Raw genomic sequence first — 144,179 nt, 5'->3', positions numbered from 1 at the left:
TAATATTGTTTCATTTATATTTTTGCATAACACTGTTCCTAAATAATTTAGCGTAAGTTCTTGTTTTCCTATGATGGATTTATCTGTAACTTGTAGGTCTTTTTTCTTATTTAAAAACAGAAATTTTGACTTTGATCTATTAAAGTGTAGACCTGAAATCTTATAAAAATTCTCAATTACTTCTTCTAGCTCTCCTAATGACTCTCTGGACTTTGATAGAGTTAATAAAATATCATTAGCAAAAAGCATTATTTTAGATATGTAATGGCCATAGACTTCTATTCCTTTTATTCTTGGATTATTGCATAATATTTCTGCAAGCATTTCTATAGCCAAAGCACATAAAATAGGAGAAAGGGGGCATCCTTGTTTAGTACCTTTCATTATATGGATAGATTCTGAAGTGAAAGTACCTAATTTAATGTAGGCTAGGTTATTAAGCCGAAAGACACAACAACAACTAGGTTATTAATATATATGTTTTTTAGTAATAAGATGAAGGGAGGAGGAAATTCAAATAATGCAAAAGTTTTAAATAGATATTCCCAGTTGAGGGAATCAAAGGCTTTTTCTATGTCTAATCCGATTACAAGTGTTTCTCTATCTTCTTTATTCACATAATCTATAAGAGTAAGTATCCTTTTAATATTATCATGTGTGTGCCTGTTATATAAAAATCCAGTTTGATCATTATTAATTGTCTTTGAAAGTGGGATTTTCATTCTGTTAGCTAGGATTGACATGAATATTTTGTAATCATTATTCAGTAATGATATAGGTCTGTATGAGGTGCAAAGGTCTGATGGTTTATTATCCTTTAGAATTGGTGTTATGAGAGAATATTTCCATGAGGGTGGTATTTTTGCTTCTGACTGGACGTCTAGCAAAGTTTTATGAAAAAGGGAGATTACTGTTGAAGGGAAGAGTTTATAAATTTCTGTAATTATACCATCTATCCCTGGAGCTTTGTTAGCTTTACTTTCTTTTATCTTGTCAACAATTTCTTTGTAGGATATAGGTTTTTTTTTTTTTTGTAGGTCTAGTTTTAAGTTTCGGGAATTTTTTTTATATTGATAAGGTTTGTATCTAAGTTTATTTGGTTGGTATCTAAATCTTCTTTTTTGAAGTGTTCCATATAATGGAACCAAAATGCTTCAAGGATGTCTCCTATATCTGATACTCTTTTCCCTTTCTTTTTATGATATATACTACTAATGTTATTTGCTTTAGATTGTATTTTAATTCTTGTAGATAAGTTATGTAGATATCTAGGGGAGGTGGCTAATGAGTTTATTTTTAATTTTTCCAGGGCTAGACAAGTTTTGTGTGCTAGAATTTCATTATATTTTTTATTTATTTCCTCTATTTCTTTGTTGACTTCTGGACAATTTTGATTTTTTTTAGATTTTGCTGTCAAGAGTCTGGTTTGCAAGTCTAATGATTCAGATTCCCACTCTCTAACTTTGTTTTAGTACCAAGGGTCTTACCAAATAAATATGCTTTTAATGAGTCCCAAACCATGACTCTACTGATTTCTGTTGTATTATTAATTTCAAGAAATAATTGTAGTTCTGCACAACATCCAGGGTCTGAATTCTTTAATTTTCGTGATATATGATTGACAGTTGACAGGATTAAAGGTTTAAACTCTATTTGGAGCTTCATTATCAGAGAGTCATGATCTGAGAAGGGGCATGGAACTATTGAGAAGTTGAGGATTTTTGTTTGTAAATCTTGAACTACGAATAATTTTTCTATTCTGGTTTGTGTTCCAAATCTATGGTCTTTATGGGAAAATAATAAGGATTTATCATCTTTTACTTTAAAAGTGTCTAGTAAATGAAATGAATCAATCCATTTTTTTAAGGATTTTGAAATAGTTGCTATGCAAAAAGACTTCTTGGTGGTTTCAGAAGCTTCTAAGGTATAATTAAAGTCTCCTCCCAGTATAAGATTTCCTTTATAATTGTTGGAAATAAAATCTAGGTGTTTTTTAACCGTTCCAGCTCCAATTCCTGGGAACAAATGCTAGAAGACCTTCTTTGTCTTCATATTTATAAATAACTTTTGGAGTGATTATGTTTTTCTTCCAGAGAATTGATACTCCTTTTGTCTTTGTTCTATAGGAGGATTGAGCTAAGACTGTATAGTCCTTAGGGTTCCAAATAAAACTATCATTAGTCTTAAAATGTGTTTCTTGCAGAAATACTACTTGTGCCTTATTTAGATTTAAATATTTTAGTAAGTTTGATCTTTTATTTGCATTATTTAAGCCATTAGTATTTCATGATAAGAATGTTAAATCCATTTCAAGTTATTGTTGGAAGAAACGTTTTCTTCTTTTTTTTTATTATTTTGATTATAGTAGTTATACCATATTTTCTGATAACACTGAATGTTATTTTTGTGTGTGTAAACTTGGGAGTGTAATTTAATGTTCTTTCTTCTTTAAATATAAGTAGGGTAAAATTCTGGTCAGGCTTTAAAAATGTACTTCTATAAAACATAAATTCTAAGTCTCAAATACAAGTAAATATGAATTTCCCATTAAACATGCAATGAAAGTCATTCCTAATCCATTAGATAAAGATAGATCTATTGGATTATCACTCATACCTTTAACCAACAATATCAACTGAGCTCCATATGTTAAATTATTATATGGAGAATTTTCTTAAAAGAGATATGAAATTCTATATTTTTCTATTATTGTTCTATAGTATTTTATATATCAGGATGGAATGTTAGTAGTGTAAACAATTATTATGTTGACTTAGAAAATATCCAATATTTAGTTACCCTTAAGAGATCCCAAACATGTCAGATATGTCATTTTGGATAAATTAAATGCAACAGAGGAGCATACAATAAATAATCCAACAACAAATAGATTATTATTAAAATAATTTAACTAAAGGTACCCTACAGGAGACAATGAGTGATTACCAATAAAATATGAATTTACTTTAGGTGTACTGTCTTCCTTTACTTTCCCACTCTTCAGCTCACCAACTTCAACTTACACTTATGAAAAGACATGGCTTATCAGTGGTATCCTGACTCTGAGTAGAGACACCTTACATTCTAGTGTGCAGTGCTTTTACATATTTATAGATTAACAAAGTAGAGTCTAAGAATGAACTATGATCACCCTGACAATTCCCATCCTGCATAGGGCACCTCCTGCTTCCAGAACAGGTAATCACATCAGATCTAGAATGAATGTGAAGGTACCTATATGGTAATCAAGACTTACCTTAGGTAGGTAGGTATTAATCAAATAGTATTTAGAGCATCTTAGAGAGTTCTCAGTGCAGTTAGAATACTCTTAAGTCTTAAGCTCCCTTGACCAAAAACAGAGATTTCCCTTCCCTTTCTTTCCCTTATTTTAAATCAGTACTAATAAAAGAAATTCAGCAAACATAGGTAAACAGAAATAACATTCAGTAGTCCATCTTGTACATGACTCGCAATCCATTAAACAAGTCAGTGACTAACATCACTTTAGTAAACATTATAAAGACAAATTAGAAATCATTTCCTAGCTCTTTAACATTTCTGATAAAGCAAAAAGTTAACAGTAAGCTATTTTAACTAAAAGTATAAAGCATTTCAATTTTTCCTTGCATGTATACATTTCTACTTATATTGAAGTGTCAATAGCTGTCTTTGAAATCTGTACAATACTTCACTTCTTCAAATCATTCCTTTTTCAGTTCAGGTTTTTTGTCAAAACGGCAACAATATTTCAAGGGCACAATTAATATTTAGACTGATGTTTCAAATAAATAACTTGTCAGTTGACAATTGAGTTAGTTTAGAATGTATGGTTAGTGCAAATATAGCATGTTGCAAAATAATATGTATTTTTTCATGTGCTCTAGAGACTGTCATATGCAAGTGACATATATAATGTAGCATATATAGAGCAGATAGCTTATAGATTCAGGTTGTTAAAGTAAATTATGCTTATTAATCAGGCAGTTTCATTTAAATTGACAAGTAATTTGGGAACATTTCAGTTGAGTTTCCAGGAATGTGTAGTCCAATGTGAGTAACTGAGTCCACTTTTCCTCATAAACATATGTCACAATTCATTAAACTAAGCAGAGTCTAACATCAGTCTAATAATCATTATAAAGACAAAGAATAGTAATTTCCTAGCTCTTCAAACTTTCTGATATTACAAAATGCTGACAGTAAGCTATTTTAACTGGAAGACTAAAACATTTCAATACTTCCTTGTGAATATACATTTTTACTTTTACTGTAGTGTCAAGAACTGTTTTTGAAATCTATGCATTACTTCACTTCTTTCAAATCATTAATTTTACAGTTCACGTTATATGTTGTCAAAATGTCAATAGCATTTCAAGGGCACATTTAATATTTAAACTGATATTTTAAATGAATAGCTATCAGTTGCCAAGTGAGTTTATACAGAGTGTGAGGTAACTGCAAAATTAACATGTTGCAAAAAGTAATATGTATCTTTTCATGTGCTCTAGAGAATGTCAGTTTCAAGTAACATATAAAATGTAACTTTTACAGTGCAGACAGCTTGTGGAATCAGCATGTTAAAATGAGTATTATACAACGACCCCCCCCATTAATATTCCAAAACGTGCAAGCTGATTGGTCAGCGTGCACATTGTAAATCAGAGTTACAGTAATGGAAAAAGGTCCAGTCGCCCAGACATTTTCCATTAGTATAACTCTTTTTTTACAGCAACGGAGAACGCAAGATCTTCGTTGCTGTTTAGACACTGTCTCTCTATGTTAAAGGAGTTGAACATAGAGAGACAGCTTTAAAAAAAGTAACAGAGATCTTCCTATCTCCGTTGCTTTTTTTAAAGGTGTCTCACTATGTTAAATGGGTTTACCAAATGGCTTTAACATAGCGAGACAGCTTTAAAAAAGCAACACAGTTTCTCCGTTGCTTTTTTTAAAGCTGTCTCGCTATGTTAAACTCCTTTAACACAGAGAGACAGTTTGTAAAAGCAACGGAGATCTTGCTTTCTCCGTTGCTTTTGCCCACAGCTCTGATGTACTGCATAAGCATACGCATGCGCAGTACATCAGAACTGCCACAGAATACCAGACAGCTGCAGAAGGGCAGCAAGGAGGCATTATACAATGCCATTATTTAAGAAAAATAATTATTTTTTTCTTAAATAATGTCATTGTATAACAGTAATAACCCACTTCTGGGTGTGGGTAATGCTGGATTTACCCACGGTTGTCTTTGGCCACTCGGGCTTCGCCCTCGTGACCAAACCACACCAACCGTGGGTAAATCCTGCATTACCCACACCCAGGCGTGGGTTATTGTTATAATACTTTTTAATCAAGCAGCTACATTTCAGTGCACATGTAGTTTGGGAACATTTCAGTTGTGTTTCCAAGAATATGTAATCCTATGAGGATAAATCATAAAATATATACAAATAGTCCTATAATGTATTTATTTTACCTAGTTTAGGTTGTTTTTCATTTTAATAACTAAACAACATTACTTTTTCTTATTATTTATTAACTGTGAGGCTAAATGCACTTTGCAGATTCACAGTGTCCTTAGAAACTGGAGCAATTGTTTACTGTTGCTATGGCAACACAAATAGAATGCGAAGAAAGCTTCACTTCTCTTAACCAACAGTATATTTTTCCCTCCTTTTTTTTTTTTATGTATTTGTTAATACTAAAAGGAAATAATTCAAAGGACATATGTACATGAATGGAACATTTCAGAGTTAATCACGAACATGTCCCCAATCCCAATAAGCATAACAGTAACTATCATTAATCTAATAAATATTGTAATAACAATTAATTAAGTTCACTATTCCAATTAGTCTACCTTAAAACTAGATTATTTTAGACTATTATTTATCTATGTATAGATAGTGAATTATTAAATATATACAGACTATATTAGTATAGTAAATAGGAGAGAATTTAGAAAAGGAGACAAGATGCAGTTAAAATAAATAATGAGAAAAGAGAGAAGAGAGAAAGAAAAGAGAAAATTGAGAAAATACACATATATTATGTATGTTGATTTACAGTATAAATATTGTATGTGTTATATAACCCTCCTTCTGTGAAAGAAAATTACCCTGTTTTACATACCTGAGGTAATGTGAAAACTGTCATGTGTCATCTATTTTCAAAAAATATAGATAAAGATTCCAGTAGTTAGTTACCTTTGTTTTAAAATTCCAAGCAGTAAAATTGGTCCTTTAAAGTAATGTTAAAACAATTCATATCATAGTAGATGCTTTGAGAGATTTGGCTGTAACAGTATCAGTCTTTTGCTTCTTCTTTTTGACATCTGTCAAGACATTTGTTTCTTTTGTTCTCTTGAGAGAAGGTGACATCCAATCCATATCTTCTGGTAAAGTAATCACATTATTAGTTTTAATAAATGAAGAGGCTTCCTCTAAGTCAATAAAAGTCATCTCGTTGGCATACAGTATTCTTATCTTAGCTGGATATGCAAGTTGTGCCTTGATGTTATTTTGTTTCAGAAACGTTATCATTGGCCACATTTTTTTCATTTGTTCCATTATTCTAGATGAATAGTCGTTATCAAATATTATCAGGCTCTGTTTATATTTTAGAGGTGCCTTCCTCCAAGCAGATCTTAAACTCAGTTCCTTGTCCAAGTATGAAAGAAATTTGATAATTATTGATCTAGGAGGAGAGTTTGAGATAGTGGCAGGTTTCCCAAGAGCTCTGTGTGCCCTTTCAATGCCAAAGGAAAGTTCTTCTTTTAAATTTAAAAAGTCAGGGATCCAGCTTGATAAAAAGGAAATAATATCCTCACCTTCTGTGTTTTCAGGTAATCCAAAAATCCTGATGTTATTTCTCCTCTACCTATTTTCCAAGTCATCGGCTTTATTAACCAACCAAGTGGTTTTGTTTAAGAAGCAGTTCTTTCTGTGTGTCCTCTTCCTTAAGTCTGCTTTCTAAGTCATTTAGAGAAACCTCTATTCATGTTATCCTCGTCTGGTGTTGTTGTAGCATTTCCTTGAGGGTGTCAGCCTGTTTTTGACTGCTTGTTTTAAGATTTTCCAAGTTCACTTTAAAATCATCCATCTTCAAATACAACTCCTGTAGGGTAGATGCCATCTGTTGTAGTTCCTTCTTTAAGGCATCATCCTGGTGAGAATTCTTTGAGTTGCTCATTTTAACAAGTGAATATATCTCCAAGCTTTTTGGCAGGAAATTATTTGTAAAACTTCACCAAAGTTTCTAATTATGTAAATTAGTCCTTTATCTATAAGCTTTTATACTTGGAAGAAAAGAAAAAATAATATTTTTCCTGTCTTATTTAACTAATTAAATGGAGCTCTAAAATACTGCTGCTTTCAGTTAGCCATTCAGGCTATGCCCCCCTAAATCTAGATTTTGTTGCATATTTGGGAGACATACATATACCACCCATTGTTTCTTTGTGAATAGCTTATCAAATTTCTTTTCTCAATCCTTCCTAACCTCCTCTGATTGATTCTTATAGTTATCATGCAATATTTTATATGCTCTACTAATTATCCCTTTCTTAATGGCAAATTCTGTTCTAGATTCTACTAAAAACTCTACTAGTGCTGGCCTTTCATTTAGGACCCCCCCCCCATTTCTCTCTGTTTGCCTACACTTTGATGTCAACCCTTGATATGGAAGGCATTCTTTACTTTGCAGTCCAAATAAGTTCTTGGCATCTTCCCATTCTATTACCTTTCCCGCTCTAGTTATTTGCTCCAAATATCTTGGTTCCTTTACCAGTTTTCTCCAATATATTTCCAGTCCCTCTTACCTATTGTCTGTATCCCTAATTGCAGTAATCCCTATAGGCAGAATCTCCTTTCTCCATTCCCATGTTGGCTTAGTTCTTAGAAGACCTTCTGCTACTCTATGAATATAATATTCTGTATGATTATTGTTGTTCTCCTTAAAGGTCTACATCCAAAATCCCAGTCCTTCCCTGTAACCTGAGCTTTCCCCCTGTTTCATCATCATCTCTTTTCACTTTGAACTATAGTTTTATGCTTGTGCTATATATAGGAGCCTTAACTGTGTTGCTCTGAAATACCCCATTCAACTTGAGTAATCCTAATTGGCTCTGTTCTATTGGAAGAATAAGCTTATCCCACTTGACTCTTGCCATCTTCCACTCCCACATAAAATCCTTCAGCTCTTTATTAATTACTATCCACAACTTCTCCACTGGTTGATAAAAATATGCCTGATCAGTTTATAAGACTAAAGGTACTAAAAACATTTTAACTGCTTATATCTTACTATCAATATCCATATATATAATAGTTTCCATTTTCTCACTTTTTGTATTATCTTTTGTTTAGTCTCTTCCCACATATCCTTAGCTGCCACACTGGTATACTTTTAATCCACACTCCTAAATACTTCATTTTATCATGTCCCCATAAATAGGGATATTGCTGAACCAATTTGTATGTGGTTACAGAATTTACAACTATTGCTTTTGTTTTAGCTTCATTAATTTTGTATCCTGAAAAGGTTTGAAACTGTCTCAGTATGTTCTACATGTCCCTTTCTGGTTTTGTCAGGTATAAAATAATGTCATGTACAAATAGAGCCAGCTTTTCCTTACTACCATATCAATTATATCCTTAAATTTCTGACTCCCTTATTTTATTTGCCAATGGTTCTAAATATAATGCAAATAAAATAGGGATTAGAGGACACCCCTTCCCGATTCCTCTGCTCAAGCAGAGATTATAAGAAAGGACCCCACCCACTTTAATTTTCACCTCCGATCCTTCACATAGCCTCTTAATCAACCTTATAATTTTATCAGGGAATGCAAATGCTTCCATTGCTCTGCTCATAAAATCCCAGCTTACTTTGTCAAATGATTTTTCTGCATCAAGAATCACCAGCACCAGTGGTATTTCTTACATTCTGCTTCCCTCTGTATTTAAGTTGTAAAATGTTTGCCTCCTCTCCACAAAACCACATTGATCCATATCTATCAATTTTTGAATTACTTTTGCCATTCTTTTAGCTATTATAGACATAAACATTTTATAATCATGGTTCAAGATTGAAATGGACCTGTATAAAGATGGATCTGACACATCCTTACCCTCTTTAGGTACTACAGCTACTACCATTTTCTTCCAGGATGTTGATACTTCTCCTCTTAAAATACTGTTAAAACCGTCCAGATTTTATCATTTTTTTCCCTCCTACCTTCCAAACTTCCACAGGAATATCATCTATTCCTGGGGATTTTCCTGTTGATTGGTTATACATCGCCATTTTTATCTTATTTCCACCTGTCCTAACTGTTAGTAATTGAGCCTTCTCTCCCTCTAGCCTTGGCATATTTAGTTCTTCCATAAACATTTCCATTTGTACCTTTTCTTGATTTCCATATTTCTCTGCTTTATACAGACCTTCATAGAATTTCCATAATATTTCTTATTCTTCTACTTGATCGCTTGTTATAGGCTCTCTAAGCTTGGTGACAGCCCTTTCTACTTTCTGTTGCTTGAGTTGTTGTGCTAAATGTTTTTGTGCTCAAGAGTTATTATCAAAAAATTGTTGCTTGACAGCAATCTTTCTAAACTCATGCATATTATCGAGGTAATGCCTTACTTTTTGTTTAGCATTCTGTAGTTGCTCCTCTTCTTGTTCTATGAGATTCCCATTATTTTTCAATACTTTAATATTTGTCAGTCCCTCTAAATAATTATTGCTACTTCTTAACCATTTCTCCCTTTCTTTTATTTCCACCCCATTTTTAAATCCCACTTTAATTTTTATCCCACTCCTAGCTATATTTTCAGAAGTTTCTATCTTCTCTAATAGCTCCTGAATAATTTCCACTACCTATTCCTTAAATTCCTCTCTTTTCAATAGAGAGGTGGGAAAGAGCCAGTGACTCATTTTTATTTCATTACCCTGTGTTTTTATTTTAGTTATTATTTGCGCATGATATGCAATAGTTATTGGCTGCATATCAAGACCTTCAATAAAATGCCATGTTCATATGAAATGTAAATTCTGTCTAGCCTAGCCCAGTTTTTGTTCCTAGGGGAATAATATGTAAATTCACTCCGAATTCCTAGTATTGAATTCAGATATTCCATGCCAAATATTTTCATAAATTTCTTTAAAAATGTATCCTTTTTTGTTATATTTTCCTTTCTGGAGCCCCAGACATATCTTCACTTTTGCAAATCAAATTCCAGTCCCCACCTATAAGTAATATTCCTTACTGAAAGCTGATTATTTCTCCCAGAATTTTCTTTAGCTCCATTATACCACTTTTCAGTGGAATATAAATACATGCCAATGTGATTCTCCTCCCTTGCCAGCAGATCCTTAGTACTACAAATCTACTATTATTGTATTTTTCCTGTTCTATTACTATTGGAGCTTCTCTTGCAAATAACATAAGTACTCCTATCTTCCTTTACCCCAGGTGTTCCACTGAATAAACATCCTGAAAACCTTTCTTTATCAAATTCACATGTTCAAGTTCTTTCCAATTGAGTCTCCTGTAGCATAGTTTTTTTTTTCAAATATCTTTATTGAATTATCACTTGTGACATAGGCTCCTGTAGCATAGTTTTGATATAGTTTACTACTCTTTCTTTTTTGTAGTTATCTATGAAACCATTAATGTTTAAATACATTATAGAAAGAATAATATTCTTGAGGGATTATTAGTCCCACCTTTTATGTATAATAGTTTTTTTGTTGAATGACTAGTTCCAGCTTTTGTGTTACATGCATGCACTGTTTGGCAGATTAATCTTTTATACAATTTTTTTCTTGTTATCTCCATTTCAGTCTCATTTCAAGTGTTTTGTCTTACATGATCCTTTGGTGAATTATGCAGTGATGTGCCATGACTCCCTGTGGCAATAACTTTGTAATTAAAATTACAAATTTCCTTTGATTTCCTGTCATACAGGGAGCTCCATCAATTATGATCCCAAATATTTTGGAATCATTCAACATCATTTTCTCAAACACCTTCATCAGAAATGTTCTTTCCTGTTGTAGTCACCTTCAGTGCAGAAATATCTATCAGTTTTTCCAACACATCAAAAGATTTACTTCCTTGAATAAATATTGCCAGTTAAGCAGTGCCCCCATCATTAGTACTTTCATTGGGAGAGAAGTAAAACTGACAAGTGTTATAATCTGAAAATATTACCTTTTATGTTTGACAATAGATCCACCCCTCTTACAAGTCTAATATGAAAACCTCAGATTTCCTACTGTTGACATTTTCTCTGGCCAGGCTAAATTTATAAATTTTGTAGGACAGTTTTTGACAAATTTCCCATCTTAAAATGGCGTCTGTCTTTTTGCTATCAGATATGCTATTAAATAGTTCACTTTCATTGCCACTGCACTACTCTGGCTTACTACTTTGAAAAATGACTGCTGGTTGTTAATACCTTGTTTCAGGGCCTTTGCTTCATCAGTCCACAGTTCTTCATGCATGCTGTCAAATTCAGCTGCATGATCTGCAGTGTAATAGTGCTTTATGCTGTAATCCTTGGGCACAGCAATGCTTTCTTTATAGATTAAACACAAAATGGCACAATGCTTTTTAATGATGAAATAGTCCCCAGACTATGAACTTTTAGAAACATAATATTCACTGTCAGTCGTTCTTTTCTTACAAGCAGACATCATTGTTTGCTTGAAGGAAAAACAGACATCTTTGTTGTAAGTATCTGTGTGAAAAGAAATAAAAAGAGAAAGTTCAGAGGTTAAGGCAAACTGACCATTTTTTTCTATCCCCAGGTGATGCTCCAAAAACATTCTGCAGCAACACCATTTTTGAAAAGTTACAAATGGTATTCCAGAGTTAACCTTACAATGGCCCTCTACAGTAAAAACATCCACTGTGATACAAACTCCCTAGTAATATTCGCATACTGTTGGACTATACATTATCAATGCTTAGTTATATGAACACAGATGAACATGGAAGACAGTCCAGTCACACTAATGCATTTATAACTTGTTGCTCTTGGCCACACACAGTGCAGCCTCTCTGCAGACCCAACAAGTCATACCAATGAGTATCCCCCTGTCAAAAAAGCACACTTGCTGAATACAATGTTTCTGGTTGCTTGTGATAAAAATGAAATAACTTACAGTCACAGTACTGTACTTCAGTTGCTGGTTACAACACAATTCTAATCTCTAAAAAGCCATATAAATGATAATTTTAACAGCACCTACTTTACGTGCCACACTTCGAATATATTTCTGGAGTTTGAGTGAAAGTCATTACAGTAAAGCCACATTAATGCTTTTTATCTTGCTTCACTCGTGCACACTGGCCCTTCCAAGCCAAATCAAATGATTAACTGTGACCAAATGAGAGCAAAGGTTAATCACTTTTTCCCAGAGACTGCCTTCATATAAATAAATTGGTGCCAGTTTATTGCATACACCTCACATATCTGATTTTGAACAAATAAAATAATGACAATAATGACCACAGTAATGTATTTACATACCTTACTATTAGACAAATTCACTGCCGTAATGACAAGCACCAAAAAGAAAAGCAATGGCCACAGTAATTTAACTCAGATCACATCACAGAAATGCACCCTAGCAATACAAAGTCAGGTAACCATCAAAGATAAAAAAATATGACCACTGTAATGGATCTCACCTTGTTTCATACAAATACACATTAGCCCTGCAAAGCCAAATCAATTACTGTTGAAACTACTTGTCCAAGGTTGTAAGAGAAAGATACAAGGTAATAGGATTAGTCTTAAATAGGCAAATTGCTATTACATTGCCTTTCTTATTATATACCAGCTTTTACAATGTTTGTACTATTATATAAAACTAGGCTTTCTCTTTGAAGCAATGGGCAAAAGTGTTAGGAAACCAGAATGAAAAATGGGGGAAGTGGAGAAATAATTATGTAAACATCAGGCTTGGGTTCAACTGCATTGAATTATAAAACAGTCAAACAGAATGTGTGAAGGCATCACAAAACTAAGATCAAATGCAAAGAAAAGAAATAGCGACTATGGAAAGGGAAGATATAAACCAGAGTAAACAACAGAGAGAAGGCATTCAAGATGAAGTAAAAGCAAGAAGACCATGGCCAAAAGAGAACTGGAAAAAGGACAAGGTGAATGACCCAGGTCCAGTGGCACTCAATTTGCAGGCTGGAGAATAACAAATCCAACTCTATGGGGGGGGGGGGCAGCATACACAAAGGCCAATGGAAGGAGGCCCAGCTCTGTATGGTACGGAAACCCAGAAGGGGAGCCATTTAAAGGCAGCAATGAGGGAGATGGCAGGAGGACAAAACCAAAAAGAACAGAAGAGAATGAGCACAAAGTGGTAACCTGGAACATTGCGGGGAAGTTCACATCTGATCAAAAGGAAACAAGTACACAGCAGAATAAGAAAGGTGCAGGGGAATGTGGTACTGTTACAGTATACCAAATTAAAGGAAAAGAGGGAGGGAAGACCATGAACTCACACTACCACAAAAGAGACACAGATAAGAAAGCAGACAAGCAAGAGGGGAGTGAACACACTCTTCAGAAATGGATTACAGGTAGTTACAGAAAAAGTGCAGAAAAGTGGGATGGGGAGACAGATCATTTAGCAAAGAAGAATAAACAGAATGAGATAGACAACAGGAACCTAAAACAAGGATATTGAGTATTTTTACAGCAGGTTCTTTGAAGAATGAAATCAGATAGATATGGAGGGAAAATCATCAGAGAGGACTTTAATGTCACACTAGATCCTAAGAAAGATAGGCTGACAAGACAGAGTACAGCATAAAGATGAAAAGAGACTTTGAAATGAGCATGACAGTCAGTATAAACAAGGATAAACATTCAAGGTAATGAAGTAAAAATGAGACAATGGTGCTTTTATACTTACTTTTTAAAATGAAAGGTCTTTAAGGCATGGATGGTGGACATTTTTCAAGAGCTATCAGGGAAGATAGAAATTTCTTCAGAAGGGATAGCTCGTGAATGGGATAAAATGAAAATAGAGTTTAAAAATACAGTAGAAATAAAACAGAAAGAGATATGAGAAAAAATAGGAATTATTGAGAGGGGCTGACAAGTATTTAAATATTGCAGAATAAGGGAAATCTAACAGAACAAGAAGAGAAGCAACTGAAGAGTGATACAGGGAAAATTAGGGCATATTTGAATAATATGCATATGTTTATAAAGGTTTCTATTACACAACAATTTTTTAATAACTACAGAGCACAATATTTGTAGCACAGAAACTTATGCAACAGAAACTAGAAAGGGTTGTAAACAAAATTAGGGAGCATATGACATGAGAAATAACCACAGATCCTATAGAAGTATTAGAGATATTTTGGAACTTTTATGAATATGTGTATAAACCAGAGGAATGTAAAACCAAAAAAAGGGCAGAAATGGAAATATTTATGGAAGAAAAGGCTCTCAACAAATAATAGTTAAGATAAGAAGAGATGAGATAAAAACAGTGATGTATAATGAATTAATAGGGAAGTCTCCAGGAACAGACAGCATTTCTATGGGAGTTTCGAAGATTGGAGGGAAATTTTTATAAAGATCTGGAAGGTTTTGTTTAACAATATTTTAAAGGGGGAGGAGCACCAGCATCTTGGAAAAAAGCTGTGGTGACTGGGTTACCCAAAGTGGGTAAAAACCCTTCAGACCCAGCATTATATAGACCCATTTTAATTTTTAACCATGATTTTGAAGTGTCTATATTTATACTAGCTAAGATAAAGGCAAATATATTGCCAAAATTGATAGATATGGACCAATGTAGTTTTGTGAAGAGGAGGTAAACATTTGGCAACATTAATAGAACAATGATGATCCAGCAGGAAGCAGAATGAAAGAAAAGACGACTATTTTTGGTCGGTCGTGATACACAGAAGGCATTCAATAGAGTCAGCTGGGATTTTATGAGTAGGGCAATGGAAGCATTTGCAGTCCCTGAAAGAATAATGTGGTTAATTAGGAGAATTTATGAAGGGTTAGAGGCAAGAATTAAGGTGGGATGGTTACTCCCAAACAATCTATGTGTGAACAGAGGAATCAGGCAAGGATGTCCTCTTTCCCTTTGTTATTTGCCTTATATTTAAAGCCACTGGTAAAGAACAAATTCAAATATATATCTTATATGGTACTCATGAAAAGTTAATTTTATTTGCAAGATGATATTGCTCTATATTTGATTAATTCATAAAGGACATTTTAGTGTTTTGGAATATTTTAAAGCAGTTTCAAGTCTTTCCAGGATAAACAATTAACAAAGATAAATACAAAAGTTATAACTGTAAAATCTACCCCATGAATTGGTTCAATACTACCCTTATTTATAAGAACATGGTAAGATGAAGTATTTAGGTGTGTGGATTAAAAAGGATTTTGTTATGGTAGCTACAGATATGTGGGAAGAGACTAAACAAAAATAATACAAAATGTGGGAAACTGGAAGCTCTTGATTATGGATATAGATAGTAAGATACAAGCAGTGAAAATGTTTTAGTCTCTATAGTTTACGGGTCAGGCAAATTTTCATCAAGCAGAGGAGAAGCTGTGGAGAATAATTAGTAAAAAGTTGAAGGAATTTATTTGGAGGGAAGAGGGAAGACTTTAGTGGGATGTTGATCCTCCCCATACGACAAGATGGTTTAGGATTACCTGATTTGAATGGATATTTTTGAGCTACACAGTTAAGGCTCATATACATAATGCAAGCAGAAGGTTATAAACTGCATTGGAAAAGGATAATAATTATACATTGGGTAAGTCCAAGAAATAATGGTAGAGTAAGATTTTGGATGCAGATACTTAAGGAGAATAACAACAAACATGTTAAAAGTATATTCCCATAGTTATAGAAAATGTTCTAAGAATTAAGCCAACATGGGAATTGAGAAATCAGATTTATGCAAATAGGGATGACTTCAAGTAGGAGTATAGGGAATAGGCAAGAAGGGGCTAGAATTTAATGGAGAAAACTGGGTAAGGAACCAAGGAATTGACAGCAAATAATTAAAAATGGACGTATAATAGAGTGGATGGGACCAAGCAGAAGTCTGGATTACAGGTGAGAGACTGCCTTCTGTGTAAAAGAATGATATAAGAGTATATACAAGGAAAGAGGGAGAGGGGGAGTGAAAAGTGAAAGATTGGCTCTGGTAGAGTTTTTTTTTTTTTTTAGTCTAGAAAATAATCTTTTAAAAAGGGTAAATGGTAGGGCAAACAAAATATTGCAAGATAACTATAAGAATTAGTCAGAAGAGATTAAAAAAATATTAGGCAGAGAGACTGAAAATGTAATATACAAAGGAGCAATGGAAGGACATCTGCAGGGCTCTTAAGTATGCAACAACATCCAGAATGCTTAGGATTTTTCCTTGGAAGGATTTTCATACATATTGCTGCACCCCAGGCAGACATCAGAGAATTTTTCCTCAGGTAGAGAGCAAATGCTGAAAATGTGATGGAAAAGAGAGATGTAGCTGAGAACATGTTTTGGGGATTATAATGAGTTGGCAGATTTTAAAAAATCCCTTTACAGTACTCTGTCAGAAATCTTGGGGAAGCAAACGACTGCGACTAAGGCAATGTTTCTTTTTGAAAAGGAACATGAAAGAAGAAGACAGGAAGGATATATGGAGGGGAAAGATGCTCTGAAAAGAGGGAGTAAACATCTACTGGAAACTGGATGGGATACTAGGGAAAGAGGAAACTAAAAGGGTGGTGAAGATAAAAATACAGGAAAGATGCATATGCTGTATTAGTAGCAATGACAATAAGGACAGAGAGAGAATAATGTGAGGGTCTGGGGTGGATATGAGAATGTACATGTGGAAGGATCAGGAAATGAAGCAAAAATTACAAAAACTGATAGAAGAGAATGTAAAGATCACTAAAGACAAGACAGAATTGGGAAAGCACTGGGAGAATAGAACCAGAGCAGCAGTTTGTGAAAATGATAACAGAGGATGTATGGAAAAAGCCAGGTAAGGAAGAGATAGCAAAACTGGAAGGGGAACTGGACAGGATGAAAAGGAATTATGAAAAAAAAAAACAGTCAAACAGAGAAGAACTAAAGACAGAGGAAGCAATAATAAAAACTGAAATTGAATGAAAGGTAACAACTGCAGTGGAAGTCAAGCAATGGTATTGGAAAGTTTACTGGTGGATAATTGCAGAGAAATGGGAAAATATCTACTGAGGAAATATAAACAAGGAAAAGGCAAGAGAGAGACGTACCAATCATTGGGGGAGGGAGAAGAAGAGATCAGAAAGGAGGCCGGAAGGATTAGGAAAGTCTTTAGAGAGTACTACTAACAAATATACCAGGAACAGGAGAAGAAAAAAGAAGTCCATTTGGAGGTTGCAGGCAGAAGAAAGGGGGTCAAAAGTGAGAAGGAATACAGAGAGAGAAACTGAATGCAAAAATCATAATGCAGAAGATTAAAGAGGCACTGGTGGCAATGAGAGACAGAAAGATAGAGTGGGTAGATGGATAGCCAGTAGAGTTGAATAAGTGGAGTACAGAAGCAATGTGGACAGTTATGAAGTAGGAGTATGAAAGAATAAGTGAAAAAGGGGAAATAACAGACACAATGTGAGGAGCTGGGGTGGTAGTGATCCTGAAAGAAGATACAGGATGGAAGTAGGGGATTATTCATCAATTTCTTCATAAACACAGAGATCAACACAATGGCAAAAGTGTTAGCAAAGAGAGTGGATGAAAATCTGTCAAGAAGAATAAAGGAGCAGAATGGCTATGTGAATGGAGTAAGGGCAGATATGAATTGGTAGCCCATAACAGAGATTATGGAAAGGGAAGAACAAAAGAGGGGTACATGGGCAGGGATAGCCTTTTCTGACCCACAGAAGGTCTTTGGCACAGTCAGATGGAAATTTCTCTGAGAGATACTAGAAAAAAGACAAACGGGGACGTTTATAGGACTGATAAAGGTGATTTATGAGTCATAAAAATAGGCACTAAAAGTGGGGAGGGGGACCAGGGGTGGCATCCCTCTTCATGGCTCTTCATGCTAGTCATAGAAGAGGCAATGGCAGTGAAGTTAGCACAACTGGAGGGAAGAACAGGAGTACCGTTAGGGTTCCTGATGTATGTGGATGACTGCATGCTTCTGTCAGAGAATGTTGAGATGGCCATAGAGGAAATAATGTCAGTTTTTAAGATCAAAGTGTCTTAGGACTGAGATACAACCAGAATAGTCAGTGGTGGTCAGGATAGGAGTGGAAAAAGGAAAGGGATGAGTGGGACATATTCAGGAGAGGGAAGACCTCAACATCTGGGAACATATGCAGGGCACGCATATTAACTGGAACAATACAAAGTAATTTAGACACACAAAACTAGGTAGAATCAATGTGATAAGAATGATGGTACTCCCAGTTATGTACTAAGAAATTTGACCATGCCCCAAGTGGAGAACAAACTACTAAAATTACACACAAGGACTTGGAAGGGTGAAAAGAGAAAAGGAAAGGGAGGAGGGTCTAAACAAAACAGCTAACACTGAGTAGGAAAAAAAGGGTGCTATAATCTCCTACACATACCCATGCAGGCCTTAGAATACCTAAGTGGATAAAGAATAAGGGTATACCAAAAGGCAGGAGCAGACAGGGCAAGTAGGATTATGGGGAAAATACAAAAGGATGAATGAGGAGACAAGAAAAAAAATGGGGCAACGTGATATGGTAACAAGGGAAAGAAAAAGACATATGGAAGAAAGGATAATGGGGGCTTTAAAGGGGAAGAAATAAGAATAGAATGGAAGGAAAGGTAATAAAAGGGCAGCTGGAGTTAATGAAGAAAGTGATAAGAGGACATACCATATTATAAAACCCTAAAGAAATTACAAGGATTCTGATCAACACAAATGAATAGTGACTTCCAAGATGGTTGCACACTGATCAACACCTCAACTTGAGCTCTTCTAGTGTGAAAACAGAAACAGAAAAGGAGTATCATTAAAACTGTTTTTTGGGTAAAATTCAGTTACTGGCTAATACGTACACTGGCTGGATGCCGGCAAAGAAGAAATCTGGAAAACCTGAATGAAAATCAACCAGAAAGGGAAAAGAGAAAACACTGTCTGGGAAGGATTCTGATGGTGTTCAGCAAAAAGCATTTTGAACTTCAGGTTTTGTTCAAGAGAAGGAATCCAGTAATTTACAGGAAAAATAAATCAAATGCACTCTGAGTTGATTAAAATAAATGAAATATTGAAGAAGGATATCAACTCAAATAACAAAATGATGAAAAAAATAGAAGAACCTTTAACTAGCTGTTCAGATGAAGTAATAAAACTGCTAAAATCAGAGGCTGAAATGAAGAAAAAGCTGGCTGAGAATGAGATTTCTCATGAAGACCTGTTTCAAAAAATAGTGGAGTTAGAAGACAGCATCCACAGAAGAAAAAGTGAAAATTTCTGCTGTACCGGAAAACGTGGAAGGAAAAAACTGTATTCATTTTATGAAAGCACAAATAAGCAGCTGGACTGGTGTTCCACAGCAGGATTTGTTACTTGGAAGGGCACATAGAGTGTATGGTCCAAACCTGGCCATGAGATGGTAGCCAAAACCTATATTAGTAAAGATGCAATCATACCAGCAGAAATAATTGATCCTGAAAATAATTGTAGCAGAAGGCAGTGTATTAAAAATTGGAGACAACAGAATGTAGAAAATGATTATTCACTTTACAACAGGCAGAAGAGAAGCAACTTTCTCCCAGAAATCATGGAATGTCAAGAAGTGGGTATCAGATTCAAGCTGCTGTATCCAACTGTCCTCAAAATATTTTCCCTGGAGGATCAAAGTCATTTTTGATGCGGAACAGGCTAATGAGGGAAATAAAGAAGTTTACACAAAAGGTAAGCCAGCAAGCAAAAGGGAACTTTGTTTCTCATTCTTCTGACAATGAGATTCATAGAGACTTTGCCAGTAAAAAGTTTTCCAATGGTCCAAAGAAAAATGCTTGAGAGACAGAAAAAAACGCACAGGAGTTGACTAGAAGAATCAGGAGCACTTTGGACATGGACCAGAGTTTGGTGCTGGGAGATGGAGATGAACAGGAAGACCAGCAACACTGAATTTAGTGACTAAATGGGAGACTATAAATCAAGTTCAATGTTAGTATGCTATGATCTATTGTAACAGAGATGAGAAGAACTAGAAGTGGGATATTTGGAAAAGGGTAGGAGAAAACTACGTAGAAAATTGGAAATTGTGGGAACAATACATGCAGATAAATGTTTTGGAGGAGGAATGTGGTTTAAGGGAAGGCAGGAACTGAGCAATTTATGTAATGTTGGATTGATGATACTTGTATAAAACTAGGTATGTGATGTATAATGTTTGTAGCTGTGAACATGTTAACATGGTTTGTTTTCTTTTATACAAATGTATGTGTGTCTGTGTCATAAATGATAATTCAATAAAGGTGTTATTTAAAAAAAGTGTCCATAGTCAACTTCCATAATAACTGAAGATTTGTGAGCGGCTTTCCTTATAAGGTGAGCGAGATGCAGAGTTTTATTTTTAAATGTGTTTTTTTTTTCAGCATTATTGAAGGCAATGTGAGTGAGAAATAATGATCTGTAAAATTCTTTATTTAACTGCCTCAATAAAGGCAGCTGGTGCAGAGGGTTAAGGCTTTGGAATGTAGTTCCTAGAATACAGGGTTTGATTCCCTCAGTCCTCATTTATCTACTGTGTGACCTTAATCAAATCACGTAACCAGACACTGTTCTTGGGACATCCCTGAAAAGGGCTCGCATGTCCAGTGGACCTACCTGCATAATAAATGAGTATTATTATTAAATAAAGAATTTTAAAAACATGTGCTTCTTGCTTATACTAACTTCAGTAATGCTTCTTGCTCACCCCGATTTCAGTAATGCTTCTTGCTCACCCCGATTTCAGTAATCACTAAAGGCAGTTAAGTAAAGAATTTTACAAAGCTCTGCTCCTTGATTGCTCTGACTTTATTAATGCTGTAAAAGCATTTCCAAATTTTAGAACAAGTGAGATGTAAAGTGTACAACCTGCACTGAAGCAAGTACCACCCCTAGGTGTGCTAGAACTGCTGATGCACATGCCAAATGATTGACAGTAGACTTCCTGAAGCATATGACCCACAGCATTTCCTTTTTTTATTTTACTTATTGTTTTTTTCTTCTTTATCCTTTACTGATGGAATGACCCCCTGAGTTTCAGCCATACCTCCAAAATGTACCTCGTTATGAGAAATGTTGCACATTCTGAGTCTTAAAAATTCTGTGTTCCTCATTATACCACACTGAAAGGCTTTGGCACACATTTATTGCTAAGAATTATTTGACAAACATCCATGGTAAATAATACTGAATCAAACTTATCAAAATAAGTCTTAAGTACAAAGAAACTGTTAATAACCATGCTGTGAACTTCCTCGTTAAAGTCATTAATAAATGTTCAACACTTTACCCATTTGTTCCACATTCTGAAGATTGAAAGTTTGAAAGCTATAATCTTTCTAGTTGTTCAGGACTACTGTGCATTTGTAAAACAAGTTGGAATCTTTATGGCCATTTTCTAACCGTAAATTTTGCCTTATTTTTTTTCTTTCTTTCTTTTACATATCCATATAGTTACACACCATGTATTCCTCAATGGTGAAAATTTTATTTTACACCAGTGGTTTGCTGCCTCTCATTTTTATTACTTACACACACACACACACACACACACACACACACACACACACACACACACACACACACACACACATCTGCCCTTTTGACTGGTAATAGCTCATCACCTCCTTCCGTTCTTCCCTTGCTTTTTTCTCCCACCCCTCATTTCCTTCTGTTTTATATTTCCTTACAACATCTAGAAATCTCCTGTTCAGCTTCCCTTTTCTGTCTCTCTTGTTTTCTAGTTTCTGGCTATTATACTCCACCCTGTTGCCATTATTCTTATTATCTCCATTTCTTTTTCATGTGCACCCCCTTTTCATTCCCTATACCCCACATGCAAATTCTCAGGAATTTTCCCTCCCCTTTCCATATATCTTCCAAATTTACAGGGCCTCTGTCCAGATCTTTGTAGAACACATTTCATACCTTTTTGTAATTATCATCAGTCCAACATTACATAAACTGCTGAAATCCTGTCTTCATTTAACTCTTAATCCTTTTCCTCCTAAACACTATCCTACATGTACTGCTCCCACAATTTACATTTATTTCTATGCAAGTTGCTCTTTCCCTTTTGTAAAGATCCCTATTCTAGCTCGTTTACATCTTTTATAATATTCAGAATTTTAAATGCAGTTGGTTTAGACTTTGATTTCCATTTTCCAATAATTGCTTTTTTGGCAGCCAACGCATTTAAATTTAATAAGACCTTACTATATTCAGGCAATTCAAATCCTGTGTGCCACCTCAAAAAATAATTTCCTTAGTTACAGCCATTTGCTCAACCAATATTTCTAACAAAGTACATATGTCCCAGTTACCTCTTTTTGCCTAATCCCACTTCCAATATTTGTCATCTGCCTGCTGAAAAGGTATTTGGAGTCTGCTTGGGGTATAAAAATGCCTATGCAAATATGTCCAAGCAAAAAATCCTAAACCTTCTAGAATTTGTTGCATATTTGGGAACTGTACATGTGTCCTCCCATTGTTTCCTTGTGAATTGCTTACCCAGTCTCTTTCCCAATATTTTCTAACCTCCTCTGATTGATTATTATAGTTATCATGTAATATTTTATAAGCCCTACTAATTATCATTTTTAACAGCAACTTCTGTTCTAGATTCAACTAAAAAATGTACCACTGCAGGTCTTTTACTTATGATTCCGCTATTCCTTTCTGTTTACATGTACTCTGATATCAATCCCTGATAGGGAAGGAAGTCTTTAGCCTGCAGTCCAAATGTCTTCTTTGCCTTTTCTTATTTATTTACCTTTCCCTCTCACATTATTTTCTGACAATACATTGTTTACTTTGCCAGTTTTCTCCAGTGCATTCCAGCCCCTCTTGCCTATTCTCTGTACCCCTAATTGCAGTCATCCCTATCAGGAGAATCTCCTTTCTCCAATCTCACTGTGACCTAGTTCTTAGAATAATTTCTGCTATTTTATGAATATAATACTCTGTGTAGCTGCTATTCTCTGTAAGGATCGCCATCCAAAATCCAGTTCTCCCCCTTATTTCTTGAATTTCTCCCTGCCTCACCATCACTGTACACTTTGATTTATAGCTTTCTGCTTGTGTTATGTATATGAGCCTTAACTGTGTATCTCTAAAATATCCCTTCAAATCAGGTCATCCTAAACAACCTTATTCTTTTGGAAGGATAAACTTATCCCACTTGACTCTTACCCTCCTCCCCTTCCAGAAAAAAATCTTTAACTCATTATTAATTACTGTCCTAAACTTTTCGTCTGGTTGATAAAAAATATGTCTTACCTCTATATAAAATTAAAAGGACTAAAAATATTTTCACTGCTTGTATCTTGCTATACATATCCATAAACAACAGCTTCCATTTTTTTCAGTTTTTATACTATCTTTTGTTTACTTTCTTCCCACAAATCCTTAGCTACCAAAACAGAATCCTTTTCAGACCATACTCCTAAATATTTTATTTTATCATGCCTCCATAAATATGGGTATTGCAAACCAATTTGTGTGTGGGCACATAAAACAAATGCTATAGCTGTAAATTATCTACATTAATTTTATATCCTCCCAAAAAACTTGAAAATGTCTCAGAAAGTTCCAGAACACTCAGATGTCCATTCTTGGTTTTATCAGGTACAAAATAAGATCATCTGCAAATACAGCCACTGATGTTGGCATGTGTTCTGGCACAGAACTGCTGTAAAAATGGAAAGAAAACAAAAGACATATTGCCATTCAGTGTCAGTAAACTTTAATAACATTTACAAAATGCAGAGAGTAAGCACTTTTCTCTTTAGACTTCTAAGGAGGAAAGTATTTCCTGTTTGAATTTTATATGAATTATTAAAGCTCACTGAGAATGTCAGTGACACCTGTTATTTTGTTTTCTTTCCTGCTAACAGATGTCAGTACCAACGGCTTTGAAATAAAGCATATTTATACTGGTATAAGCTTCCCATCAGCAAACACAGTAAAGGAACCACTGGCAAAAACGGACTAATCCCTACTACAGTAACATTAAACTACAGAAGAGATCAGTCCCTTTTTGTCAGTGGTATCTTTACTGAGTTTATCAATGAGAAGCTTGCATCAGTATGGTTTGTTGCTGGCAGGGCAGACAAAGGAAATCTAACTTACTTGCAAATGATAGTACTGATAATCATGGTGCACTAAGAAATGCAGCAAAGTAAGCATTCTAGCAGCTTGAAAGAACAGTCCTTTTTTTCACTCTTTTGAATACAGACTTTGTCCTTTATTTATTTTACCACCACTCTAACACACAAACTCTTACTAGAACCGGCAGCTAAGAAACAACGAGGACAGCACCATAATGCACTAAATGAAATGCAGTACACTCCACTTTATCTATTGTTAGAAGACATGGAGCAAGATTACAACTAAGAAAATGCATTATGGTTTCTCGAGTGGTTTGCGATGACAGCATTGTGGGGTCTTTGGGTGAGCAACTTGCAACAACCAGAGGGGAAGCATGGGGAGGGTCAGATGCAATACTTTGTTGGCCAGATTGTGGCCCTGGGTCATATGTTGAATGCCCTATTTTATCTACTATTCTGCTTTATTCATCAGAGTTACTAGTACTATTCTAGTCATTTGTACAGCATATTTAATTTTCCTGACAAACGTCCTGAAAATCTTATTATATATCAGCATAGTCGTACAGAATATCATTATTCTGGATCAGCACAGTAACAGAGCTATGCCTATGACTGATTCTGCACATATGTAGCCATTGTTTTAGACTGTGAATTAATGTTACTGATCCCAGCCTCTCACAAACCAAACAGCTCAAAATGATAGAAAATACTTCATGTATTGTGATTTTAAAAAAGTTGTTTTTGTTTTGTTTTTATTCTCACTTCAGTGGTTCTTGACCTTATGGCCCCACACAGTTGCAAAAATAGGTTAGCAATGCTCAAGCAACTCTCTCTTTAGTATTTTTTAGTACTAATATTTTTAAAGTACTTTTAGATGGTATATTACATTTTACACATGTCTAGTTTGAATTCACCATTCTGCTTATTAATTCTCAGCCTTTATTTCCAATGTAGAATGAAGAACCACTAGAACACACAAACTGCTATTCTAGACCAAGAACACTTTATTAAAACACAAATAAAAACATGTTTGCCTTCAGGCTTCTTCAGGCTTAGTACAGAAATGTTGTATCAGTAGAATTCCTTTATATAGTGATGTCATAATTAATTACACATGCTTCTGACATTCAACAAGCAAAGGTTTTATGGAGACAGCTGCACATATATTGCCAGGCTTGAATAGTACTATGTGTAAAACCAAGTAAAATTAATTTAATTCAGTCTGATGTGCAATATTTCCACCATGAGCTGGACTATTAGTAACACATAAAATTAAAAACTTAAAAACATGAGCAGAACCTTTGTCTTTTGGTGTCTACTGGAAAGGCTCACCCAGACTCTGCTACAGTTTGCTATGAGGGAAAAGTTAGTTTGCTTTTTATTTGTTGTATTTTGTATTACTTTATTGCCTTTTTTATTTTGTATACTGTGATTTGCTTTCTTTAGACTGTGTTTTACTTGTATTCTGCTTTTAACTGCATACTAAAACTTGAAAAGAGACCACAGTTCTGTCTCTTGTGTGTCAGACAGAAATTAGAAGAGGTCGGTTAAGGAGTCACACATAAGTTACAACAGGTCAGCTAAGGTTAATCATCTGTGAACTGAGGGAGTGGAGCTACGAACTAAACCTTCTATTTAAGGGGTAAAATAAAACATTTCCGTGCTTTACTGGAAAGGCTCATCCAGACTCTGCTATAGTTTGTTGTGACTGAAAGGTTAGTTTGCTTTTTATTTGTTGCATCTTGTATTACTTTATTGCCTTTTTCAATTTTGTATACTGTGATTTGTTTTCTTTAGACTGTGTTTTACTTGTATTCTGCTTTTAACTGCATACTAAAACTTGAAAAGAGACCACAGCTCTGTCTCTTGTGAGTCAGACAGAAATTTTTCCCACCCTCCCACCTGGTTACTGCTGTGTTCTTAAACACCACTGTCTTTCTAGTTGTCTGCTTAATGTTAATGTTAATTTGACCATATATCTCACTTCCTCTCTGCTATTACTGGCTGGTGTGAGTAAGCACAAAATTATCATTTTGTGAAATCACTCCCCTTCAACTATTCAAATTTATTGGCCATCCTACTGTATTCCATAGTACCAGAATACAAAAGTGACCACCTCCTTTCAATCTATCTTGCTGATGTTCATCGTGTTTCACTGTTGCAGTCATTACTCTTGGGTTATCCTGCTGGCAGGTGACCCGCAGTCAGCCCGAGTTCCAAAGTCTTGGTCCGGCGTCAGTTGCTGTCGCCTCTTCCCTGACGTCAGTGCGCCAGGGGTATAAAAGTTGCAATCGACGCCATTTTCTTCAGTCTTTCTTGCCGTGCAGTGCCCGAAGCAAAAGCAGTTTGCAAGTGCCGGTTGGCCGACTCCTGAGATTTTCAAAATTGAATTTCAGAACCGAAGTCTTCAATAAAGCTAGGTACCCCGTTGGGGAAACTTTTTCTTGCTCCAGACCGATGTCAGTAAAAGTTAATAATTGTACTTCTTGTGGGAAGCAAATACCTCATAAGGACTTTCACTCTTACTGCATTTCTTGCCTAGGCCCTGACCACAATGTTACTAGTTGTTGGTTTTGTTCTAGATTCAATAAATGCACTATTAAACATCGGTTTGATTTTGCTTTACATTATTTTGGACGAAGATTTAATTACATAATGCCATCGGAACAACCGATGACCGGAATATATAAAAAATGCAAAGAAAAAGAAAAAGACAGGCATCCGAGGTCCAAAACCGACGACGAAGCCTCTTCTAGGTCAGTCGCCGGTTCGCCGGTTCTCAGTGAGGTGCTTTCGCAGCCCCTGACACCCGCTACCTCAGAGCCACAGGCCGTAACCAGCAGCCACGTGGAGACACCGAGCCCAGTGGAAACTCAAGGTATTGGGCCTACGGAAACTATACCCTCAGATGGGTCTGGAGCTGCTGAGCAGGCACCGGCTTCTGAGGGTGTTTTCAGACCTTCACAGCTTACAATTAAAGCTACTGCAGCAGCAAAGGCAAAGTCAAAAACACCATTAAAGACAAGGAAACAAGTGCAGCATTCTCTAGAACAGTCATCTATGCCAAAGAAACAGATGCTTAAAATGGTCGAAGACCTTATTACTTTAATCAGGGGCTCCCATCCCCCTCCTGACAAAAGGCCTAGGCAAGACACTGATTATGGTTCCTCTGATCAGGTTTCCATTTCCTCTGATTCTTCTTCTGACCAGGGCTATTCTCTCCCTCCCTATGAGGACTCTGATGCTGAAGAGTCCATTCCTTCAGCCTCACTGCCTGAGGATTACTCTTTTGGGGAAACCCTGCACACCATGAGGGAGCATTTCCACTGGGAGAGCCAGGATTACTCAGAATCCAAGAAAAGGCTCAGAGATTTCCTTTTATTGCCTTAGCACAGGCCCCTAGCTATCCCCCCTGTGCTTGATATTGTAGATGATGTTTTTTCTAAATCCAGTCTGTCTCCAGATTCTTTACCCCCTGCACCAGTAAAGCCAGACGTGTACTACAGGGTCCATGACTCTCATAAATTTCTTTACAAAACCCCGCTGCAGACACAGAAACAATTTCTCAGGGTCCTAAAGGGGTTAAAGCTTCCACTGCCAAAAATCCTGTCCCCTCAGATAGGGATTCCAGAGCTTTGGACAGATGGGGGAAAAAAGTTTACACTTCTGCTACTTTAGCTGTAAGAGCTTTAAACTGTCAGCTTCACATGCTTAAATATCAACAGTATCTCATGTCATTGTTAAAGTAGAAAATTATTACAAATATAGAAAGTCCTGACACTAAAGAAATGCAGGATTTATTGCATGTAGTTGAACAAGTGGGAAAGCATACTCTGCAATGTGGTTTTGATTCATTAGAGGCTTCTTGTATAGCCGCAGTTACAGGCTCAGTTATTCGAAGACATGCTTGGTTGAAAGAACAAAGTTTACCTGACCATGTTAAAGTAAAATTATTGGATGCTCCACTACAGCATGATACTTTGTTTGGTGTTAAGGCAGAAGAGGTGTTAAAGAAAATGGAGGCCAAATCAAAGTCAATGCAAACTGTGAAATATTTCTTACAGGTTCAACCACCTAGATTTAGCAGAAACTGGCCTTCAAAAAATTGGTCCTTTCCAGTGTCAGACAGGCCACAAAGAGGCAGATACAGATGCCCAAGAGGCAGATCTCAGCCCCAAGGCTCCTACAGACCTAAACAATGGGGTGCTTCAGCCCCCAAAGGAGGAGAAGACAAATCACAACCTTATAGGAAACAGTCACAATGACTTCCTTCTGCAAATGCCAAGCTCTTACCAGTTGACAGAACCCCTAGGGGGAAAGCTAGCACTTTTCTCAAAAAATTGGCACATGATCACCCAAGACCAATGGGTGTTGAATATAGTTTCTCAAGGGTACAGGTTCCACTTCCACATGCTTCCAAAACCAAAAGGTATGCCAAACCTGCCACAAAACCAATGGGCAGAGGCACAAAACCAGATTGCTGCTCTTATGGATATGGGAGCTATTCAAAAAGTTCCACAAGAATAACAGGGCCAAGGATTTTACTCACGACTTTTCTTAGTACCCAGAAAAGACAAAGCCTGGAGACCAATACTGGACCCGTCAATCCTAAATACTTTCCTGGATGTTCCAAAATTCAAAATGTTAACACTACAACAACTTCTGCCCATGCTGGGCAAGGAGGCTTGGCTAGTTACTTTGGATCTCAAGGAGGCATACCTGCACGTCCCAATCAGGCAGTCGTGCAGAAGATACCTCAGATTTATAGCAGGCTCGATGCATTACCAATTCTCTGCACTGCCCTTTGGCTTATCTACTGCACCCAGGGTCTTCACAAAATGCCTGGCACCAGTAATTGCATTTTGCAGACAAAAAGGAATTCAAATATATCCCTACTTGGATGACTGCCTTATTCAAGCAGAGAGCAAGGATATTCTTCTAAGGCACCTGGCATTTGTAAAAATATTGCTAATTTGCCTAGGGTACACAGTAAACAAAAATAAATCAAAACTAGTGCCCTCTCAAGAGATAATATTCCTGGGTGCAAGCTTAAATACAACTGCCCAGATGGCTTATCTCATGCCAGACAAACAAAGGCAACTGACTCATTACTTTCAAATGATGGCAACAAAGACCCAGCTCCCTGCAAGAAAAATTCTGCAGGCCCTGGGTTTCATGGCATCTTGCATTCTACTAATTCCTTATGCCAAACTGCATATGAGGAAACTACAATGGTATCTAAACAGTGTTTGGACTCAGCATTGTCACAGCCTAGAGACAATCATAACCTTGATTCCCTGCCTACAACAGGAGTTTTGATGGTGGTCCCAGGCCTGTCACCACAACAAGGGACAGCCTTTCACCTTACCTACAGCCAGGCAGACAATAACAATGGATGCATCTGATTATGCCTGGAGAGCACATATGGCAGGGAAATGTATTCAGGTCACATGGCCCAAGGAACAAATGCATCTTCACATCAATCAAAAAGAGATGCTAGCTGTACAGAATGCCCTGACAGCCTTCAAGGACCTAATACATCCAGGACAATTATCAATAAAGACGGACAATACCACAGTTATGTGGTACATAAACAAGCAAGGGGGCACACATTCCTACCCCCTATGCAGACAAGCCATGACTTTGTGGAACACAGCACTGACCTACAAGGTACATCTGCAAGCACAATTCCTCCCAGGACCAAAAAATACACTGGCAGATGAACTAAGCAGAAATCTCATGGATCCTCACGAATGGAAGCTAAATCCACAAGTGTTCAACAGGATAACAAGGGAATGGGGATGCCCAGACATAGATCTTTTTGCCTCCCCTCACAATTGCCAAATACAGAAATTTTGCACAAGGACATATCACTCTCAAGCATGGAAAGTGGATGCTCTATCTTTCAGCTGGAAAAACCTGACAGTCTATGCCTTCCCTCTGATGCCTCTTCTCACCAAGGTGCTTCTAAAAGTCAGACAAGAGAGTCCAAAAATTATCCTGATTGCACCAGACTGGCCATGCCAGCATTGGTACCCATTCCTAAAGACTTTGTCCCAAGGCCCACCTTGGCCTCTACCTCAAATCCTTCATCTTCTGACACAGCAAAACAATCAGATTCTGCATAGTCAACTCAGAACCTTAAACCTGGCAGCATGGCAGATAATGTAGCCACTCAGACTGCACCTCTCTCTAAAGCTGTTATGGATGTAATTTTGGAAGCCAGGAGACCCAGCACTAGGAAATCTTATGCAGAAAAATGGAAGAGATTCTGTGCTTGGAACCAGGCACAAGGGCTCGACCCACTGGTCCCTAATATGCCGCAGACTTTGCAATACCTGACTGAGATGTTGGACAAAGGCCTATCTTTTTCATCTATTAAACTCCATCCCTCTGCCATTTCAGCTCATTACAATACGGATCCTCCTATTTTTTCACATCCTCTACTACGACAGTACCTCAGAGGGGCAAAGAATATAAGACCCCCTAGGAGAGCAGCAGTACCTACTTGGGACCTCAATTTTGTTTGAGAAAAACTAACACTGCCTCCATTTGAACCAGCCAGTACAGCTGATCTAAAATTCTTGTCATGGAAAACTGCTCTGCTCCTAGCAATAACTTCAGCAAGAAGAGTCTCAGAGTTACAGACATTGATGGCTGTGGTACCTTTCCTCATTTTTCATCAGGACAGGGTTTCTCTTAGGACAAACCCAACATTCATGCCAAAAGTGGTCTCCAATGTGGCCTTAAACCAAACCATTCATTTGCCTACTTTCTACCCAAATCCCCAGAATAAAGGGGAGAGACTTCTGTATGCTTTGGATATACACAGACAGCTACGATTCTACTTGGACAAAACAAAAGCTTTCAGAAAAACTGAGCAACTGTTTGTAGCATATGCTGCAGTATCACAAGGAAAACCTATTACAAAGCAGACAATCTCCAAATGGATAGGACACTGCATCCGCTTCTGTTATGCACAATATGGCAAATCTGTGCCTAAGGGCATTAGGCCTCATTCTACCAGATCAACAGCCATTTCAGCAGCTTTCCTCAGAGGGGTGCCAACCAAAGACATATTAGAAGCTGCAACCTGGAGCTCAGTGCACACTTTTATCAAGCACTACCACCTACCTCTCTACTTCAAATCCAGAGCAGGCTTTGCCACTGCAGTTCTGCAGGGCTTGTTAGCCTCGCCAAATCCAATCAAGACCCAGCCACCCAACCTCAGCTTTGGGATTCTACCCAAGTGTAATGACTGCAACAGTGAAACACGATGAACATAGTACAGTTGTGTACCTACCATAAATGTAGATGTTCAAGTGTATTCACTGTTGCAGTCCTAGTTACCCACCCACCATCCCCCTCTTTGCTGGAACTATTCTGTACTTCTCAACTCTATACAACCTATGTGGTGTATTTGCTTTTAGATGAAGGAAATGTTTATAGTAATATATGCATGGTTGTTTGGCATATTTTTATGTTTTCAGCCTTCATATCTGGGGGCACCTGACATTTGGGGCAAGAAAAACTGAAGAAAATGGCGTCAGTTGCAACTTTTCTACCCCTGGTGCACTGGCGACAGCAACCGACGCCGGACCAAGACTTTATAACTCGGGCCAACTGCGGGTCATCTGCCAGCAGGATAACCCAAGTGTAATGACTGCAACAGTGAATACACTCGAACATCTACATTTATGGTAGGTACACAACTGTACTTTTTAAAAATAGTGACTCTACACTAAAACTTAACTTTTAGACAGGTGAAACTTAAGTTACCTACTTTCTCATCTAACTCCTCTAGTGCACACTGCAGTGTTTAGGATAAATCTTTTTTTTCATCTTACCTTTACACATCTATTGCAAGATCACCAGTTATTGGAGAGCCCACATTCCGCCTCTAAATAGTCATCTTGGGATTACTGCTTCTGTTATCCCCTGTGAGAGAAGGAGTGCAGTTACATTATTTTCTGGAGACTGCTGATCACCAGAAAGCTTAATAACTACTTTATAGGTGCCAGCTTGGAATATGTGCTTATATTCTGATCCTGGTGACAGTAGGAGCAGAGTGCATTGATTCCTGACTCTTTCTGGTTGGAGAGTGAGTGTTTGTGCTTAACGTACCTGAGTAGTCTGGTTGGTATTCAAGGCATCTACCAGAAAAAGGCTACAAGCCTACAGACCCTTGCATCATCTGGGACAAGACTGTGAATCACCAAATAGACTGCTTCTCTTCTTGGGATTGGTGCCAAAATGTTGCTTCTGATGAGAGAAGAAGCAAAGGAGTATTGTATCCCAACAGAATGAAGCTGTGCTGAGACCAGCATTAGTAGTAGCCAGGCAGTAGCCATTCATGCGACTCACCTCTTTTCATCATTCTTGACAAGCTAATTCTTTATTTTTCTGTAAGTACTGCTTGATTTCTTTCTAACTTCAGAATATCTGTCTAAATACTTCATCCTTAAATTTTCAGGGTCTACATATTAGTTTCCCCTCAAGTGCTTGGCAGTGCTCTGTACAGACTCAGACACCTTGGGTGACATTTTTCCTGTAAAAGGAATAAATAAGAAAACAACTCCAGTACTTAGTAATAATGACCATCCCTCCTGCATGTCTAAAGGCCAGTTCACTGTGCTTTCTCCTATTAACCTGGTGAACTTGGGAATTCTGAGGCAGTGTAGCAACTGCCTCATGTACACAGACAACCCTCTCCTCTTACCTCCCAACACTCATACTTGTGAGAGATGCACTTATATATCCAAATTGGAAGCCATTCACTCTCAAGCCAAGACGGGAATAGCTGGTCAAGAGAAGGTCAACACCGGCACCACACCACATGCAACACATAGCCCTCCAGAACACCCACCATCACAGATTTCACATAAAAACACAAACCACACACCCACCTTTGCGGAGGCCCTCAATAGAAATCTACTCAAACAGCAGAGCCCTCCAAGGCAGAAACGGACTCAACCACCACAACACAGCACAAACCACAAGACACATAGCTCACCTACACAGTGCCCCTCAACCTAAGCCCCTAAGGCAAAACAGCTTGCCCAATACATTAATCATAGGTAACTCGATAGTGAGGCACACTGATGTCCCACTCACTAGGTTGAATAAGGAGAAGGTAGTCTCTCCTTTGATAGTCACATCAACACAGTAGTCAGGAAGTTCTTCTATGTGGCACACATAATCATAAAAGAGTTTTCATCCAGGAAAAAAAAGGTCATTGTTCCCCCCACTCGTCATTCATTAGACCCATTATAGAGTACAACGCCCCTTTTGGAATGTACCTCACAAGACATCTGCAGCAGCTGGAAAGGCCACAGAAGTACCTCACAAAGAGGATTACTGGCCTCAAACATATGCCCTACACTGACCGCCTCAAAAAACTCCAGCTTTACTCTGTAGCATATCGCCTACTCCAAGGTGATCTCTGTCTAATCATATAAAGCTATGTCAAACCCAGAGCTGTTGGACATGCTACACCTAAAGAAATCCCAATCCCTCTGAGCTACAGGCTCTAGGGACCTAAACCTTGTCACCACAATAAACAGGACAGGCTGGAGGGATAGATTCCTGTCCCAGAGACTTCCTATGCTCTGGAACAAGCTACCCATCTATGTCAAGAAAAGTTCTTCATTAGCACTCTTCAAGAAAAATCTTGATGAGTGGATGGGAAATAGGAAATACACCCCGGGGATCACTTCTGTCTCTCTACTGGACAGTGGCATAGGAAAATAACTTTCTTGGGTGGCGTAAGCTATGGAACCTTGCTGGCTAGGCTTACATAGGCCCTTGGGCCGATAGCCTAGTACCTACCTATGAACATATGAACCTATGAACAGTCAGCTGTCTATCATGTGCCAGAATACGACACATAACACACACACTCAGGTCACTGCACAACAAGTACAAGTATGACTCTGTCACTGTCCATGTGGGTGTGAATGACCTGAGATGCACCTCCTTGGACTACATGAAAAGAGACATGGAGGAGCTCTCAGATTATGTGGCCCAGGCAGGTTTGACCCTAACCCTGAGAAGCATCCTACCGTTGCCCAGAATGATACCGCAGTACAAGCAGAAAATGATTGACTTCAACAATTGGCTAAGTTTCTGGTGTCATTCTAAGGAGATACAGTATCTGTCTGCTTGGGATGACATGATTGACAGACCTCAATACTTTGCCAGAGATGGCCTGCATCTGCCATCCCTGGGTTTCCGGATACAGGCTAAGGCTCTTGCCACCCTTATAGTGCCTTTTTTAGGCGATGTTCCAAAGACCAAATTACCACTATAACAGCTATAAATATATGCAATCTGAGGGTCATGCTGCTCAATGCTAGAAGTCTAAATCTCAAGATGCACTTGCTCAAAGCACTTCTCAAAATGGAGAACATCGACATTTGTGCTGTAACAGAGACCTGGTTTAAAGCAGAAGAAAGCACCCCTGCACTACCAGGCTATAACTCATTCCACACCTTTCAGCCCCAGAACATGGATCGAAGCTCCAAAGGTGGTGGTGTCTCCATATTCATAAAGGATATGCACACCTCCAGACTAGTAGCTCAGCATAATGCATCTGAGATACTTCAGGTAAAACTAACATTGGGTGAGATGGTGATTCAGGTCGTAGCCTGCTATAGGTCCCCAACCATGTCTCAAGACTCTCACTCCATGTTCCTAAGCACCCTGTAAACTATTAGGGTCCAACCCAACATGCTCATACTAACTGACTTCAACTACCCCTCCATCAACTGGGAAAAGTACTCATGCACCAATACACTGGCCCAATGCTTCCTGGAATTTATCAATTCCAATGCCTTGGACCAGCTCACTCTTACCCCCACTAGAGGAAACAATATCCTTGACTTGGTTATTACTAACATGGGCAACCATTGCTCTACACCAATAGTCAATTCCTCCCTGGTTAGAACCGACCACAAACTAATCACCACGGAAATCCAAATCTCACCATGAAAAACTTCTCCAAACCTGACTTTGGGCTCCTAAAAACAGAGGTGTCTAACTTCACGGCACCCATGTCAATGGAAAATAGATGCATGACTGCCGAATCATACAACAATGCACTGTATGAACACGTACATTAATGCATGGAACTAGCCATACCCAACAGAACCAAGACACTCTCCTCCAAAAAAAGGAAGCCAATCTGGTGTTCCCCTGCCATTAATAAACTTGATAATAAAAGGAAGAAACTGTTGCAGAAAAAGGTGAAGTCCCAAGACTGGAAAACCTCCCTTATTAGCCACAACAAAAGTTGAGATCCCCTCATCAAAACCTCTAAAGCCAGCTATGAAGGCAGAATTGGGGCAGATACTAAAAACAAACACAACGCCTTCTATAGTTATATCAAGAATCTCCATGACCATACCCAGGTTTATTCTGAGTTACTACACAATGGTACCTCCTATACTGAGACAACAGATATTGCCAACATACTGGCCGACAGATTCAGTGCCAACTTTACCCCTCTCTCCCCCCTAAAGGACCAATCACAATACCGGAGGAATGCCAGGCACCCAGCATTACTGTAGCACAGGTTAAAGCTGCATTATCCAAGGCCAAGAATACAGGTTCCATGGGACCCAACATGTACATAAACGCATGGAACTAGCTATACCCAACAGAACCAAGATGCTCTCCTCCAACAAAAGGAAGCCAATCTGGTGGTCCCCTGCCATTAATAACCTCTAAAATAAAAGGAAGAAACTGTTGCAGAAAAAAGTGAAGTCCCAAGACTGGAAAAACTCCCTTATTAGCCTCAACAAAAAGTTGAGATCCCTCATCAAAACCTCTAAAGCCAGCTACGAAGGCAGAATTGCAGCAGACACTAAAAACAAATACAAAGCCTTCTATAGTTATATCAAGAATCTCCATGGCAATACCCAGGTTTGCTCTGAGTTACTGCACAGTGGTACCTCCTATACTGAGCCAACAGATATTGCCAACAGATTCAGTACCAACTTTACCCCTCTCTCCCCCCAAAGGACCAATCACAATATCAGAGGAATGCCAGGCACCCAGCATTACTGCAGCACAGGTTAAAGCTGCATTGTCCAGGCCAAGAATACAGCTTCCATGGGACCCGACAATATCCCTGGATGTGTTCTACATGAACTATAAAGTGAACTGGCACCACATCTGTGTGCCTTGTTCAATCAGCCTCATCTCAGGCTTTGTCCCTACCGAATGGCACACTGCTACAGACACCCCTCTCCATAAAGGGGGAGTGACTACTGACCCTGGGAATTATTGCCCCATTAGCCTGATGAGTCTGATATGTAAGGCTATGGAGCGCATCATCATGGACCTAATTAACAAGGATATAGGGAATCTCCAAACTCTAGATTCCAATCAATTTGGTTTTGTGAAAGGTAGATCATGCCTGCTCAACCTGGTTGACTTCTTTGAGTCAGTCACCAGAGCTGTGGATGAGGGGAAGGCAGTTCATACAGCTTACCTCGATCTGGCCAAGGCCTTTGATACCATTCCCCACTCAGGAATTATTGATAAACTCACCAAACTAGGACTCAACCCCTATATCACTAAGTGGGTTGCAAACTGGCTCACAGATAGAACCCACAGTGTGAAAGTAGCAGACTCCAAGTCAGACTGATGACCAGTCACGAGTGGAGTCCCACAGGGATTGGTCCTGGGTCCTCTCCTGTTTGGCATCTACTTCTCAGAAGTCCAGGCCAACACAGAGGGACTCCAGCTGACCAAGTTTGCAGACGACTGCAAGCTGGGAGCCATTATTAACTCCCCAAGTGATGTAGACATCCTACAGAAAGGCCTCACTGAGATCAATGACTGGTGTTGAAACCATGGCCTTAAGCTTAATGTCAAAAAATGTACCATAATCCCCTTTGGGAAAACTCAGTTTCCACTAATTACCACATCAATGGGAACCCACTGAACACTGAAGGCGTTATAAGAGATCTGGGGACACAGGTTGACAGCAATCTCTCCTTCAACCACCACAGTGCCACTGTGGTCAAAAAGTCCTTCTATGTGGCACATCTCATTACCAAGGGGTTTGCATCCAGGAAGAAAGAGGTCATCGTCTCCCTCTACTCTTCTCTCATTAGGCCAGTCGTTGAGTATAATGCCCCATTTGGTATGTACCTCACTAGACACATGCAACAGCTGGAAAGGCCACAAAAGTACCTCACAAAGAGGATCCTAGGCCTTAAACACATGTTTTACATGGACAGACTCAAAAACCTCCAGCTATTCTGTCTCATGTTGTCTACTAAGAGGCGATCTCTGCTTGACTTACAAAGCCATGTCTGGCCCAGTTCTGTTAGAAATGCTACATCTAAAGAAATCCCAATCTCTCCTCACCACATGCTCCAGAGACCTCAACCTCATTACCACAATTAACAGAACATGCTGGAGGGACAGGCTCATAAGCTAGAGACTGCCCATGCTCTGGAACAGACTTCCCATAGAATTCAAGCAGAGCACCTCACTGGCCCTCTTCAAGAGAAATCTTGATGAGTGGATGGGAAATAAAAAGTTCAACCCCTGGATCAGTACAGTGGCTCTACTTGATAGAGGCACTAGGAACTAACATCGGGTGGCATGATGCCAGGGTACTTCTATGGGCTAGGCTTGTAGAGGCTCCAGGGCCATTAGCCTAGTACTATCAAGAGCACTAGTAATAACTGCTCTTTTATGTCAGACAGATGTTTACCTATCTGATCTTTAAATCTCTGGTTTGTTTTGCCCACATAGAATGCTGTGCATTTTTTATATAAGGCAAGGTAAAGTACATTACTGCCATTACAATTACCATAATCATATAACTTAAATACCACAGACATGACTGGAAGTTTATAGAGGTCACAGCTTAGAACATACAGGCAGAACCTGCACCTACCACATTTAAAAGTACCCTTCTTCTTAGAATGGTCTAACTTATTAACTATTCTTCATTTTTTATAGCATATACTTCATGTGTTGTGATTTAAAAAAATTGTTTTTGTTTTTTTCTCAATTCAGTGGTTCTTAATCTAATAGCCCCACACAGTGGCCAAAATATGTTAGCAATGCACAAACAACTCTCTCTTTAGTATTTTGTAGTACTAATGTTTTTAGAGTATCTTTAGATGATATATTGGATTCTACACCTGTGTCTAGTTTGAATTTACCATTCTGCTTATTAATTCTCATTTATTTCCAACAGTCTGAGTTACATTTTAGACTGCATCACTTCCACAATACAAAAATAGTGCATTTTCTTATTTCTGTTCAACAACATGCACATTCATTGAACTCACTTTTCATTTGCTTGTACACTTCTTAGGAAATGTCCTTTTCTAACACAGATTCTACAGAATTAATTAAATGTGGGGCAATGCTTCCCGTCATGTTTATAACCACACTTAGCACATACAGCTTGAATTTTAATTAATAATGTAGCACTTTTTGCCACTTTTACCATATTTGCACATTGCCATGTTTCTGTATTTTTCAAATCCATACATTTTGCAACATTTTCTCATCTGATTTATCATTTGTGATTTTAAGTCACATTTTATCTTATGTACATCCCTTTTCTAAGTTCAGCTGTGAACTGGTAATTTCAATTTATCTGCATATATTATTTATTTATTTATTTGCAGTTTGATTACCGGGGAAGTCCATTGGGCCGAATTGACCCATTTTCAGTGGAGGCCCAGGGAGAAAAGCTCCAAGATGCATTATACAATTTAGATACAACTGATAGTTAATATTAAAATAATATTATGTAGAATAGTTACTCATATATCATGCATAGTTAACAAATGCATTAAGCTTGAAGGTAGGGATCATACAGTTTCATTTGAGGAAAACAGACGTGTTAGGTGTGGAAAGAGTTTACATACAAACCTTTTAAGAAACTGTAAATACGCTTTACATACATACATCAACAGTAGAATGCTATTTACAATATTTATAAGGTTGGGCTGTGTGAGGGTAGCTGTAGGAGTTGTTGAGAGCTTAGAGAGAAGCTATAGAAATTGTTGAGAGCTTAGATAGGCTTATAGGAAGATAACTATGAGAGTTGTAGAGCTTGGGAACCAGAGAGAGAACCCCCTTTGATTAGGTTGGGTGAAGGCAGGTACATTTCCATTTAGTGGACAGGTGTTTGAATAGTTGGGTTTTGAAGTTTATGAGTTTGGTATGGTTCTTAGTGTGGAGGGAAGGGAATTCCATTTTTTGCCTTGTGAGAAAGATAGGAGAAGTTGGCCAGCAGGATGTTTAGGTTTATGGATAGTAATTAAGTTCTGATTTTTAGATCTGAGAGCTCTGGTGGGTGTATAAGGGGGAAGGATGTTAGTTAGAGTGGGACATTTTGTTGGGTGAAATATGAGTCTATATGCAGTTGTGAGTTGGAGATAGTCTAGGTAGCTTGGGAGCTCAAGCCAATTCAGGGATTGTAGGGTTAGGCAGTGATGGGTGGTATTTTTTGATTTAGAGGCAAATTTAGAGATTTTGCTGTAGCAGTTTTCTAGTTTAGAGGTGACAGAGGAGGACAAGTTGGTTAGGAAAGGGGCTCTGTATAATAAGGAAGGAAGAAAATAAATCGAGGCCAGAGTTTGCCTGGTAGAGTTGGAGAGAAAATGATTATTCCTATACAGCATACCTAGCATTTGGTGGGTTTTCTTAATATTTTGTTCAATATGAATATCAAACCTGAGGTGTTCATCTACAGTAATGCCAAGTAGTTTGGCAGAGGGGACCACTTCTATAGGTGAGTTGGTTTGACTATAGACTTTGAAGTTGTTTTTATCGTAGGGGAGGGTTTTTGTGCGAGAGAATAGTAGAATCTTTGATTTATTTGCATTGAGAGAGAGGTGGGTTTGGCGTATCCAGTTTTCAGTTGTTGAGAAGGCAGTTTGGGTTTTAGTCAGCAATTCAGAGAGGTTTGAGGCAGAGCAGACTAAGGTTGAATCATCTGCGTATTGAATGATTTTAGCATCAGGAATAGCAGTGTGAAAGTTATTGATGAAGATGTTAAAAAGCATTGGCCCAAGGATGGATCCCTGTAGTATGCCTGTTGGGGTAGGTAGGAAGGAAGAGATGGAGTTCTTCCATTTGACTGCCTGTGATCTGTCTGATAGATAGCTGGAGAACCAGGATAAAGCATTATGTGAGAGATTAAGGTTTGAGAGATGACGGAGAAGGTGCTTGTGGGAAACAGTATCAAAGGCTTTAGACAGATCGAGTAAAACAGTAGAAACTAAGTGTCCTGAATCTCGGGCTTGATTGACAGTTTCTAGGAAAGAGAGTAGAGTGGTTATTGTGCTTTGGCTTGGACAGAAGCCATGCTGGGTAGGAGTGAGAAGATTGTTTTGGGTCAGGAAAGGCATAAATTGTAGGTGGATGAATTTTTCAAGGATTTTGGAGATTGGTGAGAGCAAAGCAATGGGGCGAAAGTTTGAGATGCTAGTATTTTTGCCTCCTTTATGAAGAAGAAGAATATAAGCTGAGCGCCAGAGTTTGAAGACTTATGATTCTTTTATGGATCGGTTAATAATGATGCTGATTGGGAGAGCAATGCCATCAGCAGCACATTTTAGGAAGGAAGAGGGAATATTGTCGGGAGTGTTAGAACAAGGTTTAAGTTGGGACAAAAGTTTTTTTATAAAGTTAGTGGAGATGGGTTTGAGTTCAAACAGATGAGGTGAGTTAGAAGGGGGAGAGTGTTGAGCAGTTGGGTTATTATTGGGAAACATCTTGGTGAGGGTAGTAATACTTTCTATGAAAAATTAGTTAAATGCAGAGCCTAGTTCGAGGTCATATTTACTTGGGTCAGGGCAGGTGTTATTCTTGGAGCCTGGATTGCGGAGTGAGTTTATTGAGTTCCAGAATTTTTGGTGTTTTTATTGTTATTGGACTGTAGTTTGATATAGTAGTTTTTTTGTCTTTGGTGATTAGTCGTTTTGCACGGTTGTGGAGCTGTTTATATTGGAGCAAGGTATTGGCCAGTTTATTGTTTTGGTAAAGCTTCCATAGTTTATCTCTGTGGTGCATAATCTGTTTTGTCTCTTTGGATAGCCAAGGAGCAGTTTAGTTTTTACCCTTTTGTTTCTTAGTGAGTTTAAAGTATCAAGGAAGACAGAGTTGAGGTATTCTATAGCCTTGTCAAGAGGAAGGATGTTTAGAATTTGCCAGTTCATTTGTTTGAAAGTATTTGGGTTGAAGCTACTGAGGCTAGGAGTTTGAATGTATTGATGCTGGTGTGGGGAGGAACTAGTTGTGCGATGCGTAAAGGCTGGGAGGTGGTCACGAAAGGTATCAGGAATTGTGCCAGAATTGGTTATTTTATTTGGATCTGAGACTAGGATCCAATCTATAGTGGATCCGGGAGGGTTTATTTTGTTAGGTTGAGTGATGGAGAGGATTATTTGAGTGAAGTTATAGAGGTTAATGGATAGGGAGGGAGAGGGGCAATTGATTTTATTCCAGTCAATATTCACATCACCAAGGATATAAGTTTCATAGTTAATTTCAGTAGAGGTCCATAGGAGAATATTTTTGAGTGTAAAGATATTGTTACCAAGTGAGACATATAGGGCGATGATACAGATATGTTTATGTTTATTTAGTTTTAGAATTCCAGCAGTTAGTTCAGTGTTCTGGAATTGAGGAATTGGAATATGGAGGGGGAATTAAGGTAAAAAGATTGGAGAAGACTAGGACAGTGCCTCCCCCTTTTTTATTTAGTCGGTCATTTCTGAGACAATGAAATCCTGGGGGCAGAATATATATATATATATATATATATATATATATATATATATATATATATATATATATATATATATAAAGAGAGAGAGAGTCTCTGATTAAGTTTGGCCTACTTTTATATCGCAATTTATTTTAGCTCCTGTAAGTGAATTATGCAACCTACCAGATTAACAGTCTTTGGTTTTACTAATCAACTAAGTACCATAACCATCTATCCTGTATTGGAATATATGCCTTTAGGAAGGACAATCATGAATAAATGGATTTTTTAGACTTTATGCAAGTGCTGCTATTTTGTATTCCTCCTAATCAAGAAAGTTAAAGGATTTAAACACCTTTGTGGCTTCTTCCTCAGCAACTTGCAGGAATGTAGCGCAGTGTACTTTTTCAAGCTTCTTCTGTAATCCAGTTGTAGTGAGAAATAAATCAAAAATCTAGATCCAAAACTGCCAGTTTTCTTGCAGACACAGAACTTCAGGAAGCTGTAAAGGAGTTTTTTTCTATTGAGAATTATACTTATGTACATCCATATATACAAAGTATTAAAAATAAATATGTCTTTACTTCTGCAGATATATTTCTCCATTCTGACACCATGTAGTGCCTTGATGGTGAGGAAGACAGAGACATGGAGGATTTGATCTATCCTCATTAGCATTAAAACTATATACCCTATCTACAGCACTCAGAATTCTACCCTGCACACATTCTATGGATCTCCCAGATGGCATTCCATCTAGCACTTCAAACAGCATTCATATTGTGCCAGTGCTGGCAAGTCTTCCACCACATACTCTGCATGTCACTTCAGTGGTACAATCAGCTCTTAACAAGCATACCACTCAGCAATCCACTGACCCACCCCACACTCCCCTCAGTGGTCCATGACTGTGATACAAGGCAGGCCTCTATTCCATTTGGCACTTCACCTGGCACCTCAGCTGGTAAGAATCATGTGCTAATTGCTGCCTACCAAACCACCCAGGAACACCACTATCATATGTGTGAGACTGAAATGCCTCATCAAAGTACCCTACTGATAAACCTGGCACTTGTTCAGTGCATCAACATCCTACTCTACAATTCACAGGCATGCCTGAGACTCTACAGGCACTCTGCTAATTCACCCACCAATCTGCACAATATGGATTATATGCCAGTTGCCATATGGCAATCCACCCAGCACAGCCCTGTCTGATCTGTAAGACAGACAGACAGATATATCTGATTGAAGTATTGCATAGTGGTCCACCTAGCACCTCATCTGACATGTACTGTATGCAGATGCCAGCTGGAACTTCACTCAGGACAGTGCTATGGGTTCTGTAAAACAGCTATGTCTGGTCAAGGCACACCATGTTTCATTTGGCACTCCGTTGGTACTATATCTAGTATACTTCTGGACCATCTAGCACTTTAACCAGCATGGATTGCATGTCAAGTCCCAGCTTAAACCTCACTCTGCAAAGCACTGCTAGACCTTTGAGGGAGATGGTTATGTCTAGGAAAGGGACTCAACCTTCCAGCTGGTACTCTACTACCTAGCATGGATTGACTGCCAGTTGCAGCTGCCATTCTACTCAGGACAACAATAATGGGCCTATGAGACAGTTTTGTCTGTTAAGACTCTTTGTTGGTCCACATGACACTGTCATGTTCCACCTGGCACTCTACCCAGTTCTTGATCTAGCAATTAGGCAGTTCACCCTAGTACTCCATTGAGTAATGACCGTGCACCATGTGCTAGTTGACACTCCACTCATCACAGTATTACTGGATCTGTAAGATAGATACATAAGAATGGCCAAGGAATTCTGCTCATTCACCAGACACTCCAGCTGGCATTCTGCTGGTCCACCTGGCTCTCTACTCAGCACAAACTGTGTGTCAGGTCCCAGATGGCACTCAACATAATAAAGTACAGCTAAGTCTGTCAAAAAGCTGTAGTATATGGGGGTGTGTGGTTTTAAATGCTAATGCCTACCTACATGGGCACGCACTAGGTAGCCTGTCTACAACAAGATTCAGATACAGATTCTTAGTTTTAGCACTTGAATTTTCTTATCCGTGCTCAGCATTTGTTCAAAACTTGTTGTAAGCACTAAACTACAAATTACTACAGCACTCACCCTTCCTCATTACCTAGAGGAAAACAGTTTTGGTACTTACTTTCCTCACTTGCTTAGAGAAAAACAGCTCTTGTACTCACTTTCTTCTCTTGTCTAGAGGAAAATATTTTTTTATTCACACATGTCCAAGGATCAGCTCCCATTGTTCTCTCCTGTCTATCTGATGAATCTGGGCATCTTGGGACAATGTAGCAAATGCCTCATGTATACAAACAACCCTCTCCTCCAACCAACCAACACTACAACCTGTGAGAGATTCACTTATCTAGTCAAACTGTAGGTAAAGCTCTCTCCAACCAAGACTGAACTTGACAGTTGAGAGGAGAAGGTAAACACTTGCACCACACCACAATCATCACATAGTCCCAATAAACCTACACCACCAAAATCCACACATAGAAACACAAAAACATTTGCGGAGGCTCTCAATAATAATCTGCTCAAGCAACAGAGACCTCCAAAGCAGAAACACAAGCAACCTCCCACCACCAACACAACCCAAATGACACATAGCCCACAGACTCAGTGTGCCACTCAACCACAGCCCATAAAGCAAAACAATGTACCCAACACACTAGTCATAGGTGACTCTATAGTCAGACACACTGATGTCCCACTCACCAGGCTAAACAAGGAGAAGGTCACTGTCAGCTGCCTGTCGGGTGCCAGGATCCGCCACATAACCCACGCACTCAGGTCACTCCACAACAAGTACAAATATGACTATGTGATTGTCCATGTTGGTGTGAACGACCTGAGACGTACCTCCCTAGACTACATGAAAAGAGACATGGAAGAACTCTCCGATCTTGTAGCCCAGGCAGGTATGACCCTAGCCCTGAGTAGCATCCTGCCATTGCCCAGAATGATACTGCAGTACAAGGACAAAATTATTGACTTCAACAATTGGCTAAGCTTCTGGTGTCATTCTAAGGGGATCCAGTATCTGTCTGTCTGGAATGACATGGTCGACAGACCACGATGCTTTGCCAGAGATGGCCTGCACCCATCACCCCTGGGATTCCGGAAACTGGCAAAGACTCTTGCCACCCCTATAGTGCCTTTTTTAGGCAAGGTTCAAATGACAAATTCACACCATAACAGAAACAGGCAAGCAAAAACCGAGGGTAATGCTACTCAATGCTAGAAGTCTAAATCTCAAAATGCACTCACTCGAGGCACTCCTTAAAATGGAGAACATCAATGTCTGTGCAGTAACTGAGACCTGGTTCAAGGCTCCAGAGAGCACCCCTGCATTACCAGGCTATACCTCATACCACACTTTTCGGCCATCTAACCTGGACCGGAACACCAAAGGCGGAGGTGTGTCCATATTCATTAAGGATATCCACACCTCCAGGCTAGTTGCTCAGCATAATGCAGCCAAGGTTATCAAAGTGCAACTAACTCTGGGCAAAACTACAATCCAAATTGTAGCTTGCTACAGATCCCCCACCATGCCCCAGGATTCCCACTCCTCTTTTCTTGATATACTGGAAAATATTAGGGTTCAACCAAACACCCTAATATTGGGCGAGTTCAACTACCCTACCATTAACTGGGAAAACTACTCATCTACCAACTCCTTCGATCAGCGCTTTCTGGAATTCATAAATTCCATTGCCTTGGATCAACTTATTTACACTCCCACCAGGGGCAACAATATCCTAGACCTCATCATTACCAACATGAGTGACCGGTGTTCCACACCTGAAGTCAACTCCTTGTTGATCCGACCATAAGCTAATCACCCTAGATATCCACATCCCACCCCCACCCCCCATTAAGGAAAGCACGGTAAAAAATTTCTCCAAAGCCAACTTCATGCATCCTAAGACAGAAGTGGTGAACTTCATGACACCCACGCAGATGGAGAATACAGTTACGACTGCTGAATCCTACACAAATGCACTCTATAAGCACTTACAGGAGTGCATGGATCCTGCTATCCCAAACAGAACCAAGACACTATCCTCCAAAAAAAGGAAGCCAATCTGGTGGTCCCCTGCTATAAACAAACTGTACAACAGAAGGAAGAAATTGTTGCAAAAGAGAGTAAAATCCCATGAGTGGAGGAGCTCCCTGGTCAGCCACAGCAAGAAGCTGAGATCCCTTATAAGATTCTCCAAAGCTAGCTATGAAATAAAGACTGCCACCGATTCTTTTTTTTTTTTTTTGACTGCCACTGATTCTAAGGACAACCACAAAGCATTCTATAGCTATGTCAAGAATCTCAATGGCAACACCCAGATCTACTCTGAGTTACAGCACAATGGCACAAAAATTACAGAACCAACTGATATTGCCAACATCCTGGCAGATAGGTTCAGTGCTAACTTTACCCCCTTCTCACCCCCTAAAGGGCCCATATCTATACAGGAAGAATGCAGAGTCCCTGTAATTACAACTTCACAGGTAAAAAGCAGCACTTTCTAAAGCCAAAAACACAGCATCCATGGGTCCAGACAACATCCTAGGCCTGCGTTTTACACGAACTTCAGAATGAACTGGCTCCCCACCTAAGCACCATGTTCAATCATAGCCTCACGTCAGGCTTTGTGCCCACTGAATGGCACACAGCAACAGTTATCCCACTCCACAAAGGGGGAGCCAACACTGATCCTGGGAACTATCACCCTATTAGCCTGATGAGCCTGGTCTGCAAAGCCATGGAACGTATCATCATGGAATTCATAAACAAAGACATTGGTGACTTCCAAACTCTGGACCCCACCCAGTTTGGGTTTATGAAAGGCAGATCTTGTCTCCTGAACCTGGTGACTTCGTTGAGGTAGTCACCAAAGCTGTAGATGAGGGTAAGGTGGTTTACACAGCCTATATTGACCTCGCCAAGGCTTTCGACACCATCCCCCATTCTGAAACTATAGCTAAACTCACTAAACTAGGTATAAATCCCTATGTCACAAGATGGGTTGCCAACTGGCTCACTGACAGAACCCACACTGTAAAAGTTGTAGACTCCAAATCTGACTTCAAACCAGTGACAAGTGGAGTACCACAGGGTTCAGTCCTGGGACCTCTCCTGTTTGGTATCTACTTCTCTGAAGTACAGGCTAACACAGAAGGTCTCTGGCTAATGAAGTTCACAGATGACTGCAAATTAGGAGCTATAGTCAAGTCCCCAAATAATGTGGACATCCTACAGAAGGGCCTCACTGAGACAGATGCCTGGTGCCAGAGTCATGGCCTCAAGCTCAATGCCAAAAAGTGCAGTTATCCCCTTTGGTAAAAAGTCTGTACCCATGAACTACCACATAGGTGTCAGTCTTCTTAACAACGAATGTGTGATAAGAGACCTTGGGACCCAGGTAGCCAGTAGTCTCTCCTTTGATAATCACATTGCCACAGTAGTCACAAAATTCTTCTACATGGCACACCTCATCACAAAAGGGTTCTCATCCAGGAAAAAAGAGGTCATTGTTCCCCTCTACTCGACACTCATTAGAACCATTATAAAGTACAATGCCCCTTTTGGAATGTATCTCACAAGACATCTGCAGCAGCTGGAAAGGCCACAGAAGTACCTCACAAAGAGAATTACTGGCCTCAAACAGATGCCCTACACTGACCATATCAAAAAACTCCAGCTTTACTCTGTAGCATATCGCCTACTCCGAGGTGATCTCTGCCTAACGTATAAAGCTATGGCAAACCCAGAGCTGTTGGACATGCTACACCTAAAGAAATCCCAATCCCTCCAAGCTACATGCTCTAGGGACCTAAACCTTGTCACCACAATAAACAGGACTTGCTGGAGGGATAGATTTCTGTCCCAGAGACTTCCCATACTCTGGAACAAGCTACCCATCTATGTCAAGCAAAGTTCCTCATTAACACTCTTCAAGAACAATCTTGATGAATGGATGGGGAATAGGAAATACACCCCGGGGATCACTTCTGTGGCTCTGCTCGACAGGAGCACAGGAAATTAACTTTCTTGGGTTGGCGTAAGCCAGGGAACTTTGTTGGCTAGGCTTACTTAGGCCCTTGAGCCGATAGCCTAGTACCTACCTATGAACCTATGAACATGTACTGTATTATACAATCTTTCTAGAGCTTCACATTAAATAAAGACCTCTGATCTAAGCACTGTAACAAACATCAACATTTTACATGGTGTCAAACTAGGGAACTATACCACCAGAAGTGAAGAAATACCTGCAGCAAATAAGAACTATATTTGTTTTCAAGAATCTATGTGCTTGGCAGTACAGAAATATAATTCACAGTAAAACAGTTTTAAATGCAATCATCAGTAATTCTTTTGATGGAGTGCAAGTTGGAAGACAAGTGTGAACTCTGGGTCTAGAAATTTGATGTGTTTTTTATTGCAGAAAGAATAGCACAAAAAGCCTAAATAGTGTACTATGTATCTGCAAGCCACTGGGGAGGAAGACTTGAAAGTATATAACTCTTATACATTTAGTGAAGAGAATGAAGATAAAATATGAGCAATTAGAGAAAAATTAGGAATTGAGTGGCCGCATTGGTGCAGTGGTAAGCTTTTGCCACCTCACAGCAAGAGGTTCTCTGGTTCGATTTTCAGCTGGGGTGCCTTCTGTGCGGCGTCTGCATGTCCTCCATGTGGTCACGTGGGTTTCCTCCAGGTGCTCTGGTTTCCTCCCACATTCCAATGACACACTGTAAGTGGAATGGACACTCTACATTGGCCCTAGGTGTGAGTGTGTGCGTGTGTGTCCCTTCGATTGAAGGTCGGGCGCTAAGCTGGCAACTTGACACTGTAAAACTTCACTGCCAATCATTCTATGGACCATTGTTATACTGTGGCAACCTCTAATGGGAAAAGCAGAAGAAGAAGAGAAAAATGAGAAACTGATGTAAGCTTAGAAAAGAAGCTTACATCTAGTTACCATAGGTTCTTTAAAGGATTCTAGGTTCTACAAAGACTAAAGATGCTTATGTTACTGAGCTGAAGAATTGAGGAAAAGACTGTTACTTTGGTGTTGTATGATTTGCTAATTCTTCTTTCGGCTTTTCCCGGTTAGGGGTCGCCACAGCAGAACTCCGGTCCGCTAATGATTGGTAGTGGATTTTTACTGTGCCAAGTTGCCAGCCCAATGCCCAGCCTTCAAAGAAGGCACACCCATTCATGCACGCACCTACCTGCATGTCTTTAGATATCACTCGACTGCTGGGAGGACATGCAGACTTCACACAGAAGGCGCTCCAGCCCAGAATTGAACAGGAGAACCTCTTGCTGTGACATGACAATGCTAACCTCTGCACCACCGCGGCTGTTGTATGATTAGCTAATAAGATACAAAATAGTCTGTGGGGGGAAAGCAATGGCTAAACAAAATGTAGACTATGAAAGAACAACTAATTCCTAAGCATATCTTATTTTTTCCAGAATGTGTTTCATTCCCTACAAAATGAACCTTGCACCACCAAATATAAAAAAATTAAACCTTAGCTGTTTCTTCCTTTCTGTAGTATTTCTATACTGGATTTGAATGGAATTTCACAATACATTTTTTTAGGAATTTGACTTCTTGGCTTTTACATCATCTTACCCTTCACAATGAAGTTGTTTGCCCAAATTAAAACCCACACAGCATGGCAGCTGTAGCTCTTGTTACTTCCCGCACATTGAGATAATAAACCTGTTGAGTCTCTTGGAATTCCAAACTATTTACTGTTTACTGCTACTTACAGCAATCTTATTTCCTTCCTTGAGGCCATAAATGTACACAGAGTCCTTTATAACTCATAGATCTTTTATTAGGTAGTCTCAGACTGAGAAAACCTGATACCGATGACAGAACACTGACTTCAGGAGCTGAATGATTCCTTTTTTAAAATCTAATTTAACACTATTTTGCAGCAGCCAAAGAAGATGCTTATTGCAGTGTGTTTAAGACACAAAAAAGAATACAAAGCACTGTGTCACTGAAAGTTGCATACACACTGTGCAGAGATTCTCAAAGGTTAGCAGTAATTCTGACTGCTACCAGTCTTTGTTTGTTTCTTTCGGCTTTTCCCAGTTAGGGGTCGCCACAGCGGAACTCCAGTCCGCTAATGATTGGTTACCAGCCCTGACGCACAACCTTCAACAAAGGCAAGCCCCATTCACGTATGCCTCCACACAGAAGACGCTCTAGCTGAGAATCGAACGGGACAACGTCTTACTATGAGGCAACAACGCTACCGCAGCACCACCACCGCAGCTGACTGCTACCAGTCTAAGCTGATATAAACAAGATCGTTCTGACTACTACTATTCTAAGTAAATACAAACAGGATATTTTATAAGAGAGTACTCACAAGACCAAAGGGCTCACAATAGAATATGGGTAGAAAAAGTATGCCAAAACAAAAAAAAATCATGTTAGCCATCAGGGCATTTGGGATTAGAACTAAATAAAAATTAGTAATGGCTACTTAAACTGCAACACAGAATTTAGTTTAGCATAAACCAGCAAAATAAAAATACATTTTTTCCACTTCTGGTCAAAGTGAACTTTTTTTTTCCATTTCTGGTCACAGTGGTCCTTTAAGAGTTGCAGATCTGACCTTGTCAAAAACTGGATGTGTGCAGACAGCAAGTTAAATAACTAGTACATGATTAAAAGTTTTAACTGGATAAATTATTATGTTTATGATGAAATGTGTATCAGATAAAAAAATGCAGAAATTAGAAATAAAGTGAAACTGTACTGTAATAGTAATGGATACAGAAAAAGAGTGTCATATAAGAACACACTGCAACAATAACAAGGATAAATAAAGAGCTTTGAAGTACAGATAAAATGTAAAATTGAAATTTAAACCTCATGAAGTATGTGTGGCTATAAATAAAACAGAAAGCAGTCTCTGGCTTTTAATCTATTTTTGACATTGTGATAAACAGAACTGTTTTGCTAAAATGTGATAAAGGAAACTGTATTCAAAAAGAATATATTTGTTGTTGAACAGAAACATGAAACAGATCCTTTTGGTGGTACAAAAAGAGTAAAAAGTTGATACCCTGAAGTCTAAAAATGCACCAGAGGCATTGAGATAAGAGTGCAAATCAAACCGTTGACAAGAAATGTTAAAAATTAATATGCAAAATATTGATTCTAAACTAGACATAGATGCAGTATAGTACGTTATCTCCAGACACTTTTGTATACTGGCACTAAAAGGCATTGAAAAGAAGCCATATATTCACCACTGGATCAAACGATGTAGATGTGATTATAATAGGAACAAGATTCAGTTTCAAGTTGTAGTACTTAAAGAAATAAGCTATTTCTCCAATAATCTGGGTCATTTTGGTGAAGAGAGGCTATAAATGGTAAAGAAAATCCTCAGTGTGAAAACATCACGTGTGTATGTGCAGCAACAGTCACATAGTCACAGAGGCATCCTGAACACCTTACAGAGCCACAGCAATGATATAATTCTTGACTATGCAAACCTATTTACAAGCATAGAGAGTTTTCCAGGAGAACATAACAAAACAAATCATGATGCTATGCAAGTGAAGTTTGCTCAAAGGAAAGTATTACCGCAGGAGCTTTCAGGAGCAGAAGAGAGCAGGAAATGGAGTGAAAGGAAAACTTAAGTATCACTAAAACACAATTTGAGCCAAAAGACTAGATGAATAGCAAGGTTACACCTGTGTAGCAAGATAAGGTTTGTATTTGTATTGGCCTAAAAATGTGAATAGTGATTAAAATATAGTATTGTTTGCTGCTTATAGATGAATGAATGTCTCAGTAATGTCAGTTGCTAACTCTTTTCAGTATGGGATACAACCAGTGATTCTTGCGGATGAAACTATACAGAGAAATTTTTAGATTGTGTGCATTAATATCCCTTGTGGAATTTATAGATTTCTTAGATTCCATTTGCTATTTCATCATCATCAGAGATGTATCAAGTAGATGTTGCACAAGTAAATGAAAACCCTTATCCCCCCCAAAGGCCCAGTCGACATCCCCGATACTTGTCCCACACCTCACATTTCTGTAGATCAAGTGTTAAAGGCCCTATCCAAGGCAAAGAACACAGCTTCCATGCGACCTGATAGTATCCCATGCTGTATTCTGCACCATCTCCAGCAAGAACTAGCTTCACCATTGAGCACCCTATTCAACCACAGCCTAACTACAGGCTTCGTACCAGCAGAGTGGAGAACTGCCATCGTCATCCCTTTGCCAAAAGGTGGTGCCACTACTGACCTGGGAAACTATCACTCCATCAGCTTGACAAGTCTGATCTGTAAAGTCATGGAGTGTATTATTATGGATCTCATAAACAAGGACATAGGTAATCTCCAAGCACTCGACCCCACCCAGTTCGGATTTGTCAGGGGCAGATCTTAACTATTGAACCTAGTTGACTTCTTTAAGACTGTCACCAAGGCCCTGGATGAGGGAAAGTCAATACATACAGCTTACCTTGACCTGGCCAAGGCCTTTGACACAATCCCCATTCAGGCATTATCAAAAATCTGAAACAAAAAATGAACAAACTAGTGAAAAAGTTAAAAGTGGCACAAGCGAGTGAACTGGAATTGGAATCCTGGAACACGAATTCTGCAACACAAGTAAAATACGACAATGCTCTTTATTAAGGATAAGCGCTTTCAGTAGAGAGCAATCTCCCCACCTTCATCAGATCACAATTTTGTTTTAAAAACCACATGTTCTTATATATCCGTACCATTTAATTGATGCATCAATTAACAAAGTTGTTAATGCAATAACGAATTACGTGATGATCCACTAAATTACCTAAAACATTCATAAACGATGAACAATTTTAAAAATATATATAGTACTACTAAAAAACATTATCTCTTGTTATAAACTTTTTATGTTAAAACACACACATGCCTTTCTGTAACCACACGTGAAAAACCATATCACAAACACATATAAAAACCTGAAGGCCTATAAGGATGTTAGCCATATTAAAACAGCACGCTTTTTTGAAGAAAGCTTCTATTAAATAAGCTTATATAGAAGGGCTTTTTTAGAAGGGCTTTTTTTATATAAACACTTTCAAGAAACTCTTATTATAGACTACTTGTTAAAGAAAACGAGGGGAACTTTTAGTCTTTCCAAAAACCTATTTAAACCTAGATAAAACGTTATTTTTTGTGTTTTGTAAATAAACATATTTTCAAAATCATTTCAAAAAGATCATGCGACACAACGTCATGCTAAACCCTTATCATCCATTTAACCTAACCCTATCCTATCTCTTCAGGGCCTTTAATTTCAAAATGCACTTTATGGAGACTACCTCATTGAGTCCCGGAAAAATATATGATGAAGTCCGAATTTGCCAAAAGACCTCTTGCTCCTCTAGTTGTAATTGCCAAGGGCCTCCTCTAAGGGACGGCTGTACTTGTTGAATAACTGAGAACAAAAAGGAGTGGTCAAAGTGTGAAATGACATGTTTTGCCAGTGCATTATTCATGTCATTAATGCTAATGGCATGAACATGTTCATAAATTCTTTTCTCGAAAGCCCTGTCAGTCTTTCCGATGTAAAAAGCAGGGCAATGCCTGCATGTTGCCACATAGACCACTCCTTTTGAGCTACAATTAAAGTTGCCGTTGATTTTGTATTCTGTCCCTGCCAATCTGACCCTTGAACCAACCGAGATGAATCTACAATAAGGGCAACAACCACATTTGTTCATTCCCTTAACTAGTTTGTTGGACTTGGGATTGACTCTCTCTAACAAATTTTTTAGGTTTTGCCCTCTTCTATAAGTGAATCTAGGCCTTTCACCTAAGCATTTAATGAGCTCTTGGTCTTCCATCAAAACTTTCCAATTTTTATTGAAAATGTTTTTGATGGACTTCCAGTCGATACTGAAAGTAAACAAAAACGAGATGTTTCCAATGAAGCTACCATTACAATTCTCTTTAGTCATGATGACTGTTGTACCCTCTCTAAGTATTGGTTTAAAATGGCCAGACTCCCTTTTCATGATTACTTCTTGCCAAATCTTATCAATAAATGAATTGGGATATCCCCTCAGCAGGAACATAGCAGAGATGTTCTCACATTCCCTTAAAAAATCCTCGTATTCAGAGACCATCCTGGCTGCCCTGACAAACTGTCCTTTGACAACGCTCTTCTTTTGGTGTATAGGGTGGGAACTGGTGAAATGTAGATATGTATTAGAGAAAGTGGGTTTCCTAAAAATAGTTGAAATCACTCTATTGGAAGTTAAATCCTTTCTTAGTTTTACATCCAAAAAAGTTGTTTCTTTATCATTACTAGAAAAAGTAAATTCCAAAAAGTTTGTTGACTGAGAAATGCTATCTATAAACTCGGGTATTAGGTGACTAGGCCCATTCCACAAGAAAAACATGTCATCTTGGTACCTAGTGTACCAAGAGACATTCGTCTGATAATATTGGTCTGGAAATAGGCATTGTTCCTCCCATTGTGCCAACACACTATTGGCAAAAGTACAGCCGCAGGGGGAACCCATGGCAATACCTGTTGTTTGAAGGTAATGTTTGGTGTTAAAAACTAAATAGTTGTTGGTAAGAATCAAATCCAAGAGTGTTTCCACTAAATGCATTTGATCATTGGATGCCCCTTTACGGAGCATGAAATCCACGGTCCATTCCACCCCTACCTGGTGTGGAATGACAGTGTATAAATCTTTAATGTCAACCACAAGAAAGATTAAGAGAAATTAAAGACCCTGAAGAGACAGGATAGGGTTAGGTTAAACTGATGATAAGGGTTTAGTATGATGTTGTGTCGCATGAGCTTTTTGAAATGATTTTGAAAATATGTTTATTTACAAAACACAAAAAATAACGTTTCATCTAGGTTTAAATAGGTTTTTGGAAAGACTAAAAGTTCCCCTCGTTTTCTTCAACAAGTAGTCTATAATAAGAGTTTCTTGAAAGTGTTTATATAAAAAAAAGCCCTTCTAAAAAAGCCCTTCTATATAAGCTTATTTAATAGAAGCTTTCTTCAAAAAAGCGTGCTGTTTTAATATGGCTAACATCCTTATAGGCCTTCAGGTTTTTATATGTGTTTGTGATATGCTTTTTCACGTGTGGTTACAGAAAGGCACGTGTGTTTTTTAACATAAAAAGTTTATAACAAGAGATAATGTTTTTTAGTAGTACTATATATATTTTTAAAATTGTTCATTGTATATGAATGTTTTAGGTAATTTAGTGGATCATCACGTAATTCGTTATTGCATTAACAACTTTGTTAATTGATGCATCAATTAAATGGTACGGATATATAAGAACATGTGGTTTTTAAAACAAAATTGTGATCTGATGAAGGTGGGGAGATTGCTCTCTACCGAAAGCGCTTATCCTTAATAAAGAGCATTGTCATATTTTACTTGTGTTGCAGAATTCGTGTTCCAGGATTCCAATTCCAGTTCACTCGCTTGTGCCACTTTTAACATTATCAAAAATCTAACACAACTTGGTGCTATTCCCTATCTAGTCGGATGGGTGGCCAACTGCCTCACAGATAGGACCCACAAGGTCAAAATATGCACTGCCACCTCCAACAGCAGACCTCTCACTAGTGGTGTTCCCAGGGATCTGAGCTGGGACCCCTACTGTTTGGCATATACTTCTTGGAGGTCCAGGCAAAGATAAAGGGCCTATGGCTGACCATGTCTGCGGATGACTGGTAAGTTGTGTGCTGGTCATTGACTCCCCAATTGATGTTAACATAGTGCAAGAGGGTCTCACAGCTACAAATAACTGATGCCAAAGTCATGGCCTTAAGTTAAACACAAAAAAATGTATTATCGTACCATTGAGCAAAAACACAACCCTACTGATTACCACATCAATGGCAACACCCTAGCACACAACCTGTGGTGAGAGACCTGGGTACTCAGGTTGACAACAATCTCACATTCGACCATCAAGTGGCGGCTGTGGTCAGAAAAACCTTTTACTTGTTTCATCTTATAAGTAAAGGGATTACATCCAGAAAAAAGGAGGTTATTACCTCCCTGTACTCCTCCCTTATTAGACCTATGACTGAGTATAATGCCCTGTTTGGTATGTACCCCTCCAAACACCTGCACTAACTGGAAAGGTCACAGAAATACCTCACAAAGAGAATCCATGGCCTCCAACACCTATCCTAAGCGGACAAGCTTAAATCACTATAACTCTACTCAGCATCATACAGATTGCTCAGATGTGATCTGTGTCTTGCCTACAAGGCAATATCGGATCCTGCCCTACTAGAGATGCTCCATATCCAAAAGTCTAACTCCTCACACATTACCCGCTCGATAGGCCTAAATCTAATATGCAACATCAACAAAATCTGCTGGAGGGACAAGTTTGTCTCCAAGAGGCTGCCCTGCCTTTGGAATAGACTTCCCATACATGTCAAACAGAGTATCTCACTTGTCCTCTTAAAATGCAATCTTGATGAGTGGATGGGAAACCATAAATTTGTCCTAGGAGTTCCACCTTTGTGTCTCATTGACAGGGGTGACAGGTGCTGACTGAGGTTTCTTTTTTGGGGATAAACTCTTGGCTAGGCTTGTAAGGGCCCCAGGACCATTAGCCTAGTAACCTCCTATGATCTTCTAACAGGTGACCTATTAGTGTGAGGTCAAACAAAAGAAGTGCAAGATAAGAGACTGAAACATCTGTTAAAAGGACTGAGACCATAATTTCAAGAAAAATAAATGTAAATTTAAAATAAGAGTGACATGTCTGGAATAACATGGAAACTGAAGCTTGATACAGACAAGGCCAGAGCGATCATGCAGATGCCAAAACTATAAGTCAAGCAGGCAATATCAAATTTCTAGTAATAATGCAATATCTTACAAAGTCTGTGCATAATATGTTTGAAACTATGCCTTCAAGCAAATTGTCAAAGCAAGAAAATGGCTTGGCAATGATATTATGAACAAGAAAATAGTTATGAAATACTCAAGAAACCGGTTGCAGGTGCACAAATCATAAAGTACAAAATACTATTTTATGAATAAGTATTATAAGTATTCTATCACAAGTACATACCAGTCAGAAAAGTATAGGAGCTGTGATCCAACATGGAAACTATCTGCTTACAGGCCAAGAGCATTTACAGATGCCAAGAAGAGGTCTGCAGATAAAAAGGGAAATTCCATGAAAATTAATATGGTAAAAAAGCTCAACAGCAAATGGATCAGAAAACCCTTGCAAATCATATTTAAATAGTCTTTGTATAAAATATCACCAGCACTGCATTGGATACTACTTAACCTACTAAGGTATGAAATGAAAAGAGCATACAGACCAGGCAAGGAGCTATGCACAGTAGATATGCTGAGCAGAACATGATTAATTTATTTGTTATTAGGGCAGATCATGCCTCCTGAACCTGGTGGATTTCTTTGAGACAGTTACTTAGGCTATAGATAAGGGAAAGGAGGTGCACATGGCTTACCTTGACCTTGCTAAAGCATTTGACACCACTCCCCATTCAGGTATTATTGATAAGCTCACCAGCCTGGGCATAAACCCTTACGTCACAAGATGGATCGCAAACTGGCTTTCAGACAGATCCCATAAAGTAAGAGTAGCGGGATCTATGTTCGAATCCAGACCAGTAATGAGTGGTGTGCCTCAGGGCTCTGTCCTGGGGCCCCTCCTGTTTGGCATATATTTCTCAAAAGTACAGGCAAGCACAGAAGGGCTGTGGCTGACTAAGTTTGCGGACGACGGCAAACTGGGTGCTATAATAGAGTATCCGGCCGACATGGATATCCTCCAGAAGGACCTAAATGAGACTGATGCATGGTGTCAAAGCCATGGTCTCAAGCTAAATGCAAAAAATGCGTAGTAATCCCCTTTGGAAAAAACAGAGTACCCGCAAACTACAACATAGGAGGTAATCCCCTGAAATCTGAAGAAGAAATAAGGGATCTAGGGACCCAAGTAGATAGTCAGCTTTCCTTTGATAACCATGTTGCCAAAGTGGTTAGAATATCCTTCTATGTGACCCATCTGATCACGAAAGGGTTCGCATCAAGTTCTAAGGATGTAATGGTGCCCCTCTACTCTTCCCTCATCAGACCCATTATTGAGTACAATGCACCAATTGGAATGTACCTGGCTAGACATCTCCAGCAGCTGGAGAGACCACAGAGGTACCTAACCAAGAGGATTACTGGCCTCAAACAGTTGCCCTATGCAACACGATTGAAAAAGCTAAGACTGTTCTCTGTTGCATACCGCCTTCTCAGAGGCAATCTCTGTCTAACGTACAGAGCCATGTCCAACCCAGAATTGTTGAACATGCTCCATCTTAGCAAAACCAAATCTACTTGAGCTACATGCTCTAGGGATATAAACCTCAACACAACAATGAATAGAACATCCTGGAAGGATAGATTCCCTTCACAGAGACTTCCCTTACTATGGAACAGGGTCCCGATCTACATAAGACAGAGCCCCTCACTATCATTCTTCAAGAGGAACCTTGATGAGTGGATGGGTAACAGAAAGTTCACACCGGGGATCACACCAACAGCACTACTAGATAGGGGCCAAGGGTACTAGCTGCTAGTACAAGGGTCTAGGGAACTACTAAAGGGGCGGTGAATACTGCACAACGTGGCTGGGCTAATATATGCCTTCGGGCAGATAGCCCAGTACCAACCTAAGAACCTATGAACCTATTTGTTGACCATGTAAGTGGGCTGGTCTGGTGACACTTTTAAGTCATCATCACCTAGAGATCTCACAGCAGTTTAACAAACAAACAAACCAATCTTGTTTATACAGAGTTCATACATGCTATATATACATAAAATATAATTTTACAAAGTCAAAGAATAGGGATGCACACAAAATGAAGCAGCAAGTTATGTACCACATATACAATAGGCTGCAGACTTCAGGATTGCTTTACAGTATTTTATTAAAGAAAAAGAAACTTTCATGTTTGAGATGAATTGGCCATTGTATTTAACGCAACTGCACCTGGCTTCTTCCTATAGATGTTTTCACAGGGCCTTTTTGAATGTATGCAGAGTTTCTAAGGAATTGATTTCTGCTGGTAATGATTTCATGCAGTACAGTCATATCTGGAGAAGGCTTTCCCACCAAAAAGAGTTTTGATACATGGGCAGGCAAGGGTCTTATTGTTTTCATAGTTTTTTCTTAAGGAATCATAACATTCTTTCAATGATGCATTTCTTCTCAAAGATGGACAATATCATAATTTATTAATTTGGAGTACAACGGAGTTTAGCAGAAAAGAGGACCTATCTGGAATAGGAGGCCAATTTATCCTGATAATAAGGTTACAATGATGAATACGGGAGTCTGCCAGTAGGGCAGATTTGACTATTTTGTTTCAGTTATCTGAAGTCTTTGTGCATTATATGTTGAATATAAGGTTAGTAATGGTAAGCAGTACTCTATTATTTGGAGAAATATGTTCTTGGCTATGGATACAGACGAAAAAAGATGTAATAGTCTGTTGCATAGTTTTTAAGTTTGGTTTTAACTTGTGACATTGTCAGTATGATTTGTAAATGTTAAAGATGAGCTGAGGATGAGTCCTATGTATTTATATTATGTGACAGTAGATATACTATTATTTTACCTATCAGTGACTTGAAACTGTGGGAATGGTTAATAGTTTATGTGGTGAGGCAAATAGCATATTTGTTTTTGTGTCATTTAGAAGAAAATGATTTTTTAATGACAATTGATATGAGTCAGAGGAGCTCTTTTGGAGTTAGGTTCGTAAATTAATATAGTTTTTGTTGGCTTCAAGGAAGATGCTGTCTGGATATAACGTATTGTTAAGTGATTGAAGCTCATTTGTTAGGTCATTTATGAACAATGAGAAAAGAAGGAGTGCAAGCACTGAGACTTGGGAGAACTGTGTCCAGGAACCCTTTACCAAAATACTGGTTCTTAAAATGTACCTGGAAAATTTAGCTTGTGAGGTAATTTCTGAAACAATTTATCAGGCTGTTTCTAAAACTGAATGTTTTAAGTTTCATAATTAGTATATTACAGTCAGCAGCCTCAAATGGTTGGATCATATCAGTGAGAATGCCAGCCATTGTGAGACTATTATTCGTATCTGAATAAATGGAGTCAGTATAAATGAATAGCAGTTGTACTGAAGACATTGCAGACGCTATCCTGACAGTTACACAGCAGCTTATAGCTGTTAATATTTGTTTATAGAGTAGTTTTTCAAATATTTTGGTCAAATGGAAGAGATTAGATATGAGTTCATATTTTCTAGTTGTATGGGAGCTAATACTTTTGGTAGTGGAATGATGATGGTATGATTAAATGTAAATGGAATGGATCCAGTGGTGTGGGAGAGATTTAATTAACAATTTTATCACATTTTCTTAGGAATGTGGGGTGACGTATAATAAACTTAGAGAATGATGCATTTACATTTTCAAGGAACACTTTGGTTTTACTGACAGTTATTTCTGTAAAGTAGAAGGTTGTATCATATCCAGCTAATTCAGGGCTAAAGAAAGCTAATATTGGTGCTATTTTGGGAAACTGAGTGAAAATGATTTGGAGAAGATTAAGAATGATTTGAAATCAACTGTAAAAGTAGTATTGCAATCAGAGGTGGGAGCAGAGTTAGAGGATAAGCTGGTGATGTTGCTAGATTTTTCTTTCTTTCCTGAAGCATTTGGGTTGGCTAGGTTTGATGTTTGCTTTTCTTTTAATTACTATACTTTTGCAGAATTAACAAACAAAATATCCCGATGAGAACTAGAGGTGCTATGTGGTAAAGTATTTTACACAATCCAAGAATAAAAACCACAAGAGCCAGCAGGCTGAATCTCATAAAATAAATTTAATATATGAGGATAAAAGCAAACCAAACAAAAATAATAAAACTGGATAAGCACTTTCAGGAGTTTCTCCCTTCATCAGATCTGTCATTTTGCATTCATTCTACCTTTTTAAAACAGTAGCCATGTCCAATCAGATTCAATGTGGGAGCCTACGCCCCTTCAGTACCAGTTTTAAAGGGACAAGTCCATTCAGCCTGGAAATCGGTCAGCTCGAAGCTCCGCTATCCAATATACTTCACATCTCACATCTCTCAGTATAATTAATCAGATCACCACCCCTGCAGTTCTCTTTCTGCATGAATAACACCATTAACAAAAAACAATGGTCAGGATTATCCTTTATATGATTATAAATGCAGTGTGTTTCATCTTTAACCTGATGTCACTAAGATGTTTTAAAATCTGGTCTTTTAGTCGGCGATTAGTTTTCCCAACATAGAAACATGTGCATCGAGTGCACCTAGCTAAATAAATGACATTTTCAGTATGGCAATCTGCATATAAATGAGGACAATATACACTTTCATACATGTAAGATATTTAAACTCATTATCAGAGCCTATTGGTCTACATGTCCTCCCTGTGGTCGCGTGGGTTTCCTCCGGGTGCTCCGGTTTCCTCCCACATCCCGAAGACATGCTGTAGGTGGATTGGACATTCTAACTTGGCCCTAGGTGTGAGTGTGTGCATGTGTGTGCCTTTTGTGGAAGGTTGGTCTCCAGGCTGGCAACTTGACACCGTAAAACTCCACTGCCAATCATGAGCGGACAGGTGATCCGCTGTGAGGACCCCTAACCGGGAAAAGCCGAAATAAGAAGAAGAAGATCAGAGCTTATTAGTGTGCAGGCTTTACGATGCCTACACGGAAAAGTACCAATCCTTCCTGTTAATTCTGTATGCTGTCTCAATGAAAGAATATTTTTACACAATAGTCTCTTTAAGTTCATATTATTTTTAAAGGAGAAGGATGGAAAGTCTCCCACAGTTTTCTTGATACCATCACCAACTAATAATATGTTCCAATTATTATTAATTATATTGCATATTTGTTTAATGTCACTACTATATTTCTAGTTGACACATAACTTATGGTTTCCATTCATAACATCAGACTGTTCAGATTCTGGTCTTTTATGGAACCATAGTCTCCCAAGTGTTTTCCTCAACTTCTTACTACTACTTACAATAGTCTCAACCTTTCTTTCATAATAACCCCATCTCACAAACTGCAAAGTTAGTAGATCAGTCTCTTTAAGATAAAGTTCATCGTTAGCAGCAACTGAATCTAGATACCAGCTTTAATTATATATATTTGTTGATTGGGTTCTTTGAACCCATTGAGAAACAACTAATACAGAAGGTGGAATTAAAACAAAATGAAATCACATTGTCAAAGTGGCTAGAAAATCCCTCTATGTGGCCCACCTAATCACAAAAGGGTTTACATCAAGATCAAAAAAGGTCATTGTGCCCCTCTACTCATCACTCATCAGACCCATCATAGAGTACAACGCCTCATTTGGGATGTACCTTACAAGACATCTGCAACAGCTGGAAAGACCAAAGAAGTAACTCACCAAGAGGATCACTGGTCTCAAACAGATGCCCTATGCAGCTCAACTGAAGGAACTCCAGATGTACTCAGTTGCATACCACCTACTCAGAGGTGATCTCTGCCTCACATACAAGGCCATGTCCAACCCAGAATTAATGGACATGCTCCACCTAAAGAAAACCATATCCCCTCGAGCCAAAACAATCGAACCTCACCACAACAATAAATAGGACTTGCTGGAGGGATAGATTCCTGTCCCAGAGACTTCCCGTGCTTTGGAACAAGATTCCAATCTACATTAGGCAGAGCTCCTCACTAACACTCTTCAAGAGAAACGCTGATGAGTAGATGGGAAATAGAAAGTTTACCTCGGGGATCACTTCAGTAGATCTGCTGGACAGAGGCACAGGCAACTAATCTAAGGGGGCGGCAAAAGCCAACACATTCTGGCTAGGCTTATATATGCCTTTGGGCAGATAGCCTAGTACCTACCTATGAACCTATGAAATAGAGAGATGCTTCTCTAGTGACATGTACCTCTGTAAGCTAGATCAGTTGCTATACTCATTAACGGTTTACAATTCAAAACTCCAACACATTAAGACAAGGAAATTAGAAAGGGATTTTCAGGACTTCAAAACAGGAAACATTTTTCTTTGGTCATCAAGTAAATATAATGATAATAATATGAAAAATAAAACTTCTGAAGATGAGCGTGGTTCTAATATTAAGAAACAGGAAATGGAATTACCTGCCACCCCCACAAATTGGGAGAACATTTGCACTACTAATGAATGGCATGAAACACCCACTAATAAGGAGAACACATCTACTACTAATGAAGAAGCAGAAATCTACCACCTCTGTCTACGACTTCAGTAAATACAAAAAAACAAGTGAACACTGAAACTAATATTGTAGGTATTACATCTACACAGGTCAATAAAAGCACTGAAAGAAGTGATGAGAACATATCTAATGTCAGCAATTTAGGTGCTAGACTGAAGATGAGTAGTGCTATGAAGACGTTTTTTCCCCAAACCGCCACTAAAAAGTGAAAATAATGGAGAAACGAACATCATCAACAGCAGAGGAAGGAAAAGAAGAAAAACCTCCCTCTGATTATTGATGAAGATAAATTAGTCTATGATATTTCACAACTTGAACTATCTGAGGCACAACTTAGCGTTTTAAATAAAGGGTTAACATTTATGCCTGCAGCACCATCTCATTTGCATGATATCATCATAGATTTAAAATTATTTGGAAGAAATGTTCTCCTGAAGAATATGTTTGACAAGAGAATCTTAACATCTGAAAATACTTTAAAGAAACCGAGCACATATATACCACCCCCACATCCTGTTAGGGAAATATTCTTGAAGATATGTGAGGATGATATCAATAAATGTATTCATTCTAAACACAAAGGACATTTTTATAACCTTGATATAGAAGAAAGAAGAGCTCGTAATGACTTGATTAATTATCCTGACATAATAAGATAAGCTGATAAAGGTGGAGTGGTGGTGGTGGGTCTATATCAAAATCTCAAAAAGGCATTGCAGCGAATGTCTCTTCATCGACACATACACAGCGAATCACAAAACCGCAAATGCTGACATCAACGATTTCTTTCCCTGGGAAAGAAATCGCTTGGTCATCCCTGTAAGTTTGCCGTTTTCTCCACTGTTGTGCTATCTCAGAGTTGGTATATTTAGTTGCGGGGGGGAGAAGCCCCACACTTTATGTTTGAAATTGTGTGTGTGTGTGTTTTTGGTGCTAGGGATTTCTTTCCCAGGGAAAGAAATCGCTGTTTTGAACATTCGCGGTTTAGTGCGGTTGGTGTTTACGTGTCGCTGAAGAGGCGTTCGATGTAACACCTCTTCGAGCATTTAATATAGACCCGTGGTGGTAATGAGCAGATTTTATTACATAGAAAAGATATAGGAATTGCTTAAGGAAGATGTTACATGTACCATGGTTAGTGTTTCTGAAGTTAATGGGATTATCAGAAATATTAAGAATAACTTAAGTGACTTTGTTCAGAGTCGAATAATAACTGAAGATATGCATTCATTTTTCATAGTCGAGCATTCTATTGTTCCAGTCTGTAACGGTCTACCCTGAATTCATAAAAATGTTGAAATCCCCCCTTTCAGACCCATAGTTTCTGGAAACAGCTGGGCGACGGAACCTTTATACATATGGGTTGAACGAAAGTTGAAGGTTGCCGTAACTAAAGCACATACAGTACTAAGAGATACAGCTCATTTGCTACATTCTCTCTTTGAATGCATAGACTCATATGATGGGAATGAGTTTATGTTTGTGACATTAGATGTAAACAGTTTATTTACTGTTGCTCCCAATGCTTAAGGTCTACAAGCAATTAATTATCTGAAGAAACATATGATATTTGAAACATCTGCAATGCAGCAGATTTACTTGCTTCTGCAACTTATATTAGACAATAATGTGTTTATGTTTTAAGAACAATATTACTGGCAATATTGGGGCATCGCCAAGGGTATTCCGTGGGCAAACCCATATGCTAATCTGTTTCTGGCCCATTGGGACAACTATGCAATATTTAATGAGATCAATAGATGGAGAGACAGCATTATATTTTATCGAAGGTTTGTGGATAATGTCTTTTTCTTATGGGCTAATAATAAGGAAGAGCTTGATCTCTTTCTTTGATATCTTGAGGAAAGTACCTCCTTTTTGAGGTTTACTGTGCATATGTCTATTACTTGTATTGACTTCCTGGATATTAAATTAACTTTGCAGCATGGAAACTACACAGATACTTCTATGTTTAGAAAAACATGTTGGAAAAATACTTTGCTAGCATACAATAGTATGCATCTCAAGCATATTTTTGATAACGTTGTCAAGGGTGAAGAACTAAGAGTGTCCAGACTTTGCACTAACAATGAACTTTATCTTAAAGAGACAATCTATTAACTTTGCAGTTTGTGAGATGGGGTTATAATGAAAGAAAGGTTGAGACTATTGTAAGTAGCAGTAAGAAGTTGAGGAAAACACTTGGGTGACCATGGTTCCACAAAAGACCAGAATTTGAACAGTCTCATGTTACGAATGGAAACCATAAAACCATGAGTTATGTGTCAACATGAAATATAGTAGTGACATTAAACAAATATGTAATATAATTAATAATAATTGGAAGATTTTATTAGTTGATGGCATCAGAAAAAATGTGCAAGACTTTCCATCCTTCTCCTTTAAGATTTTATTAGTTGATGGCATCAGAAAAATTGTGCAAGACTTTCCATCCTTCTCCTTTAAAAATAATACGAATTTAAAAAGACTATTGTGTAAAAATATTCCTTCATTGAGACAGCCTACAGAATTAACAGGAAGGCTTGGTACTTTTCTGTGTAGGCATTGTAAATCCTGCACAGTAATAAGCTCTGTTGAGTTTAAACATCCTACATCTATGAAAGTGTATATTGTCCTCATTTATATGCAGATTGTCATACTGAAAATGTCATTTATTTAGCTAGGTGCACTCGATGCACATGCTTCTATGTCAGGAAAACTAATCGTCGACTAAAAGACCAGATTTTAAAACATCTTAGTGACATCAGGTTAAAGGTAATATACAATGCACTTTATAATCATATAAAGGATAATTATGACCACCAATTTTTGTTTATGGTGTTATTAATACAGAAAGAGAACTGTAGGGGTGGTGATCTGATTAATTATACTGAGAGATGTGAAGTATATTGGATAGCGGAACTTCAAGCTGATCGATTTCCAGAATTGAATGGACTTGTCCCTTTAAAACCAGAACTGAAGGGGTATAGGCTCCCACATTGAATCTGACTGGACATGGCTACTGTTTTAAAATGGTAAAACGAATACAGTATGAAGGATCTGATGAAGGGAGAAACTCCAGAAAGTGCTTATCCAGTTTTATTATTTTTATTTGATTTGATTTTATCTTTGCATATTAAATTTATTTTATGAGATTCAGCCTGCTGGTTCTTGTGGTTTTTATCCTTGGATTGTGTACTTTTGCAGAATAAGTAACTAGTCTGGTTGTTTTTGTGTATGTAAGATATTTAAGGTGAATGCCTCTATTGGTTGGGTTCCTTTTCCCTTCTATTCAGGCTATGGCTCTTAGTTTCATCATATTCTTGATATCTTTATTCAGCCAGGGACAGAGTTGGCCTCAGTCTTCTGCATGAAGCTGGGAAGACAGAGTCCTGTATAATGGATAGGATACAAGCAAAAAGATCCAGGGAAGCAAGGTTAAAGATAGAGTATAATGGTACCCAGTCTGCAGACTCCAGAGTGCTATTAAGATTGTTCAGCTTCTTCTGAGAAAGATACATATGTAACTATCACAGAAGTAGTACCAGAGAAATATTTAGAACTATTAAAAGAATTAGAAACTATGAGTAATGCTACAATTATCAAAGAGAAAATAAAAAGTAAAACAATTTCAGAGATGTACTTATTGAAATGTCAACACTTGGAATGTTGAGTGCCACAAAAGACAGAAGAACAAATTTTGAAAATTGTTCTTCGCCTTTAAACTTCTTTTTGCAGTGGGTCAAGACCCCTCTGCACCCCCCAACTTATACATACCAACTCCGAGATTGCTAGACATCAGAGAAAAGGGAATATTCTGAGAAATGGCAACTTGGACTTAATATATGCAATTCTGATCTCTTGGCCATTCAGTCTCCGTATTTCAGGACCCACTCTAGCTGGTCCCGACATTTCAAACACTTATCCTTATGTAGACTTAAATTACTGAAATAAACTACAAAAGGCTGATCTGGCAAAAATCATCTTTAGGACAAGATAATTAATGTTGCTTTAGTTTTCAAGAATAAATAAGTTCTGCCAAGAGCTTAATGTTCAAAGTATTCAAATCTAACCAAATAATCGTTTTTAATCATCTCATTAGACAAATGATTCTAAAGATACATCACTCAAACCTGGGAAAAACAAGGGATGTAATGCTGACTTAAAAAGCACAAGTAGTGCAAAGCGGTGTCATCTGTAATTCACAACATAACAACAATCCAGGAGACGAAATATCAAAATACCCAGTACCGAGTCATCCATGAAGTTGAGTAGGCAATGATTAGTTCCAGTATGAAGAAACAATTCTATATATGGATGGAAAACAATGTTTTTATCACTTACTGCTCTGAGTCAATGTTCCTTGAATGGCCCTTAGGGCCATGGAACACTTACATAAACTACACAGTCTATGATTCTAAGTTCCCTGAAATAATCACAGTGATGAATACAAGTCTAAGTGTGATTTATGCATTAAGGTCTAAAGTCGTTATAGGGTCATAGGTATATAGATGGTTACTAGACTATCAACCCAACAGCCATTTAACCCTAGCCAAGCTTACCCTATATATTTAACCGCAGGTCTGCAGAGACTCCGACTGTATGCACCTGGATCAACCAAATGTACTTTGAAACAAAATAAAGTACTCCAAAAATGTTTTATGATTTCTTTTTCTTTTTTCTTTCTTTTTTTATAAAACATTTTTGAAGTACTTTATTTTGTTTTGAAGTACATTTGGTTGATCCAGGAGCTTATAGTCTCTGCAGACCTGCAGTTTGTTTTTTCTTTGTTTTGGCTTGGTTTTTGTTCTGCTACCAGTTACCCCAAATTTACAAAAATACTGATGATGTGTCAATACCTCAAAGAATTTAATGGTTATGATATACGTTTGTACACATCAAGCGTTCACAGACTGCCCCTGTCCATTAGGAACATAGGTGCCAAACCAGGGGTAAATTTGTAATTTGCCATCCACTGGTCCAAGTTACATTTGAATATGGTTAGGGGTTACCTTTGTTTCATATGGATGGGAAACTTGTTCCAGAGAAAGAGTAATCTTTAAGACACGCACCAGTCCCTCTAATATGTCCTGTTTATGTCATAGATGAGGTTTAGGTCCTTAAAACTGAATTTTTGATGCTATTTGTTTTGCACATGTGCAACAAATCCATCAGTGTAGGCTTAGAAGATGCCCTGAAGGTGAGGCATAGATTGCCATTTGGCAGTCTTTAGCAGATGGAGTACAGGGAAATGGCTTTTAGATACTCTGAAAAGAACTTGTTGTTTGCTCCCTGTATTCTTTTTGTGAGAACTTTAGATGCCAGATTTCCAGTGCTGTCATATCAGAAAATGTTCTGCTATACCAAATGCCAGGAATTCAGGAGATTTATGCATGAGTGGGAATTCACATAATGACCATTCCACACTATCTGCAATCAAATAAAAAAGTACAAAAAACTATTTAAACAATGAAAAATATTATGTGAAAAAGTAGCAACAGTAAATTATGATGGTCATTTCAATATTTCACAACATAGGAATACTCCACTACAGGGTTCAAGCTCTGATGATCTCAGTTTTTAATAGTCAGATGGCTACTTAGTACAGCTATAAAAGTCTAATCGAAATAAACCAAATGCTGGATAGAAACCAAACAGCCAATAGTATTATGAAAATAAAGTGTAAGTTTCTCAGCATTGTGGTAGTAGCAGACTACTACTTTCCATATACAGACTTTGTATTCTGTAAGAGGCCATCTACAAGGAACTGTTCACATTTTCCATTTGGAAGTAATTGCTATTTTTCATTTGCACTACTTTTATTGAGTTTTCTGCTACTCACCTGTTGTTTGTAGCCAAAGTGCTACACTCCTAGACTTCTCTTTATACCAGGTTTTGACTATTAGATAAGTTTTCATTGTCTACTTCTAGACTGCATCAGCTGTGCTTCCTTGTAACCTGGGTTTGTCTTTTAGACCATTTTTGCAGATATTTCTCTTCTGTCAAAGTGTTGTTATGGCTATTAATCTCTGGCCTGTTGTTATTGCTGATACCCTCTGACATGTTGTGTTTGAATAGTTTTGCATTACATATCCTTACTCTTAAAACTATGATCCTTGCAGTTATGTTGCTTTGTTCTTAGACTACCTTTTTGTGTTTTTTCATGCATTATGGACTGTCATGTTCTTAGGTTGTTTCTGTTATTAGATTACTTTGCTGTTATTTTCTTTACTAATGCATTGTCTTGAAATGAACACTGTAGAATCTTTGTTGTTAATGCCTCACTTGTGTTCTCAAAGCCCTGTTACTCTAAACTGCATACAACTGATGTTAGCCACTTTGTCGTCTTGTTGTTATTTTAATCTTACTTCATACTACTATTAGCTACATTACCACCTAGTTCATAGGTTCATAGGTTCATACTAGGCTATCTGCCCTAGGGCATTTATAAGCCTAGCCAGAGTGTGCTTGGCTTTCGCCACCCATTTTAAATTAATTATGCTATGCCCTTTTTCGAGGTTAGTATACTGTGCCTCTGTCTAACAGTGACACAGAAGTGATACCTGGGATAAACCTATGATCTCCCATCCACTCATCAAGATTCCTCTTGAAGAGAGTCAATGAGGGACTCTGCCTAACCTGGACTGGGATTTTATTCCAGAGTGAAGGGAGCCTCTGGGTTATGAATCTGTCCCTCCAGCATGTCCTATTTATTTCAGTGCTGAGGTTCAAGTCTCTCGAGCGTGTAGCTCGATGGGATTTGGATTTTCTGAGGTGCAGCATGTCCATTAATTCCGGGTTGGACATGGCCTTATACATCAGGCACAGATCGCCCCTGAACAGGCGGTATGCCACTGAGTAGAGCTGGAGTTTCTTTAACCGGGCAGCATATGGCATCTGTTTGAGCCCTTTGATCCTCTTGGTGAGGTACTTTTGGGGTCTTTCCAGTTGCTGCAGGTGCCTGTTAAGGTACATCCCAAAAGGGGCATTGCACTCAATTATGGGCCTGATGAGGGATGAGTAAAGAGGCACGATGACCTCCCCTGATCTAGATGTGAATCCATTCATGATTAGGTGGGCTATATAAAATGTTTTTCTAACCACTTTGGCCACGTGGTTGTCAAATGAGAGACTGCTATCAACTTGGGTCCCCATGTCCCTAATTACTTCTTCTGTACTTAATGGATTACCACCTATGTGGAAATTTGTGGGCACTTTGTTTTTGCCAAAGGGGATGACTATACACTTTTTGGCGTTTAGCTTGAGGCCATGGCTCTGGCACCAGTTGTCTGTTTCTATGAGGCCCTTTGGAGGATGCTTGTGTCGGCTGGAGAGTCGATTATGGCGCCCAGTTTGCAGTCATCAGGGAACTTGGTCAGCCACAGTCCTTCCGTGTTGGCCTGTACCTCCGAGAAATATATACCGAACAAGAGAGGTCCCAGGACTGAGCCTTGTGGGATGCCACTTGTAACTGGTTTGGAGACTGACATGGCTCCAGCAATTCTAACCATGTGGGTTCTGTCCTTGAGCCAGTTTGCAACCCATCTAGTGACATAGGGGTTTATATTTAAGCTGGTGAGCTTATCTATAATGCCCGAGAGGGGTACTGTATCGAAGGCTTTTGCGAGGACCAGGTAGGCTGTGTGGACCACCTTCCCCTCATCAATGGCCTTGGTCACTGTTTCAAAGAAATCAACCAGGTTTAAGAGGCAGGATCTGCCCTTAACAAAGCCGAACTGGGTAGGATCCAGTGTCTGTAGGTCCCCAATATCTTTATTTATGAGGTCCATGATGATCCTTTCCATAGCTTTGCAGACCAAGCTAGTCAGGCTTATGGGGCGATAGTTTCCAGGATCCATTGAGGCACCACCTTTGTGGAGAGGGACCACTGTTGCTGTACGCCACTCTTTGGGTACATATCCTGTAGTAAGGCTGAGATTGAATAGTAGTTTTATGTTTGGGTTTAGCTCTTCTTGGAGTTCATGTAGGATGCAGCCTGGGACACCGTCTGGTCCCACTGATGCTGTGTTTTTTGCTTTGGAGAGGGCGGCTCTTACCTGAGCATCTGAGATGTCAGGGGGGCAGCACTCTGCTGGGATAGATATTTCCACTTTTGGTGGGGAGGGGGGGGGGAGAAGTTTGCGCTGAACCTATCAGCTAGGATGTTGGCAATGTCTGTGGGTTCGGTGTATTTTTTGTCATTTTGGACTAATTCTGAGCATATCTGGGAATTCCCACCCAGGTTCCTAACATAACTAAAGAAAGCCTTGTGATTATCCTTAGTGTCATGTGCAATTTTTCTCTCGAAGCTGGCCTTAGACGATTTTATGAGTGCCCGTAGTTTTTTGCTAATACTGATCAGAGATGCCTTCCCTTTTTGGGATTTTGCTCTATCATTTAGCAGCTTCCTCCTTCTATTGTATAGTTTGTTTATGGCTGGGGTCCACCAGACAGGACGTCTGCCTTTGGAGGATTGGGTCTTGGTTTTATTTGGGATTGCATGATCCATGCATTCCTGAAGGTGTTCATAGAATGCATTTATAAAGGATTCTGTGGTCTGGGCCATATTTTCCACAGTCCCGGGGGCTTTGAAGGATTCCACCTCGGTTTTGAGGAGTGTGAAATTTGCTTTAGAGAAGTTTTTCACTGTGGTTTTCTGGGCAGGAGGTGGGGTTGGGATATGAATATCCAGTGAGATTAGTTTATGGTCTGATCTTACCAGTGAGGGATACACTTCTGGTCTGGAGCATAGAGTCCCCATGTTGGTGATGATCAGGTCCAGTATGTTTTCCCCTCTTGTGGGAGTGGTATCAAGTTGTTCCATAGCATTTGAGTTTATAAATTCTAGGAACCTTTGGGCTAGGGTGTTGGAGCTAGACTAATGCTCCCAGTCGATGTTTGGGTAGTTGAAGTCGCCCAATATAATGGTGTTTGGAGAGACCTTCATATTTTCCAGTGTTCTCAGGAAGGCCGAGTGGGGTTCCTGGGTTTGGGAGGGTGGTCTGTAGCAGGCTATAAACTGGAAGGCAGTTTTACCCACTGTTAGTTGCACATGGATAGTCTCTGAGGCTTTGTGCTGTGCCACCAACCTGGAGGTGTGGGTATCTTTGATGAATATTGATACTCCTCCTCCTTTTGTGGGTCGGTCCAAGTTTTAGGGCCGAAAAGCATGGTATGAGGTATAACCTGGTAGTGCTGGGGTGCTCTCGGGAGCCTTGAACCAGGTTTCTGTTACTGCACAGATATCAATGTTCTCCGTGCTAAGGAGAGTTTCAAGTGCGTGTATCTTGAGGTTTAGACTTCTGGCGTTGAGTAGCATTACTCTTAGTTTCTTATCCCTTGTGATACCTATGGAGGTGGGTTTGTCTTTTGAGCCTTGCCTAAAAAAGGCACTATGGGGGTAGCAAGAGCCTTTGCCAATATCCAAAAGCCCAGGGTTGACAGGTGCAAGCTGTCCCTAGCGAAGCATCGTGGCTTGTTGAGCATGTCATCCCAGGCTGACAGGCATTGGATCCCCTTTGAATGACACCAATACTTAAGCCAATTGTTGAAATTGATCATCTTGTCTTCATATTGTGGCATCATTCTTGGTGAGGGTAAGAGGCTACTCAAGGTCAGGGTCATACCGGCCTGGGCCACATGCTCAGAGAGCTCCTCTATGTCTCTTTTCATGTAGTCCAGGGAGGTACATCTCAGGTCATTCACACCAGCATGGACAATGACCGAGTCATATTTGTACTTGCCTTGGAGTGACCTGAGTGCTTGTGTTATGTGGCGGATCCTAGCGCCCGACAGGCAGCTCACTGTGACCTTCTCCTTGTTCAGCCTGGTGAGCGAGATGTCAGTGTGCCTGACGATAGAGTCACCTATTACAAGTGTATCAGGTGTGTTGTTTAGCCTTAAGGGCTGTGACTGTTCGGCACACTGGCTTTGTGAGCTATGTGTTGCACGTGTTTTGTTTTGGGGTAGCGGTTGCTTGGGTGTCTGCTTTGGAGGTCTCTGCTGCTTAGGCAGACTTTTATTTAGAGCCTCCGAGTATGTTTATGTGTTTGGTTTGCTGTCGTGGTAGGTCTATGTGAGACTGGAATTGTAGTGAGTGTGGTATCCTTCTCCTCCTGACTGGTTATGCCAGTACTGAGTTGAGAGAGCTTAGCCTCCAGTTTGGCTATATGGATGCATCTCTCACATGTGTTGGAATTTGTTGGGAGGAGGAGAGGGTTGTCTGTGTACATGAGGCAGTTGTAACATTGCCTCAAGATTCCCAGATTCACCAGCTGGACCAGAGAGGAGATTGACAACTGACCTTTGGACATGCTAGAATAGTATTGGGAATTCCATTATAATTGAAAAAAAAGGGCCAATGGGGAACAAGATACTCAAGGGGATTTTGTGAGGGTGTAGTGCTTTTAATTTTTTAGTGCTGACTTATATAATTGCTTTAGTGAGCAAGTGCCAGGTAACTTAAATGCAATGTGTTACAGGTAGCTTAAATGCAAAAATGACAAACAGTAACTTTCTTTTAAGTGAAACAAGGAAATAAGTACAGTAAGCAATGCAGATATCACTAGGGATCCACAGAAGTGCTGAAAAGCCGCGTTTTAGGTGGTATTAGCGTTTCAGGGAAATAACAAGCAAACAAACAACAAGCATACAAACAAAGCTAGATTCAGCAGGCCTGGATCTAGTCTATGCTACAGCAAACAAGGTGTACCAATTTCAGTAAGAAACAGTTGAAATATGCAGGCACTATAAGCCTTTAACCAGAAATTCCCAGCTCAGAAGGGCAGAGTCCAGCCTCTCCTCCCACAAGAGTGCAGACCACGAACCTTCTTAATGTAAAATAACTGGCCTGAAGCCCAAGTGCTTAAACCAGAACTAATACGCTTTTAGAATAACAGACACTGAGCCCTCAATCAGCAGTTCCCAACTTAGAAGGATGTAAGCTACCTGTCCTGCCACCACAGTGCAGGCCACAAACCTTCCTAATGTAAAACAACTGGTCTGAAGCCCAAGTGCTTAATCCAAAAGACTTAGAATGATAGCTACACTTTAATCAAGTTACTACCAAGCAGTAGTAAATACAATTGAATACTTTAAAGAATGCCTGGATTAGTGCTCAAGTTATACAAACAAAGCTAGATTCAGCAGGCCTGGATCTAGTCTACGCTACAGCAAACAAGGTGTACCAATTTCAGTAAGACGCAGTTCAAATATGCAGGTACTATAAGCCTTTAACCAGAAATTCCCGGCTATCTTAATTAGTTCCCTGCTTGATCTCTATTTTTATAATATTGTTAATTTCCTAACAAAAGTATTCCTATCCAAATAAACCCATACTAGTACCACTCTATGCACTTATTTTTAACATCATATTCAATACCCTATTTAACATCTATCAGTGCCAGTCTCAGCATTTACTTCAATTCGTAGCAGTATCCTAATAAAACTTAACCAGCGCTAATGTCTGCACTTATTTTTAACTCTTAGCAGTATCCTTTTATAACTAATAATACTTAACACAAGTCATTACAGAGCTACAAACTAATCTTACCTCTCACCTGATCAGTGTGTCGGTACTACGACTGAAGCAATGTAGGAACTACCTCATGTCTACAGACAACTTTTTACTCCTAGAATCTGGCAACTGTAGCTGTGAGAGACATCTACCCACATGTTCTGGAGGCATGGTTCTCTACTTCTTCCACTCTCAAGACACATGCCACTACACCTACTTACACTGGAGTAGTAAAAAAAATCAATGACTGAGCCTCCCAAGCACTTACCTAAAAGACCTCGGCCATTTAGGGATGCACCTATATTTACACCCTTGTGTACCTCTACATGGAATCACCAAGATGGAAAGCCTAAACCCTAGGGTTGCATAGGCATGCTACTAACCCTAACACCCTGGTTGCATACAGTTTTATCATAAGACACACTGATACAGCACTCACTAGACTGGATAGGGAGAGAGTTATTGTCAGCTGCCTCTTTAATGATAGGATCAGAGACAAAACAAAGGCCCTCAGAATCCTTCCACATTTGTATAGGGCATATGTATTCTGTCTAATTTTATCAGTTCATGAGTATACCCACCATTCAAATTCAAACAATATCAGTGTTGTTCTACTCAATGCTAGGAGCTTAAACATCAAAATCATCTGAGCTTTAAGCCTATCTCACTCTTGAAAACATCCATACTTGTGTGTTTACTAATATTAGGTTTCAGAAAAATGACAACACTCCCTTACTTGCCAAGATACTGTGTCTACCACATATTCAAGACCATTGGGAATTGTGTGGGTGTATTCAAATTTATGAGGAACCCAGCCACTGGAGATGCACAAGCCAGTGCATTTCTTTGTGCTGGTCTCAAGCCCGGATAAATGGGGAGGGTTGCGTCAGGAAGGGCATGCGGCATAAAACTTCGCCAAATCATTTCATGCAGACACCAATAAATACTTTAATGTATTTAAGATTGGTCAAGACCCGGGTTAACAACGACCGCCACCAGTACTGTTAGCCAACAGGGTGCTGGCGGAAATTGGGCTACTGTTGGCCGAAGGAGGAAAAGAGGTGGAAGACATGGCCAAAGACAGGAAGAGAGAAGAAAGGCTAGGACTGTGGTAGTGAGGGTTGGAACTTTGAATGTTGGCAGTATGACTGGTATAGGGAGAGAGCTAGCTGATATGATGGACAGAAGGAAGGTTGGTATATTGTGTGTGCAAGAGACCAGATGGAAGGGGAGTAAGGCTAGGTGTATCGGAGCTGGGTTCAAATTGTTTTATCATGGTATGGATGGAAGGAGAAATGGCGTAGGAGTTATTCTGATGGAACAGTATGGTAATAGTGTTTTGGAGGTGAAAAGAGTGTCGGATAGAGTAATGTTTATGAAGCTGGAAATTGATGGTGTAATGATGAATGTTGTTAGTGCATATGCTCCACACGTTGGGTGTGCAATGGATGAGAAAGAAACATTTTGGAGTGAATTGGATGAAGTGGTGATGACTGTACCCAAGGGTGAGAGAGTGGTGATTGGAGCAGATTTCAATGGGTATGTTGGTGAAGGGAACAGAGGGGATGAGGAAGTGATGGGTAGGTATGGTGTTAAACAAAGGAATGTAGGTCAGATGGTAGTGGATTTTGCAAAAAGGATGGACATGGCTGTGGAGAATACGTATTTTAACAAGAGGGAGGAGCATAGAGTGACATACAAGAGTGGAGGAAGATGCACACAGGTGGATTATACCTTATGTAGGAGGGCCAGTTTGAAGGAGATTGGAGACTGTAAAGTGGTGACCGGAGAAAGTGTAGTTAGGCAGCATATGATGGTGGTTTGTAGGATGATGTTGGTGATTAAGAGGAGGAGGAGGAGGAGTGTGAGGGCAGCACCAAGGATCAAATGGTGGAAATTGAAAAAGGGTAATTGTGAGGTGGAGTTCAGGGATGAGTTAAGACAGGCACTGGGTGGCAGTGAAGAGTTACCAAATAGCTGGGTAACTACAGCAGAGCTAGTAAGGGAGACGGCTAGAAAGGTGCTTGGTATGACATCTGGACAGAGGAAGGACGACAAGGAGACATGGTGGTGGAATGAAAAAGTACAGGAGAGTATACAGAGAAAGAAGTTGGCAAAGAAGTGGGATTGTCAGAGAGACGAAGAAAGTAGACAGGAGTATAAGGAGATGAGGTGCATGGCAAAGAGAGAGATGGCGAAGGCTAAGGATAAGGCATATGAAGAGTTGCATGAAAGGTTGGACACTAAGGAGGGAGAAAAGGACCTTTACCGATTGGCTAGACAGATGGACCAAGCTAGGAAAGATGTGCAGCAGGTAAAGGTGATAAAGGATAATGAGGGAAACATACTCACAAGTGAGGAGAGTGTGTTGAGGAGATGGAAAGAATACTTTGAGGGGTTGATGAATGAAGAGAATGAGAGAGAGAGAAGGTTGGATGATGTAGGGATAGTGAATCATGAAGTACAATGGATTAGCAAGGAGGAAGTAAGGACAGCTATGAAGAGAATGAAGAATGGAAAGGCTGTTGGCCCAGATGACATACCTGTGGAAGCATGGAGGTGTTTAGGTGAAATGGCAGTGGAGTTTCTAACCAGATTGTTTAATGAAATCTTGGAAAGTGAGAGGATGCCTGAGGAATGGAGAAAAAGAGTTTTGGTACCGATTTTTAAGAATAAGGGTGATGTGCAGAGCTGTAGTAACTACAGAGGGATTCAATTGATCAGTCACAGCATGACGTTGTGGGAAAGAGTAGTGGAAGCAAGGTTAAGAAGGGACGTGATGATTAGTGAACTGCAGTATGGTTTCATGCTGGGAAAGAGCACTACAGATGTGATGTTTGCTCTGAGAGTGTTGATGGAGAAGTACAGAGAATGTCAGAAGGAGTTGCATTGTGTTTTTGTAGACTTAGAGAAAGTATATGACAGGGTGCCTAGAGAGGAGTTTGGTATTGTATGAGGAAGTTAGGAGTGTCAGAGAAGTATGTAAGAGTGGTACAGGATCTGTACGAGCGTAGTGTAACTGCGGTGGGAGTGATGGATGCATTTAAGGTGGAGGTGGGATTGCATCAAGGATCAGCTTTGAGCCCTTTCTTATTTGCAATGGTGATGGACAGGTTGACAGACGAGATCAGATAGGAGTCCCTGTGGACTATGATGTTTGCAGATGACATTGTGATCTGTAGTGAGAGTAGGGAACAGGTGGAGGAGACCTGGAGAGATGGAGATAAAATAAAATTTAACTAACTTCAATTATAAGCTCAATTCATGTCTTTTCATCTTTCCTACACCTAAAATTAAAAAAACTAAAACACTATAATGTTAGAAGGAATTTTTTGTTCATATCAAAGCTAAAACTGACTTGAAACAGTCATGTTATTTTAAAAAACATACAAATTTATAGGCAAGATGTTCAACTTATTACTACTATTGTAACCCTTAACTTGTAGTACATCTACATGGTTACACTAAAAAGTGTCTTTCATTAACATTTTAAACCTACTGGTTTTTACCAAACTCTATTCACCATAATAACTGTTAAAGTAATATATTTTTCAGTTACACTTGATCTGACTTTAATTTTAGAATGGGCATCAGAGAAATAGCATAATTTAAGCCAGGCAACTTCAGGGCATTTAATCTTAATTGCCAGGTTGTCTCTAGAGCTCCAACCTTGTTGTTAATATCACAACCCCTTTCACCCATGGTTACCCGGCCTATAATAAAGAATGTAAACTTCTTAAAATTCTTACACATTTTTGAATGTAAAAAAAAATGTGCATTATGTTCATCCTTTCTATTAATACATCTCAGATGTTCTGAAATTCTATCACGCAGCCTCCTAATGGTTTTACCCACATAAAATCCATGACATGAAATGCATGAATCAACATAAACAATATTTTTGGTGTTACAATTACATATCCCTGGATATGGAATTGTGTGTTTAAAACCATAAACGCATAAGTATGGTCCCTCACTTATATATCTACAATATTTACACATGGCACATTTCTTCATACAAGATTTTCTTCCAGTGTTGATTTCTCTTTCAAGTATACCCTTTATGTTGTTCCCTCTACTATAAACTATTGATGGTTCAGGTCCTAAAATAACTTTAATGTTGTTACTAAGACAAAACTTCCAGGCATTTCTCAAACTTGTCACCAATTCCTGAGCTCTATCATTATATTTAAGTATAAGGTTGGCACCTAACTTTTCTAAGTTATTCTCACTCTTTGTAATAGGTGCCATGTTCCATATAATGGGGATGTAACAGGTTTCCCGTTTTCTCATAATCTCTCTTTTGATGTTTAATAATAGTTTAAGCGGGTACCCCCTGTCCAAGAACATTCCTATTAACTTGTGTAATTCATTTTTAAAGGTTGAGTTGTCACTGACCAGTCTAGATGTTCTCACCATTTGGCCTTTCCTTTGGTGATAGGGGTGACAACTATCAAAGTGTAGTAAAGAGATGGAATATGAGTCCTTTCTATAAATGTTACTACATAAACCTTGACTTGTTTTTTTGATAGTTATATCCTAAAAAATAATCTCATTGTGCCATACGTGTGTAAACTTAAAAATTTCAGTTGTAGTGTTTAAAAAATCAATGAACTCTATAATAGAGGTTCCATCCCCTTTCCATAATATTAGTATATCATCTAAAAATCTATTGTATGACAGTATTTTATCTTTATATTCAGATGAAAAAATGTACAATTCCTCCCAGGCCAGTAATACTAAATTAGCAAATACTAGGGCACATTTGGCTCCCATTGCTACACCCATTTAGTTGCTGGTAAAATTCTCCTTCAAAACTGATGAAATTGTTCTTCAAGACCATTTCCATAAGGTCTATGAGCAAATGAATTCTATTTTGCCCATCTTCTTACTTTTTGAGAGACTCTCGTGAAACATAGTAAGCCCTTGTTCATGGGGAATAGCTGTGAATAAATTAACTACATCTACTGTTAAAAAAACAAAGTTGTTATTGTCTTTAACTTGTCTAAGCCTCTCAAGACAGTGCCATGAATCTCTCAAAATATGTCCAGCTTCTTCAACTACTATTTTAGACCAAGTGTTCACAAAGGAAGCAAGGGGCTCTGTCTTAGAGCCCCTAGCTGCAACTATCAGTCTAAATGGAGGGGTGCTCACCTCTTTGTGGACCTTGGAAATGCCAAACATGACTGGCAAAGTTGGAAATTTTACTAATAAGTAGATGAATTCTATTTCATTAATCACCCCCTGGAAAAGTGCATCCTGAAGATATAGGTCTATCTTTAGATAAGCTCTATGTAGTTCATTTTTTGATGTTCTCCTGTAAGTAGTCCCATTATTAAGGATATTAGTCATCCTACTCGAGTAGTCCATTCTAGTCATAATCACCATACTCCCTCCCTTGTCCGGTTTCATAAACCTAGATTGGCTGTCTTGAGAAAAAAAAAAATTTTTCAGAAACAAACATTTTCTGATGGATATGACATCTGAAACTCAAATACATGTCACTGTTTAGTGACTTCAATCAACAGTAATTTGTCAGAAAAAGCACAAATTTTACAAGCAGCAGACCTAAGTTATAAGGCAAAAATCTGAACATTCTGCAAAAATCTAGACAGTTGAGAGGTATACTGCTGCAGTAATCCTAGTTATATGGGTTATGCCCTGCATAGGATATAACAGCTTAAGGACACATTTCACACACCCAGACCATTGTCAGCTGAAGAAGATTGACAGTTTGGTTACCAAGCCCTTTAGAGCTTTCCTGCTGCCTACGAGCACTCCTTTTGCAGGCTTTTAAGGATCAGATATTAGGGTAACAGTTCTCCATTGTTGATCAGTTTCTTTTAGTTAAAAAACTTCTACATTAATTTTTCAATCAGAAAAGTTATTTTTTTCTGTGAAATTAAGTTAACTTAAGAAGGAAAAAAAAAGGCTTAAACACATTTTCAGAATCGTTACTACAAATGTCTGCAAGACATGAGGCCTGGCAATAGGCAAGGTGGTAGCACTTGTTCTTTATAAAAAGATCTTAATCCAACTATAATTTTTCAGGTAAATGCCTCCTCAAATATTGGTCCCAACTAAATCCTTCTAAAACTTCTCTCCTGGAAGAATGGTCACCTTTTAATATCAGTATGTTACCTTCTTCCTCCAGCCTCTCTTAGCAAATTTAAATCCCTTATACTTACTATATCACCTCAGCTGCCCACAGCTATAAAAAATATTGATCTGATATTGTTAATCTTCGTTCATTCCTTACTGATGGGTTATCAGTTTCATCCTCGGAACCGAGCCGGCCTTATTTCAAGCTTGCATCAGCCAAACACTCTCGAGCCACAAGATCAAACCCAGAATGCTCTGCTCCCTGTTACCTTACATCTTGTTTGCCACGTTGCTGTACAGCCATGTCAAGCCACTTTCTCTCAGCTAAGTGAATACTTTTTGAAAGTTTTCTAAAGATCAAACCCAGAATGCTCTGCTCCCTGTTACCTTACATCTTGTTTGCCACGTTGCTGTACAGCCATGTCAAGCCACTTTCTCTTAGCTAAGTGAATACTTTTTGAAAGTTTTCTATATTGTTAGTACTTGAAAAGTTTTTCAATCAGTTACTATTACTATACTCCTACCCTATCATATCTTTCACATACCTCTTTGGTGGGCCAGACTTCTAGGCCATGGAGAGGGCACTTGCTTTTGCTCGCAAGCCCCCTATGTCAGAGTCCCCCCCCCCGTGCCACAACTGTCACAAGCCACAACCACCAGGCACAAGGGCCTCAGGTTTCTCCCCCTCAGGAGACCCCCTCTTTCCAGTCTTCCCCAGATCTCCCCACTGAGGAAGTACCTCACAAGGCTTCATGCAAGAGGAAGCACCTGGACTCCACTGAGGAGTTTTTGACCGAAGATATGGACTCTGATGATGGTGAAGGGTCCCCACAGTCATCCTCTGATGAGGTGTCCTTTGGTGACATCCTCGAGATCCAAAGACAGAGGGGTGACTGGAAGTCCTCTAATCCTTCTTCAGAAGAATCTGTATACCTGCAGGCCTTTTGTGCCCGGCGCCCTACCTCCTGGGTTACCCCATCGGCCAGTGAACTTGTCCAGCATGCATGGAAGGCTCCTGACACCTTGGAAGCTGTACCACGGAGGCCTGACAAGATCTTATCTCCCCCAGCTCAGCATCCCCATTGGTCAAAACGTCTTCCAGTAGATGCCATGGTGGTGGCGGCTGGAACCAAGAAAGACTAGGCAGAAGAGAGCCAGACTGTCCATCTGCCCATCAAGGAGTCCCAGGCGATAGACTCGGGAAGCATGTGTTTGCTTCATTGACCTTCTCAGTAAGGTCCTTGAACTATTTGGCACACTTTACAAGGCTCCAAATGGATCTTATCAACCAACTCCTTGAAACCTTGGAAGGAGCTGTTTCTGATGAGGTCCATAACAATGTAGCTTCTCAGATAGCGACCCTAGAATCCATATCCAATTCTTCCATGCATCTTATTTCACATGCAACGGAAGGAGCAGCTAGAGCGGCAGGCGCAGGTATAGTCACGAGACATGCCTGGATGCGCCTTTGAGACTTTGTGGACTCCTTTAAGGCTTCCTTCATGAACGTCAAGGCTGCCTCTTTGTTTGGCCTAAAAGTTAAAGATATGTTGGCAAGGTGTGAATAGGATGGCAAGACCCTATATGGCATTGGTGTCAGACACTCCACTCCTCAACGATTCTACTCCAGAAATCAGATGAGTGAGAAGATGTGGCACAGGAAGTCATAGGGCTCTTTCCATCACACACATGCTGAGTTCTCCCCTAGAGGCAGAGGGGGAAACTCCAATGGAAGATGCCCCTTTCGGGGCAGAGGAGGTCTGTGAAACCGGGGTTCCAGAGATTCTTTCTCTGGCTAACCCTATCAGCGCTCCTGAAGCGTTGCCCGACTGCTCACCTCTGGAAGCGGTCGGGGGTAATTTTTCCTTGTACCCCACTGCTTAGTGAAACATAACCACTGACACATGGGTACAAAGGATAATATCCAGGGGCTGTTGCATCACTTTTCATCTCTGTCCAAACTCATCCAGAAGCTTACTTGATGTTCCACCCTGTCAAAGGGAAGCAGCAGCGCACAAAATCCCAAAGCTGCTACAAAAAAAAGAGTCATCCAAACGGTCCCCCCAAACCAGATAGGGTCCGTTTTTTACTCAAGGTTCGTTTTGGTGCTGAAAAAGACAGGAGACTGGCGACCAATTCTGGATCTCAGCACACTGAACAAATTTGTAAAATCAGAGAAATTTTGGATGGTCATGGTTCAGTCTAGCCTTTCTCTTCTGGAAGAAGACGATTGGATGTGCTCTGTAGATCTTCGAGATGCGTGTTACCATATAAAAATGGACAAGCACTCAAGATACTTCCACTTCCGCATAGGAACCAGTCACTACTAATTTCGAGCACTGCCTTTCGGTCTCTCTACAGCCCCCAGAGTGTTCACCAAATGCATGGCAGTGGTTATTGCTCACCTGTGACTTCAAGGATTCCAGGCATTTCCGATCTAGATGATTGGCCCCTCACTGCCCCCACCAAGTGCCTACTGGAAGAAGCCCTAGACTACACTCTCCTCACAGCACAATGCCTGGGAATCACTATAAACTGGAAGAAGTCCAACACGAACCCAGCACAGTCTTTGTAATTCATCTGGGTACTGTTGGACATGAGAAATTGCGCAACATCTCTTCTTGATCACAGACTTCGAAGAATAAGACAACAGGTTCAGCTGCTGCTCTGTCACCACAAATATTCTGCTCGGTCCATACTCCAACTCTTGGGGTCAATGGCAGCATCGATCACCATTGTTCCTCTGGCCAGATTCCACATGAGACTTCTCCAGTGGTTGCTCCTCACTCAGTGGTACTCTTTACAACACCCTTTGTCTTTTCAGATAAGTGTAACTCAGAGATGCAAGCAAGATTTGCTCTGGTGGATGTCTCAAAACCGCCAACAATGATCTCGCCCCTTCAGCCCCCAGCAACAGAAAGCCACGGTGACCACGGATGCCTCCTTGATGGGGTGGGGGGCTATGTCAGGGAAACTTGGTCCAAGGCACCTGGTCGGAGACAGTGGCCCTTTTGCATATCAAGGTCCTGGAACTGAGGGCGGTGCTACTAGCATTGCAAGCATTACATTCCATCCTTCCGCCAAGGACTATTGCAATCCAGTCAGACAACATATCAGTGGTCTGGTACATCAACAAGCAAGGTGGCACCAGATCTTACCCATTATGCCGAGAGGCCTTGAGAATATGGCAATGAGCGATAGCTTCCAACCACTTTCTAATTGCAATGCACATTCCCCGGAGCTCTAACATGATAGCAGACAGGTTGAGCAGGTGCATTCTACAACCCCACGTGTGGTCTCTCAACCCTGTGATAGTGGCAAAATTTTTCAACTGCTGGGGCCAACCTTGCTGCGACCTATTCGCCTCCCCAGGCAATTACAAGTGCAGCAACTATTTTGCCCTGATCCCCCCTCAGGGACAGTCACTTTGAAATGCTCTAGTCCACGCTTGGCCCTCGGGTCTACTTTATGCTTCATCTTCTCTACCCCTCATCTCCCAATTTCTGAAGAAAGCATGGCAGTTGAAAAGCAAAGTTATCCTCATCGCTCCATATTGGCCTCGACAAGTCTGAGTCCCCTTCCTCTGGCCTCACCTGCTAGATTGACCATGGATCCTCAATCCATCCCCCACATTTATCTCCCATCCATAGGGTCTGACCCACCCCAGTCTAACAACCCTGAAGCTGACAGCTTGGTTTCTCCACTTCCAATGATTGCCAGGCAAGATAACCTCTCATCCCTGAGATATTCTTATCGCATGTCATAAATCGTCCACCAGACTACTCTATCTCAGTAAATGGAAAAGGTTTTCTTTATGGCTAGCGAATAAACAATTAGACCCCTTGTCAGCCCCAGTTTTGGTGGTTCTGGATTACTTATCACATCTTTTCCACTCTGGGGTGTCTGCTTCTGCTATTCGTGTTAATTTAGCTGTCATTTCAAATTTCCACATTGGTTTTCAGGATTCTTCACTTATCTCACATAGACTCTGAAACTTTCTTGAAAGGGGTTTTCCACCTAAAACCTCCCTTTAGAGAACCAGTACAACCTTGGGATTTGGCCTTGGTCCAACAAGCCCTAAGAGCTCGCCCCTTTGAACCTCATCTTCATGTGATTTAAAGTACCTCTCTTGGAAAACTTTGTTTCTGGTTTCAATCACATCGGCTAGACGTTTGTCAGAACTTCAAGCCTTATGCATCAAACGTCCCTACCTTATTTTCCATAAGGATAGAGTATCACTGAGAACTAATTCTTCCTTTTTACCAAAAGTGGTGTCAGAGCGGTCTATCAACCAGTCTATTGACCTCCCAGTATTTTTTCTTAATCATTCTAAGAAGGGAGAGTATTGCCTGCACTCTGGATGTTCATAGGCAAAGACGATTTTATCTGGATAGAACAAAATTTACCCGTAAATCAGACCAACTATTTCTGGACCAAGACTAGGTCATCCTGTCTCAGAAGTTACATTGGGATCATGGTTGAGAAATTGCATTTCCTTTATCTACAGCAAGAACAATATCACCTTGCCCCACAGAGTGAAAGCACATTCTAGAAGGTCTATGACAACTTCAGCAGCTTTCCATGCTAGGGCTTCCCTCAATGATATTTGTTCAGCTGTGACCTGGGCCAAACCTCACACCTTTATTCTTCATTACAAATTGGATTTTGGCCTCCAGAGGTAGAGATTCTTTTGGCTCCATGGTGCTCAGGAAAGTCCTTCCATGAGGGCCACCCAGGGATACAGGTAGCTGGGGACTCTGTCCCTTCAGTAAGGAATGAACGAAGATTAACAAGATCAGATAAAGAAGTTATGTCTTACCATAACGTTCCATCTATGTTGTTGATCTTCCTTCATTCATTACTTCCTACCCTCCGTCTCCCTCCGGAGGTTCCTGGTGGATCTCATATATTCCTTTATGGTAGGTCTGTTATGACCAGAGGTAGCCTCTACTTTTGTCTATCAACTTGCAAACTCGATCTGAGGTAACGGGGAGCAGAGCATTCTTGGTAGGATCTTGGCTCGAGAGTTTTTGGCTGATGCGAGCTTGATATAAGGCGATCTCGGTTCCGAGGACAGAACCGATAACCCATCAGTAATGAATGAACAAAGATCAACAACACAGATGGAACGTTATGGTAAGACATAACTTCTTTTTATTCCAGGTGATTTGAACATAAACCATGTAGATCCCCCAAGAAATGACATTGTCATATTACTAGTAAATATCAATTTTAGGATGTTAGTCAAGAACATTAATCTCCAAACCATTACTCTTCCTCTCTTAGATCTGCTTATCACCAACAACTTTCTGATTATCTTTAATATATTTATTTTTCCACCCCTATTAATCACTCACCAGTAACGTTTCAAATTGTCCACCAGTCACCAAAACTGATCCCCAGACCAGTATCAAAAAACACCTACCAACTTTCTGCTGGTCTCCCATTACCAATTAACACAACCCCAACTCGGCTGCCAGAGCTATTACACATACCCTTCTATAACTTCAGGACAAATTCTTCCCTCACACAGAGACCTTTCAAGCACAATAAAAAAACTCTGGCTAACCACTGAAATAAGAGCTCTGCTCAAACTTATTGATAGTGTGTGGTCTTCATGGAGACAAAACCCCTCACCAGAAATTCATACTGCCTTTACCTGTAAGTAACCCAGATAAGAAAGCCATATGCAGCCACAAAACCAACTATTTCAAACAGAAGTAACTTGCTGTGCTTGACAAACCCAAACATTTCTGGCAGGAAGTAAATCTCACGGGTCGAAATTCCACAGATCCCACCTTCTCCCCATCACCATCCAGATTTGTCAAAGCCAACTCTCAACCTCTGATTTACTCAAGGAATTCAGCCACCTCCCTAGTACTGCAACCTCTACCTCTTTTCCCCCCAAACTCACTCAGCCACCTCCTCTATTTTAAGAAAATTACTCTCAAAGACCCTGACCCACTGGTAGAATACAAATCCTGGATGCACCCCCGATACAGACAACCTACTCCCTTGGTTTATATTATTCTGCAAGGACTCCCTTACCCAACTTCTACATATTTATAACCTTTGAAAACACAATGCCAGACATATGGAAAACTGCTTTTGTCAGACTCCTTCCCAAACAGCCACAGCTAAAAAATGCCTCACACTTCTGCCCTATCTCCATTCTCCATACACTTGGGAAAATACTTGAAAACCTAATCTACAACCAATGGTATGTTTATATCCAACAGTACCACCTTCTCTCTCTTAATATGGATCCTGGGCTGGCTGGAGCACAATGACAGCACTGTGGTCATTAGAGGTGACATCCTTCTCAACACGAATAAAAGAAACTTTTCAGGAACCCTCATTTACCTTGCCAAGGTTTTTGATCTTATTGACCACCTCCTTCTCCTTCACTGCCTTCAAGAAATTGGGGATAACCCCAATATTGTCACCTAATCTCAACAGTTCTTAACAAAAAGGTATTTCATAGTTAAAATAGGCTCTTCTCTGTTACCTGCAGCACCCCTTACCAGAGGAGTGTTTCAGGGATCCATACTCACCCCAGTATTGTTTTTGGTCGTTGTTAACACACTATTCTCTGACTTCCCTGATCATCCTATCACTCTTTATGCAGATCACATGGTTATCCTTTGATTTAGTACCTGCCATTTAATAATTCATACTCAGCATCAATTTGACCATCACTCCCTTAATTCTTGGCTAAGGAACCATAAGCTACTCCTAAATCCCCCCCAAACAAAAAGTATGATGTATAGAACTTCAGAAAAGTTGAACCCTCCCCCAAAATATCTCAACATTGCAGATCTAAATGATTCCCTGATAGAAACAAGTTCTTAGGTTTATTGCTAGACCAGTCATTTTACTTCCAAAGCCACATTGAAAATACTAGGAAAAAGGTCAATCCTCTTATTCTGATCCTGCAATAGGCAAAGGAGTCCTCCTTGCTCATTTTGAGTATTGAATCCCAATCACAGCCACAGTCTCTTAAAAGAAAATCATCCACTCTACAGTTCATTGAAAATAAAATCTTCTGATTCTTTTCCAATTCCCTCCCTCAGGAAAACCACCACACCATCCTCTCCAAAGCCAAATCTCAGTCTCCTACAATATGCCTGCCAATCACTGAAACTATGCCCTAACCTATGCAAATTGCTGGTATGGTGATATTGCCTAGATCCTTGTATTGACTTAGTTGCCAGTTTATTCACGTATTGGGAAATGAATGAATGAAAGTGTTACTCAGGCCATTTGACTGGCAAGATGCTGTGATTCTGAACACATGGAAGCATTAACTGCAGACTAATGAGTTTGAGTTCATTTTTGTTTTTTGATGCCAACTGTATGATTTTTGGTAAGGGTTGTGAGGGACAATCAAAATGCATAAAGTATGTAAGTAATACTGGACAGCACACCAGTCAATTATATTTTCATACAAATTAGTTGGTATTTAGATGTGATAGTGCAGATATGTAAGCATCTTAAGTATTTATCTGTAGACACACAATGCAAAATATTGTTTTATGCAAATAGTTAATGCACATGATTATTTTATTAGCTGTTATCCCTGCTATTCTGTGCACTGTATGCTACTTTTGTTTGTTTCAATATACTGTGTTTAGACAATGGGTCATATTAAAACACAGCATTTGATTAGTAGTACAAGCCAGAGAACCAATTATCTGAAGCAATTTTAAAATTTTCTATGGTTTAGGCTCTTCTTGATAAGTAATTGTGGTTTGTTCCATAATATAGCAGTTGCATGGGATACAAATCTTGTTCTTACAGTACTACATTTGTCTAATCTACAAGTAGAATTGCTCTCCTGCAAACACTTCCCAGATTATGATTTTTCAGTACTTAGTAAAAATTCTTAATTCCACATCAAACAAGGCCCTAACTTCTAGAAATAGACTTTATCTTTCAAAAATCTGAAGCTGACAAAATAATCCTAAATATTCCAGGTGTCCCTTATATCTCATATTTTTACATCCTATAGTTCTTGAAAAATTTCTTTGAACACATTCTAAATTAATAGACCACTTTTAGAGTAATTACTAAACACTGATTATATATAATAATTGGTCACGTATATGAAATAAATATTCCAGGCAACACAATTTCAGATTTTGAAGTTATATTTCTAGTCTTCAGAACAACTATTTTTAGTGTCTTAGTTTTAATTGTAAATGCATTCTGTTTAAATGTCCCATTATTACATACAACTACTCTAAGATCTCTGTAATCATTCATTTTAATTAAAACATGATTACCGATTGTTACACTGTAGTCTAGCTTTACTCGGCTAAAAAGCATAACTCCACATTTGTCGTAATTAACATTTAGACAATTTGCTTTAAAGAATTCGGTTAGTGATGTCAGATACATATGAATGAGACAATGGACCAAATTTCTTAAGGTACCATGGCGTGTAAACATTGCTGTACCTTTGCCCTGACTCAGCAACCACCTTTACATGGTGCTGCAAGGTCCTTTAACACAAAGACTTGCAGCATCGCAAAGTGATGGACTCATGGCCATGCTAAATGCTAATTAGGCACTCTGGGGAGAGAGGCATATGCTAATTTATCCATGTGGTGTCTTCTCCAGAACCCCCTCCAAAAATGCAGAAGCATAGCTGGTTCAGCCAGCATCCTGGGCCAGAACTATGAACCAAGACCCCATCCCCCCAACTATTCAAGTGAAGAGCAAAAAGGAAAAAAAAAACACATCACTGTAACTGATCAGCTTATTACAGTTAGATCTATGCCGCCCCCTCCAACACTTTCATTGAAGAGCAAAAAAAAAAAAAAAAAATGGATGTTCCTTCTGCTGGCAGACCAATCAGGTGGCCAAATGCACGACCCCCCCCCCACCCTTCCTGCCCCAGCCATTCAGGTCCTGTTTCTGTGATCTGCCTCCAGGCATCATTCAACATATTTTATTAAAAAACATTTTTTCTTTTAAACTATAGTAAACTATTTGCTGCAGATGTACAAAGAGTTGCTGCAGTTTATACCCTGCCTGCATGGAGCACTACAGAGCTCATGTTTTAGTTTAAAAAAAAAATCTTCTTTTTAAACTATCGCAAACTACATGGTGTAAATGTAGCAAGCAGTTGTTGCTTGCATGGAGTGCAGTGGCGCTCATGTTTTAGTTTAAAAAAAAAATCTGATTTTTAAACTGCAGCAAACTGCTTGCTACAAATGTACTCTGCCTGCACAGAATGCTGCAGGCGCTTAGTTTCAGTTAAAATAAAAATATATTTTTTTACTTTTAAAATGCAGCAAGTAGTTGCTACAGTTTAGACCACATATGGAGTGCTAGAGTACTCAAGTTTGACTATAAATACAATATGGGTTTTAAAAGTTGGTATTGCATTAGAGATTGGAATTGGCTGATCGCTCCTCCCCAACACTTTGCATCTGAGGCAGTTGCCCCTCTTGCCACAGCCTAGCTACGCTACTGTAGGACTGCATCTAGATGGCTGAGAAATTCAGGAAATCACTTGGCCATGTAGATCAGCATGTCCATCCCCACCATGTCATATGTTCAACCACCTAACACAAAAGCTGGGGGGGGGGGGTCACTAGACACCAGAGATTACTTTTAAAATGCTGTAATGACACTGATGTCAAACGGGGATCAGGATATGGGGGGGGGGGACTGCACAAGACACCAGGAATTACTTTGTAACATGCCATAATGGTACAGGGGTGAGGAGTTGCACTAGACTACACACACACGTACACCACAGTTCCTGTACTCATTTCTACCCTCCAGTGCCCCCCCCCACTCCAATAATACTGTAATGCCATTACAGAATATATGACTTAGTGGTCACTTGGTCTAGTATAGCCCTCCACCCTCTGATCCCTGTTTTAATGCCAGTGCCTTTATGGCACTTTAAAGAGGCAGCCCTGGTGATCTAGTGGTTTATCCTCTGATCCCGCCTTAGAGCACTTGAAGGGGTATTCCATGGTGTCTTGTGTATTCCCTAGCCATGTCCCCATAGTAATGTTGTTGCCATTATTGCAATTTAAAGACTTATCCCTGGTGCTCAGTGGTCCACCCACCCCATTCCCCACAGTAACATTAGTGCCATAATGGTAGTGTATTCCCTGGTGGTCTGCTGGTTTTCCCCAATCCTTGTACTGCTGTTGGGGCCATTCCAGCACTTGAGTGTGTCTAGTATTTCCCCGTCCCCATCATGCTGTTCTTTTCCCTACAGCACTATTCTGTGGTGTCTAGTGTATCCCCTGTCCGTGTAGTAATGTTGGTGTCAGTATGACACTGTACACCCCCCTCTGATCCCAATAGTAATGGTGGTGTTGGTGCTTCAGTTTTAAACTTTCTCCCTGGTGTCTGATGGTACTTCCCGCCTCCAATCCTTGTTATGATAATGGTGCCATTATGGCACTTTTACAGCAAGCCCTGGTGTCTAGTGTCCCCCCTCCCACAATATTCATGTTCAGTGGCTAAACACAGCCGTTTAGCTATGTTCACTACCATGAAGTGGTGGGGATGACAATGCCGATCTGCATGGCTTATCACTTTCTTGAATCCCTTGGTTGAGTAGGTGAGCTTCTGGGGGCAGTTCTGGGGAGACCGTACATAGCTGTTTAGCATATGCCTTTCCCCCTGGATGGTCTCATTAGTATTCAGCATGGAGCAGGAAAGATGTTTAGGGTGATGCACATTTTTGTGTTGGAGGACAGTGCAACACTATGCTTGCTGAATACAAAAAAAAATGTACTGCGACATGTACACATCATGGTACATTCATGAATCTGGCCTATTGTCTTCCATATTTGTGTATTTTTATTATATTAGCCAATTTCCAGAATTGTGGAATGATGTCATTAAACAATAATTTATTAAACAAAATTGTTAGAAGAGGAGTTAAGAAACTCATAAAGCCTCCAGTAACATTTTCCTGGTACACAGTCAGGATATATACTACTGTCTGCTTTTACCTTTTTAAATGACTTACTATCTCTTCTGTAAATTTTGGACATGTCCCCCTATAGCTTCAGATATTACAATATTTTTATTTTTTACTTCCTGATGACAGATGTTTTCAAAAATGCAGTTAATGTATTAGCTATATCTCCACTATCACTTCTAGTTGTATCTTTATCCGTTAGAGAACTTGTTGCTGTTGTTTGCAGACAGTTTAATATCATAGCTAGCCTTTGCTTGCTTAATGGCACTTTCTTAATTTTTACAAAATTTATTATTCCTTTTTGTTATCCTTGATATGTATTTCTTATAGTTTTTAATACTTAATTTTCTTTCTTTACTTGCTTAAAATGTTCCACCACTGAGGAGGAATATGCCTCATATTCCCATTCATAGTGCAGGATTCAATAAACTCCGTGTAGTTTCCTCGCAGAGCCTACACAGAGTGTATTTGTGTAAGCAATACTGCGCATTGTGCAACATCATATAATCTTGCACCATGAATATTAATGATGTGCAATAGGCAAGGTTTCGTGGCTCGCCCTGGTGTTTTTGGCCACACAACCTGTATACTGAATGTGGCTCATTCCAGGACAAAGAGCAAGCATGCATTTTGTGAAAGATACGTAAGTAGGGAACAGAAACATATATGTCATTATATATTGACTACAATCTTTAGTGATTTCACAATAAACCACCCATTTTACAAGGAACATGCCAAATATATGATGCAAATATCTGGACATTCTACAAAAACTGTGGACAGTCTGCCTTTTGTGTTTAATTCATTTTTTTATCTTTTTTTTAATTTTTTTATCTTTTTTTTTTGTAATTTTTATTATTTTTTTTTACTGCCAGTGTTTGCACGGTGTACTGCTTGACATAAACATGTTTAGCTATGCTAAGTTAGTTTGTGTGATGCACAGCAGCACTCAAACTGGAGGAATGAACCACCCAGGCTATTGATAGGACCCAGAGAGCCACACACATGAACTGGATGCATTCAGTTAATAATACTGTGCATTGCATAACCACGGTAAGCGGAGTTGTGCTACTCTTAGCGAGAACCTTACAATAACTACTAAGATAACAGATATCATCTCACTAATCCCATAGCATCAGGTGCTAAGTGCAGGGGTGGAGTGCAGATGGTACAGGGTTCTAGTACAAGGTGTGAAACTTTTGTTTTATTGGTGTGAGATTGCAGATTATAGCAATAAAGTGCAAGATACACAACTGTTTTTTCAACCTTCTTCTTGTAATAGGTGCAAGTGTAGGAGAAGTGTATGTATGATAAATTTGACTAGCCCATATACACAAGTGCCTGTATACCTAATAAGCTAGAAATAACATTGTTCGCCACTGTTGCATATTGCTTAATGTCATGCAAACACAGTGCCCAGCATTGCGCACCCTCACCTGCTGTGTTTGCAGGATGGTAAGTGATACTCATTGTTTTCAAATGTTGCAAATCCAAAATGTGCGCACTCTCAGTAAGTGTGAGGCATGCAATAGGCAGGAAACACCACCATATAAACAGCAATTGGTGGAAAATGCTCATTACACATTGAGCTTGAACTATGGCAGGCATGCCTGGAGTTGCTGGAGAGGGTGTGCACTTTTGGGTGCAGTGTTGGGAGTGCCCAGGAGTACAACATTTTTGTTGGACTTCTAGTTAGGCAGCATAGGCCCAAGGTTGCTGCAGCAGGACTATTCTGGCTCAGAATATAAATCTGAAGCCTGGAATAGTGTTGCCAGGGCCTTAACCAGTGAGACTAGTATCTCCACACAGGTGAGTAATGCAGACATCATTTTCATTACCTCCTGAGGAGGAAGCGGGATACGCTTGACCTTTGGATCAGGGAATGTCAGGCAGGGGACACTCCACAGATGTGTAAGTATCAATTTCAGTGAGTTTTTTGTAAGAGATAAAAGCTGGATATAGTCAAGACTGGTATTCATAATGGTGTTCGGTTCTATTTTTTTCCACATCTGCTATGGATAGAGTCTTGAATGTTTGATCTCATGCCGTGCGTCTAGTAAGTATGCGAGGAGCACGGGGTATGTATGCATCATAACAGTACTGTCCGAATAGTATTTTAATAATAAAATAATTTGTATAGTAATTTTATAGCATTAAACATTATGGAATGCTTAGTTGATATTTAATACAGTTGTATTAAATTGAGCATGCATATCCAACTATAAAAGAAACTATGCATACTGTAATCTGTAGCACAGAGCAATTGTGCCATATTTTTAGATAACTGTGGGCATTCATCTCTAAAATGTAAAAGGAAAAGTATGCATGCAGTAATCTGTAGGACAAAAGAACAGTGCAGTATTTTAGAGTAGTCATCAGTTGTGGGTTCAAAAACACACTTCCCAAATATACAGTACTGCTAGGTTTTCAGCATTAATGGATGTAACTTCATGCCTCCATACCAGAGACACAAATGACCTTCTGTAATCAGTATAATTGGAACATGCATATGTGTAATATATGCACACACAAAGGATTGGTGGTTACAGTCTGTACTATAATGTGCCTCTGGTATAAACTGGGTAGTCTTAAAAGTAAGGAACGAACTTGTTAGGAGTTTGCAGTGTTAAAAGTAAATGTAACAGAATAGATTCAAATAACCGTATTAGTGCTTTGTATATCACATATGAAGTTACTAATACACTGTTGGCAAATGCCTGTACCGGATGGAGCACCTGCTCTCCATCCTAGTGCAAAGCACCTGTAAGAGGTTCAGACGTCAGGCACTGCAGCCAGTGGCACAATGAGGTGACAGTGATGACAGTCCACTGGGTGAGGACTAGATTCTCACTGTCAACCACCTTGATGTGCATGGGACTGAGATTTCCCATCTCTCTCCCCATCCATGGTGTTCACCCACCTCAGGGGCCCTTACCGTCCCTGTCTCTTGTCTTGTCTGTCTGCAGTTGCTTCCTCACCTGCCCAACTTACTGCACCCGGAGGGAGCCACATGCCTATCCTCCTGGGCATAACTACCTGAGGGGCTGGGTAGTGCAGGTTCTGCCCCAGATGTGCTAGGCAGCGGTGCTGTAGCCAGTGGAGTAGGGGCAGGTGGATCCCGTGGGAGAGTCCTATCCTGCTGTGCTATGGGAAAAACAAAAAATAAAAAAGTAAACACAAAAGGAAACACCCCCCCCCCCCAAAAAAAAGAGAGAAAGTTTGGGGTGAGGGAAAAAAAGGGAGAACATTAGTAACTTTATATATGACATACAAAGCATTGATATAATTATTTAACTCTGTTACCTTTGCAGTACAAACTCCTGTTCAGACTACCCAGCGTTTAACAGATGCACAATATACTACAGATTGCAGTTAGCAAGCGTTGATCTGTGCATACATTGCACATATGCGTGGTCCAAATGTACTGATTACAGTTTACAGCAAGCCAGTGGTGACACTGCTTTACAGCTCTGATGTTACATTGCAATATTGATGAAACCTTAACATATTTAATGTATTATATATATTTAATACATTTGGGAAGTGTGGATTTTGAAGACACAACCTATGACTACTTTGTAATAATGAACTGTTGTTTTGCGCTCCAGAGCAATGCATGCATACTTCCTTATTACAGTTAAGAAAGGAATGCTCAGTTTGATACAACTGTATAAGTAAATAAACTCGATGTAACTTTTAATGATAAAATAACCCCACTGTTGGGATGCATACATACCACATGCATCTCGCATCAGTGCCAATCTAGTGGCATGGATTCGCATATTCAGTGCCCGGTCTGGGAGGGCTGTGGAAAAAACAGAACACCATTAAATATGCTAATCTTGACTATGTCCAGCTTTTAACTCTGACAAGTAGTCTCTGTAAGTGATACTTACACATCTGTGGGGTGCCCCCAGTCTTACGTTCCTCGATCCAATGGTCAAGGGTATTCCTCTTCCTCATCCTGAGGTCTCTGTAGTGGTTCCTACATGGTTCACCAGTGCGGGGGATACCAGTTGCACTGGTCAGAGTCAGGGCCAGACTATTCCACACTTCTGCTTTGTCATCCAAGCCACAATAGTCCTTCTGCAACAGCCTAGACCCATGTTCATTGATTTGTAATCCAACAAACAATTTGGACTCCGTCTGAGTATGTAATCTCAAAAACTCTCCAGGAATGCCAGCCATGCCTATCATAGATAAAGACCAATGTACAATGACGTTTTCCCACTAGTTGCAGGTATTGCACTTTCAGGGAGTTCACACTTTCTGGATTTGCAACATTTTAAAGTGTTGCACATCACTTATCATCACAAAAACATGTTGCATTATACTGCACATTGCTGGGAAATGTGTTTACGTGATGGCCAATACTATTAATTGAATGCATCCAGTGTATGTGTGTGGCTGTCTGGTTCCTGTCTGCTACATGGGTGGTCCATTCATCTGGTTTGTGGAATGCCGCGCTATGCACAAACATAGCCAAAGTCGTTTGTGCTAAGTGGTGCATCTCATAAACAGTGGCACAAAAAAAAAAGAAAAAAAATGGAGAATTAGTTGAAATGTGGAAAATCAATCTATGATATACACAGTGGAAACTGTTAGTACACAGGAGATATGACTACATAGGTCTGGATCCCAACTCTCACTGCAATGCACTGTCACAAAACAGGAGAGGGGGTCTTACCATCTTTGCCCCACAAACACCTTTGCAGGAAATACATGACATAATTGTACACATAACCAAGTGCAACTGAATGTACACTGATATCAAGGCATGACCTGTTATTTGTAAATGTATTCTATGTACATTTGGGTGTAGTGCATGTACTGATCACACAACCTGCTATGATTATTCCTTGCAAATATACAGCTATGCCCTACCTTTCTGTGTTTCTTGGTCATTCATCAGTTATCTGAACAGTACTCAGAGACATGCAGTCTGTAAGCCAGTCTATATCATCTACCTTAAAATGTGTGAGGGTATTCACTGGGGACAATATGATACACAGTTGCCATCAAATTAATGGAAGGTCAGATGCCACAAACAAGCATAGACTGCTGTTTTGGTGGTGGTTAGCAAAGGTGGGTTCCTGTCAAGGAACATGCAAGGGTATAATGTTCTTTCAAAGGGGGAGGACCCAGGCTGAGCTACTGTTATAGCACAAACAAGGCTGTGTTGTTCTTGTTACTCTTGTTTTGCATCCTACTAGTTTGATCTTGTCAGGGTGGTGAAGCTGGAAACTGCAATGTGTCTCATTACTTTTGAACTTCTCTCTTTTATGATTTCCCATTTCAAACATATGGTGCTAAACTGAGGGCATGCAGTGATCATCATTCCTTTGGGGAGGTATCAATGTGTGAATCTTTGAGGTCTGAGGCCTACTACTTACTAATGGTCACACACAAGTCAAATAACTCTCTGCTGTCACATGTGACATTAATTATTGTACAAATGTCTCACCTTATAGTTGCTTACTGTACCAAGTGATGAAATACAAGGACATGTCATAATATTATTATACAATACAGTATATGTTGAGGACTTACCTTGTAAATGCACTTTTTGCCACAGTGTTCATGGTTGAGTGTGATGCAAGCAGTACACAGCCAATAGATGGGGAGGTAAAGGCTGTGGCTTTGGGTTGAGGCCAGCAGAGATCACAGGGTTCCTGTATTGTGTCCCTGTTCATCCTGTAGCACTCTACAATGTCCATGTCATGTACATTGTGGTAAGTTAAATGTGGCCTGAAAACTCTTCTCTGCCTTGGTGTAGGCCTATTGGCAGCAGCAGCATTGTCTGCAGCCTATAGCACATACAAATGGAGTTAAGCAGCAGCATTGTCTGCAGCCTGTAGCACATACAAATGGAGTTAAGCAGCAGCAGTAGCTCCTAACATTCTGTCTGTACACCACTATATACCACTACATTTAAAATCAACAAGAAAAAACAGCATGGCGTCAATGGTTGCTTTATAACTTTGTGAGTAGCTCCACCAGATTGGTTGATTAGCATGTAATTCAACTGTTTATGCTGCAACACAGCCTAGACAGATGCACTCCATTAATAATCTACTCTGTTATAAAAAGGCAAATGTGTAGCTAGCCAAACTGGTGGTGAGGATACTTGCTCAATGTTCAGCAAAGCAAGCTATTTTCCAAGCTATCTTTACAGAGGAGTTATGAACTCCAGCAGGTATGCTGTCATGTTTTTTACCTACATAATACATATGCTGGAATATATTAATGAATAATGTAAAGCAAAGCCTTTTACATTATCTGTATACATTAGTTAGAAGTGCACTGGTGGCATAACAGTGTTTGTCAAGCCATTTCAGAGGTACAGATGATTGACAATTCATAAAAATAGTAAGCTGTGTGATACATATGTACAAATGGTTTAGGAACAGGTCCTTCGAATGCATGTTTAGCATCTCCAATGTGATTTATTACCAAAATGGTTCATGTGCCTGTTCTTTAGTGGATGGAGGAAGCAAAGAGAAGTCACTGTTATGTCACAAGCTAGAATGGACTGTTCTTTTGTGAGGTGGAACAGTTGAGTTACTGCTATGACACATACAAGGATACGTTGCCCTTGCTACTTTCCTTGTTTTGCATCCTGCCTGTTAGTATTTCACATATGTCATATGTGTTCTGTTTTTCCAGTGAGTACTATTCACTGCCTACCTTAACTGTTTTATCTGGTAACATTTACTTGTTAGTTATGTGTATTATCATTCTGTTGTGTTTTAGGAGCGGAAATGTCATTGAGGGGCAGACCCCCCCCTTCAGTGAGGCAGAAAACACAATAGTGGACGCGCTACATTAGCATGGAGCTTTTCTTCTTGGAAGCGATCATCCCAGTATGTCAGAGAGGCTGAGGATATGGCAGCAGATCACTGATAGTTTACATGCCATGGGCAGCCATGGCCATACTTATGAGCAAGTGTGCCACAGTGCCACAGGCATGCAGCTGCTGTTGCTCGAGACAAGAGAGTAGGTGTGGGGGTGGACCTGCTGCAGAACCACCTCTCACCCCCATGAGGAATTCCTGGTGAATCTAATGAGACACAGGACAACTCACAGCAGAGCGGCACACAATATGTCCTTGATGTGGGTGCAACTCCTTCTCAGTCCCAGGAAGAGCTTCCAGGTAGGCTTTGTTATGTGAAAAGTTCACAACTGAAATACAAGTTACCTCTGTGTCACTTGTGTTTTTGTGGGGGGGCATTGAATGTTAGTACAGTGATAAGCTCAGTTTGGAGTTGTCAGCCACATTCTTTTTAAAGTAACACGTCGTGCTGATTGAGAGGAGTAGATGTAGTGCCTCCTTTTTTACTGTTAAATGTGCTGTTGTTAGCCTTATCTCTTGCTTAACTTATTCAGGACTGTCAGGAAGCCAGCAACATAGGCCTTCTAGAGGTTGGGAATTGCTGGTTGAATGCTTATTGTGGCTATTGTAAGTCTCTTTGTTATGGTTTAAGCACATGGCCTCCAAATCAGTTATTTTACATTAGGAAGGTTTGTGGTGTAGATTCTTGTAGCAGGGGAGGATAACCTACACTCTTCTAAACTGAGAATTGCTGGTTGAAGACTTAGTGTCTGTTGTTCTGAAAGTGTTTTAATTCTGGTTTAACCACTTGAATTCCAGACCACTTATTTCATATGAAGAAGATTTGTTGTCTACATTCTTGTTGGAGTATTCTACTGGATTGCTGTTTTATTTAAAATATTTGTTCTTCTGTTGTGATTGCGATTTTCTGCACTTTGGATTTCTAGGACCTCTGCATTTTACATCATAGGCTCAATTCAGGCTTGCTGAATCTAGACTGTTTGGTATCATTGGAGCACTAAAACCAGCCCTTTTACATTAAGAAGCCCCCCCCCCGCACGTTTGTGGCAGAACTGTGCAGCCAAAAAAGTACAGTTGTGTACACTTACCATAAATGTAGATGATGTTCTTCACGTTTCACTGTTGTAGTCATTACATTTGGGTTATCTGCTTGCAGGTAGCCCTCAGTTGGCCTGATTAACAAAGTCTTGGGTCCTGTGTCGGTTGCTGTCCCTTCTTCCATGACATCAGGTCGTCAGGGGTGTAAAACATGCAGCCGACGCCATTACATCAGTCTTTCTTGCCGTGTGGTGCCAGAAGCAGTTCGCAAGTGCCGGTCAGCTGACTCCTGAAATTTTCGTTTTCGAGTTTCAGAACCAAGTCTTCAACTAAAGCTAAGTACCCCATTGGGAAAACTTTTTCTTGCTCCTTACCAATGTCAGTAAAAGTTAATTGCATTACTTGTGGAAATACCTCAAAGATTTTCATTCGTACTGTATTCCTTGCCTAGGCCCTGACCACGACGTAACTTGCTGTCGGTTTTGTGCTTTATTTAATCAGCGCACTATCTGTCGTTGGTATATTTTCACCTCTAAATATTTTGGTTCTCGGTTTAATTATCCATAAATGTCATTGGTTAGTCATCCGACTACAGGGATTCCGAAAAAGCACAAAGATAAAGACAGAGACAGGCTGCCGAGGTCCAAAACTGCAGATGATGCTTCTCCTAAGCCAGTCGCCAGTTCACTGGTACTCAGTGAGGTGCTTTCGCAGCCCCTGATACCCGCTACTTCTGATTCGCAGGCCTTTACTGAGACCCATTCGGAGTCCAGTATGCCGCGAGATGCTTCAATTATGGAATCTGCGGATGTCTCTTCCTTGGATGGGTCCAGAGCCGTTGTGCAGGCACCAGCTTCTGAGGGTGTATTCTAAGATGCCTAGGACTGAAGCTGACTATGAATCTTCTCATCAGGATTCTGTTTTTTCTGATGCTCTGGATTTGCCCTTATCTACTTATGAAGATTCTGATGCAGAGGACTCCATTCCCTCTGCTTCCCCTCCTGAGGATTTTTCTTTTGGGGAAACCTTACATACTCTAAGGGAGCATTTCCACTGGGAAAGCCAGGATTTTTCTTATTCAAAAAAGAGGCTTAGGGATTTCCTTCTCCTACCTCAGCATAGGCCTTTAGCTATTCCTCCTGTACTAGACATTGTTGTTGATGCTTTTTCGGACTTTAGTTTGGCCCCTGATTTCCTGCCTCCTGCTCCCAGAAAACCTGACAGATACTACAGGGTCCCCAAGTCCCACAAGTTCCTTTTCAAAAATCCTATTGCAGATCCAGATACTATTTCACAGGGGCCCAAGGGCATTAAGGCTTCTACTGCTAAAAATCCTACCCCTTCTGATAGAGACTCCAGGGCACTGGATAGATTGGGGTAAGAAGGTTTACACTTCTGCAACCTTGGCCTTAGGACTTTAAACTGCCAGTTTCATATGTTAAAGCATCAGCAACATGTTATTGGACTGCTTAAACAGAAAATGATGTTGATTCCTGACTGTGTGGAAAATAAAGAATTACAGGATTTAATGCATTCTGCTGAACAAGTTGGAAAACATACTTTGCAATGTGGTTTTGATTCATTAGAGGCCTCTTGCAGGGCTGCTGTTACTGGGTCTGTGCTCAGAAGGCATGCTTGGCTTAAGGAGCAATCTTTGCCTGATCATATTAAAGCTAAATTGTTGGATGCTCCTTTAAATCAGGACCGCCTGTTTGGCAACAAAGCTGAGGAAGTTCTTAAAAAGATGGAAGATAAAGCTAAATCTATGCAAACTGTTAAATATTTTTTTACAAGTTCAGCCTCCTAGATTTAGTAAGCACTGGCCCTCTAAGAATTGGTCCTTTCCAGCCCCTTCCAGGTCTTCTCGAGCCAAACCCAGACACAGCAAAAACCCCAGATTTCAGTCCCGGGGGACACACAGACCTAAGCAGTGGGGGGGGGGGCTCCATTTCCAAATCTGGGAATAATAAGACTCCCCCCTATGGCAAACTGTCCAATGACTTCCTTTTAAAATTTCCAAGCACTTATCAACTGACTGCCCCTTTGGGGGGAAAGATTGCTTTTCATGCAAAGAATTGGGAACTCATTACCCAGGACAAATGGGTTTTAAATATTGTGTCCCAGGGATACAAATTTCACTTCCACATGTTGCCAACACCAAGTTGGTGGCTGGACCTACCCCCAAATCAGTGGGCAGAGGCCCAAAACAAGTACTTTCTCTCTTAAGCATGGGGGCTATTCGACTGGTACCAGAAGAGGAAAAGGGAAAAGGTTTCTACTCAAGACTTTTTCCTGGTACCCAGAAAAGACAATTCATGGCATCCTATCCTGGACCTGTCTACTCTAAAACTTTTTTGGAGATTCTAAAATTCAAGATGCTGACTCTTCACCAATTACTTCCTATGCTAGGCAAAGATGTCTGGTTGGCAACACTAGATTTAAAAGAAGCATACCTGCACATCCCAATCAGGGAATCTTGCAGAAGATATGTACGCTTTAAAGCAGGCTACATGCACTATCCGTTCTCTGCACTGCCCTTTGGCTCATCTACTGCACCCAGGGTATTCACAAAGTGCCTAGCTCCAGTTATTGCATTTTGCAGGCAAAGAAATATTCAAATATACCCATACCTGGATGATTGTCTAATTCAGGCAGAAAGCCAGGACATACTTTTGAATCATCTGGCCTTTGTAAAAAGGGTTTTAACTTGTCTGGGGTACACTATAAACAGAAAGAAATCACACCTGGCACCCTGTCAACAAATTATATTCCTGGAAGCAAGCTTGAAAACAACTTCCCAGATGGCTTACCTCATGCCAGAGAAACAAATTCATTTGACAACCTACTTCAAACAAGTGGCCACAAAAACCCTGCTATCTGCAAGACAAATACTACAAGCCTTGGGGTTCATGGCCTCCTGCATTCTTCTAATTCCATATGCAAGACTGCATATGAGGAAACTACAGTGGTATCTAAAATGCCTATGGTGTCAACATTCTCAAGACCTAGAAACACTGATTCCTATCATACCTTGCCTACGCCTAGAGTTCCTTTGGTGGGCAGAGGCCTGCCACCAAAACAAGGGACTACCTATCACACCACCCCCTGTCGTCCAAACCCTAACAACAGATGGATCAGGCTATGCATGGGGGGCTCACCTGGCAGGGAAATGCATTCAGGGCAAATGAACCCAAGTCAGTTGCACTTGCATATCAATCAAAAAGAAATGTTAGCTGTACAGAATTCTCTGATAGCCTTCAAGGACCACATTCTTCCAGAACAACTAATGGTAAAGTCGGATAACACCACTGTTATATGGTATATAAACAAGCAGGGGGGTACACATTCTTACCCCCTCTACAGACTAGCCATGGCATTGTGGAACACAGCCTTGAGCTACCAAGTGCATCTACAAGCTGAGTTCCTGCCCGGAAAATGAAATACACTGGCAGACAGACTAAGCAGAAACCTCATGGACCCACACGAGTGGAAACTGGAACCAAGGGATTTCAACATGTTGACAAGCAAATGGGGGAGTCCAGATATATACCCGTTTGCCTCTCCCCAGAACTACCAATTGGACATATTTTGCACAAGGACTCCCCACAAACAAGCCTGGAAAGTGGATGCTCTGTCCTTCAGCTGGAAAAACCTATCAGTCTATGCCTTCCCCCCTCTGCTCTCCAAAGTACTACTAAAAATCAAACAGGACAAACCAAGGATGATTTGATTGCTCCAGACTGGTCGCGCCAACACTGGTACCCCCTCTTGCGCAGTGTGTCACGGTTATCTCCTTGGCCCCTGCCTCAGACTCCTTCCCTGTTGTCTCAGCAGGAGAACCAGATTCTGTACCCTCAGCTTCTAACACTGAACCTTGCAGCCTGGCTAATTACTTAATCTCTCCTTTACCATCCCTCAGCAGACCTGTGATGGATATCACTTTAGAGGCAAGGAGGCCTAGTACTAGAAAATCTTATGCTGAAAAATGGAAAAGATTATGTGCCTGGAACCAATCTCAAGGGATGAGCACAGCAGCACCCAGTTTACCTCAGATTTTGCAATACTTAACTGAGATTCTTAACAAGGGCCTGTCTTTTTCCTCCATTAAAATTCATGCCTCAGCCATTTCAGCCCATTATAACACAGAATCTCCCCTCTTCTCTCATCCACTGCTCAAGCAGTTCCTCAGAGGGGCCATAAATTTGAGACCACCCAGGAGAGCTCCAACCCCAGCCTGGAACCTCAACTTTGTCTTGGAGAAACTCACTCTACCTCCTTTCAAGCCAGCTGCTACTGCAGACTTAAAATTTCTTTCTTGGAAAACAGCTTTCCTTTTAGTAATCACTTCAGCTAGAAGGGTATCTGAATTATAGGCCCTTATGGCAGTGGAGCCTTTCATCATCTTTCATGCGGACAGGGTGTCCCTTAGAACCAATCCATCCTTCATGCCCAAGGTGGTATCCAGTGTGGCTCTTAATCAGTCCATTCATTTGCCAACCTTCTTTCCCAATCCGGAGAATAAAGGGGAATGGATACTGCATTCCTTAGATGTTCACAGACAACTCAGATTCTACTTGAACAGGACTAAACCTCAAAGGAAATCTGAACAACTGCTGGTGGCATTTGCTGCAGGGGCAGAGGGAAAAGGCTGTTTCAAAGCAAACCATTTCTAAATGGATAAGCCATTACATTAATTTCTGCTATAAACACCATGGAAAATCTATCCCCCAGGGGATCAGACCTCACTCCACCAGGGCTGCATCTACCATTACAACCTTTCTCAGAGGTGTCCCTACCAGGGACATCCTAGAAGCTGCTACCTGGAGTTCTGTACATACTTTCACCAAGCATTATTATTTGCCAATTTTCTCTAAATCCAGAGCTGGCTTTGCCACCGCAGTCTTGCAGGGCCTTATAGCTGGCCCTAATGCTATCTAAATTCCTCCTCCCAACCATAGCTTTGGGAATCTACCCAAATGTAATGACTGCAACAGTAAATCATGAAGAACATAGTACAGTTGTGTACACTTACCATAAATGTAGACGTTCGAGTGTATTCACTGTTGCAGTCCTGGTTACCCTCCCTCCAGCCCCCTAACTTCATTTGGCTATACTTCTACTTTCCTTTACTATGCTTAAAAGCCTTTTTGGTGTATTTGCTTTTTTGTTGGAGGTTTATCCTTGTACTTTTATATTTTATTGCTTCCCATTAGGGGCACTTGGCATCTGGGGCAAGAAAAACTGATGTAATGGCGTCGGCTGCATGTTTTATACCCCTGGCGACTTGACGTCATGGAAGAAGGGACAGGAACTAATGCAGGACCCAAGATTTTGTTAAACAGGCCGATTGTGGGCTACCTGCAAGGAGATAACCCAAATGTAATGACTGCAACAGTGAATACACTCGATTATCTACATTTATGGTAAGTGTACACAACTGTACTTTCTAGTGTATTCACTGTTGCAGTCATCACACTTGGATTATCTGCCTGCAGGTAGCTCTGTTGGCCCGAATGCCAGAGACTTAGTATTTCTGCGTCAGATGCTGTTGCTTCTTCTATGATGTCAGGTCATCAGGGGTATAAAAACAGGCAGACAATGCCATTACATCAGTTTTTCTTGCCCCAAATGTCAGGAGCCCCCAAATAGGGAGCTAGTTTATGGTGGGGAAAACACCACCAGTAAAAAGTAAATACCAATACCAGTAGGAATAGCCATAGAGAGGAGAGATAAAGAGATAGAGAAAAACAGAGGGCTGGAGGGAGGGAAACCAGGACTGCAACAGTGAATACACTCAAACATCTGCATTTATGGTAAGTGCATACACTTGTACTATGTTCTTTGTGATTCACTGTTGCAGTCATCACACACAGGTTGATTACCAAAGCTGATGAATGGTGGAGGCAGTCAGGAAGAGTTAGGGCTGGCTAGTAGGCCAAGCAAGATGGCTGTAGCAAATCCTGCCCTGGATTTCGAAAAGATAGGCAGGTGGTAATGCTTGGTGAAGGTGTGTACAGAACTCCAGGTAGTAGCTTCCAGCATGTCCCTTGTAGGGACTCCACTGAGAAATGCTGTAGAGGTAGATGTAGTTCTAGTGGAATGTATTCTGACCCCCGGAGGGGTTGGTTTTCCATGGTGCTTGTAGCAGAAATGGATGCAGTGTGCTATCCATTTGGAAATGGTTTGTTTTGAAATGGCCTTGCCCTCTGCCCCTGTTGCAAAGCTGACTGGCAGCTGGTCAGATTTTCTGAAAGGCTTAGTCCTATCAAGGTAGAACCTGAGCTGTCTGTGCACGTCCAAAGAGTGCAGGATTCTTTCCCCTTTATTTTGAGGATTAGGGAAGAAGGTTGGCAAATGGATGGATTGGTTGAGACCCACACTGGACACCACTTTAGGCATAAAGGAAGGGTTAGTTCTGAGGGAAACCCTGTCAGCATGGAAAATAATGAAGGGTTCCACAGTCATCAGTGCTTGTAACTTGGTCACTGTTCTAGCTGAAGTGATGGCTAGAAGCAAGGCTGTTTTCCAAGAGAGGAATTTTAACTCTGCTGAAGCAGCAAGTTCAAAAGGGGGAAGCGTGAGCTTTTCCAGTTCAAAGTTAAGGTCCCAAGCAGGGGTGGATGCTCTTCCTTGGCCTTAAATTGTTTGCCCCTCTCAGGAACTGTTTGATGAGAGGGTGAGAGAATAGAGGTGGCTCAGTATTGTAATGAGCCGAAATGGCAGAGGCATAGATCTTAATGGAGGAGAAGGATAGGCCTCTGTGGAGTAGTTCTGCTAGGTAATCCAAGATTAGAGATAAGGAGGGCAGTGCTGTGTCCTTTCCTTTAGACTGAATCCAAGAACAATACCTTTTCCACTTTTCAGCATAGAATTTCCTAGTACTGGGCCTTCTGGCTTCAAGGATGACGTCCAGCACCTGTTTGCTTAGGGCTGCTGGTGAGGTATTTAAGGAATAAGCCAGGCTGCAAGATTTTAGGGTTTGCAATTGTGGATGCAAAATCTGCCCCTCCAGCTGAGAAAGCAGGGTTGGGGTCTGGTGTAGGTGCCAGGGTGGCACCATTTTCAGGCTGCACAGGAGTGGGTACCAGTGCTGATGTGGCACGTCCAGGGCAATCAGAATTGTTCTTGGCCTGTCTTGTTTTATCTTGAGTAACACTCTTGAGATAAGGGGCAGAGGGGGAAAGGCATAGATTGAGAGATTTTCCCATTGAAAGGATAGGGCATCCACCTTCCAGGCCCTGCTGTGAGGGTTCCTGGTGCAGAATTTGCTTAACTGGTGGTTGTCAGAAAAGGCAAAGAGATCCACTTCTGGGGTCCCCCATTTCTGGATCAGAAGATTGAAGGTGCTGGTCTCCAATTTCCACTTGTGTGGGTCTAGGATATTTTTGCTTAAGTTGTCTGCCAGTGAATTTTGTTTGCCTGGCAGGAATTGAGCTTGCAGATGAACTTGGTTGTCCAGGGCCATAGCTAACTTGCCGAGTGGGTAAGAATGGGTTCCCCCTGCTTGTTGATGTACCACATAACTGTGGTGTTGTCTGTTTTTAGCAGCAATTGTCCTGGAAAGAGTAGGTATTTGAAAGCTGTCAGGGCATTCAGTACAGCTAGCATCTCTTTTGATTGATGTGCAGGAGAATTTGCCTTGGGCTCCAGTGGCCCTGAATACATTTGCCCACCATGTGAGCCCCCCATGCATAATCTGATGCATCTATGGTTAGGGTCTGGGTGGCGTGGGGTTGAGTAAAATGCAGTTCCTTGTTGTAGTTGCATGCTTCTGCCCACCAAAGGAACTCTGTCCTTAGACAAGGCATGATAGGAATGACCATTTCCAGGTCCTGAGAATGTTGACACCAAAGACTTTTTAAGTACCATTGAAGTTTCTTCATATGCAGTCTTGCAATATGGAATTAGCAGAATACATGAGGTCATGAACCCTAGGGCTTGCAGTAGTTTTCTTGCAGATAGCTGGGTTCTGGTGGCCATTTGTTTGAAGTAGTCTGTCAGATAGACCTGTTTTTCTGAAGTGAGGAATGCCATCTGGGAAATTGTGTCCAAGCTTGCTCCCAGGAATACAATCTTTTGACTGGGTCCCAGTTGTGATTTTTTTTCATTGATGGTGTACCCCAATGAAGTTAGAAGGCTTTTTACAAATGTCAGGTGCTGAAGCAGCAACTCCTGACTGTCCGCCTGAATCAGGCAGTCGTCCAAGTATGGGTAAATTTGGATATTTCTCTGCCTGCAGTATGCAATGGCTGGATCCAGGCATTTTGTGAATACCCTGGGCACAGTAGATAAGCCAAAGGAAGTGCAGAGAACTGATAATGCATAGACCCTGCCCTGAAACTTAGATATTTCCTGCATGACTCCCTTATGGGGATGTGCAGATAGGCTTCTTTCAAGTCTAAGGTGACTAACCAGGCATCCTTGGCTAACATAGGGAGAAGCTGTTGCAGCGTAAGCATCTTGAATTTTGGTACCACCAGGAAGGTGTTAAGAATTGAAAGATCCAGGATTGGGCACTAAGGGCCCTCTTTCCTGGGTACCAGGAATAGTCTGGAGTAGAATACTTGACCCCTGTGTTCTACTGGAACAGGCTGAATAGCTCTGATATTGAGCAGGGAAAGTACTTAGTTTTGAGCCTCTGCCCACTGGTTTGGAGGAAGGTCTGGAAACCCATTTGGGGTTGGCAGTGAATGGAAATAAAATTTGTACCCCTGGGTTACAATGTTGAGGACCCATTGGTCCTGAGTGATGGACATCCAGTTTTTTGCATGAAGGGCAAGTTTTCCTCCTAGGAGTACAAACAATTGGGCAGGGCTGGGAAGCAAAGCTGAGAAGTCATTGTGAGCTTTTTCCATAAGGAGGTGGCTTACCACTCCCTATTCTAGTGGTGGGGGTGCTCCATTGCTTAGGTTTCAGCATACCCTGAGACTGTTGTCTGGATGGTTTGCTTTCCCTGGGTCTTGCTTGAGAAGGCCTGGAGGGGGCTGGAAAGGACCAATGTTTTGAAGGGCAATGCCTACTGAATCTAGGTGGTTGCACTTCTAGGAATTCTTTAACAGTTTGTATAGATTTAGCCTTTTCTTCCATCTTTTTAAGAAGTTGTTCTGCTTTGGTACCAAACAAATGGTCCTTATTTAAAGGAACGTTTGATAATTTAGATTTGACATGATCTGGCAAGGACTGCTCCTTCAGCCAAGCACGTTTTTTAAGTACAGAGCCAGTGACTGCTACCCTGCAAGATGCTTCCAGGGCATCAAAGCCACATTGCAAAGTATGCTTACTAACTTGGTTTGCAGAGTGCATAAGCTCCTGCAATTCTTTATTTTCTACACAATCTGGATAAATTGCCACTTTTTGTTTAATACATTCCATAATATGTTGCTGGTATTTCAGCATGTGAAACTGGAAATTCAGTGCCCTGATAGCAAGAGTTGCAGAGGTATATACCGTCTTTCCCCATCTGTCCAAAGCTCTGGAATCCCTGTCTGAAGGGGTCGGATTTTTGGCTGTAGTAGCCTTAATACCTTTAGGTCCCTGGGAAAATCTCTGGATCAGCAGTAGGATTCTTGAAAAGAAACTTGTGAGAATCAGGTACTCTGTCTGGTTTCCTAGGGGCCAGAGGTAAAGTGTCTGGAGTAAGACTGGATTCCATGAAAACATCATCCACAACATCCAAGATAGGAGGTATAGCTAAAGGCCTGTGCTGATGCAACTCTAAAAATTCTCTGAGTCTCTTTTTGGACTGAGAATAGTCTTGGCATTCTCAATGGAACTGTTCTCTTAACTCATTCACTCCGGAGCAGCTCAGGAAAAGCTGCCTGCTTAATTCCACCATAGGAACAACAATGCAGCCTGAGCTCATTTTCAGAAAATCCATTTGTAATACCATACAGAAAACAAATGTTCATAACTCTTTAACTATAAGAGCTAGACTAAAAATGTAAACGCGAAAGTTGTTCAGCAGACACTGACCTTTCCAACAGTGTAAATGTTGATAGTGTATATCAAAGTCAATATTAAATATTTGGCAAGGAATGCTGATATTGTGCATATTTTTTACCTTTTTGGAAAAACAAAGCATAATACCTTGGTCAATGTACAATGCAGACCCATACAATTTGAATGTAATTTGTTAGTATGAATGTCAGCTTTAAAATGATACCTTAACCATTACTGTGTGATGTTCCTTTCTTGAGATATTCACAGAAATATGATTAATATATTATTTTTCATAATTGATAAATAAACAAAGCATAATATCTCATCACCTGTAACAGACAGAGCCTACATATCAGTCTAGATGTTGTGCATCTGAATGTTAGTTTCAAAATGATGCATCATTTGTGTGATCACCATGCTCCCTTGCAAAGATATGGGCATAATAATGAAAAGTACTGTAAATGTATCATTTTTATAATCATACAAGACTAAACAAACTGTGATATCTGTACATGTGTAGAGTGCACAGACACAGTTCTTTTACCATGTTGTAAGGAGTAACACTGTCTTAAAAATGAGGTATTACTTGGCACACTGACATGCTCCATTGCAAAGTTATTTACCAAAATATGAAAAAAAATCATAATTTCCACAACCTAATTCCAAACAAACTTTGATATCTGCACTTGTCCAACATACTGGCAGAATTATTTTACCATGTTGGAACCAGCAATACTGCCTTCAAAATGAGGTATTACTTGGCACATTCAGATGCTCCCTTGCAAAGTTATCTACCAAAATATGAAAAAAAAATTCATAATTTTCATAACCCATGTCCGAAACAAACTTCGATATCTGCATATGAGTACAACATACAGGCACCATTCTTTTCCCATGTTAGAACTATCAATACCGTTTTCAAAATGAGGTATTACTTAGCACATTCAGATGTTCCCTTGCAAAGTTAGTTACCAAAAATATGAAAAAAATCATAATTTCCATAACCTAAGTCCGAAACAAACTTTGATATCTGCACATGAGTACAACATACAGGCACTATTTGTTCTCATGTTTGAACTATCAATACTGTCTTCACAATGAGGTATTACTTGGCACATTCAGATGCTCCCTTGTAAAGTTATTTACCAAAATATGAAAAAAAAAATCAATTTTCATAACCTATGTCCAAAACAAACTTTGATATCTGCATATGAGTACAACATACAGGCACAATTCTTTTACCATGTTGGAACTATCAATACTGTCTTCAAAATTAGGTATTACTTGGCACACTGACATGCTCTCTTGCAAAGTTATTTAGCAAAATATGAAAAAAATCATAATTTCCATAACCTAAGTCTGAAACAAACTTTGATATCTGCACATGTGTATAACATACAGGCACAATTCTTTTACCATGTTATAACCAGCAATACTGTCTTCAAAATGAGGTATTACTTGGCACATTCAGATGCTCTCTTGCAAAGTTATTTACCAAAATATGAAAAAAAAATCATAATTTACATACCCTAAGTCAGAAACAAATTTTGATATCTGCACATGTACAACATACAGGCACCATTCTTTTACAATGTTGGAACTATCAATACTGTCTTCAAAATGAGGTATTACTTGGCACACTGACATGTTCCCTTGCAAAGTTATTTACCAAAACATGAAAAAATCATAATTTCCATAACCTGAGTCCTAACAAAACTGATATCTGTACGTGTGTAGAGCATTCAGAAGCAGTTGTTTTACCATGTAGACACATATGATTGTAAATATACACATTCTTGTTGTAGCCAACATACTGCTGAATGGGTACATGTAAAGAGAAAAAGCAAGGTAAGGACCGCCACTCCACTAATGAACCAAGGACAGGCATAGGACTTCAGTGACAGGCAAGGCCATCTCATCTGTCCGATAGCTGTGCTGGCTACCCACTCAGACAGCTGATACCACTGCAGTCTAACGACCTCCTTCAGTGTCAGCAGTCTGCCTTACCTATGCCTTTTCTCTTTACATGTGTCCATTCAGCAATGGACCTAAGGGATCAAGTTCTGTGTTAGTAAGCCCTTCCCATCTAATCTCTACACATGCCTGATAAAAGGAAACTAAAAAAAGAAGTATTGCAGGATGGTCACTGACATATTAGATTATACGTGGTAGCACTCTCCTGAAACAGTTGTTCTTTCTCAGCATCCTCACCAGCTCCTTACCACAGTTATTTGCCAAACTCAGATAAATACATTTTACACAACACTTTTCATAATAGAGTTTTACTTACTATACTGGTCCTACTTGGTCATGGGTGTTTTCCATTCTTCTTCTCACAAGCTGCATGTTACCAATCCTGCATAGCTCTGGTAGTGTTGGAAAGAAAATGCAAACAGATTACTACTGATATTTGACAGATGTATTGGAAGACAACATATATATGTATATCATATGCATTACCTGGTTAGCCCATCCAAATCTTCCATCCTATCCACAGGGGCAGTATTCTTTGTATTAGGTGATGACGCTTCAGAGGTACATACCTACTACCCGTGAAAACACCAAATTACACACAATGACTGACAAGGGGGTACAAAAAGGGCACATGTAAAGAGAAAATGTATGGTAAGGACCGCCGCTCCACTAATATGCCAAGGATAGGCATGTGGCTCCAGATGTTGGTCATCTGAAGTGTCCCATAGCTGTGCTGGCTGCCCACTCAGACTGCTGATACCACTATTGTCTCATGACCTCCTTCAGTGTCAGCAGTCTGCCTTACCTCTTCCTTTTCTCTTTACATGTGCCCATTCAGCAATGGACCTAAGGGACTGAGGTAACTCACTAATCGCTGCCCTGACCTTCATACATTTACTACCCTCACCAACATACATCGACTACACCTGAAGGGAGGGAGACTGAGTGGAGAGCTACATCAAGGCAATATGTCAAAAGACCAAGACTGACCCAGGCTGTGTCTTTTTGCATGTGTCCTTTCCCGGATGGTACAACTATATTAAATAACAAGTAAGTGAAGAATGAGAGGGGTGGCTTGCAATGACTCCAAGCAGAGAAAAAAATACAATCTGGCTTGTGCATTCATCAAAGTGATAACAACTTCTACTTATGTGAATAACTGTGACAGCTGCTGAAAGTTTTACCTGAAAAGTGATGATGAGTCAGTGCTATACTGTAACTGACTTATTGCTAAGGTGATAATAACCTGCCTTTCATTCCTGCAAAGTTATGCATGCTCAGACACAGGTGATAATCGCTGCACATAACCTGTTGAACAGGCATTAATTATATTACTTTGTGCAGCTGTTATGTAACACAGGCTCATTATCATCGGTACGGAGAAGACCTGAGTAAGTCAGTAAAATAGTGAGGCCTTCCTCCCACCTAAATTCCACACATTACTGACAAAGCCATGAAAAATCCCCAAAATATAACATAGCTCCATGCTGGTAGTAATCAAGTAAGAACCTTTATCTCACTCAAACAACTACTGTGTATAATCAGAAATGCAATAAGCCTAGACAAAATCTAAACCTTATGCGGCTAATCCGTATATGAATTAATCCAAAAAGTAGGAATCCATGTTCTCATCTAACCATCCCTCTGGGTATAATAACACAAAACTTCAAAAGGCTGAAATATTGTCCAAAATATCTGGTTGAGCAATGCCAACATTCTGAAAACAAACAAAAGGCAGACCTACATTTAATTACAAATACCTGGATTTTGGCACCAAAAAAGGTAGCAACCCACTTTATTTTCACTAATTGTTAATACTACTATTGCACTACTATAGGCCATAGGAGCATTATATAACTGCTAGACTCATCCTTCACATTCTACTCGTGCACAGAATAAAATATCAAAAGAGGTCACTGCACAACTCAAGCACGTACAACTCAAATGCATCTTGTACCCAACATATAACTGTATTACTACTAACACCACCCAAACTTGAATAGATGCCCCAAAAAAGTCACTCTTAGTAACTTCTAGAACACTCCACATACTGTAAAGACATTACTTTAGACAAATACCACACCCATCAGTGTACCCTTTTGAGCTCCACTATTCATTTATTTATCTATTGTTGACCAGGTTAGTCCCACTAGGATAGTAGCCTCTTACACAGGAGACCAGTGACTGTGTATATATATGCATTGTGTCTTTGTGGACTTAGAGAAAGCATATGACAGTGTGCCCAGAAAGGAGTTGTGGTATTGTGAGGAAGTCGGGAGTGGCAGAGAAGTATGTAAGAGTGGTACAGGATACGTACGAGGGTAGTGTGACATTGGTGAGGACTGCGGTGGGAGTGACAGATACATTTAAGATGGAGTTGGGATTACATGATGCAGAGGACAGGAAGAAATGGAAACAGATGATCCGCTGTGGTGACCCCTAATGGGAACAGCTGAAAGAAGATGATGATAATGATATATATTACACATATATATATATATATATATATATATATATATATATATACATACACACATCGTAAGATTAGCATCTTAATAGCTGCATAGAGGCAGCTGTACCCACCAAGAAGTACAGAACTAACTCAAAAAACAAGCAACCCTGGTGGAATCACATAATCAATTTGGAGGAAGAAATTCATGGCAAAAAGCCCTGTCAAACTAAAACTACTCCAAGGACAAATTAAGTCTACTAAAGCCAAGTTTGATCTCCCAGGCCAAGGACAACCACAAATGTACTTAACCAGGCATATCCAACAATTGGAATGTTCACAGAGGTGCCTCACTAAAAAGACTATCCAGGAATGTCTCCTAAATATCCTGAAATATGACATATCAGGGTCACTGGTGTAACTATTCAACCATAACATCTGCACAGGCTTCATGCCACATGAATGGTTGACTGCAACAGTTTTTGCTCTGCCCAAGGGCACTCCATCAATGGATCTTAAGTACAAACCCATTACTCTGACAATCTGACATGCAAAGTCATGGAAATTATCTCAAATGACACAGGAAACTGTCATACACTGGACCAGCCCAGCCCAGTTTGTTTTTCTCAAAGGTAGGATGTGTGTACTGAACCTGCTGGTCTTGTTTGAGAAGATCAGCAAGGAAATGGATAAGAGTAAAACAGTGCATACTGCCTTGCTTGACTTAGCTACAGCGTTTGACACTATTCATAATTTTGCCATTGTAAACAAGCTCATAGAATTAGGCATAAACACCTAATTAACTTGCTGGATAGTCAGCTGGCTCACAGACAGGCCCCAGGAAGGTAGGACTGGAGAGACCCTTTCTACAAACAGGCTGATCATCAGTGATGCATAGACCAGAAATGCATAATAGAATGAGTGTGCAACAGCACCAAAATGAAACATCTCACCAGTGACCCCTTCTGCAGTCTAAATCTAAAAGCATAACAGTGTCAAGCTACTAGCCAATCATTCTATTCCAGCCTCAGAGCCTTAGGTTTAAAAGTGACTAAGCTCAGTATGTAATCAGCTTGCTTATACTGCAATTGTTTGTTTCAAGTAATATGGATATAAAAGATGTTATAAAATGCTAGCCTTAGTTGAATTGTCCCTGATGCTGTCCTAATTCCCTATTGGTTTCACAAATGTAGACTGCAAAGGGACCAATTAAATTTTTCCTCACAGCCAAATTTCACATTAATTGTTTTATTTGATCTACTTAATCACATACAGAGCAGTGCCCATATGTAAAAGTGCCTACTGACTGAATTCCTTTAGCAAAAAGAAACAATGCTTCTGCTGAATCTACTACCAAATAAATTATGTAAGTTACATCCCGTTTTGTAAGGACTTGCCGGTTTACAAGCTAGAACAGAATAACAAGCAATTCTGTAATAAAAGTTTGCAGTGATAATTATACAGCTTGTGTAGTAACAAATAAAGTTCTGCTATGTTATATATCAAAAAATTTGTTATAATAACTATAATTAAAAAAAATTACTAGGAACACCCAACACCTTGTCATTTTCCCTGTAACAAAAATGGTGTGTATCACTGCCTTTGTTACGAAAATTTGTCCTGCTGCTGCAAACTACATTTTCCATTACCAGCAATTCTTTTGAAATCTAATTATTGCTAAGAGTAAAGCATTACTGTATCTATCAACAATACAGGTGCCCCATTTGCATAGAAGTAGTAAATCATCAGTAAAAAAAACAATACATTGCATATTTCTTTAAAAAAGTTATTGTAAGTAAAAAGCTTGTCAGAACTACCAGTACAAAGGGAGGACATCACTAGACGAACACAGTGAACAGCAGCCAAAGAAAATAACCAGACAAATATTCTGTAACTGAAACAAGACCTGGTAAATGTCAAAACCACTCTTCTCGTGAGATCCCAAGTCACTCGGTGAAAACGTGAAGGTGTCTACTTGTTCGTCAGTAAGATATTTATCAGCTGTGTAATTAGGGCTTGAAAATATGACTGCTATGCATGTTTTCTGCAACCATTTTGACATCGAAAACTTATCTATATTCAGAATTAGCGGGCATTATCAGGCATCTGAACACAGCACAGCAAAATACCGTGCACTTTGCTTTTATATGGAAGCTTGTATGCATTAGTCTTTTTTTTTTTTCGTTTGAGAGTGCATATGTTCACAAGCTCAGAAAACAGACTGGAAAAACCGTGACCACAACAGACAAGTAAAAAGTCCAAAAGTAATCTGCCACTCCTTATTGTACGGTAAATGGAGGAAAGCGCTCACAATACATTTTACTGTTGTTTATTGTAAAGGAGTGGCGGATTACTTTTGAACTTTTCACTTGTCTGTTATGCTCAAGTTTTAGATTGTCTCAGCAGCGGAATTTACATACACAAAATACAATCCAGCAGTCCAACAGTTGGTAAAGTAAGGAGTGGTGGTCCTGAGCTACTTATCCGTTTGCTATTTCTAAGCCTGGGAAGTATATTTTCTCTGTAATGGATGGTTGTATCCTGGTATTTGTAACAATACAATGCAGACACACTTATGCCACCATCGATTACTGTGACTCTTTTTTTTTTCTATCAGCATGTTGTCAGTGCTCAACTATAAAAATGGACGAAAGCTATGGAATGAGACCATCTTACCTTACTGAGGATTTAGTCGGTGGTGAAATTTGGCCGCTTGGATCTCTGTTGCAGCTTTTCTGTTCAGACCGTAAAAATACTACCAGAACAGCACAATAAATAGAGGGATACAGAAGATAATTCCACAAATTCCAGAAAAAAGAAAGGGAATATCTACTGTACGGCCCTCTATGTATTTGGACAGAACAGTGTATGTGTTGGGGGGGTGGAGGTGTTATGCAAATGGTGGCTCGGAATGCAAGAATCCGATTGGCTGCCACCACTTGCTTAGCAAGAACTTTTCAAACGCTTTTTCTGAAAAAACTTCAATGTGACCTTAATGTTAAAACACACTGAATCGTAACTAGATATGATAAATTACATATTTAGTTACGATTTCAGAGTGTTTTACATTAAGGTGAACTAAAAATCAGCAGTACACTTTCTCTCGCTTGTGGAAGCACTCGGGGGTAATGCTTGAAAATTGTATCTTCTCATGGCACGCTCGGGCTTAAACACACAGGCACCATGAGAAGGTACTCCGGGTTAATGAGTTAAAGTATGCAAGGTTTCACCAAAAGAGAAATCCTTTGGAAGGGAGGCAGAGGGAATGGATTCCTCTGCATCTGAATCCTCATAGGCGGATAAGGGCATGTCTTCATAATCAGAAAGGTCAGAGTAATCAGATTCCTGGTCTGTAGAACCTGAAGGGGCTGGAATCATTCTCTCTTAGCTGAGGAAGGCTGGCTTCCCCTAATCAGCATAATAAGGTCTTCAGCCATTCTAAGTATTTGTTTTTGTGGTATGGGTGCCTGAGCATGCACTTTGGTCATCTGTTTTCTAGGCATAGTGCACACTCTGGACCTAAGAAACTCGGTAGTTTTGGTTAAAAAAGAAGTCGGTTTGATTTGAACATTGGTAGGATGAAAACCCCCTCAGAAACCAGTGCCTGCACAGCGGCTCAGGACTCATCTAAGGTAGAGACGTCCACTGTTCCCATAGTCGAGGAAGCATCTCGCAGCATACTGGACTCTGAATGGGTCTCAGCAGAGGCCTGTGAATCCACAAAAGCGGGCATCATGGGCTGCAAAGGTGCCTCACTGAGTACCAGTGGATTGGCGACTAGCTTAATGGAAGGGTTGTCAGCAGTTTTGGACCTGTGCGGTCTGTCTCTGCCTTTATCTTTACGTTTTTTCAGAAGATCCGTAGTCGGATGGCTTACCAAAGCCATTTCAGAATACGGAGATCAAGAGCGACATAATTTAGTGACAGAGATAGCCCGATGATGAATGCTTTGGGCGTTACACAAGGCACAAAACCGACAGCGAGGGACATTGTGGTCTGGGCCTAAACAAGTGATGCAGTAAGAATGAAAATCTCTGTGAGGTATTTGCTTTCCACAGGCAAGACAATTGTTAGCTTTTTCTGACATCAGTTAATGCAAGAAAAAAGGATCCTCAATGGGGTACTTAGCTTTAGAAGACTTCAGGATTATTCAACTCGAAAACGAAAAATTCAGGTAGCGGCCAACTGGCACTTGCGAACTGCTTCGGGCTTCTTCTCGGCAAGAAAGACTGATGTAATGGCATCAGCTGCCTGTTTTTATACCCCTGACGTTATGGAAGAAGTGACAGCATCCGATGCAGAAATACTAAGTCTCTGGTATTCGGGCCGACTGAGGGCTACCTGCAGGCAGATAACCCAAGTGTGATGACTGCAACAGTGAAACACGAAGAACATCCCATATGACTTTGGGATTGCTGGAATAAGGCTAACTGTTGGCCTTTCCCTTGTTTTACTTGTTTAAAATAGTTCAACTTCACTTGTATTCCAGCACTGTGTTTTGGGGTGTTTGCACTCAGTGTACTGTAGCTGTTCAGATTTTGCCCTGCAAACAACACAGGTGTGCATTGTGAAACATTGACACATTTTTGTAACCCTAGCCCTCCATAGAATAGACACATTTTGTTAGTCTTACACCAAAACCTGATCCCTCTAGTCCACTCTCCACTAGTTACTACAGTATATACTTTCCATAATGGAAGGACAGTTTCTCACCAAGTCTCCAGGCAGTCTGATGAACTTGGGCATTCTGAGGCAACAGAGCAATTGCCTCCTGTATACTAACAACCAGTTACTGCTAAAACAAACTACTACAACATGTGAGCTGTATCTGTACTATTAATTTGGAATCAGTTCTCACATAAACCAGATATGAAACATGTTGTCAGCACACACAATTCACTTGTTGCACATAAACGGAGGTACTCACTAGAAGCCTAACTAAAGATCAGAGACATGCCAAGCACAAAGCTACTGAACACAGTGCAGACCCAATAGAATCAACTACACATAATACACACACACCAGTGTCTCAGCCAATAGGCCCCACAGGCAAAACACCTCAAAACCAAATGTCTTGCCCATAAGCAACTCCATAATGAGAGAGAAAGATATCCCCCTCATCAGGCTAGACAAGGGGAAGGTCACAATTAGCTGCTTGTCAGGTGCCAGGGTCCATCAGATCATGCACGCATTCAAGTGTCTCAAGTACTGTTATGACTCTGCCATAGTCCATGTTGCAGTGAATGACTGGAGATGTACCTCACTGAATTATATGAATGTGCTTGTCTCCCCTACAGTGGCCTTTTTAGGTTATGTCATAACAACTAAAGTTCCAATGTAAAAGAATCCACCACAGACAAACTGAAGGTTATGCTGCTTAATGCAAGGAGTGTAAATCAGAAACTGCACTCACTGGAAGAACTCATTACCTTGGAAGATGCCTGTGTCTGTGCAGTCACACAGACATAGTTGAAGGCCACAGATGGCTCCCAGGCCATACAGGAGTACAGTGTCTTCCACGCATTCACACATTAAAACAAGCACGAAAGAACCAAAGGCAGAGGTGTATACATCTTCATTAAAAACAATATACCACAAGACTAGTCAGAGTATGACTCTAACTCTACTCCAAGACCAACTAACTGTATGTAAAACCCTCTTCCATATCATTGATAGCTTCAGGTCCTCACCATGAACCATAAGGTCCACTCTGCCTACTTGTACCTAATTGGGTCACTCAGACAGCCAAATATCTTGGTCATGTGTGATTTCAACTATCCCTCCCTTGATTTTGAGTCATACATGTGCACAAACCCACTCACCCTAAGGTTTCTGGACTTTGTTAATGCACATGCTGTGTAGCAGATAGTCTGCACTCCCACAAGGGGCTTGAATGTCCTAGACTTAGTACTGACCAACACTGTGGTTCTCTGCAATAACTCCTCTGTGTTGGCCACTTTGGTCAGGTGAGGCCACAATTCAGTCTCGTTCACATTCAGTCATACCTGACACCCCCTCAAGAGCAGAAAGGATGAAACATTTCTCCAAAGGAAACTATAGGCTCCTAACTGATGCCATAAAGAGTTGCAATCCCCCTGCTAACACTGTCAACAATGACTGCTATACAGATGTGTACACAAATGGCCTGTATAAACAGCTATACAAATGTAGAGAGTCAGCTGAATGTGAACGGATCAAAACAAGTTCTTCACAGAAAACAAGCCACCCTGGTTGGCATCAAGCATACATAGGTTATACAACAAGTAGAAGACAGTAATTATTCATTATTTGACATTTTTTAACTGAGTTGGTCCAGCTGAGTCATAAGACCTGTTTCATTGGAGACCCGAGGAGAAAAGCTCCAGTATACAGAAAAATGCTAATTGATTACAAAAAATTTAGTAGATTACAAAAGTAGTATAAACAAGGAAATACAGATGTCATACAAATTATATAGAGAATATCAAATACACCTAGGGTGCAAACATTGCATAGACAATACAATATAATAGAGATGGTCATTACATTTTAAAATATTTTTTTTTTGTCTAAGAACAAGAGGGAACTGACTCATCAGAGGAAAGACACTCTCCACAGCTTGAACAATGATATTAGTTATCTTGAAAAGCCCTCTAAAGCCACGTACAAACCTAAAGTAGCATCCCTAGCTAAAGATAATCTAGAGGCAATCTTTAGCTATGTCAAACATCTAAAAGTGAAGCCCCAACTAGTAATGGATGGTACCACTCATACTGACCCTCAGGACATCGCCAACCTGCTACTAGACAGTTTGGGGCATACCAGACAGTTTGGGGCAAACTTCACCCCCCCCATCCCCACCAGACACACCCCAAGGTATGTCACCAGTCCTCTACCTAGTAACTTCCTATGAAGCTAAAGTGATGTCTGCCTGGGTTCTAGGCCAGTGCTTGATCCTGGTCTGGTGGGGATAGTTTATCATCATTGTTGAGCATATGGTGATAACAGTGTTTTGTGTGCTGGTGTAAAAGAATCTCTGTATAGTAAAGTAACTCATACACACATACACAGTTGACTGCAGTGAGAACAGAACCTCTACCTAAGTACACACACTACAGAACACAGTACGATCACAAGCACCACAGCACATGTCTGACTTTTACAAGTCTGCAGATCAACGTGTAGTGGATGACATCAACAGGCCATCTGGGATACAAGAGGTTGGGAGGGCTGCATAAAATGGATGTGTAGGCTTCTGCAATTATGAAAAGTCTAGCAAGCCATGCCATTGGAGAAATAACTGTAGGATAGCACATCTACTCTGCTGAGTAGAGAGACACACTCGGTTGACTGCAGTGAGAACAGAACTCCTACCTAAGGATACAGACTGTAGAATTTGGTATATTACGCAAGTGCCACAGCACAAGTCTGACTTTTACATGGCTGCAGTTGAACTTATGGTAGATGACATTAGCAGGCCATGTAGAGGGCAGGTTGTGAGGCCTGAATAGGTACATAGATTTATAGGTTCATATGAGGCCAGTAGCCTAACTGTACAGTGTGCCCTAGGTGTGTAGAAGCGTAGCTATGTAAAATCACAAGTACCCTTATTGAGCATAGTTGGATGTTGGAGTTTAGTAGAGCAAGGTTGCCAGCACCACCGACTGGGCCTGTCCATGAGGGAGCACACAACATTATATATTACAACTTGTAGTGTGGTTGATATATGTGTGTAAAAATACTGGGCCCCCAGGGTTGTATTACTTGGGGGGGTGGACAACACATGTATGTATTATGAATATATGATGTATACTGAGAATGTGCCCTGACAAACTGAGCATATGTACAGAAGATTAGCTGAATTTGGACTGCCAACTCCAGAGAGAGGTGACAACATAATCATGTTGTATAGCCAATTGGACCAAATCAAGTGCGTCAAGTAGACATGTGTGTGACGTGGGAGAGCTAAGTATGGGACATTTTTTTTTGTGAAGAGAGGAATGTTGTGAAAGGGACACAGGTTTGTCTAATGCAGGTAAGTTGGCAAGGTGAGCAAGCAATTGCTGACAGACAGGACATAAAAGACAAGAGACAGAGACTGAAGAACAGAAGAAGCGGGTGAACACCATGGTTGGGCTAAAGGTGCGGACCTCGCAAACACATGGATGTCAAGCTGGGTGACAGTGAGAATGGAGTTCTCACCCACTGGACTTTGATCACTGTCACCTCACTGTGACGATGGCTGCAGTGTCTGACATCGGTGTCTCCTTGTCTTATTCAGTACAGCGATGTAAAGCAGTATCTCCATCTGGTGCAGGCATGCACCTACTTTGCAGCAAACAATCCTATGCACCAACCCTGGCAGTTCTTCTTGTGTGATAGAATCACTTCCTCTGAAACTGCTCCCAGAAGGAACCACAGGCCTGTCCTGTGGGATAGAAGCATCTGAAGGGCAAGGTAGTGCATAGGCAGCACAAGGGGTGCTACCAGGCTGCAGCTAAGATATGCTGGGCCTTCATGCTATAGCCAGAGGAGTTGGGGCAGGTGGATCCCGTAGGCCAGGCCTACCCCATTATGCTATGGTGGAAAGAAAAAAAAAAGTGAAAATAAGGGTTGGGGTTAGAGATTGCACAAGTTGTCTTATTTGCTTGTTTAGGCTAAGGAGGGTGGTCTTCCAGGTGTGGGTTCTCACTTTTGTTTTTGTAGACAGCAGTTTCTTTTGCTTACTATATAACCTAGTAATGACAGACATGTGTCTGTCCAGGACAAGATAACAGTGTCCCACAGGCTGTTGTAAAAGGCTCACTGTAAAGTCCAGCAACAGCTCACACACACAAACCAACTCCCCCATTTGACTGCAGTGAGAACAGAACCCCTACCTAAGTACACAGACTACAGAACACATGCGCCATGGCACAAGTCTGACTTTGTTAGGACTGCAGGTGAAATTATAGTAGATGACATTGACAGGTCATGTGGAAGACAAGAGGTTGGGAGGCCTGCTTGATGTAGGCTTGTGCAAGTCTCAAAAAACTGACAAGCCATACCATTGAAGAGGTAACTGTGGGATACACACATTCTCTTCTGTGTAGACACACAGTTGATCCTGGCCTGGATTTTGAACAGAAAACAAACAAAATGGATTAGATTTTCTTAAGGCTTTGTTGTGATTCAAATAAAGTGTCAGTTGTCTTTGCATATCCAAACAAAGCAAAAAAAATTTCTCCTTTTTTTGAAGAAATTGGGAAAGAACACTGGAAGTTGAATGAAACAGTTAAGGTTATTCTCTGAAGTTACCTTTGGTATGAAGAGCCGCCGTGTCTTTAAGGAACATGACATAAGGAGTTGACAAGTCAATAGCTTGCAGCTCCAAAACCCTTGTAGTAGTGGAGATAATCACTACCAAAAACTGTTTTCCAAGATAAAAGCTTCAAGTCAGAAGGTTCAAATGGAGAGCCTGCAATAACTTGCCAATCATAGGGCAATACCCGAGGAGGGCCTAGGTCCCATACTAGAGGACATAGCAAAAAAGTACCCTTGAAGAACACTTTGGAAACCTTGAGAGAAGCCAGATGCATATTATCCTTGGCAATATGAATAGCTGCCAACTGTACTTAAACAGTAGAAAAACTAGAATGCGACTGAAGTAACTCGGCAAGAAAATCTAAGATGGACTCTTAGCATAGAGACAGGATCCAGTCCTCTAGACTCTGTCCATATAACTATTTACTGGATTATGCCTTCCTTGTGGACTGCTTTGGAAATGATGATAATATATCAACAACAGCCTGTGAAAGTTTCGGATTTCTGTCCAAGGGAACTGGAGGAACCATACAGTTAGCTTGAGTGACTGTAGAATGGGGGATCCAAACTTGTTGGATGAGAAATGAGATTGGGAATGGGATTGAATACCGAGGGATGGTACTTCACAAGAGGGAAGGAAAACCACACCTGTGGAGGTCTAAAGGAAGCTACGAGCATCACCCTGGCTCTGCAACTGGCTGCTTTTTGAAGAAACTATTATCAAGGGAACTGGAGATAAATGCAAATAAAGTCCAGGGCCAAGCAAGCACCAGAGCATCCCTGGTTAAGTGTCCTGGAGAGGGCATGATGGTGTAATAGCTACTGCAGTTGGTGTTGTATAGGGAAGGAAATAGGATGTAAAACAGTTCCCCAATGCAAAAAAAAAAAAAAAAAAATCCAAGCTACAACGTTCAGATTTAGGGCCCACTCATGTGGCAATAGAATGCTCCTTCTGAGGCGCTCAGCAGAATGTTGGATTTTGCAGAAATGTGCATTGCTACCAGAAACCACTGAGACGAAATCACCCATTGCCAAACCCTCATGACTGCCTGAGAAAGGATACAAATGTGTTACAGTTTGTTGAGATACCAGACATTATCTGTCTGAATCTTAATCGCACCTTGGGGAAGGGCATCCTGAAAGGCCTGCAACATGAGAATGACTGTTCTCATCTCCACAGCACTGATGTGAATCTGTGCCTCTGCTGATGACCAGGATCCTTGAACTATTCAACCACAAAATGCACCCCTCCCTGCTTGCTCTGAATTCATTACCTAGCTACCTGTTGGATAAAGTAATGCATTTTTACACTCTAGCAAGCACTTGTTTTACATTGAGGTCAGTGGATTGTCACTGGGAAGTAGCCTAGTCTGTTTAGGTTGGGGAAACACATGAGACTTCTGCATGTAGTTTTATTAGCTGGAGGGCTTATTAATCATATTATCTTGTTTTTAGTGCCTTTATAAATTGAGTGGTCTTGACTCATTTATACAAAGCAGAGCACTTCTATTGAATAATCACACTTTTATAAGCTATTTAAAAATTACAGTGCTATATCCATATCTTTAAGTATGTTTGTGGTAGCATTTCACTTGACACTCCTTTACTTTTACATTAGGAGGACTGGGATTACTCATCTAGTGGCAGTAGGTGTTAGTCTGGTCTTTCTGATCTGGGAAGCACACAAAAGGACTCCATTTTTTCTTGCACTTCTCTTACATGATGTGACTGTACTTGAGCAGTTTAAAAACTGAACTGTTTGCTGCTGCTTTAAGTAGTTAATTGCACTATATATAGTTGCTACTTCTCATAGTGGGCAATTGCTCCTCTTTTTGTCACAATCATTATACACCTGCACATTAAATGGAATTCCTGACTGCTTCTCCTAGAAAATGTCTTTTTACAATTTATTTTATATATTTTCAGTGTTTGTTTGGCAAAGTGTCTAACTCCACGTTGTATTATTTAAATGACCTTTGTATAACAATGTATAAATTTGCTTCTCTTTTTTTTTTTTTTTTTTTGTAATAATGTTTCGGAGCTTTTCTCCCTGGGCCTCCACTGTAAATGGACCTGGTCCAGTTGGAATTTACCGGTTAACAAATGTAAAATAAAAATAAATATATTACATTATCTGCTAGTTGTAGGTAGTTTGTGTGGTTTTGTTACACTTGGGCTCGAAATCAGCTATTCTACATTAAGGTGTTTTTCTACACCATTGTAGCAAATGTATGCTGATCTGCCCTGTCCGAGTTGGAGATTAGTGGTGGAAGGCTTATTATGAGCTTTCCCGATTGGTAGTTAGTTAAAACTTGTTTCTCTCTGCTTGTATTTAAGCCTTCACATTTGTGCAGTGCTTCTCTTTGCACAGCAGTGATTAGCAATAACCTGTATAGATGCAAAAGCCTACAAGCTCAGTTTGTCCCCTAAACAGCTGTCAGTGAAACCTTCTAAGCTTTTTCTGCTGCTCTAGGAGAAACTCAGTAGCACACTAAGCAGCGTTGCCTTATTAATCAAGCTTAGCCTACACAAAGTATAGGTCCCTCTTGTAGTCTCAGTGCTACCAGCACATTCCTGTCAAATTAACCCATTTTCTTCCCTAATAAAACATATAGCAACAGCCTGCTATCATGGTTAAACAGTTTACCATCATCCCTTTGGTCAGCCTGATAGACATGGGTATCATGAGGTAATGTAGCAATTCTCTCATGTATACTGACAACCACTTACTCCTGAAACAAATATGTTATGTGAGAGATGTAGTTACACTATGAAGTTGCAGGCAAGACTCTCACATAAGGACAAACTGAATGCCAAAGAGGTTGCCAGTGCAAATACACATGAATGTGTACACACACACACTTCCCACATTAAACAAGGACACAACACAAACCTACATATGTGGAGGTACTCACTAATAACTTACCAAAAGATCAGAGGCCTCCCAAACAGAAACCACCAACACCCATAACAGTGCAAAAAAAAAACACCCAACCCACACAAAAAAAAACTAATGGATTCATCATAGGTGACACTATTGTGAGACACACAGATGTTCCCCTCACAAGGCTGGATAAGGAGCAGGTTATGGTTAACTGTCTGTCAGCTGCCAGGATCCCTCAAGTCACAACCACAAGTACCGGTATGAGTCCATAGTCCATGTGGGGGGTGAAAGACTGGAAACATACCCCACTGGACTATATGAAGAAATATGACTGAGCTCTCAGATTGCGTGTCACAGGCAGTTATAAGCCTAGCCTTAAGCAGCATTTTACATTCTCCAAGAAAGATGCCACAGTACAACCCCCCCCCCAAAAAAAATGACTAACATTTGGCTTAGCTTCTTGTGTCAGTCCAAGGGGATCCAATATCTGTCAGTCTGGGTGGACACGGTCGACAAGCCACACTGCTTTGCCAGAGATGGTTTGCAGTTGTCTCCTCTAGGCTTTCAGGTACTGGCAAAGGCATTAGTCACCCCTATTATACCTTTTTAGGCATTGTCAAAATGACAAACATCCCAACACAACAAAATTCTCTATAAACTCAAGGTACTGCCTAATACTAGGAGTCTAAACAAGAAACTGCACTCCCTGGAAGCACTTTTCACTTTGGAGGATGCCAAAATGTGCAGTCACCCAGACATGGTTCAAAGGTGTGGATAGCACCAGAGCTATGCAGGGCTACAATACCTTCCACACATTCAGACCACAAACAGAGTGAAAGAATCAAAGGCGGCAGTGTATCCATCATCAAGGATAAGTACACCTCGAGACTGGTCAAACAGTATGACTCTCTTGAGCTACTCCAGGTCCAATTAACTATAGGCAAAGCCCCCACCACATCATAGCTTGCTATAGGTCCTGCAACATGAAACAGGAGAAGCATACCACATACCTGAACTTTCTGGAGTCACTTACCTTACAGTCAAATACCTTACTCATGGGTGATTTTTAATTATCCTACCCTTGATTGGGAAACACACACAACTACAAACATGTCAGCTCAGATGTTCTTGGACTTTGTCAAGGCAAATGCACTGGAACTAGTCAGCACACCCCAAGAGGCTCAAATGTCCTGGATATAGTACTCACTAACATAGGAGAGCATTGCACCCCCATGTGTGATGTCCTCACTCATAAGATCAGACCATAAATCAGTCTCATTTGATGTAATTAAGACCAGATAGCCAACCCATCAAGGTCAAAACAGCTTAAGAATTTTCAAAGACAAATTATCTCCTAAGTGGTGGTATAAGTTTCAAAGCCCCTTGAATGCAGATAACACGGACGTCTATGCCAAGGTGTACATCAATGCCCTGTATTACATAGAATTGGGTGTACCTGACCAGATTAAAACCAGGTCTTACTTCAAAAACAAGCCACCCTACTGTAAACAGGCTATACAAGTGAAATAAACTAATTTCCAAGAACAAGAGAGAACTGGCACAGCTGAGGAAGAAATCCCTCTCTAGCTTAAACAAATCAACAATCTTGTCAAGTCCTCCAAAGCTAATTATGAAGCAAAAATATCTTCCCTAGCAAAGGATAAATCACAAGGCATTCTAACTCCATCCAAAATCTAAAGAATACCCAACTATGTGCTGAACTGGTTATGGATGGCACCATCCATGCTCAACCGGAGGTAATAGCCAGCTTGCTAGCTGACAGATTTGGAGCAAACTTCACCCTCCTGTCCCCCTCTAGTCATCCCCCAAAGTATATCTGCCACCATTTATCAGCCTCTGTCTCGAGACAGCAACTCAACTTGGCACTCTCCAAGGCCAAAAACATGGCATTGATGGGACCAGACAACATCCCATGTTGCCTTTAAACAGCTTAAAACATGACCTAGCAGGCGCACTTGGATCCTTGTTTTACCACAGCCTGCGAACTGGCAGCATGGAGGATAGCAACAGTAATCCCTCTGCACAAAGGAGGACCATCAATCCTACCCTGAAAATTACAGACCCATAAGCTTGAATAGTTTCATCTGCAAGGCCATAGAAAGGAACCATTATGGACCTTATTAACAAGGGCATAATGTCCAAACTCTGGACCTGACCCAGTTAGGATTCTTTAAAGGTAGATCATGCCTGTTAAACATTGTTGACTTTGAGAATGTCATCAAGGCCATGGATGAGGGAAAGAGTCTATACCACCTATGTCGACCTAGCCAAGGCATTTGAAACAATCTCCCACTCATGTATTATAGAGAAACTCTCCATATTGGGAATCAATGCTTACATTACCAGATGGGTAGCCAACTGGCTCACCAACAGGACACATCCTGTCAAAGTGGGTGACTTCACCTATATCAAAAGACCAGTCACCAATGATGTACTACAGGGTCTGTGCTGGGCCCCTTACTTTATTTTAATTTATTTCTCAAGACATCCAGGCAAACGTGGACAGCCTCTGGCTGACTAAGTTTGCTGACGATTGCTAATTGGGAGCAATCATCGAGTCCCCCAGCAATGTCGATATACTGTGGACAGGGTTAACACAGACAAATGATTGCTGCCAAAGCAAAGGTTTAAAGCTAAACACAAAAATAAATGCATCATTATTCCCTTTGGGAAAGCTGATATCCCTGCTAATTGCATTATAGACAGTATCCCCCCAAGTGTAGACCCAGTGGTACATGATGTGGGTACTCAGGTTGATAGAAATCTGAATTTTGACCACCACATATCCACAGTAGTATGGAAATCCTTCTGTGTGGCTTATAAGTAAAGGCATCACATCTGGATCCAAGGATGTTATAATTCCATTATATCCAGCCCTCATCAGTCCAACGATGGAATACAATGCTCCCTTTTGTATGTACCTCACCAGACACCTAAAACAACTGGAGAGACCATTGAGGTTTCTCACCAAGAAACTGCAGGGTACACAAAATAAGTCTTCTGTGGAAAAGACTGAAAGCCCTGTCACAGTGTTCTGTCTCCTACATGTTGCTAACAGGTGACCTGTGGCTGGCTTATAAGGCAGTCTCGGACCCAACCATGATGGAAATGCTACACATTCATAAATCAAACTGCACAAGGGTCACTCGCTCCAGGTATCGTAACCTAGCCTCTGCCACAAACAGGTCATGCTGGAGAGAGATGTGAAACAGCCCCTCCCTGACCCTGTTCAAACACAGCATAGATCAATGTAGGAGTGACTGCAAATACATTCCTGGGGTGGCATCCATGTCCCTCCTGGATATAGGAAGTTGGTATTAACAACCATAGACCCTTACCTCTGCAAACTTGACCCACCTAACTACCAACTGGGGCAACTCAGAAAAAATATGGCTAGGCTTGTAAGGGCTCTAAGGCTGTTAGCCTAGTAATCTTCTATGAACCTATAAATTTCTGGCTAAGACTCTCAATACCTGTGTGTCTGAGGTGATAGCCTCTCAAGCTTTGCGTGGAGAACCGGTGATCCCTGACCGCCTCCAGAGAAGAGCAGCCAGGGAACCCTTCAGGGTCGCTGCAAAGGCCCACTGGAGAAAGCCCCAAAAGCCAGATTCTGCAGACTGCTCCAACCCTGCAGGAGGTATCCATTACAATTCCCCATCCTTGGGAAGAACCCTCTGAAGGAGCATCCTGGGAAAGGTGACTTTCTGAAGAGATGCTTACACCTCCCTTCTGATTCCTAAAAAAAGGGTCCTTGGGGGGGTAGTAAAGTATACTCCAATGGTGGACAGTGTCTTCCCATCCTGTACACTCCTTCTTAGAGTATCTTTTAACTTTTGGCCCAAACAAAGAGGATTCATCAAAAGGGGCTTTAACAAAGTTCACTTTGAAACAGTATACAAACTCACAAATGCATCCAAGCATGGCACCAATTGGCAATACTGCAGCCAGCTGCCCAAGATGCTCCATCTGCTGCATTTGAGATGAGCTTCATGGAAACATTGGTGATGAAACTCAGTATAGACAACAAGAGTCTCTGCATTCCCAGAGACTGCAGTTTCTTCAGGGGTTTTTGACACTTCAGACACTAAATCTCTGTGAAGTCTAGTCAAATGTGACAGGTAAATAAGAGCTCTCTGTGCAAAAGCTGCTGAGGCATAGCAGCACTTCCCTAAATGGTTCAAAGCTAGAGACTCCCTATTTGGGGGTGAACTGAGGAGCTCTCTTCCTGAATCTTCTTGGTGGCTACTGCTATCACCATGACATCAACAGCAGGACCCTTACTCCAGTGTGACCTGTCAGGGGAACAAGGACCATATCTGGCTTCTCCGGATAGACGTTACCATTTTGGGTTCCCTCTAAGCCCTCTGGGACACCAGGTCTATAAAGGGTATCTGAAGGGGGACCCATGCCAAAGGAGGGGGTCTTTGGTGGTCCAGCCTCCAGACTGGAGAAGTAGCTTCATTAAGTTGCAGAGGGAGGCATTATTGTGCTGAGACTTAGAGGATCCCTTTCCTCTCTAGATTTCAGTATCTTTGATGAGAGACTCCTCCAGGGAGTCAAGGTGTTTCCTCTTCCAATTCCTCTTTCCTGAAACTTCCTGTTCTGACAATGGCAGGGAGGAGGGGGAAGAGTTGCCCCCCCAGGCAGACTGGAAGCTCAATGACTGAGGTTGTCCAGGAGCAGACTGATAGCTGATTTCAGGCAATGATGAGAAGGGACACTAGTTGGGGATATTGGACCCTTTCCTGAGAGGAGAAAATATTTTCTAAAACATCGAAGGCTGAAGCAGAAGCTGGCTTTCAGGTATAAGGGTCCCAGAACCAGAGGATACCAGAGATCACCCTGAACCCAAGGGAGCTGCTCCTAGTCCTGACGCCGAGATTGGTTGGTACCAAACTGTCCAAAGCTGAAGCAGAGTGGAAGCAACGACCCCGAAGCAGGAACAGTCATCCCGGCTTTGAAACTCCTAATTAGAAGCCATACCTCCGAGGTCCTGACATCCCTGAAAAAGTCAGAGTCAAAGCAACCAAGGAAAGGGTCAGAGCCTTCAATTGCCAAGCTGTTGGATCTGACCCAAATCATGGATATTCAACTGTCCCAAATACCTTGGATCCAAAGGGGCCAAGGAAGAGAGCCGAAAGTCCTGGATGTGGACCCGGACTTGGAGAGATAATGGCCAATTGTATCTTGGTCTGCAAAAAAGACCTCATCAGCTGCTCCAATTTGGAAGTTTTAATACTTCCCACAGACCTCAGTCAGAAGGATGACACCACCAAGGGGGCTTATAAGGTCTTTTGAAAGAAGTTGACCCCTGTATGGTGGATCCAAGTCAGAGAGACTCGAAACTGGGATGGGGAAGACTTCAGTGCATGCCCTAGTTGGGTGGATGGTGAGAAGGCACAGAAGGATCTGCCTGACAGGGCACCTTTGACCAGGAAGAGGGCTGGGAGACTTAAACCAGAGCCTTCTTAGACTTTGGCACCAGTGGAGATTGGCTCCAAGAAGTCAGGGATGATATCTACACAGAGGAAGCTGGGGGACCTGAAAGTCTTGAGACCTTCAGATTGGGCAAAACCAAGGCAGAAAAATCAGCAGCAGAGGATGAAGAGGGTCTCTTGTGATGCCGTTTGGAAAATCTGGAGTCCTGTTGTTGAGGCTTCTCTGACTTGGTCTTCAAAGCCAAGGGAGAAGCCACCCCTGAAACAGAAGAAGATGGAGAGGGAGAATCAGAGGGGAGAGTCCCTATTAGGACCAACTTGGCCCAATGCTCACTCATGCCCCTGGTCCCAAACCCCTCATAAATACAGCATCCCAAGTAGAGATGTGCCACTCCCAAACAGTAAATGCACTTAAGGTGTGCATCCTGGGATGGCAGCTTGTGTCCACTGGGCATGCACTTTTTAAAACCTTTTCCCCTAACTAGACACAAAATAGAAAGTACATTTGTGTACACTTACCATAAATGTAGATGTTCGAGTATATTCACTGTTGCAGTCATCACATTTGGGTTATCTGATTGCAGTAGCCCTTAGTCAGCCTGATTAACAAAGTCTTGGGTCCTGCGTCAGTTGCTGTCCCTTCTTCCATGAAGTCAGGTCGTCAGGGGTATAAAACATGCAGCCGACACTATCACATCAGTTTTTTCTAGCCCCAGATGTCAGGTGCCCCCCCTAATGGGAAGCAATTAATTCTATAAATATACAAGGTTGTACCCTCCAACAAAAAAGCAAATACACCAAAAAGCTTTTGAGCATAGTAAAGGAGAGTAGAGGTATAGCCAAAAAAGGTAAGGGGGCTGGAGGGAGGACGGCAGCAGTGAATACACTCTAACATCTACATTTATGGTAAGTGTAAACTGTACTATGTTCTTCATGTTTCACTGTTGCAGTCATCACATTTGGGTAGATTCCCAAAGCTAAGGATGGGAGAAGGAATTTAGATAGCATTAGGACCAGCTATAAGACCCTGTAAGATTGCAGTGGCAATGCCAGCTCTGGATTTAGATAAAATTGGCAGATGGTAATGCTTGGTGAAAGTATGCACAGAACTCCAGGTAACAGCTTCTAGGATGTCCCTGGTAGTGACACCTCTGAGAAAGGCTGTAGAGGTAGATACAGCCCTGGTTGAGTGGGGTCTGATCTGAAGAGCGAGTTTCTCCAATACAAAGTTAAGGTCCCAGGCTGGAGTTGGAGCTCTCCTGGGTGGTCGTAAATTTTTGGCCCCTCTGAGGAACTGCTTGAGCAGTGGATGAAAGAAGAGGGTAGGTTCTGTGTTATAATGAGCTGAAATGGCTGAGGCATTAATTTTGGTGGAGGAGAAAGACAGGCCCTTGTGAAGCATCTCAGTTAAGTATTGTAAAATCTGAGGTAAATTGGGCACTGCTGTGCTCATCCCTTGAGATTGATTCCAGGCACATAATATTTTCCATTTTTCAGCATAAGATTTTCTAGTACTAGGCCTCCTTGCCTCTAAAATTATATCTATCACTGGTTTACTAGGGGATGGTAAAGGAGAGATTAGGTAATTAGCCAGGCTGCTAGGTTCAGTGTTTGAAGCTGAGGGTGCAGAATCTGGTTCTCCTGCTGAGACAATAGGGTAGGAGTCTGAGGCAGGTGTCATGGGGCCAACAGTGACATACTGAGCAAGAGGGGGTACCAGTGTTGGCATGGCCAGTCTGATGCAATCAAAATCATCCTTGGTTTGTCTGGTTTGATCTTTAGTAGTACTTTGGAGAGCAGAGGAGGAAAGGCACAAACTGATAGGTTTTTCCAGCTGAAGGACAGATCATCCACTTTCCAAGCTTATTTGTGGGGAGTCCTTGAGCAACATTTGTCCAATTGATAGTTCCAGGGGGGGGACAAATGGGTATATATCTGGGCTCCCCCATTTGCTTGTCAAAATGTTGAAAATCCTTGGTTCCAGTTTCAACTCGTGTGGGTCCATGAGGTTTCTGCTTAGTCCATCTGCCAGTGTATTTAGTTTTCCTGGAAGGAATTGAGCTTGTAGATGCACTTGATAGCTCAGGGCTGTGTTCCACAATGCCATGGCTAGTCTGCAGAGGGGGTACGAATGTGTACCCCCCTGCTTGTTTATGTACCACATAACAGTGGCATTGTCTGTCTTTACCATTAATTGTCGTGGAAGAATGTCGTCTTTAAAGGCTGTCAGAGCATTCTGTACAGCTAACATTTCTTTTTGATTGATATGCAGGTGCATTTGACTTGGGTTCCATTTGCCCTGAATGCACTTCCCTGCCAGGTGAGTCCCCCATGCATAGTCTGATGCATCTGTTAGGGTTTGGGTGGCAGGGGGTATTGTGAATGGTAGCCCCTTGTTCTGGTGGCAGGACTCTGCCCACCAAAGGAACTCTGGGCATAGGCAAGGTATGATAGGGATCATTGCTTCTAGATCCTGAGAATGTTGACACCATAGGCTTTTTAGACACCATTGTAGTTTCCTCATATGCAGTTTTGCATATGGAATTAGAAGAATGCAGGAGGCCATGAAACCCAAGGTTTGTATTTGCCTTGCAGATAGCAAGATTTTTGTGGCCACTTGTTTGAAGTAGGTTGTTAAATGAATTTGTTTCTCTGGCGTGTGGAAAGCCATCTGGGAAATTGTATTCAAGCTTGCTCCCAGGAATATAATTTGTTGACAGGGTACCAGGTGTGATTTATTTTCATTTATGGTGTACCCCAGACAAGTTAGCACCCTTTATACAAAGGCCAGATGATTCAAAAGTATGTCCTGGCTTTCTGCCTGAATTAGACAGTCATCCAGGTATGGGTATATTTGAATATTTCTTTGCCTGCAAAATTCAATGACTGGAGCTAGGCACTTTGTGAATACCCTGGGTGCAGTAGATAAGCCAAAGGGCAGTGCAGAGAACTCATGGTACATGTAGCCTGCTTTGAAGCATAGTTATCTTCTTCAAGAGTCCCTAATTGGGATGTGCAGGTATGCTTCCTTTGAATCTAGTGTTGCCAACCAGGCGTCTTTGCCTAGGATAGGGAGCAACTGGTGAAGAGTCAGCATCTTGAATTTTGGAATCACCAAAAAGGTGTTTAGAGTAGACAGGTCCAGGATAGGACGCCATGAATTGTCTTTTCTGGGTACAGGAAAAGTCTTGAGTAGAAACCTTGTCCCTTTTCCTCTTCTGGCACCAACTGAATAGCCCCCATGCTTAAGAGAGAAAGTACTTGCTTTGGGGCCTCTGCCCACTGATTTGGGGGTAGATCTGGCCACCCGCTTGGTGTTGGTAACGTGTGGAATTGAAATCTGTATCCCTGGGACACTATATTTAAAACCTATTTGTCCTGGGTAACGAGTTCCCAGTTTTTTGCATGAAGAGCAATCTTTCCCCCCAAAGGGGCAGTCAGTTGAGAAGTGCTTGGAAGTTGTAAAAAGAAGTCACTGAGACAGTTTACCATAGAGGGGAGTTTTATTACTCCCAGATTTGGAAGTGGAGGCCCGCCCCACTGCTTAGTCCTGTGCGTACCCTGGGACTGAAGCCTGGGAGCTCTGCTGGATCTGAGTTTGGACTGAGAAGGTCTGAAAGAGGCAGGAAAGGACTAGTTCTTGGAAGGCCAATGCCTACTAAATCTTGGAGGTTGTACTTATAAAAAATCTTTAACAGTTTGCATAGATTTAGCTTTTGCATAGATTTAGCTTTTTCCTCCATCTTTTTAAGAACTTCTTCTGCCTTATTGCCAAACAGGCGGTCCTGGTTTAAGGGAGCATCCAGTAATTTCACTTTAACATGATCTGGAAAGGATTGCTCCTTAAGCCAAGCATGCCTTCTAAGTACAGACCCAGTTACAGCAGCTCTGCAAAATGCCTCAATGAATCAAAACCACATTGCAAAGTATGTTTTCCAACTTGTTCAGCTGAATGCAGTAAATCCATATTTTCAGCACAATCAGGAATCAACATCATTTTCTGTTTAAGCAATCCAATAATATGCTGCTGATACTTTAATATATGAAGCTGGCAGTTTAAAGCCCTAATGGCCAAAGTTGCAGAAGTGTATACCTTCTCAGCCCATCTATCCAGTGCCCTGAAGTCTCTATCAGAGGGGGTAGGATTTTTGGCAATAGTAGCTTTAATGCCCTTGGGTCCCTGTGAAATGGTCTCAGGATCCACAGTAGGATTTTTAAAAAGGAACTTGTGAGAGTCAGGGACCCTGTAATATCTATCAGGTTTTCTGGGAGCAGGAGATAGAGACAGGGGCCAAGCTAGATTCCGAAAAGGCATCATCAACAATGTCTAGTACAGGAGGTTATGGCTAAAGGCCTGTGCTGGGCAGGAGTAAGAAATCCCAAAGCCTCTTTTTAGAATCAGAGAAATCCTGACTTTCCCAACAAAATGCTCCTTGAGAGTATGCAAGGTTTTACCAAAAAAGAAATCCTCTGAGGGGAAGCAGAGGGAATAGAGTCCTCAGCATCAGAATCCTCATAGGTAGATAAGGGTAAATCCTGGTCATCAGAGGAAAAGTACAGTTTTGTACCTACCATAAATGTAGATGTTCGAAGATCCACATTGCTGCAGTCCTTACTTAGGGTAGTCCGCGGTCCTCGGTCGGACCGAATACCAAAGTATTAGGCTGACGTCGGTCATGGGTGCCTAGAACTGACATCAGAGCATCAGGGTATAAAGGCGCATGACCGACGTCATATCCTCAGTCTTTTCTTGCCCCAGATGTCAGAAGGCCAAACGAGAAAGGCCACAGCCAAAAACAGAATACCTCCCAAAAACATGCCCAACAACAACCATCACCTAAATCATAGCACCAAGACAAACTACAGTGGGGAAGGAGGGAGGGTAAATTGGACTGCAGCAATGTGGATCTTCGAACATCTACATGTATGGTAGGTACAAAACTGTACTATGTTCTTCATCTCACATTGCTGCAGTCCTTAGTTATGGGTAGAATCCCAAAGCAACGGGAAAGGGAGGTTGGTAAAAATCATAAAGCATTAGGGGCTGCTAAAATACCCTGTAAAATTGCAGTGGCAAATCCAGCCCTAGACTTAGAATAAAGAGGAAGGTGGTAATGTTTAGAAAAAGTATGCACTGAACTCCAAGTAGCTGCCTCCAAAATGTCTTTTGTAGCTACTCCCCTTAGAAAGGCCGTGGAAGTAGCAGTAGCCCTAGTGGAATGAGGCCTGATTCCAGCAGGAATCTCCTTACCATGATGGGAATAACAGAAAGAAATACAAAATCCAATCCATTTAGAAATAGTTTGTTTTGAAACAGGTTTACCCTGTGAACCCAAAGCAAAAGAAACAAACAACTGCTGAGACTGTCTGAACTCCTTGGTTCTGCTCAAATAATAACGCAACTGCCTGTGAATATCCAAAGTATGCAAAATTTTCTCCCCTTTATTTTGAGGATTTGCATAAAAAGTAGGCAAATGAATAGTTTGGTTTAAGGCCACACTAGAAACCACCTTAGGCATAAAGGAAGGATTAGTACGCAAAGATACCCTATCCTTATGAAAAATCAGGAAAGGCTCCACTGCCATGAGGGCCTGTAATTCAGAAACCCTTCTTGCAGAAGTAATGGCCAACAAAAAAGCAGTTTTCCATGACAAGTACTTTAACTCGGCAGTAGCTGCAGGCTCAAAAGGTTGTAGAGTAAGTTTTTCCAACACAAAATTGAGATCCCAAGCAGGAGTAGGAGCTCTACGCGGGGGTCTTATATTCTTTGCCCCTCTAAGAAATTGCTTGAACAAAGGATGAGAGAAATAAAGGAGGGTCACAATCATAGTGAGCAGAAATGGCTGCAGCATGGACCTTTATCGAGGAGAAAGACAAACCCTTGTCCAATAACTCAGTAAGATATTGAAGAGCAACACTTAAATCAGGTTTGGAGACATCAAAGTCCTTTCCTTTGCTCCAAATGAAAAATCTCCTCCATTTTTCAGCGTAAACTTTCCTGGTACTAGGCCTCCTGGCCTCCAAAATAACATTCAAAACTTGTTGTGGAAGCTGAGACCCTCCAGAGTCTAAAACAGAATATGCCAGGCTGTTAGATGCAGAGACTGAATCTTGACATTGAGGAAGTGATTGCCCTCTTGTGACAAAAGATGCGGAATCAAAGGCAGAGACCATGGAGGCTCTCGTACTAAACTCCTCAGTAGTGGGTACCAGTGTTGTCGAGGCCAATCCGGTGCTATCAAAATCATGGTTGGCTTGTCTTGTCTGGCCTTCAAAAGTACCTTGGGAAGAAGAGGCAGAGGTGGAAAGGCATATACATGCAGATTGTTCCAACTGAATGATAGAGCGTCCACCTTCCAAGCTGTGTGATGAAACATTTTTGTGCAAAACTTTGGCAACTGGTAATTTAGTGGAGAAGCGAACAGATCTATGTCTGGAGTTCCCCATAACACTGTCAACCTTTGAAATACATGAGGATCCAATTTCCACTCGTGAGGATCCACTATCTGTCTGCTCAACACATCTGCTAAGGAGTTCTGTGCTCCTGGTAGAAACCTTGCCTGAAGATTGAAATGTAGATTGAGAGCAGTTTCCCACAAAATCCTCGCTTGCCTGCAAAGAGGGTAAGAATGGGTTCCCCCTTGCTTGTTGATGTACCACATGACAGTAGTGTTGTCTGTTTGAATCAACACCTGCCCTGGGTGAAGTAAATCTTTGAAAGCCAGCAATGCAAACTGGACTGCTAACATTTCCTTCAGGTTGATATGCAAATATTGGAGTTTGACAGGCCACGTGTCTTGCACCCATTTTCCATTGAGGTGTGCTCCCCAAGCCTTGTCCGAGGCATCTGTCATTAGAATCTGACTCGCCTCTGGCCGGGTCACAGAGAGTCCCTTGTTTAGGTGACATTCCTGAGCCCACCACAAAAACTCCTTCTGAATGCAAGGTATTATCTGAATGACAGTGTCTAGATCTTGGCAGTGCTGTGTCCATACATTTTTGAGATACCATTGAAGCTTCCTCATATGCAATTTGGCATTGGGAAGCACCAGAATACAAGATGCCATGAACCCCAAGGCTTGAAGGACTGTCCTTGCAGTCAGCCTGGACCGTAGAGACATTTGATGGAAATAAAGAGAAAGGCTTCTTTGTTTGTCCGGGGTCAAAAAAGCCATCTGGGAAGCTGCATTCAGTCTCACACCCAGAAAGCACATGTCCTGAGAGGGTACTAGACTGGACTTTGTTTCGTTCACAGAATACCCTAGGCATCTTAACACTGCCATCACATACTGTAGATGATGAAGAAGTTCGTCCTTTTCTTGTGCAATAATCAGGCAATCGTCCAAATAAGGATAAATCTGTATTCCTCTTAGTCTGAAAAAGGCTATCACTGGAGCCAGAACCTTTGTGAACACTCTGGGCGCAGTAGATAAGCCAAAGGGCAATGCAGAGAACTGATAATGTAAATTGCCAGCCTGAAAACGCAGGAACCTCCTGCAACTGGGCCTGATAGGAACATGAAGGTAAGCCTCTTTGAGATCCAGAGTAACCATCCAGTGATCTTTTCCCAACAGAGGTAAAAGTTGTTGTAAAGTCAGCATCTTGAACTTTGGAATGTCCAGGTAAGTGTTGAGGATAGACAAATCCAAAATTGGTCTCCACGTGTTCCCTTTCTTTGGAACTAGAAACAGGCGAGAATAAAATCCTAGGCCCACTTCTGACAGAGGAACTGGCTGTATAGCTCCTATTTGAAGAAGTAAAGAAATTTGTTTGTGAGCCTCTATCCTTTGCCGAGGAGGGACGTCTGGCATGCCCTTGAAAGGAGGCATGGTATGGAAATAGAACTTGTAACCTCGGTTTATAATGTCCAATACCCATTTGTCCTGGGTGACTAAATGCCAATCTTGCTTGAAAAGAGCCAACTTTCCTCCCAAAGGAGCTGCCAGGCAAGAAGAATCTGGCAGCTGAAAATGCAGGACATTGGGCCTGTTTACGAAAGGACTGGCCCCTGCCCTCACCAGCAGATTGAGCAGGCGAACTCCATTGTCTCGGCCTGAAGGTACTCTGAGCTCTGCCCCTACCACGCCTAGACCTACCCCTAGACTGAGAATCAGAAGAAGGGTACGTCCACCCCTTAGTAGGCCAATTTCTACTAAACTTTGGAGGTTGTACCTGTAAAAAATCTTTAACGGTCTGCATAGACTTAGCCTTGTCCTCCATTTTCTTTAAAACTGACTCCACAGGAGGACCAAACAAAACTTCAGACTGTAAAGGGGCATCCAGAATTCTAGACTTAACATGCTCGGACAAATTCTGATCCTTAAGCCAGGCGTGCCTACGAATAACTGAACCAGTGGCAGCCACCCTAGAAGAAGCCTGTAAAGCATCAAAACCACATTGCAAAGAGTGCTTCCCCACCTGTTCAGAAACATGCACTAAATCCTGCAATTCTTTACACTCTATTCCCTCTGCTAAAGCATCCACCTTAGATCTTAGCTGAGAAAGGAGGAAATTCAACATATGAAACTGGCAGTTCAAAGCTCTCATTGCTAAAGTAGAAGAGGTATACACCTTCTTACCCCATCTATCCAAAGCTCTAGCTTCCTTATCCAAAGGAACCGGATTCTTAACAACAGAGGCTCTAACACCTTTAGGCCCCTGACTAATAGTTTCTGGGTCCGCCCTAGGACTTTTATACAGATATTTATGAGCCTCAGGCACCCTGTAATACCTGTCCGGTTTAACTGGAGCAGGAGGCACAGAATCTGGATTAAGGGAAGCCTCCGAGAAAACATCTGAAACAACATCCAAAACTGGAGGTATAGCTAAGGGTCTATGCTGTGGTAAAAACAAGAACTCCCTAAGTCTCTTCCGGGAATCAGAGTAATCCTGTCCCTCCCACTTAAAATGCTCCCTCATGGAATGCAGAGTTTCAGAAAATGAAAAATCCTCTGGAGGAGAAGCAGGAGGAGTGGAATCCTCTGCATCAGAATCAGAATAAGGAGGGAAATCTTGAATGTCTTCAGCAGAAGACTCTGAATCATCTGAGGCCTGCTCCAAACTTTCCAACTCTGGCTCCATCCTGGGCCTCTTATCAGGAGGGGGCATAGAACCTCTAATTAAAGTAATCAAATCCTCTGCCATTTTAAGCATGTGCTTTTTAGGCACAGACACTGAAGAACCAGAACTGACACCAGAGGAAGGCAAAACAGACCTGCCCTTAGAAGGAGCCTTAGAAACAGTAACAGAAGGCCTAACCACCTTAGGCATAGAAGGGAGAATAGTAACCTGAGAGGCCCCTTCAGCCTGACCTGCCTCCTGAGAGGACACATCTTGTAAAATCAAAGTTTCCCCCTGGGACTCAACGGAAACTTCAGCCGGATCCAGCTGTTCAGTTGTAGCTTCTAAAGATCCGGCGTCCGTAACGGACGAATCATCCTGCCTAGGCTTTGTAGATTTGTCTTTGCGCTTCTTAGTAGAAGCCGGCGTCGGAACATCCGACGGCATATTATAATTACACCTCTTGCCAAAGACTAACCTAGCGCAATCTAACCTCCGTTTTATAGTGCGCTTATTAAACCTAGCACAAAACCGACACCCGACTACGTCGTGCTCCGGTCCCAAACAAGGAATACGAAGCGAGTGGTAATCCCTATGCGGTATCTGTTTCCCACAAGAAATACAATTATTTACTTTTTCTGACATCCGGTAAGTAACTGAGGCAAGAAAAAACAAAAATATTCCCCAACAGGGTACTTAGCCCAACTTGGTATCGGTCTGAAACTCCGAAAACGAAAAATTTCAGAACGCCGAACGGCACTTGCAACGCTGCTTCTGCATCGGACCATGCGGCAAAAAAGACTGAGGATATGACGTCGGTCATGCGCCTTTATACCCTGACGCTCTGATGTCAGTTCTAGGCGCCCATGACCGACGTCAGCCTAATACTTTGGTATTCGGGCCGACCGAGGACCGCGGACTACCCTAAGTAAGGACTGCAGCAATGTGAGATGAAGAACATCAGAAAATTCAGAATCCTGGTCAGAAGTATTATAAGCAAACTCAGTCCTAGGTCTCTCAGAGGGGGAAGGCTGGCTTCCCCTGATTAAAGTAATAAGGTCTTCAGCCATTCTTATCATTTGTTTTTTAGGCATAGAGGTCTGACCATGCAGTCTGGGCGTCAGTTTTCTAGGCATGGTTCGAGTTTTAGGCCTTGATGAAGAAGATGGCGTCTGTTTAATATGCAAGTCAGTAGGCCTGAATACACCCTCAGAAGCAGGTGCCTGCACAGTGGCTCCGGACCCATCCAAGTTAGAGACATCTGCAGGTTCCACAGTTGAAGCATCTTGCGGCAAACCGGACTCTGAATGGGTCTCAGTAGAGGCCTGCGAATCTGAAGTAGCGGGTATCAGGGGCTGCGAAAGCACTTCACTGAGTACCAGCGAACTGGCGACTGGCTTAGGAGAAGCGTCATCGGCAGCTTTGGACCTAGGCTTTTTTTTTGGTATGTCGGTAGTTGGATGGCTTACCAAAGACATAGGATAATTGAACCGAGCACCAAAATATTTAAAAGTGAAAATATACAGATGACAGATAGTTTGTGGTTTAAATAAGGCACAAAACCGACAACAAGGTACGTTGTGGTCAGGGCCTAGGCAAGGAGTACAGTATGAATGAAAATTTTTATGAGGTATTTGCCTTCCACAAGTAATGCAATTATTTACTTTTACTGACATCGGTTTAGAGCAAGAAAAAGATTCCCCAATGGGGTACTTAGCTTTTAGTTGAAAACTTCGGTTCTGAAACTCGAAAACGAAAATTTCAGGAGTCGGCCGACTGGCACTTGTGAACTGCCTCTGCTTCGGGCACCGCATAGCAAGAAAGACTGATGTAATGGTGTCGGCTGCATGTTTTGTACCCCTGATGACCTGACATCACGGAAGAAGGGACAGCAACTGACGCAGGACCCAAGACTTTGTTAATCAAGCCGACTGAGGGCTACTGCAAGCAGATGACCCAAATGTGATGACTGCAACAATGAAACACGAAGAACATCCACAACAGATAAAAACACAACACAGAGTCTAAAGACAGAAATAATCAAGGAGCCTAAAACGGCAGAAGCGCAAGGGAAGAAAATGAAATTACCTGCCTAGCACAGCTTAGCTACCCAGAAATGATCAGACCTACACACAAATCACAAGGAAGGGTAGGGGAACAGCAAAATACCACCATTACACTAAGGTCCTAAAGGAAAAATGGAGAATATTGAGCAGAGCCACGATTGAACCGCTATGCTGAATGATGGAAAACTAGATCAGAGGATTATATGGAGCAGGGGTTATGGGTAGTGGAGGCAGTGCCAAGTGGGCAAAAAAACTTTGAAATTGACAAGTGTCAGATCCAATGTCTGCTCCATCTCGCTTCAACCTCTGGCACTTCGGATCAGTCTTTATTTTGTTTAGGAGCTAATCATAATTAAAAGATCTAGCATAATTGTCCTTGTAAGGAACTTATTTTTTAAAATCACAATTTCCTACTTAGTTGATATGAAATGTATTCTTTTTGTCACATGGAAGCAAAAAAGAAAGCTCCCAATGAGGATATGCACATGCCCACGGCAAATCGCACTAGCATAAAATGTACATCTGATAGACCAAAGTTGAAGCACAGGCTGCGTTTGGGCTGTCAGCAAGAAAGTTTAGTGACAGTTTGCTCTTCAACATTCCCTCATGCACTCCCTAGCTCTCAAGCTTTGGTCATACATAAGATGTACAGTGCAAGAGGAAAGCACTCAGGCTTTGTTACACTGGCTGGTTGTACAGCTATCCCTGATGAGATATCATAGTCATTCATACTGCAACACTGATTCACAAAGGGACATAGGACGATGTAATTCATTTACAGAAATTACTGAATTATTTGCAAATTAGTAAGTGATAAGCATCTTGTAAGTCCTGAAATTACCATAAGACTGAGGGGAGGAAAGAGCAGTATCAAGGTATGGAGGGATAACATTTTGAACTTCAGAACTTTGACAGATTAAGAAAGGAGATGTCTGGGATGGCTCCCCCCCCATGTTCCATCCTTTGTTGGCGCCAGAAAGGTCATTGATTAAAAACCTTTACCTATCTGATATGAGGGCACTATCTTCATAACCAAGATAAGACATGTGCTCCAAAACTGGAGAAAAAAAGGGAAGTTTGGTTTTACAGAA

Source organism: Protopterus annectens, chromosome 7.part0, assembly GCF_019279795.1.
Source record: "Protopterus annectens isolate FY-2018-M chromosome 7.part0, PAN1.0, whole genome shotgun sequence".
Classification (NCBI taxonomy): Eukaryota; Metazoa; Chordata; order Ceratodontiformes; family Protopteridae; genus Protopterus; species Protopterus annectens.
This window is presented reverse-complemented; position numbering follows the sequence as displayed.